This window comes from Oncorhynchus keta, chromosome 34 (assembly GCF_023373465.1).
Source record: "Oncorhynchus keta strain PuntledgeMale-10-30-2019 chromosome 34, Oket_V2, whole genome shotgun sequence".
Classification (NCBI taxonomy): domain Eukaryota; kingdom Metazoa; phylum Chordata; class Actinopteri; order Salmoniformes; family Salmonidae; genus Oncorhynchus; species Oncorhynchus keta.
The window spans coordinates 40,542,455-40,667,657 of record NC_068454.1 but is presented as its reverse complement, the minus strand read 5'-3'; the positions used below and the strand labels follow the sequence as shown (position 1 = coordinate 40,667,657).

The 125,203-nt window shown below is 41.8% G+C and overlaps 2 protein-coding genes across 4 annotated transcripts; one reads left to right on the top strand and one right to left on the bottom strand.

Annotated features, from left to right (window-relative positions):
- Window positions 1–40,294: 40,294 nt before the first annotated feature.
- Window positions 40,295–42,323, bottom strand: rprma (reprimo, TP53 dependent G2 arrest mediator candidate a). The gene has a single exon (XM_035749127.1). The coding sequence runs from the start codon at window positions 42,016–42,018 to the stop codon at window positions 41,707–41,709; it is 312 nt and encodes a 103-aa protein (XP_035605020.1). The 5' UTR covers window positions 42,019–42,323; the 3' UTR covers window positions 40,295–41,706.
- A 2,107-nt stretch (window positions 42,324–44,430) lies between these two features.
- Window positions 44,431–99,865, top strand: LOC118367133 (polypeptide N-acetylgalactosaminyltransferase 13-like). Of its 3 annotated transcripts, XM_035750209.2 has the most exons (13): window positions 44,431–44,905; window positions 50,598–50,860; window positions 69,215–69,383; window positions 73,608–73,774; window positions 74,137–74,344; window positions 75,995–76,165; window positions 78,842–78,959; window positions 79,061–79,241; window positions 82,794–82,933; window positions 84,049–84,147; window positions 84,958–85,092; window positions 87,037–87,251; window positions 98,123–98,257. In XM_035750209.2, the coding sequence occupies exons 2-12, from the start codon at window positions 50,719–50,721 to the stop codon at window positions 87,220–87,222; spliced, it is 1,716 nt and encodes a 571-aa protein (XP_035606102.1). In that variant the 5' UTR covers window positions 44,431–44,905; window positions 50,598–50,718; the 3' UTR covers window positions 87,223–87,251; window positions 98,123–98,257. The 3 variants fall into 3 exon arrangements, with proteins under 3 accessions (XP_035606102.1, XP_035606104.1, XP_035606103.1); XM_035750211.2 differs by lacking the exon at window positions 50,598–50,860; XM_035750210.2 differs by lacking the exon at window positions 87,037–87,251 and having other exon boundaries at window positions 44,432–44,905; window positions 98,123–99,865.
- Window positions 99,866–125,203: the final 25,338 nt, after the last annotated feature.

The following is a 125,203-nucleotide window of genomic DNA, read 5'->3' as shown; positions in this document are numbered from 1 at the left end:
ATTGTAATTACAATTTTTTTTGTGGAATATTAGGTTCATACATTGTGCATGCCTTTCTTTCTGTGCCCCTAAATGTTTGGATATACTGGTATTTACAATGCCTTCAGAAAGTATTCACACCCATTGAATATTTTCACATTTTGTTACAGCCTGAATTTAAAGTGGATTACATAGGGATTTTGTGTCACTGGCCTACAGACAATAATTTTTTATTTTTTAAAATTTATTTTACAAATAAATACATAATGAAAAGCTGAAATGTATTGAGTCAATATTCAACCCCTTTGTTATGTATGGAAAGCCTAAAAGTGTGATTAATTATTTTATTAACCTTTATTTAATCAGGCAAGTCAGTTAAGAACAAATTCTTATTTTCAATGACAGCCTAGTGCTTTGTTCAGGGGCAGAACAACAGATGTTTTACCTTGTCAGCTTGGGGATTCAATCTTGCAACCTTTCGGTTACTAGTCCAACACTATAACCTCTAGGCTATCTGCCAACCCAATAAGTCATATAATAACTTGCATGGACTCACTCTGTGTGCAATAACAGTGTTGAAACATGATTTTTGAATGACTACCTCATCTCTGTACCCAACGATATAATAATCTGTAAGGTCCCTCAGTGGAGCAGGGAATTTCAAACACGGATTCAACCACAAAGACCAGAGGTGTACAAAAAAATATAACATCCCTATGAGCATTGTGAAGTTATCAATTGCACTTTGGATAGTGTATCGATACACCCAGTCACTACAAAGATACAAAGAATTCATGGATTTCACCATGAGGCCAATGGTGACTTTAAAACTCCTACAGAGTTGAACATTGTAGTTACTCCACAATACTGATCTAATTGTGAGAGTGAAAAGATGGAACCCTGTACAAAAAGAAAAAACATATTCCTAAACTTGCATCCTGTTTGCATCAAGGCACTAAAGTAATACTAAAGTAATACTGCAAGAAATGTAGCAAAGCAATTCCCTTTTTTGTCCTGAATACAAAGTGTTATGTTTGGGGTAAATCCAATACAACACATTACTGAGTACCACTCTCCATATCTTCAAGCATAGTGATGGCTGCATTATGTTATGGGTACGCTTGTAATCGTTAAGGACTGTGGAGCATTTCAGGATAAAGAAGAAAAAGAATGGAGCTAGAGGAAAACCTGGTTCAGTCTGCTTTCCACAAGACATTGGGAGAAGATTTAACCTTTCAGCAGGACAATAGCCTTAGACACCAGGCCAAATCTACACTGAAGTTGCTTAATCTACACTGAAGTTGCTTACCAAGAAGTCAGTGAATGTTACTGAGTGGCTGAGTTACAGTTGACTTAAATCTACTTGAAAACCTATGGCAAGACCTGAAAATGGTTATCTAGCAATGATCAACAGCCAATTTGACAGCATGTCATCGAACCCACAAATGCTGATGCTCTAGATATTCAACTAGTCTAAAGAAGGCCAGTTTTATTGCTGCTATAATCAGAACAACAGTTTTCAGCTGTGCTAACATAATTGCAAAAAGGGTTTTCTAGTGATCAATTAGCCTTTTAAAACGATAAACTTGGATTAGCTAACACAATGTGCCAATGGAACACAGGAGTGATGGTTGTTGATAATGTAGATATGTAATGTAGATATTCCATAAAAGAATCTGCCGTTTCCAGCTACACAGTATTTCTGAGTTATTTTATTTTATTTTAATGGGCAAGAAATGTACTTTTGTTTCACAATCAAGGACATTTCTTAGTGACCTCAAACATTTGAACGGTAGTGTATATATGTATGTATATATATTTTTAGGGGGTAGATCAGCTTTAATATTGCAGGTAGACTGATGGTAGCTACAATGTAATTGTCTGTGTCATTTCCAACCACCCATATATATATATATATATATATATATATATATATATATACATATATATATACATATATATATACATATATATATATACAGTGCCTTGTGAAAGTATTCGGCCCCCTTGAACTTTGCGACCTTTTGCCATATTTCAGGCTTCAAACATAAAGATATAAATCTGTATTTTTTTTGTGAAGAATCAACAACAAGTGGGACACAATCATGAAGTGGAACAACAGTTATTGGATATTTCAAACTTTTTTAACAAATCAAAAACTGAAAAATTGGGCGTGCAAAATTATTCAGCCCCTTTACATTCAGTGCAGCAAACTCTCTCCAGAAGTTCAGTGAGGATCTCTGAATGATCCAATGTTGTCCTAAATGACTAATGATGTTGTAATGTTGTTGATTCTTCACAAAAAAATACAGTTTTATATCTTTATGTTTGAAGCCTGAAATGTGGCAAAAGGTTGCATATATATATATATATATATATATACATATATGGTAAATATATATATATATACATATATGTATATATATATATATATATATACATATATGTATATATACATATATATATATATATATATATATATATATATATATATATATATATAGATATATAGATATATATATATATATATATATATATATATATATATATAGATATATAGATATAGATATATATACGTATATATATATATATTTATATACCCCTACCCTAATTGGAGTAAACTAATGGACAACAACACTTAGGCTTCTACTTCCAGCTTATACATCATATATACATTTTACAGACAAAATGTATTTTACAATAGTTATCTTCTTTTTTTCATATCCTTCAGCTACCCTCAACCCCTCCCATCTATCTATTCTATCTATCTATTCTATTTGCCATATATGCATAACTGTGCAGTTTCACAAAAGTTCTGAACCTATATATATTTACGGACCCAGTATATTGTACATTAGTTATCTTGTTGTTTTGCGTCCCACCCTTCAGCTACCCTCAACCCCTCCCATCTACAGTGCCTTGCACAAGTATTCATCCCCCTTGGCATTTTTCCTATTTTGTTGCATTACAACCTGTCATTTAAATATATTTTTATTTGGATTTCATGTAATGGACATACACAAAATAGTCCAAAATGGTGAAGTGAAATTAAGAAAATAACTTGTTTAATTAACAAAATTCAATAAAATGGAAAAGTGGTGCGTGCATATTTATTTTATTTAATTTATTTCACCTTTATTTAACCAGGTAGGCAAGTTGAGAACAAGTTCTCATTTACAATTGCGACCTGGCCAAGATAAAGCAAAGCAGTTCGACAGATACAACGACACAGAGTTACACATGGAGTAAAACAAACATACAGTCAATAATACAGTATAAACAAGTCTATATACAATGTGAGCAAATTAGGTGAGAAGGGAGGTAAAGGCAAAAAAGGCCATGGTGGCAAAGTAAATACAATATAGCAAGTAAAACACTGGAATGGTAGTTTTGCAATGGAAGAATGTGCAAAGTAGAAATAAAAATAATGGGGTGTAAAGGAGCAAAATAAATAAATAAATTAAATACAGTTGGGAAAGAGGTAGTTGTTTGGGGCTAAATTATAGGTGGGCTATGTACAGGTGCAGTAATCTGTAAGATGCTCTGACAGTTGGTGCTTAAAGCTAGTGAGGAAGATAAGTGTTTCCAGTTTCAGAGATTTTTGTAGTTCGTTCCAGTCATTGGCAGCAGAGAACTGGAAGGAGAGGCGGCCAAAGAAAGAATTGGTTTTGGGGGTGACTAGAGAGATATACCTGCTGGAGCGTGTGCTACAGGTGGGAGATGCTATGGTGACCAGCGAGCTGAGATAAGGGGGACTTTACCTAGCAGGGTCTTGTAGATGGCATGGAGCCAGTGGGTTTGGCGACGAGTATGAAGCGAGGGCCAGCCAACGAAAGCGTACAGGTCGCAATGGTGGGTAGTATATGGGGCTTTGGTGACAAAACGGATTGCACTGTGATAGACTGCATCCAATTTGTTGAGTAGGGTATTGGAGGCTATTTTGTAAATGACATCGCCAAAGTCGAGGATTGGTAGGATGGTCAGTTTTATAAGGGTATGTTTGACAGCATGAGTGAAGGATGCTTTGTTGCGAAATAGGAAGCCAATTCTAGATTTAACTTTGGATTGGAGATGTTTGATATGGGTCTGGAAGGAGAGTTTACAGTCTAACCAGACACCTAAGTATTTGTAGTTGTCCACGTATTCTAAGTCAGAGCCGTCCAGAGTAGTGATGTTGGACAGGCGGGTAGGTGCAGGTAGCGATCGGTTGAAGAGCATGCATTTAGTTTTACTTGTATTTAAGAGCAATTGGAGGCCACGGAAGGAGAGTTGTATGGCATTGAAGCTTGCCTGGAGGGTTGTTAAGACAGTGTCCAAAGAAGGGCCGGAAGTATACAGAATGGTGTCGTCTGCGTAGAGGTGGATCAGGGACTCACCAGCAGCAAGAGCGACCTCATTGATGTATACAGAGAAGAGAGTCGGTCCAAGAATTGAACCTTGTGGCACCCCCATAGAGACTGCCAGAGGTCTGGACAGCAGACCCTCCGATTTGACACACTGAACTCTATCAGAGAAGTTGTTGGTGAACCAGGCGAGGCAATTATTTGAGAAACCAAGGCTGCCGATGAGGATGTGGTGGTTGACAGAGTCGAAAGCCTTGGCCAGATCAATGAATACGGCTGCACAGTAATGTTTCTTATCGATGGGGGTTAAGATATCGTTTAGGACCTTGAGCGTGGCTGAGGTGCACCCATGACCAGCTCTGAAACCAGATTGCATAGCAGAGAAGGTATGGTGATATTAGAAATGGACGGTAATCTGTTTGTTGACTTGGCTTTCGAAGACCTTAGAAAGGCATGGTAGGATAGATATAGGTCTGTAGCAGTTTGGGTCAAGAGTGTCCCCCCTTTGAAGAGGGGGATGACCGCAGCTGCTTTCCAATCTTTGGGAATCTCAGACGACACGAAAGAGAGGTTGAACAGGCTAGTAATAGGGGTGGCAACAATTTTGGCAGATAATTTTAGAAAGAAAGGGTCCAGATTGTCTAGCCCGGCTGATTTGTAGGGTATCCAGATTTTTCAGCTCTTTCAGAACATCAGCTGAATGGATTTGGGAGAAGGAGAAATGGGGAAGGCTTGGGCGAGTTGCTGTTGGGGGTGCAGTGCTGTTGACCGGGGTAGGAGTAGCCAGGTGGAAAGCATGGCCAGCCATAGAAAAATGCTTATTGAAATTCTCAATTATGGTGGATTTATCAGTGGTGACAGTGTTTCCTATCTTCAGTGCAGTGGGCAGCTGGGAGGAGGTGTTCTTATTCTCCATGGACTTTACAGTGTCCCAGAACTTTTTGAGTTAGTGTTGCAGGAAGCAAATTTCTGCTTGAAAAAGCTAGCCTTGGCTTTTCTAACTGCCTGTGTATAACGGTTTCTAGCTTCCCTGAACAGCTGCATATCACGGGGCTGTTCGATGCTAATGCAGAACACCATAGGATGTTTTTGTGTTGGTTAAGGGCAGTCAGGTCTGGGGAGAACCAAGGGCTATATCTGTTCCTGGTTCTAAATTTCTTGAATGGGGCATGTTTATTTAAGATGGTTAGGAAGGCATTTAAAAAAATATCCAGGCATCCTCTACTGACGGGATGAGATCAATATCCTTCCAGGATTCCCCGGCCAGGTTGATTAGAAAGGCCTGCTCGCTGAAGTGTTTCAGGGAGCGTTTACAGTGATGAGTGGAGGTCGTTTGACCGCTGACCTATTAAGGATGCAGGCAATGAGGCAGTGATCGCTGAGATCTTGGTTGAAGACAGCAGAGGTGTATTCAGAGGGGAAAGTTGGTTAGGATGATATCTACCAGGGTGCCCGTGTTTAAGGCTTTGGTGGGGTACCTGGTAGGTTCATTGATAATTTGAGTGAGATTTAGGGCATCAAGTTTAGATTGTAGGATGGCTGGGGTGTTAAGCATGTTCCAGTTTAGGTCGCCTAGCAGCACGAGCTCTGAAGATAGATGGGGGGCAATCAGTTCACATATGGTGTCCAGAGCACAGCTGGGGGCAGAGGGTGGTCTATAGCAGGCGGCAACGGTGAGAGACTTGTTTTTAGAGAGGTGGATTTTTAAAAGTAGAAGTTCAAATTGTTTGGGTACAGACCTGGATAGTAGGACAGAACTCTGCAGGCTATCTTTGCAGTAGATTGCAACACCGCCCCCTTTGGCAGTTCTATCTTGTCTGAAAATGTTGTAATTTGGAATTAAAATTTCAGAATTTTGGTGGTCTTCCTAAGCCAGGATTCAGACACAGCTAGAACATCCGGGTTGGCAGAGTGTGCTAAAGCAGTGAATAGAACAAACTTAGGGAGGAGGCTTCTAATGTTAACATGCATGAAACCAAGGCTATTACGGTTACAGAAGTCATCAAAAGAGAGCGCCTGGGGAATAGGAGTGGAGCTAGGCACTGCAGGGCCTGGATTCACCTCTACATCGCCAGAGGAACATAGGAGGAGAAGAATAATGGTACGGCTAAAAGCAATAAGAATTGGTCGTCTAGAACGTCTGGAACAGAGAGTAAAAGGAGATTTCTGGGGGCGATAAAATAGCATCAAGGTATAATGTACAGACAAAGGTATGGTAGGATGTGAATACAGTGGAGGTAAACCTAGGTATTGAGTGATGAAGAGAGAGATATTGTCTCTAGAAACATCATTGAAACCAGGAGATGTCATTGCATGTGTGGGTGGTGGAACTAATAAATTGGATAAGGTATAGTGAGCAGGACTAGAGGTGCTACAGTGAAATAAGCCAATAAACACTAACCAGAACAGCAATGGACAAGACATATTGACATTAAGGAGAGGCATCCTTAGTCGAGTGATCAAAAGAGTCCAGTGAGTGGAGTGGTTGGTTTGGGGGTCACGGCGATTTAGACAGCTAGCCAGGACATCGGTAGCAAGCTAGCATAGGAGGGAGGTCTGTTGTTAGCCACCTCTTGCGTTCCGTCAGTAGATTAGTGGGGTTCCGTGTGGTAGAGGGGATTAGTCCAAATCACACAGCAACAAAAATAAAATAAAAACAATAGATATAGTTATAGAGGCCCAAGAAGAAAACATAATAATAATAAAAATAAATAAATTGTCCGATTGTCTGTTCTGAGAGCAGCCGGTAAGACAGCTAACGGTTAGCAGGCCGCAGATGGGCGTTCAGGTAACGTTGCGACGGAGGAGCCAGCCGGATCTCCTTCGGGTAGATAACGTCGGCAGTCCAGTTGTGAAGGCCCAGTGGGGCTCCGCGTGTGCAGTAAAACGGGTCCAGATAGGTGACTGCAGCCCAGGAGTGATTGACGGAGCTCAGGAGTGATTGACGGAGCTGGCTAGCTCCGGAGTAATTGATGTTTGCTCCGGAATCGACGAGAGCAGATAGACACACAGATAGCAGCTAGCTAGCTGTGAGATCCGGGAATGAATGTCCAGAGAGCAGTTGAAATCCAAGGACATGGAGAGAAAAATTGGTCCGGTATGTTCCGTTCCGAGCTGCGCCGTACAAAAACTGGCGATAGATTTTCGAGCTAAAGGATAGCTGATGACCACAAACCGTGGTTCGCTGAATACTAACGATTTGCCAGTAAAGAAGCTAACTAGCTTCTGAACTAGCTTCTGATTAGCTTCTAGCTAGCTCCTGGCTAGCTTCTGGTTAGTTTCTGGCTAGCTTCTTGGAGTTTCTGGCTAGCTTCTTGGAGGATTGCAGATTTGAGGTAAATAATACTTATTTATAAATATAAATTGGTGAGGCGGGTTGCAGGAGAGTGTTTTGAAGATGAGTTGATGGAAAATAAAAATAAAATGTATGTGAAAAAAAAGTTGTAAATATATATATATATATATATATATATATATAAAATAACAAATATATTGTAAACCTAAGAGGAGACAGAAAACGACGAGGACGAGGACAAAAGACGTCTGAACTGCTATGCCATCTCGGGTACTACATATGTATTCACCCCCTTTGTTATGAAGCCCCCAAATAAGATCTGCTGCAACAAATTACCTTCAGAAGTCACATTATTAGTTAAATAAAGTCCACCTGTGTGCGATCTGTGTCACATGATCTGTCACATTATCTTAGTATACAGAGTTGAAGTCAGAAGTTTACATACACCTTAGCCAAATACATTTAAACTTAGTTTTTCACAATTCCTGACATTTAATCTGAGTAAACAATCCCTGTCTTAGGTCAGTTAGGATCACCACTTTATTTTAAGAATGTGAAATGTTGAAATAATAGTAGAGAGAATGATTTATTTCAGGTTTTATTTATTTCATCACATTCCCAGTAGGTCAGTGTACATACACTCAATTAGTATTTGGCAGCATTGCCTTTAAATGGATTACCTGGGTGAATTTTGGCCCATTCCTCCTGACTAAGCTGGGGTAATTGAACCAGGTTTGTTTGTAGGCCTCCTTGCTCGCACACGCTTTTTCAGTTCTGCCCACAAATTTTCTATAGGATTGAGGTCAGGGCTTTGTGATGACCACTCCAATACCTTGACTTTGGAAGTATGCTTGGGGTCATTGTCCATTTGGAAGACCCATTTGTGACCAAGCTTGAACTTCCTGACTGATGTCTTGAGATGTTGCTTCAATATATCCACATAATTTTCTTTCTCATGATGCCATCTAATTTATGAAGTGATGCTGCTACCCCCGTGCTTCACAGTTGGGATGTGTTATTCGGCTTGCAAGCTTCCCCATTTTTCCTCCAAACATAACGATGGTCATTATGGCCAAACAGTTATTTTTTGTTTCATCAGACCAGAGGACATTTCTCCAAAAAGTATGATTGTTGTCCCCGTGTGCAGTTGCAAACCGTAGTCTGGCTTTTATATGGCGGTTTTTGATCGGCCTTTCAGGTTATGTCGATATAGGACTCATTTTTACTATGGATATAGATACTTTTGTACCTGTTTCCTTCAGCATCTTCATAAAGTCCTTTGCTGTTGTTCTGGGATTGATTTGCACTTTTCGCACCAAAATACGTTCATCTCTAGGAGACAGAACTAGTCTCCTTCCTGAGGGGTATGACGGTTGCGTGGTCCCATGGTGTTTATACTTGTGTACTATTGTTTGTACAGATGGATGTGGTTCCTTCAGGTGTTTGGAAATTGCTCCCAAGGATGAACCAGACTGAGGTCTTGAGTGATTTCTTTTGATTTTCCCATGACGTCAAGCAAGGAGGCACTGCGTTTGAGACTCAAATTATGTCAATTAGCCCATCAGAAGCTTCTAAAGCAATGTCATCATTTTCTGGAATTTTCCATGCTGTTTAAAGGCACAGTCAACTTAGTATATGTACACTTCTGACCCACTGGAATTGTGATATAGTGAGTTATAAGTGAAATAATCTGACTGTAAACAATTGTTGGAAAAATAACTTGTGTCATGCACAAAGTAGATGTCCTAACCGACTTGCCAAAACTATAGTTTGTTTTAACAAGAAAATTGTGGAGTGATTGAAAAATGGGATTTAATGACTACAACCTAAGTGTATGTACACTTACAACTTCAACTGTATACACCTGTTCTGAAAGGCCCCAGATTCTGCAACACCACTAAGCAAGGGGCACCACCAAGCAAGCTGCAACATGAAGACAAAGTAGCTCTCCAAACACGTTAGGGACAAAGCTGTGGAGAAGTACAGATCAGGGTTGGGCTGTATAAAAATATCAGAAACTTTGAGTATCCCACGGAGAACCATTTAAATCCATTATTTAAAAAAATGAAAGAATATGGCACCACAACACACCTGCCAAGAGAAGGCCACCCACTAAAACTCATGGACCAGGCAAGGAGGCCTTTAATCAGAGAGTCAACAAAGAGACCAAAGACGACCCTGAAGGAGCTGCAAAGCCCCACAGCAGAGATTGGAGTATCTGTCCATAGGACCACTTTAAGCTATACTCTCCACAGAGCTGGACTTTACAGAAGAGAGGCCAGAAAAAAAACATTGCTTAAATATGTTCGCCAAAAGGCATGTGGGAGACTCCCCAAACATCATCTGGTCAGATGAGACTAAAATGTAGCTTTTTGGCTATCAAGATAAATGTTATGTCTGGCGCAAACCCAACACCTCTCATCGCCTCGAGAACACCATCCCTACAGTGAAGCATGGTGGTGGCAGCATCATGCTGTCCATATGTTTTTCATCGGCAGGGACTGGGAAACTGGTCAGAATTGAAGGAATGGTGGAGGGCGCTAAATACAGGGAAATTATTGAGGGAAACCTGTTTGTTTTCCAGAGATTTGAGACTGGGACGGAGGTTCACCTTCCAGCAGGAATGTAAGCATACTGCTAAAGCAACACTCAAGTGGTTTATGGGGAAACATTTAAATGTCTTGGAATGTCCTCGTCAAAGCCCAGACCTCAATCCAATTGAGAATCTATGGTATGACTTAAAGATTGTTGTATACCAGCAGAACCCTTCAAACTTGAAGGAGCTGGAGCAGTTTTGCCTTGAAGAATGGGCAAAATTCCCAGTAGTTAGATGCGCCAAGCTTATAGAGACATACCCCAAGAGACTTGCAGCTGTAATTGCTGCAAAAGGTGGCTCTACAAAGTATGGACTTTGCTGACTTGGGTGGGTGAATAGTTACGCACGCTCAAGTTTTCTTTTTTTTGTCTTATTACTTGCTTGTTTTACAATTGAAAAAATATTTTGCATCTTCAAAGGAGTAGGCATGTTTTATGTAAATCAAATGATACACATCCCCCCAAAATATATTTTAATTCCAGGTTGAAAGTCAACTAAATAGGAAAAATGCCAAGGGGGGTGAATACATTCGCAAGCCACTATATCTCTCAACACCATCCAGTTTCTATTTGCCATATATTTTTCAACTGCTGTGATGTTTCACAAAAGTTCTCAACCTTCCTATTCTCATAGTTTCTACAGATTGTAAATGAAAGAAAAACATTTTTGCTAAAAGTATTATTGATCAATGTACTATGACTTTTCAAATCACCCAGCAGTGCTATTTGCAGAGTTACCTTCAGGTATATGTTGCAGTTCTTCAGCCATTCCTGAACCTGCAACCAAAAACAAGCTACATATGGACAATTGGGTTGGGTTGGTTGTATCTCCCATTTTTGTAACATTCTATTGGTTGCAAGATTAAATTGGATAATTCTATATTTTGAATCCGACGTTGTTTTGTGTATCAGCTCATTTTGATTTTTAAAAATTGAACCTTTATTCAACTAGGCAAGTCAGTTAAGAACAAATTGTTATTTACAATTTTTTATTTTTTTATTTCACCTTTATTTAACTAGGTAGGCCAGTTGAGAACAAGTTCTCATTTACAACTGCGACCTGGCCAAGATAAAACAAAGCAGTGCGACACAAACAACAACACATAGTTACACATGGAATAAACAAACATACAGTCAATAACACAATATAAAAAAAAATTATATACAGTGTGTGCAAATGAGGTAAGATAAGGGAGGTAAGGCAATAAATAGGCCTTAGTGGTGAAGTAATTACAATTTAGCAATAAACACTGGAGTGATAGATGTGCAGGGGTGCAAAGGACCAAAAAAATTAAGAATAATATGTGGATGAGGTAGTTGGGTGGGCTATTTACAGATGGGCTATGTACAGGTGCAATGATCTGTTAGCTGCTCTGACAGCTGATGCTGCTCTGACAGCTGAAGTTAGTGAAGGAGATATAAGTCTCCAGCTTCTGTGATTTTTGAAATTCGTTCCAGTCATTGGCAGCAGAGAACTGGAAGGAAAGGCGACCAAATGAGGAATAGGCTTTGGGGGTGACCAGTGAAATATACCTGCTGGAGCGCGTGTTACGGATGAGTGCTGCTATGATGTACCATGGGCCTACATAACAAATGTGGTGTTATTTGGACTCATTTTTCAAGACAATACATTTTGAAAAGGTTTTCCAAATTTTCCAAGACGGAGGAAAATCTATCCTGACGGACCGTCCTTGAGGCCAATTTGTTCATTACGAGAAAAGACTCCAATCAAATCAAATCAAATGTATTTATATAGCCCTTCGTACATCAGCTGATATCTCAAAGTGCTGTACAGAAACCCAGCCTAAAACCCCAAACAGCAAGCAATGCGGGTGTAGAAGCACGGTGGCTAGGAAAAACTCCCTAGAAAGGCCAAAACCTAGGAAGAAACCTAGAGAGGAACCAGGCTGTGCCGGGTGGAGATTATAACAGAACATGGCCAAGATGTTCAAATGTTCATAAATGACCAGCATGGTCCAATAATAATAAGGCAGAACAGTTGAAACTGGAGCAGCAGCACGGCCAGGTGGACTGGGGACAGCAAGGAGTCATTATGTCAGGTAGTCCTGAGGCATGGTCCTAGGGCTCAGGTCCTCCGAGAGAGAGAGAGAAAGAAAGAAAGAGAGAAAGAGAGAATTAGAGAGAGCACACTTAAATTCACACAGGACACCGAATAGGACAGGAGAAGTACTCCAGATATAACAAACTGACCCTAGCCCCCCGACACATAAACTACTGCAGCATAAATACTGGAGGCTGAGACAGGAGGGGTCAGGAGACACTGTGGCCCCATCTGAGGACACCCCCGGACAGGGCCAAACAGGAAGGATATAACCCCACCCACTTTGCCAAAGCACAGCCCCCACACCACTAGAGGGATATCTTCAACCACCAACTTACCATCCTGAGACAAGGCTGAGTATAGCCCACAAAGATCTCCGCCACGGCACAACCCAAGGGGGCGCCAACCCAGACAGGATGATCACATCAGTGACTCAACCCACTCAGGTGACGCACCCCTCCCAGGGACGGTATGAGAGAGCCCCAGTAAGCCAGTGACACAGCCCGTGTAATAGGGTTAGAGGCAGAGAATCCCAGTGAAAAGAGGGGAACCGGCCAGGCAGAGACAGCAAGGGCGGTTCGTTGCTCCAGAGCCTTTCCGTTCACCTTCCCACTCCTGGGCCAGACTACACTCAATCATATGACCCATTGAAGAGATGAGTCTTCAGTAAAGACTTAAAGGTTGAGACCGTGTTTGCATCTCTCACATGGGTAGGCAGACCGTTCCATAAAAATGGCGCTCTATAGGAGAAAGCCCTGCCTCCAGCTGTTTGCTTAGAAATTCTAGGGACAATTAGGACATCTCCTATATACAAAGTGTCTATTTTAAGTGAGACTGCTTATAACAGTGCAAATTATAGACCAATCGGTGCCATTCTTTTTGTTTTACCTCAATTAGCCACAAAATCCCTAGGTTAAAAGTAACCACTTTTCTGGAAGCTGTGCTTCTCTATTTTCCCTACATTTCTCCCCACGTGGGCCAAACCCAAAGCAATTTGAGTTCTAGCCAATATCTGCACATATGTGATGTGGTACAACATTTTTGTGGATTATACAAAAATTATAGGAAAGTGCGGGAGAATATCTTGAAATTATCCAGAAAAGACAATCAGACTGACCACTAATGACCCTATACATTGATCGTGTGTGTAATATATCATACTGATTTCAGTGTCCCAGATTTACATTTACATACAGTATGTTACATCTAGTCTACGAGACCACGTTGGATGCTGGATACTCTGATGCTGGGCTAATTATAATTGCAATGTTTTTTCAATCCCTCCAGGATTCCAGGATTCTGCCATTTCAATTTCTTAAGCAAAATCAACAAAACCCTGCATATTATGTGTAGTCTTGCACGTTTGACCAACCGCTGCACTATTTTCACATAATATGGTTAGTTCAAGCCACATGTCAACAAACTTTTCCCCTCGTCAGCGCATTTTCACAACAAATTGGACAAAAGTATTTTTTTCTGATACCTACAAATTAGAGACTACGTTAGAAAACACCTCCCAACATTTGGGAACCTTCCATGTTTGACGGATGCATAAAAATATGCCCCACCTCAGATAAACTGATATCGCGTCTATATGATGCTTTTCAATCTGTTAGCACACCTTCTACAGATGCCATCAAGGCAAAATGGGAGGAAGAACTAGGGACTGACATCTCGGTGGCAGACTGGGAAGAGAGCTTGGAGTATATCCACACCATGCTCCATTAATTCCAGACATCGTCTCATACAATTCAAGGTATTCCACAGATTACACTATTCTAAAACTAAACTGCATAGGATATTTCCTGATACATCCCCTACATGTGATAAATGTCAGGCTGCACAGGGTACACTACTCCACTGCTTTGCCCTATGCTCGAGCTTGCATGGCTATTGGTGTAGAATTTTTGGGATCCTCTCTGAAGTTTTGGAGACTTCAATAGATCCAGACCCGCTTCTGATAATCCTGGGAGTCCCTAAACGGATTAACCAACCCCCAAAAACAACTAATCTCGTACGGTCTCATTTCGGCAAAAAAACTAATCTTGTTGTTTTGGAAAAGGAGGGAAGCGCCCTCTACCAAATTATGGCTCAGTGAATTGGCAAACACTGTACACTTAGAAAGAATTAGATACATTCTGAACAATAAATTATCAACATTTGATCAAATCTGGCAGCCTTTCCTCTCCTAGTTGCACGAGTCGGCGCTGTGAATTTGTACTTATTAACACACTCTCAATTGTAATATTTTAATCTACCTTTGGGCAGCATGTGCTGGCCCTGCCACCCGAACAGTTGGGGTGGGGTATCAAAAGTAAAGTAAAAATATAAACTGTTTCAAATGACTAATATTTAACAAACCAGACGGCACAATTGTCTTTAAAAAAAATATTGACAGAGGGGGCACACTCCAACACTCAGACATAATTTACAAACAAAGCATTTGTGTTTAGTGAGACCTTCAGAGTAGAGGCAGTAGATATGACCAGGGATGTTCTCTGATAAGTGTGAATTGGAACATTTCCCTGTCAAAATGTAACAAGTACTTTTGGGTGTCAGGGAAAATGTATGGAGTAAAAAGTATATTATTTTCTTTAGGATTGTTGTGAAGAAAAAGTAAAGTACAGATACCCCAAACAACGACTTTAGTAGTACTTTGAAGTATGTTTACTTAAGTACTCTACACCACTGCAAATATCATCATATATGATGATCATTGTAGAAAATGGCAGCAGCAAGCTGAATTACAAGTACATCTTACAATTAAATTATTAAATACAAAATATAACTGCGAGCAGCAATGAACGGGGTTCACAGGATGAAAGAAAGGACACAATCAGTTGGATAACAAAGCAAGCATTCTATCATAATGGAACTATCTTCCTTTAGGTGCAATGAGTGAAAGCATTACCATGGTTCTCTCAATACCACAAGAATGATGCAATTGAACTTAAGTCTAGAGCTGTAGGTTGGTTATCTTTGAATGCAACAGGTAATCATTCTCAAAGTCATTACTTAATGGCTTATATACCAACTCTGTGGTCTGCAGTGACTTTATCTTCACACAGCTTCTAAGGAAGCTATTGTTTCCCAAAACCATTAAAGACTGTTGTACTGAGTCTCAATACAAAATCTAGGAGTGATGTATGGTTTATGAGGAGAAGATGATTGCAGATGATTTTGAGCATTAGCATTATATATGTAAGGAGTTGTAAATAGTTTCCTTGTTTAAAAGAAAATCAACACTAAATGTAGTATGGTTCATCTTAGGGATGTCCATGATAGCGATGACTAATTTTCTAGTTAATAGGCCACTGTGGAGTGAATTTACAGTGGTTTAAATTGACACGTAAAATCTTTTTTTTTTTATCCAGTAGCTTTTCTCAAACTAAGTTAAGACATGTACCATGGGCCTACATTCTGAATTTAGTATTTTTAGCACGTTTTTGTATATTAGCGTATGTGTTAATATGCATCTACTGGTATAGTGTGGCCATCTTTGAATGCATCAACATTATTTTCTCAATGTTTTCTCAATGTTCAAAGACCAAGTTTGGGTGAATCTGATTTTTAGTCCATGAGAAGTAGATTTTTTATTATTATTTTAAGCATTAGTGTTACTATAGTCAAAAAAGTACATTAATATTTTCCATATTTTTAAAGATATCAATGCCAAAGTTAACATGGTTCATCATGGTAATGTATTTGATGAACCTAAAATATTTCAAGTTGATAGGCCATTATGGAGTGGATATACGAAGGATTTAAATCGACATGTATAATCAGATTTCCCGATTTACCAATAACTCAGCTATCTCTTAATCAAACTCAATTAAGAGATGTACCATGGGCCTACATAACAAATTTGGTGTTATTTGGACTCTTTTGTCAAGACAATAAGTTTTGCAAAGGTGTTCCAAAATTTCCAAGACGGAGGAAAATCTATCCTGGCGTACCGTATGGGTCCTTGAGGCCAATTTGTTCCTTACGAGAAAAGACTCCTATACACAAAGTGTCTATTTTAAGTGAGACTGCTTATAACAGTGAAAGTTATAGACCAATCGGTGCCATTCTTTTTGACCAAGTTACCCATGGCCTCTAGTTCCTGTGTGCCAAATTTAAAAATAGTTACCCATCTTTGCTTGAGTTATTTGATCATGTAAAAAAAATGTAATACAGAAAATAATAGCTTCATTGTAAACTCCTAATTATTACAAACACCATAAATATGTACAGTTGAAGTAGGAAGTTTACATACACTTAGGTTGGAGTCATTAATTTGAGTCATTTGAGTCTATTGGAGGTGCACCTGTGGGTGTATTTCAAGGCCTCCCTTCAAACTCAGTGTCTTCTTGCTTGACAACATGGGAAAATCAAAAGAAATCAGCCAAGAGCTCAAAAAAATAATTGTTGACCTCCACATGTCTGATTCATCATTGGGAGCAATTTCCAAACGCCTGAAGGTACCACGTTTATCTGTCAAATAATAGTACGCAAGTATAAACACCATGGGACCACGCAGCCGTCATACCGCTCAGGAAGAAGACGCGTTCTGTCTCCTAGAGATGAACGTACTTTGGTGCGAAAAGTGCAAATCAATCCCAGATCAACAGCAAAGGACCTTGTGAAGATGCTGGAGGAAACAGGTACAAAAGTATCTACATCCACAGTAAAACGAGTCCTATATTGATATAACTTGAAAGGCCGCTCAGCAAGGAAGAAGCCACTGCTCCATAACCGCCATAAAAAAAGCCAGACTACAGTTTGCAGCTGCACATGGGGGGGTCAAAAAGATCATACTTTTTGGAGAAATGTCCTCTGGTCTGATGAAACAAAAATATTTGTCCATAATGACCATCGTTATGTTTCGAGGAAAAAGGGGGAGGCTTGCAACCCGAAGAACACCATCCCAACTGTGAAGCCTGGATGTGGCAGCATCATGTTTTGGGGATGCTTTGCTGCAGGAGGGACTGGTGTACTTCACAAAATAGATGGCGTCATGAGGAAAGTAAAATTATGTGGATATATTGAAGCAACATCTCAAGTCATTAGTCAAGAAGTTAAAGCTTGTTCGCAAATGGGTCTGAGCAATGACCCCAAGCATACTTCCAAAGTTGTGGAAAAATGGCTTAAGGACAACAAAGTCAAGGTATTGGAGTGGCCATCACAAAGCCCTGACCTCAATCCTATAGAAAATGTGTGCGCAGAACTGACAAGGCATGTGCGAGCAAGGAGGCCTACAAATCCGACTCAGTTACACCAGCTCTGTCAGGAGAATGGGCCAAAAATCATCCAACTTATTGTGGGAAGCTTGTGGAAGGCTACCCGAAACGTTTGACCCAAGTTAAACAATTTAAAGGCAATGCTACCAAATACTAATTGAGTGTATATAAACTTCTGACCCACTGGGAATGTGATGAAAGAAAGAAATACTGCAATAAATCATTCTATTATTCTGACATGTCACATTCTTAAAATAAAGTGGTGATCATAACTGACCTAAGACAGGGAATTTTTACTAGGATTAAATGTCAAGAATTGTGAAAAACTGAGTTTAAAATATATTTGGCTAAGGTGTATGTAAACTTCTGACTTCAACTGTAAATAACATTACAACGTTTTAGGCATTTGAAGTCAAAAGAAATGAGCTGTTTAGCAGGCGAACCAAGACTGAGATTACACTGCAGTCGTATAGCGCTCGGTCCTGCAGTGTATGAGGTCCAGTTTATTTAAGGAGTGGGTCTGATACTGGCTAATAAATCATCTTAAAAGTGGAAGCATATGGCTTTAATGATGTGTCCAGAGTGCTGTGTCCAGCATGCATTGACCACTACATTTTCTCAATGTTATGTTTTGCTGCATCTCTCATCCAGCTCTGTCCAAAAAGTATACATAACTGATTTTATATTCTGTACAGTGTCCATATTAGGTAAGCCTCAGTCTAAGCAGGACTTTTTTTTCAGTCTTAGTATTCTGACATGTCAAATGGCTTACCCCAGTGACCAGGCATTATGTAAAAGACCAGGGTAACATTGACAGGAGAGTGTGCTGGTAAGATGTAGTCTGGTCAGGTGTTCCCCTATGGCGACGAGAGGTCAGGATTGTCTCCCTGAGCAGGGGCAGGGAGGTCAGAGGAGAGGTCCCGCTCCGACTGCGAGCTGAGATTAATGGCACTGTACTCTTTCACCTCTCCCACAGCAGCAGTGTACTGCCAGCTTACCTGTCAGCACTTTAAACACCCTTCTAACTGCTGTCACAACCACTTTCCCCCCTCACCTCTTCATGCTCAAGCAACACGGAAGAACTCTATTTCAAACTCCCATCTGTTTTGCTGTGACATTCCTCCTTTCCCTCTTTTAAAGGGACAGTGCAGTCAAAAATAGGATTTTCCTATTTTGTTGATAATATTTCCACAATATGTGGTCGAAAGAACACTCTGAAATTGTAAAAAATATAATAATACCATTATATTGTAAGAACTGTACCTGTAATTTCAGCATATTTAGATGGGATGGAGATTTTGGCCCAGATCATGACGTCACAATATGATGTGATTATTCTGACCAATGACCAGGCGTCTTTTATTTGCATATGTACCCACCTACTTTGAAGAGCTCAGAGGTGAAAGCTCTAGATGATCCTATCCACCAATCAGCTGTGTATGTAAATGCATTTAAATTTGTATTAACACGCCCACATTATCGGGAGGCTCAGGGAAATAAATAATAAAGCATACATTTTGAGTTATTTTCATGAAATATACACACACAACATTATTTATTAGACACACAGTGATGATATAAAACATTTTATGAAAAAGACTGCATGGGGGCTTTAAATACTGATAATTTCAACCTTTGGCCCGTTTCACTAGGGGAGGAGTATAATGGTTACAAAGGAAGGATCAAGTGGAATACACATCAAAGCCTCCATAACTTCAGCCAGGTGCAACTCTCCCAGACTACTACTTTGATCTGTATACCCGCCCAGATGGCTTCTCTATTTAAAACAGATAATACAATGTTAGAGGTTTCTACAAACATTTCATGAATATTTCTGCGTTACATGTGAATAATATGCATTTTCCACAGCAATACCTGTGCAGAGGCTATTTTAAACTCGGGCCGCGAGAGGGAGAGTCTAGATTAAAAACAGTCTATTATTTTGTGACCTTTAGTTTGTAACAATAAACTTACAGTACAGGGCAACCGAACAACAGTGCTCTTTTGTGAGAGCGGCTCTCTCTGTGCAGCGGACGCTGATCTTTTGTGACAGCTGATGCACGTTTTTAACGGTGTGACATTAGACTGTATATGAGAGCAGGGGACAGTTGTCTCAATAAAGGTAACACACTGGAAAATGAACCAAAACAAACTGTAACACGTGACAGGTTTTGCCATAATGGTCACATCAGAGAAATTATTCTTCGTAAAGAAATGGTAATGGGGGACTACCACCATTTTCACCAAACTTGTACAATTTAATGTAAGATAAATCTGTATTGACAGATATGTAGACAAGGTTTGCACATGCCGTAGTTTTTCTTGTTTTCCAATGTTTTTTTAAGCATGCTGTTTGTCATGTTAACTAGCACACATGCAGTTTGTGAAGAGGCTGATTGTGACTGTGAGTGATTGGCCCTCTCTTTTTCTCCTCAGATGACATCATTAGCAAAGGCTGAAAGCAGCAGAGCCATCCATCTCTTCTTTCCTTCCTCTCTGAAATGGGACACTCCATTTAGTATGATATGTTTAATTTCGTATGGTATGTATTCATTTGTGGATGTCCATCCCTCATTTCATATGATATATTACAAATTGCAATCCGGTTATATTTTACGAATTTGCATAAATGTAGAATGTGTTACGAATGTGCAAAACATATGCTAGGCTAGGTGGCTAACATTAGCTAGCTCATTAAGGTTAGCTAGGCCAAGGGTATAGGGTTAAGGTTAAGTTTAGGAGTTAGGTTGAAGGGTTAAGGTTAGGGTTATGGTTACGGGGGACTAGGTGTCCCCCTTTCCCTTTCAATCAACTTGTAATGGTGTACAGTTGATTGTAACTTGTAACCCAAACTTGATGATTTCTCTCCAAAGGACAGTATATTTCTCATTATATCCTTTAGAGCCAAATATATTCTCTTTCGGTTCTATTTCCTCTCTTTCGTACCACATCCAGCATCTTTGTGTCTGCTTTAGGATTGCGGAAATCCTAGTTGAAGGATTCCTGGATTTCCTGCTTATTCCCATCTGAATTTGAATTTCGCAATCCCTAACTTTGTGTTTGGTATGTACCTGCTTCTCTCACAGCGTGAGGATGGTTTATAATGGACCAGCAGACTCGCTGACTCAACTTCTTCTCTGGCTGTAAGAAGTTGATTTAATGGAAGCAGACATCGATGTTGTGATGGTGGTGCTTCTCCAGACCGAGGCAATAATGGAGCCCGGCCCACAACTGGGACTGCTTCTGGCACAGTGAGAAGCAATTTGAGGAAGCTCAATAAGTCATGACCCGTAGATGTTTTATCATGAAGCACTGAGGCCAACTTTGATGTGCTGTGTGACAGAACTAGGCAGCGGCCCATTAAGCATGAATTCCCAAGGTAGGACTGCAACCCTGGAGCCTTTAAACACAAGACACTTTGCTCAACTGGCAAATCATATTAGAGTTTCTATGCAATAGCTTTTGTAAGTTGGCATGGTGTACACTGACAATGTCTTATTTTATTTGAAGTACGTGTAGTGCTTCATAATGTCCTTATAAGGCCTTATAAAACACTTACAATGTGTTACGACACCAACTTTGTCCCTTATACTAACATGGTGATATTTATCCTTTGCAAGCAGCATGTTACTCAACAACCATAGTAATTGAGCCGAAAATCTCTTGACTGGACCTGAACTGTATACAGCACTGGAGGTTGGTGGCACCTTAATTGGGGAGGACAGGCTAGTGGTAATGGCTGGAGCGGAATTGGTGGAACGGTATCAAATACATCAAACACATGGTTTGATGCCATTCCATTTTCTCTGTTCCAGCCAGTATCATAAGCTGTCCTCCTCCCAGTAGCCTCCACCGGTATACAGATGCTGTCATTATCTTCAAAAGAATCTAGCTTTTTGCCAAATTCACCTAGCTGTTCACCAAATATGGAGTCTCAAAGGCAGTCGGACATGTTTTTAAGTAGTTCTGAATCCATCTTTTGTCCTTTTAGGATGTTAGGTTTTTGCCAAAGGTTGCTCCTTACTTGTACACAGGCTGAGTGCAGCTGACAGCTGGGGAGCACTGGAGTGCACTGAAGAACAGATGGCGCCGAAGAACATGGCTGACATTTTACATTCTCCCAACCAATTGTGCTAGCTTGTTAGTTTTTTTTTGCATTTTGTGTAACTTATTTTTTAACTTATTGTGTACATAATGCTACCATTCCTTATGACCGAAAATAACTTCTGGACATCAGAACAGCGATTACTCACCGCGGACTGGAATCATTTTTTTCTTTAACGTGTCCGATGAGAAGGATATTCTGCTTTCACTGGAACAGGCCCAGATCCACACCTTTTGCTTGAAGAAAAGACTCAGGAAAAGGTGCCGCAGATCGGGCAGCCTTCTGAGAGGGGTGGAGGTGTGTCTATTTGTCAATAACAGCTGGTGCGCAATGTCTAATATTAAAGAAGTCTCGAGGTATTGCTCACCTGAGGTAGAGTACCTTGTCATAAACTGTAGACCACACTATCTACCAAGAGAGTTCTCATCTATATTATTCGTAGCCATCTATTTACCACCACATAACAAAGCTTGCACTAAGACAGCTCTCAACCAACTCTATAAGGCCATAAGCAAAAATGAAAATGCTCACCCAGAAGCGACGCTCCTAGTGGCCGGGGACTTTAATGCAGACAAACTTAAATTAGTTTTACCAAATTTTTACCAGCATGTCACATGTGCAACCAGAGAAGACCTTTTTTTGTTTGGAGGAGGATATCCTCCCTGACCTCCTCCCAACACTGAAGCATGCACGAGAGCACCAGCTGTTCTGGATGACTGTGTGATAACGGTCCGGTAGCCGATGTGAAAAAAAACTTTAAACAGGTCAACATTCACAAAGCTGCTGGGCGAGACGTATTACCATGACGTGTACTCAAAGCATGCGCTGATCAACTGTCATGTATTTTCACTGACATTTTCAAACCCTCCCTGACTGAGTCTGTAATACCTACATGTTTCAAGCAGACCACCATAGTCCCTGTACCCAAGGAAGCGAAAGTAACCTGCCTAAATGATTACCTCCCCGTGGCACTCACGTCGGTAGCCATGAAGTGCTTTGAAAGGCTGGTCATGGCTCACATTAACAGCATCCTCCCGGACACCCTAAACCCACTACAATTCGCATACCGCCCCAACAGATCCACAGATGACGCAATCTCAATCGCACTCCACACTGCCCTTTCTCACCTGGACAAAAGGAACACCTATGTGAGAATGCTATTCATTGACTACAGCTCAGCGTTCAACACCATAGTGCCCACGATGCTCATCACTAAGTGAAGGACTCTAGGATTAAACACGTCCCTCTGCAACTGGATCCTGGACTTCCTAACGGGCTGACCTCAGGTGGTAAGAGTAGGGAACAACATGTCTGCCAAGCTGATCCTCAACACTGGGGCCCCTCAGGGGTGTGTATTTACTCCACTCCTGTATTCCCTTTTCACCGATGACTGCGTGGCCAAACACGACTCCAACACCATCATTAAGTTTGCTGACGTCACAACAGTGGTAGGGCTGATCACTGACAACGGTGAGACAGCTTATAGGGAGGAGGTCAGAGAACTGGCAGTGTGGTGCAAGGACAACAACCTCTTCCTCAATGTGAGCAAGACAAAGGAGCTGATCGTGGACTACAGGAAGAGGCAGGCCAAACAGGCCCCCATTAACATTGACGGGGCTGTAGTGGAGTGGGTCGAGAGCTTCAGGTTCCTTGGTGTCCACATCACCAACGAACTATCATGGTCCAAACATACCAAGAAAGTCGTGAAGAGGGCACGACAAAACATTTCCCCCCTCAGGAGACTGAACAGATTTGGCATGGGTCCCCAGATCATCAAAAGGTTCTGCAGCTGCACGTCGAGAGCATCCTGACCGGTTGCATCACCGCCTGGTATGGCAACTGCTCGGCATCTGACCGTAAGGCGCTACAGAGGGTAGTGCGAACGGCCCAGTACAAGCTTCCTGCCATCCAGGACCTATACAATAGGCGGTGTCAGAGGAAAGCCCATAAAACTGTCAGAGACTCCAGTCACCCAAGTTATAGACTGTTTTCTCTGCTAAGTCTTGGACCAAAAGGCTCCTCAACAGCTTCTATCCCCAAGCCCTAATACTGCTGAACAATTAAAATCACAATTTACATTGACCCTCCCCTTCACCCCCACCTACATGTACAAATTACCTCAACTAACCTGTACCCCCGCACACTGACTCGCTACCAGTGCCCCCTGTATATAGCCTCGTTATTCTTAATGTGTTACTTTATATTATTACTTTTTATTTTAGTCTACATGGTAAATATTTTCTTAACTCTTCTTGAACTGAACTGTTGGTTAAGGGCTTGTAAGTCAGCGGTAAAGTAAAGCTGAAGTCCCCATTTGTTGTATTCGGCGCATGTGACAAATAAAGTTAGATTTGATTTGAAGAGCCAGCCAGGACACCACTGGTTGTCAGCCAAGTCCAATCTGCCACTGGAGATTTTCCACGCTGAGGTCTGAGCAAACACAATTCATTTGTAACATTGTTCATCCATGAGTTCTGTGGGCGGCACGAGGTGGAAATAGGAGGTATTGTATTTTTGGATCGAGCTCTTACTAATGTTTTTTTGAAACGTTGTTTCTGTTTCTTGATTTTTTTTTGTCGGTTTTGTCCTGGTTCAGTTCCACTTGTGAATCACCTGTTTGTATGAATGCATCATGGACAAAACCCGTATACTATACAGGTTGTTGAATACCATGGACTGTTACAGTGTTAAGCGTTTTATACAGTAATGAACTATATATCAGTGGTTCCCAACCTGAGGTACTAGGACCCATGGGGGTACTTGGCCTATCCACAGTGGGTACTTGAGGAGACTCATGAGACCATAGGACTACTGGTAAAATGCGTATGAAGGGGAACTTCAGGGGTACTCCAGGCAGAGCAAAATTCAGTTGATGGTACAGTAACCGAAAAAGGATTGGGAACCACTACATTATATCATGAACTATGGAGATGACAGCTGGATTAGAGCAATATCCTTGGTACCTTGGCTTGTTCTGTGAGTTACACATATGAAATATTCACAAGCAACAAGCAAAACAACATTTAGAATATTCGATTCATCGACGAACAACGGCAACCTACAATGCCTTACAGATGAAATATATTCTAGGCACAGTATGTATTTTGCCTGAAAGAGCTGCTTCTGTGAAATGACTACTGTGTTATAGGCAGAGCATCTGTGATAATGTTTCACCTTTGCACTGAGCTGATCTGAGCATCTTTTGAAAGACATCTTCCTTCTGTCTAGACAGGGGCTGGATGGATGACATGTGGTGTGAGAGTGAGTTCTGCATTTCTGATGTCACGGTGAATCTGTAGAGGAGGGGCCTCATCACTGCTACCCAAATTGAGAGTGGCTGTCAGAGTCCACTGCACTCAGCACAGAGAGATTCAGGCATGAAAAATATCACCGCAAAATAATTTGAACTGTTTGCTTTTTTTTTTTGAAGAGAGAGAGAGAGAGAGAGAGAGAGAGAGAGAGAGAGAGAGAGAGAGAGAGAGAGAGAGAGAGAGAGAGAGATTGATGCGTGCGCATTTTGCATGCATCTGTCTCTATGACCATCTTCTTTGTGTGTGAGATGCAGGTGAAGGTTTTCTTGACTTCAGGCCCCTCCCAAGTAACAGCCATCTTGGCCTAACCATCGTTTTAAAAAAGTACTGCACTGGAACTAAATGTATTTTAACAGCTTTCAGGGGAGTAATCATTCTACCAAACAATTGCAAAATGTTCGGTTTTGCAACTAAAACTAGAGTTTCTAGTAGACAAATTCAGATAAGTCCCTCTCCATTATGTTCCATTTGCTTCCGTCTAAGAAACGTTTTGCAACAGAATCGGTGAAATGAACACACCTCAGGTTGTAAAGGTTCTGCACTGAAATGTGCCGGAGTGCGTGCTAGCATGGGATGGGGTCAGAGAAGGCATTGCTTTTCATGGAATCCCTCTCTCTTGAGAGAGCATATAATACCTGAAGCCCTACTATTGGGTCTGCAGTATACCACCGCCACAACAACAGGCGTATTATATTTGAATGCTTCTTAGGTGCTGGACAACACAAGTGTTCAAATATAAATGATTGAAGGTATAAACATGAGAAAGACCGGAGCATGTGCACTGAGACAAGCCATGGATAAATATTGCATATTTCTATTAAACACCCCACTGTTTGATGAGGATGTCCTCAGGTGCACCAATGTATTATTCATGTCCATCACTACTGTTGGCAAAACCCCAAAGGGTTTGCAAACCGAAGCTTTTCTGTTTGAATCGTTTTTCTCTTGAGTGTAACTCTACATCTGTAAAATGATTTGTCTTATCTAAAAAATAAAAATATGTCTCACAGTGGTATGCTTGTATGCAAGTTGCTGTACTTGGAGTCACGAGAGAGACTGTTTTGTGTAGGTTTAGGTATGTCACTCTTTAAAATGGGGAGGACTGTATTGGCTCCCGAGTGGCGCAGCGGTCTATGGCCCTGAATCTCATTGTTAAGAGGCGTCACTACAGACCCTGGTTTGATTCCAGGCAGTATCACAACCGGCTGTCATTGGGAGTCCCATAGGGTGGCGCACAATTGACCCAGTGTCGCCAGGGTAGGCTGTCATTCTAAATAAAAAATGTGTGCTAAACTGACTTGCCTAGATAAATGAAGGTTCTATAAAAAAAAGTTTTTTTTAAAGTGTAATGAGAATGTTATAGAGGTATCATGGAAAACAGTGCTCCACTATTCCCTTAAAACTATAAACTTCACTCCATATCAGTCGTTTGACAGAATAAACACCACTATGCATTCAATCAGCTGAGTGGCATTGCAGTGGAATTCAAAAAGCGGTTTTGAAAGTTTATTTGAAGACCAACAAGCAAAGAGGCTGTAGGCCCTTTCAAACAGCCAGCTGTGCTCAAAGTTGTGTCCGGAAAAATAATTACTATAGACATTGTTATCTCAACGCAATAGTAGTATAGTAATAGTAATGGTAATAGTATAGTGTGGTAATAGTTAACCCTCTGTGATGAGATTCTGATAAAAGTATAAACTAACTGGCACAGAGTTGGATGATCATCGGGCGGTTGATACACCCACAATCACTCTTACTATAGAATCGAAATGGATTTCAATATCACATTGACATAATATATTTAAAAAAATGTTTTTTAAGCAACACGCACTAATTGTTCTGTGTGATATACTGTAATGAGGAATGGGTAGTATTTGTATTGTATTGCATAGTACTCATTGTCCACAGTGTGGAGTGTTGAAACCGAGTCAACTTTTCATCAAAAGAAGATGTACAAGAGACTTGGGGACGGTTTCCCAGACACAGATGAAGTCTGATCCTGGACTAAACAGAACTCAGTGGAGATTCGACATCAAAACACTTAGTCTAGGTTTGACTTGTGTCTGGGAAGCCGACTTGAAAGGGGTATCTGTATAGCTCACCTATAAACTTCAGCAGGCTACAGTATATTTTTCAAAAGTGAAGAATAAAAAGGTTCTTCTTGTGAAATGCATTATTTTTGCACTATTTGCGTTATTTTTGATAACGTCCAAGATTAAGAAGTTAAAAAAACCTGAAGTAGATGATCCAAAAAAACTATTTTGTGATTGAGTACACAAGGTATGGTCCTTTTCGATGTCCTCCCTTCCAAAACACTTCTTGCCACAGTAGTGTTTGGCGAGGTTTATTGTTTCCTATGAGAACAGAAAAGTGTTCCCATCGCATACGAACCCCAAGGCTATAAGTTCTGAAAGCACACACATGACAGGAACACAAACATGACAGGAGCACACACATGACAGGAACACACACATGACAGGAGCACACACATGACAGGAACACACACATGACAGGAACACAAACATGACAGGAGCACACACATGACAGGAACACACACATGACAGGAACACAAACATGACAGGAGCACACACATGACAGGAACACAAACATGACAGGAACACAAACATGACAGGAGCACACACATGACAGGAACACAAACATGACAGGAGCACACACATGACAGGAGCACACACATGACAGGAACACAAACATGACAGGAGCACACACATGACAGGAGCACACACATGACAGGAGCACACACATGACAGGAGCACAAACATGACAGGAGCACAAACATGACAGGAGCACAAACATGACAGGAACACAAACATGACAGGAGCACACACATGACAGGAACACAAACATGACAGGAGCACAAACATGTCAGGAGCACAAACATGACAGGAGCACACACATGACAGGAGCACACACATGACAGGAGCACACACATGACAGGAGCACACACATGACAGGAGCACAAACATGACAGGAGCACAAACATGACAGGAGCACACACATGACAGGAGCACAAACATGACAGGAGCACAAACATGACAGGAGCACACACATGACAGGAGCACACAAACACACAAGGATGACTGTGAAGTTAACAAGTGTACAGGGATGTATTGTTGAGATGATAAATCCCTTTGATATTTCGGTGGGAAACAATCAACAACACAGGAGGGCTCTGACTCATCCCAAGGCTGGCACCCAGCTGAGACGAGATATACCGGTAATGGAATTATCCTACAAACCAGTCCAAAGAGATTTGTCACCATCGCTTAAATCCCACAATTACTGATGTTGTCGGAGAATCATTACGCTAGGAGGCAAGAAGACATTACCCAGTGCTTATTTTAGTCCTACTACCTTATCTCTCTTTGACAGGCGTCTCTGTGTTTTTCTCGCCGGGTCTGTGAGCACGATATGGCCTTTTGGAGAAGGGGGAGAATGGGACCCAGTGCCAGTGAGGTGCAAGGAGTGAATAGGGGAGATGATTGTGTCTGTCATGCCGCAATTTGAAGCTGTCAGTGGCAATCGAGATCATTGACTACCTCCACCAACCAACAGAGCTCTGCACCAATCAGCTGGACAGTAGTTTATTTGTTGCCATAATCAACACCCTGGAGATTCCCTGTCCCTAGACAACTAGTGAGTATCTGCATCCCATATGGCACCCTATGCCTTATATAGTGCCCTACTTTTGACCAGGGCCAATAGAGCACTATACACGACGCCAGGACAGCGGAGTCAATCACCACCTTCCGGAGACACCTGAAACCCCACCTCTTTAAGGAATACCTAGGATAGGATAAGTAATCCTTCTCACCCCCCCCCCCCCTTTTGAGATTTAGATGCACTATTGTAAAGTGACTGTTCCACTGGATGTCATAAGGTGAATGCACCAATTTGTAAGTCGCTCTGGATAAGAGCGTCTGCTAAATGACTTAAATGTAATGTAAATGTACAGTGCATTCGGGGAAAGTATTCAGACCCCTTCCTTTTTTCCACATTTTGTTACGTTACAGTCTTATTCAAAAAATGGATAAAAAAAAATCCTCATCCTACACACAATACCCCATAATGACGAAGAAAAACCAAGTTGTTTGACATTTTAAAAATGTATTACTAATAAAAAAACATAAATACCTTATTTACATAAGTATTCAGTCCCTTTGCTATGAGACTTGATATGGAGCTCAGGTGCATCCTGTTTCTATTGATCATCCTTGAGATGTTTCTACAACTTGATTGGATTCCACCTGTAGTAAATTCAATTGATTGGACATGATTTGGAAAGGTTCCACAGTTGACAGTGCATGTCAGAGTAAAAACCAAGCCATGAGGTCAAAGGAATTGTCCAAGGAGTTCCAAGACAGGATCTGTGTTGAGGCACAGATCTGGGGAAGGGTACCCAAACATTTATGCACCATTGAAGGTCCCCTTGAACATAATGGCCTCCATCATTCTTAAATGGAAGAAGTTTGGAACCACCAAGAATCTTCTAGAGCTGGCCTCTCGGCCAAACTGTGCAATTGGGGGAGAAGGGCCTTGGTCAGGAAGGAGACCAATAACCCGATGGTCACTCTAACAGAGCTCCAGAGTTCCTCTGTGAAGATGGGAGTAACTTCCAGAAGGACAACCATCTCTGCAGCACTCCACCAATCAGGCCGTTGTGGTAGAATGACCAGACAGAAGCCACTCCTCAGTAAAAGTCACATGACAGCCTGCTTGAAGTTTGCCAAAAAACACCTAAAGGACTCTCCGACCATGAGAAACAATATTTTTTTATGGTCTGATGAAACCAAGATTTAACTCTTGGGCCTGAATTCCAAGCATCACATCTGGAGGAAACCTGGCACCATCCTTACGGTGAAGCAAGGTGGTGGCAGCATCATGCTGTGGGGATGTTTTTCAGCGGCATGGACTGTGAGACTAGTCAGGATGGAGGGAAAGATGAACGGAGCAAAGTACAGAGAGATCCTTGATGAAAACCTGCTCCAAAGCACACTGGACCGCAGACTGGGGCGAAGGTTCACCTTCCAACAGGACAACAATCCTAAACTCACAGCCAAGACAACGCAGGAGCAGCTTCAAGACAAGTCTCTGAATGTCCTTGAGTGGCGCAGCTAGAGCCAGGACTTAAACCCGATTGAACATCTCTGGAGAGACCTGAAAATAGCTGTGCAGCGATGCTCCCCATCCTGACAGAGCCTGAAAGGATCTGCAATGAAGAATGCCAAGCTTGTAGCGTCATACCCAACAAGACCTGAAGCTCTAATTTGCTGCCAAAGGTGCTTCAACAAAGTACTGAGTAAAGGGTCTGAATTCTTATTTAACTGTGATTTTTCCTTTATTTAAAAAAAAATAGATTTGCAAAAATAAAAAGGTTTTTGCTTTGTCATTATGGGGTATTTTCTGTAGATGGATGAGGGGGGGGGGCAATTTAATCTATTTTAAAATAAGGCTGTACCGTTTGAATCCTCGTGCTGACTGGGTGTCAGCACGAGGATGTGCCCTTGAACATGCTACTTAATCCTAATTGCTCCTGTAAATCGCACTGGATAAGAGTGTCTGCTAAATGACCAAAATGTAAATATACATATACAGTGCCTTCTGAAAGTATTCATAACCCTTGACTTACTCCACATTTGTTTGTATTACAGACTGAATTCAAAATGTTTAAAATGTATCATTTTTCCCACCCATCTACAGACAATACCACATAATGACAGAGTGAAAACCTGTTTTAAGAAATTGATGCAAGTTCATTGAAAATGAAATACAGAAATATCTGATTTACATAAGTATTCATTCCCCTGAGTCAATAATTTGTAGAAGAATCTTTGTCAGTGATTATAGCTGTGAGTCTTTCTGGGGAGGTCTCTAAGAGCTTTGCACACCTGGATGGTACAATATTTACTCATTATTTAAAAAATAATTATTCAAGTTCTGTCAAGCTGATTGTTGATCATTGCTAGACAGCAGGTTTTAAGTATTGCCATAGATTTTGAAGCCGATATAAGTCAAAACTGTAACTAGGCCACTAAGGAACATTCAATGTCGTCTTGGTAGCAACTGCAGTGTATGTTTGGCCTTGTGTTTTAGGTTATGGTTCTGCTGAAAGGTGAATTAGTCTCCTAATGTCTGTTGGAAAGCAGACTGAAGCAGGTTTTTTATAGGATTTTGCCTGTGCTTAGCTTTATTCCATTGTTGATCCATCCTCAGTTTTGTCCTATCACAGCCATTAAACTTTGTAACTGTTTTAAAGTCCCCATTGGCCTCATGGCAACTGAGTTAGGAAGGATCTTTGTAGTGACGGGATGTATTGATACACCATCCAAAATGTAATTAACAAATTCACCGTGCTCAAAGGAATATTCAGTGTCTGCTATTTATTTTATTTTTACCCATCTACCAATAGGACCCCTTCTTTTTTGGGGGAGGGCTAGATTTAATATTGCAGACAGATTGCCGCTGATATCAATGTAATTGTCTGCATTATTTCCAATCCCCCATATAAATGACGTGGCTTCCTACTTCACAGCTCCCTCTATTTCGTTGGACTGGGCCACGGCCATCAGGGAGAGAGTAGAGGAAGAGCTGGGTTCCTATAGGTTCATGGCTCTGTTCAGGGGGATCTTCGACCATCCGCAAGAGGGTAGAGAGGGGAGTGAGCGCCTATTCCAACTATGGCAGGAGGGCCAGACCACGGCGGAGTACGTGCTCACCTCTCAGACAGTAACCGTCGTAGACAGCTGAGGTTCTGTTTTTATTGCGGACAGGATGGGCACCAGCTTCAACGGTGTCCAGTACGTTCTAATCAGGGATCCACGGGAGCAGAGGGACAGCCACGTCATCTGTCTCCTGGGTTAGGCGTGAGTATTCCATCATAATCACTTTCCGCCAAACTTTTTCTAGTAACAATTTGACTGGCTGACTGTCTTTCGTGTTTTGTTTCTACAGCTGTAGTGGACTCCGGTGCCATGGGGAATTTTATTGACCAGCCCCTCGCCTCCTCACCTCATACAACGCTCTCCTCTTCTTGTCCGGGTTCAAGCACTGGATAGTCAACCACTGAGATGGTGGACAATCACACACATCACAGCACCACTCACCCTCACCGCGGAATCCATACATCAAGTAAGCCTTCCCTTCCTCATCATCAGTGCACCCGTACACAAGATCATCCTCGGCCTCCCACGGCTTCAACGTTATAACCACACCATCTCATGTCTGGGGATGAAAATTGCAGACTGGACACCCGAATGCCGGAAGACCTGTTTACCCTTTCCCTGTGATTCCACGTCGGTTGAAAGTCCTGTGGTTGCCCTTCAGCCCAACAGAGGCATACCAAGATCTTCAGGAGTTTTTTTACAAGACCCAGGCCACCTGTCTCCCTCCTCGTCGCCTCTGGGACTGTGCCATCGACCTGCTTATAGGCTATACACCTCTGCGCGGCCCCATCTAACCTCTGTCGGTGGCAAAAGCCCAGGCTATGGAGGAGTACATCCAGGAGGCTCTCCAGCAGGGTTCCATTCGGCACGTCCACCTCCGCTGCATCGGCAGGCTTCTACTCCGTGGCCAAGAAGAACGAAGGATTGCGTTTGAGCAATCGATTACAGAAATCTGAATTCCATCACCACAAAGTACCGCTACCCTCTCCCGTTGGTGCCAGCCGCAATTGAACAACAGCCGTTTATTCAAAAAGTTGGGCCGGCGGAGTGCCTACAATTTGATCCCCACCTGGGAGGAGGATGAATGGAAGATGGCCCTCAGCACGATGTCTGGTCGCTACGAGTACTTGGTGATGCCTTTTGGATTGACGCTCCGTGAGTGTTCCAGGCATTTGTCACCGAGGTGTTCCGTGACATGCTCGGACACTAGGTGGTCATGCACATCGACTCGGCTACCTTGGAGGAGCACATCGCTCATGTCCATGTAGTCCTCTACACCTCCTGACCAACCACCTGTACGTCAAGGCAGAGAAGTGACCATCTCATCAGGGGAAGGTCTCCTTTTTGGGTTACCGGATCAGTTCGCAAGTAGTCATGATGGATGAGAGGAATGTGGATGCTGTCAAGGTCATGGCTAGTCCCAATCACCACAAAGGAGTAACAATGTTGTTGGGGGATTTGCCAACTTCTATCACCAATTCATTAAGAACTTTCGCTCGATCGCCTCTCCTCTCACTTCTTTCCTCAAAGTTGGTCACCGGAAGTTGGGATGGAACTCTGCAGCTGATAAAGCCTTCCACTTACTGAAGGGTCATTTCACCTCTGCCCCGTTGTTTAAACATTCAGATCCTACGTTGCTCTTCGCGGTGGAGGTGGACGCTTCAGAAGTAGGTGTGGGGGCTGTCCTGTCCCAACATCAAGGTAAACAATCACCGGACCTGCTTCCAGACTCCCTGCATCTACATTACACCTCCTCTAATTTGAGTTAACTACTGGACAACAATACTTGGGCTTCTACTTCCAGCTGATACATACTATATATATTTTATGGACACAGTATATTAGTTATCTCAGCTCCCCTCGACCCCTCAAATCCAGTTTTGATTTCTGTTAGCCATATACACTATATGGTAAAAAGTATGTGGGCACGCCTTCAAATTAGTGGATTAGGCCATTTCAGCCACACCTGTTGCTGACAGGTGTATAAAATTGAGCACACAGCCATGCAATCTCCATAGTCAAACATTGGCAAACATTGGCAGTAGAATGGCCCATACGAAAGAGCTCAGTGACTTTCAACGTGGCACTGTCAGAGGATGCCACCTTTCCAACAAGTCAGTTCATCAAATGTCTGCCCTGCTAGAGCTGCCCAGTCCACTGTAAGTGCTGTTATTGTGAAGTGGAAACGTCTAGGAGCAACAACAGCTCACAGAACTGGACCGCAGAGTGCTGAAGCGCATAGCAAGTAAAAATCATCTTTCCTTGGTTGCAACACTCGCTACCGAATTTCAAACTGCCTCTGGAAGCAATTAAGAACTGTTCAATGGGAGCTTCATGAAATGGGTTTCCATGGCCGAGCAGCTGCACACAAGCCTAAGATCACCATGCACAATGCCAAGCGGTTGCTGGATTGGTGTAAAGCTCACCGCCATTGGACTCTGGAGCAGTGGAAATGTGTTCTCTGGAGTGATTATTCACGCTTCACCATCTGGCAGTCTGACAGACAACTCTGGATTTGGCAGATGCCAGGAGGACGCTACTTGTCCCATTGCATAGTGCCAACTGTAAAGTTTGGCGGGAGGAGATATAATGGTCTGGGGCTGTTTTTCATGGTTTGGGCTAGGCCTCTTACTTCCAGTGAAGGAAAATCTTAATGCTACAGCATTGCATTCTAGATGATTCTGTGCTTCTAACTTTGTGGCAAAAGTTTGGAAAAGGCCCTTTTCTCTTTCAGCATGAAAATTTCCCCTTGCAAGGTCCATACAGAAAAGGTTCGTTGAGATCGATGTGGAGAACTTGATTGGCCTGCACAGGGCCCTGACCTCAACCCCATCAAACACCTTTAGGATGAATTGGAACACTGACTGTGAGCCAGGCCTAATCGGCCAACATCAGTGCCCGACCTCACTAATGCTTTTGTGGCGAATGGAAGCAAGTCCCCTACATCAATGTTCAAACATTGAGTGGAAAGCCTTCCCAGAATAGTGGAAGCTGTTATAGCAGCAAAGGGGGGACCAACTCCAAATGAATGCCCATGATTTTGGAATGAGATGTTCAATGAGCAGGTGCTCACATACTTTTGGTCATGTAGTGTATTTTTCACTACTGTGATGTTTCATGAAGGTCCTGAACCTTTCTACAGATTGTAAATTAAAACGCTTTGCTAAGAGTATTATTATATTTATATTATATTATAATTGACTATGACTTTTCAAATCACCCAGCAGTGCTATTTGCAGAGGTAGCGCCAGATACATGTTGAAATTCTTCAGCCATTCCTGAACCTGCGACCAAAAATAAGCAACATATGGGCAGTACCAAAACAAGTCCAATCAAATCCAATTTTATTTGGACACATACACATATTTTGCAGATGTTGTTGCGGGTGATAGCGAAATGCTTGTGTTCCCAGCTCCAACAGTGCAGTAGTATCTAACAATACACAACAATACACACAAAACTAAAAGTTAAATCATGTAATTAAGAAATATATATATATTAGAATGAGCAATGTCTGAGTGGCATTGACTAAAATACCATAGAATACAGTATATACAGTACATATGAGATGAGTAAACCAGTATGTAAACATTATTTAAACATGATTAATGTGACTGGTTTTCCATTATTAAAGTGGCCAGTGATTCCAAGTCTATGTATATAGGGCAACAGCCTCTAAGGTGCAGGGTTTTGTAACTGGGTGGAAGCCGGCTGGTCATGGCTATTTAACAGTCTGATGGCCTTGAGATAGAAGCTGTTTTTCAGTCTCTCGGTCCCAGCTTTGATGCAACTGTACTGACCTCGTCTTCTGGATGATAACGAGGTGAACAGGCTGTTGCTCAGGAGGTTGATGTCCTTGATGATCTTTTTGGCCTTCCTGTGACTTTGGATGCTTTAGGCTCACTACCCTTTTCGAGAGCCCTGCAGTTGCGGGCAGTGCAGTTGATGTACCAGGTGAGACAGGCCGACAGGACGCTCTCAATTGTGCATCTGTAAAACTTTGTGAGGGTTTTAACGGCCAAGACATATTTATTAAGCCTCCTGAGGTTGAAGAGGCACTGTTATGTCTTCTTCACCACACTGTCTGTGTGGGTGGACCATTTCAGATCATTAGTGATGTGTACGCTGAGGAACTTGAAGCCTTCCACCTTCTCCACTGCGGTCCCATCGATGTAGATACGTGTTCTAATGTGATCTAAGGATTCTGTCTCTTCGCAGCAAAATATGCAGAGCTGGAATGGTTGTATCCCCAATATATATATATATATATATATATATAACATACTATCGGTTGCAAGAATTTTGTATAATAATTTAAATTGAAAAACTTTACGTTTTGAATCCGACGTCAATTTGTGTATCAATTAATAAACCATGTGCCATGGAATTGGTGCATCGAAAATCTCTTTCCAACTATTTTGCAATCTACGTGGCACAGCTGCCAATATTTTGGTCTTTAAATGAAACTGGTATGCTTTTTCATTTGTCACATTTTTCTTTAACCAATTTTGGTCTTTAATGCAGGGCCTTCAGACAGGTTCATTACTTTTTCCCCCTTCCACTTTCCTCTTCCATTTTTGCGGTAATGCTGCAATTAGTTGCTTATCATTTCGATTTTTTTTATTTCTATATATTTTTGTTAGATGCATGGTGTGACATAACTCCACCAGTCCTATTTATAATTTAATTTATAAAGGTCATACCGTTTAAATGTTTTTGTTTCTCCAAAAATTAGAGATGATTTCCTTTTTGAATAACCGAAAGTGAGAGGTTGTAATCTGAATAAAGGGGAAAAGGCCATTCTTGAACACAGACTGAGTCAGTCTTACTTATCTGCTAGAGAAACATTTAGGGTTGAAGTATAGTTTTTGTATGACTAAAGCCTTTAGTGAGAGGTCTATTGCTTTAATATTTAATCATTTCTGCCCTCCGAATTCATATGATATAAATAGGCCCACTTAATTTTGTCCAAATAAAATGTAATATATTTTGCTCATACGGTGCCTTCGGGAAGTATTCAGACCCCTGGCCTTTTTCAACATTTTGCTACGTTACAGCCTTATTCTAGAATTTATTAAATTGTTTTTATTTTCTCTTCAATCTTTACACAATACGACATAATGACAAAGAAAAAAATGATTCATAGAAATGTTTGCATTTACATAAGTATTCAGACCCTTTACTCAATACTTTGTTGGGAATGATTACAGCATTGAGTCTTCTTCGGTATGATGCTACAAGCTTGGCACACCTGTATTTGGGGAGTTTCTCCCATTCTTTTCTGCAGATTCTCTCAAGTTCTGTCAGGTTGGATGGGGAGCATGGCTGCACAGCTATTTTCAGGTCTCTCTAGAGATGTTAGATCGGGTTCAAGTCCGGGCTCTGGCTGGGTCACTCAAGGACATTCAGAAACTTGTCTCAAAGCCACTCCTGCATTGTCTTGGCTGTGTGCTTAGGGTCATTGTCCTGTTGGAGGGTGAACCTTTGCCCCAATCTGAGGTCTTGAGTGCTCTGGAGTAGGTTTTCATCAAGAATCTCTCTGTACTTTGCTCCATTCATCTTTGCCTCGATCTTCACTAGTCTCCTAGTCCCTGTCACTGAAAAACATCCCCACAGCATGATACTGCCACCACCATGCTTTACCGTAGAGATGGTGCCAGGTTTCCTCCAGATGTGACGATTGGCATTCAGGCCAAAGAGTTCAATCTTGTTTTCATCTGACCAGAAAATCTTGTTTCTCATGGTCGGAGAGTCTTTACATGTCTTTTGGCAAACTCCAAGCAGGCTGTCATGTGCCTTTTACTGAGGATTGGCTTCTGTCTGGCCACTACCACAAAGCCCTGATTGGTGGAGTGCTGCAGAGATGGTTGTTCTTCTGGAATGTTCACCCATGTCCACAGAGGAACTCCAGAGCTTTGTCAGAGTGACCATCGGTTCTTTGTCACCTCCCTGACCGAGGTCCTTCTTCCCTGATTGCTCAGTTTGGCCGGGCAGACATCTCTAAGAGGAGTTTTTGTGGTTTCAAACTTCTTCCATTTAACAATGATGGAGGCCACTATGTTCTTTGGGACCTTCAATGCTGCAGACATTTTTTGGTCCCCTTCCCCAGATCTGTGCCTCCTGTCTTGTAGCTCTACGGACAATTCCTTCGACCTCGTGGCTTGGTTTATGCTCTGACATGCACTGTCAACTGTGTCCAAATCATGTCCAATCAATTTAATTTACCACAGGTGGACTCCAATCAAGTTGTCGAAACATCTCAAAGATGATCAGTGGAAACAGGATGCACCTGAGCTCAATTTCGAATCTCATAGCAAAGGGTCTAAATACTTATGTAAATAAGGTACTTTTGTTTTATATATTTGATAAATGTGCTAAAAATTCTAAAACTCTGTTTTCGCTTTGTCATTATGTGGTATTGTGTGTAGAATGCTGAGATGTTTTATTTATTTAATACCTTTTAGAATAAGGCTGAACGTAACAAAATGTGGAAAAAGTCCAGGGGTCTGAATACATTTTGTGGTGTGTAAACCACCATAGAATTAGGTCCCCCACACACCAGTATCTTGAAACAGAAAACTGGCATAGATTCTGGATGAGATCGCACGCCATGCTCGAGAGTATTGGTGTATAACATTTTCTATTGATCAAATCATATCATGATCTACAATAGAAGACAGCCTATACTGTCAACATTTTACATTTATCCAGAGCGACTTAGTAAGTGCATACATTTCCATTGGTACTGCTGCCCCGTGGGAATTTAAGCCACAACCCTGGCGTTGCCAGTGCCATGCTCTACCTACTGAGCCACACAGGACCGTGTCATTACTAGTGTTTGTAACTGCTTATTATCACCTGTGTCAATACTAGTGTTTGTAACTGCTTATTATCACCTAATAATATACAATTATATCAGTTGAATTTCTAGCCGGAATCTGTTGATATGAATGTAATCACTCAAATGTGTCTGGAAAAGTACCCTACTAAAGACTGCATCACAGTGTGACATGCCCTCCATTAGATCAGTGACATCATTACAGCCGTGCTACAGCAGACTGCAAATTGTTTTGTTGGATATTAAACTGCTCCACAACATTCTCCTGCGAGCTATTCACAGCAATTCATTCATGAAATAATCACTCTGCGCTTAAAAAGAAGTAGTCTTATCCAGATAATTATGCAGCCTGCTGTTCTGACCTACATTAGACATCTCAACAAAGTTGATGCCTGATTGTTGTTTTTCTTCTTCTTCTTCTTCTTCTTCTTCAGAGGAGGAGGAATACGTTACCTCTTGAATTGTTTTGTGTGTTTGTTGTTTCAGATGATGCGGTTCATTCAAGAATTGGACAATACAGCCACACTGACTTCTCAATAGGCAGAAGTGGAAGTCATCATCTGATACAATGTACACACACACACACACACACACACACACACACACACACACACACACACACACACACACACACACACACACACACACACACACACACACACACACACACACACACACACACACACACACACACACACACACACACACACACACACACACACACACACACACACACTTTAAGAGGCAGTGTGGCATACAGCTGCCTTGTTTTTAACCAACCCTGTTTAGCCCATACCTTATCCATCTCAGCCCTACATGTTACAGATGCCTACTCCCCCATTTATAATGAAAATTACCACATATTGCAATCATTCAAATAAATTAAATGAATGTTTAATAATGCAATGACTATTATAATACAATACAATTAAATACAGGAAGAGAGAAGATATTTGGATGAAAATATACAATCTATAAATCAGCTGGCTTAATACATGGATGATACTAAACACATTTTAAGCTATATAAATACAATCATCTCTCGATTCTTTTTCCATAGTTTAGGTAGGATCAGTTTCCACAACTCATAGGCTACCACTAACTTGTTCAGGGTAATCTAATTATCCATATCTCTGTGATGGCTGACCATTTCAACTGATGGGTAACTTCACTGAGTTCAGGTTGGTGTTGAATGTACAATATCATTCAACCAAATTGACACTTACGCATGAGATACTATCAAAGTTGTTATGATTAGGATTTTATCAAGGGCAAATGGGAATATCATGAAGTACCTGTAATGGCTGCACACAAAATACTTAATGATATAGTATTAGTTTGAGAGAACATTTATCAAACAAAGTGTTCTATTTGTTATGACACTCATGTCTCACTAGCATTCAAGTGTAATTATTATGTGAGATAGAGAGTGGTTTGGGACTTCGGCCGGTGACACACCCCGTAGGCTATGCTGCCGTCCATCAATCATAACACATCTTAATGGGCCTTGTCAAACGCGATTCAGTAAACTGTAAAGGGTGGGTCACCAGATTGATTTGTCCTCGACGGCAAGGCAGGCAGGAAGCGTGATTTCGGAGGAAGTGAAACGACTTTAGACGCTTTTCAGCTTTAACTCCGTTCCATTGGAGCAGGGGCACAGGTGGCTTATCAGAGTGTAGCAGTTTGTGCAGTGCAGTCCTCCTTGGTTTGATTTGACAAGACAAGTCATTTTTGAGGAGGGGCTGTTTGGTTCCCCCCGAGGGGCTGCATTGGGGGAAGCTGGGGGGGCAGGAGCAGAACAGCAGATGCTTTCACTGAGGGGAGAGAAGCCACACTATGGTCTATACAGGAACAACTACATAATACAGACAGAGAAGGAGAAAATGTCACAATCTCTGACTGCAGTGCAATACATATAGTGTGTAAAGTTACATGTATTTCAAACCATCTAAACCACCCCAAAAAATATGTTTATATAATGAATTAAAATCATGTGCATATGTCTAAGAGTGTTATAGAAAACAGGAGACCACCACATTAGAGAGAATGAATTGATCAAACCAAGATAAGTCCTATATAGTGTATTGTTATAACACCATGCATTTGTGAGCTAATCATGTTCAAGGTCCCCAGACAAAGAGGGGTCTAAATGGGGTCATACTACAATATCCGACACACTAAAGAATAGTTGGGTTGTTTTTTTAACCCATCATTTAGAGTGTATATGCTTTCTGAGCATCTGATATGGTACGAACACTGTCAGGCAGGTTTCCATTAAACCCCAGACTGATCAATGGGACTAGGACGTCACACATCAATCCTGGAAAAAGCAACCTTGCTCATCACATTGGTTTCAGTGGTTCACCATTGGGGGCTCCAAGAGTCAATCTCCAACAAGGTGCTAATGTCACACATTTTCTCTCAATGTGCCCTGTCAATTATGACGTTTCCACACTTTCAATAGAATATACTGCAAAAATAAATGTGGTGATATTAAAATAATAAACAGTACATGTTTAATATATTGATACAGTATAAAATGTTATCATTTGAAGGGTTTTGTAATCAGAATGATCTGAAATAGTCATACTGTGGCCATGATTGTTTGAAATGAACACAGAGCAGATTGATGGAAAATCAGAATCGCTCAAACTGAAAACGTCAACATAATTACACGATGAATTTATTTCAATAAACAAAGATAAACTACTGTTGTTTTATTATATATCCACCTTTCATGCATTTAACCACTCACTATTTACAAATGTTCAATAGGAAACCCATTAGACACATTGACTAAATCATTATACTGACTTGCATATTGTATGCAAAAAACACATAGGTATTTTTCAAAAACATTAATTCATCCCCATTGCTTTAGCAATACGAGACAGTGTTAGAAGTAAAAAACGATTGTCACTTAGGCTATAACAATAGGCTATAACAATCTAGTGGGTCCAATTGAAATGATAGTACAATTCAATTGACATTGTTTGTTTGTCTTTAACAAAAAGTGAAAGATGATTTTGGCTATATACTTCTTGGAGATGTGTGTCCTTAAAATGTTTAGCCCTACCCCTAATTTGTCCTCTGACTGTTCAGTCACCCGCTGGATCCTACATTTTCGTCAACTGACAAGAAAAGAACAATGGAGACTGGATTTTATGTGAAAATTGAGCTCCGTCTATGCTGTTGGTGAAAACTGGATTAATCATCTGGGCATCAGTGGTAGAACAAATAATTTTGACAAAGTCTCCAAAAGCGCTCTTTGGGCCACTAATATGCCCCAACAATGACTGTTTCTACCTCTTTGGATGGTCTTCTGTCCGTCACCAAAAAGTTGATCATTCCCTCTGACTTAATGAGAAGGTTGCAGCCCAAAAAGAATATACCGAAAACCACCGTGAGCGATAACACGCACATAACGGCAATCTGGACAACTCTCATGAGAAAGAGACTTCTCTCATCCGGAGTCGGCGCCACGAAACCATTATCAGTCACCACTGATGAAAAGTTACAACAAAAAATATCTTCAGTCTTATTGAAAAGTCCTGAGCTCTCCGTTTGATTGAAAGCGGTAGAATTCATATCCACTTTTCAACGTTCAGTTGGCACCACAAATAACAGCCAAAAGCGCACTTTCAAGCACAATTTCAGAAAAATTCCACACAAGCGCAGAAAAAAATGAAGAGTGAGAACCAGGAGATTGAAATGCCACCTTTAAATCTGGTATAGGTCTTCTGGTGTGTATCAAACTGCTTTGGCATACCTTTCCAAATGTCCTCTTCCCAGCCACAGTGCATTTATGATGTTCCAGCAACCCATGGTTATTATAACCTACCTGGTTGGGTGAAACCATTTCAGGACGCACAGGAGAGTGCTGTTTTCCAAGAGTGTATAGTAGTAGCGCCACCATGAGCATGATCAATGAAACACAGAATGCGTAAATGGATGGCTGAAAACCCTGCACCTGCCCATTCCATCCAGTCCAATAATGGGGAAAATAAATGCAATTTGGTGAAAAAGTGCAATTTTGGATTCAATATCCAATATTGGTTTACATTTTTATAATGTAGCAAATTTTTGATTTTATATTGTTATTGTCAGTTAATACAGTCTCAACCTCTGTCGAATTCGCGTCGTGACTCTTTAATTTCATATGTGCGCAGAGTGTACTTGATCTCGCTCTCACGCCGGTGCCGGGTAATCAGGCTCAGAGCTTTTATTTTGGAATCATTCCATTGGTCCATATGGACGTCAAGCCTAAATCTTTCGTCCCTACACTCCGGGCTAGCTAAATCAAGTGTACATTATGATCAATACTGTAATGAAACAGCAGGGAGCAGGTCTCGAACCCTCGACCTTCTAGCTCGTGCGGCAGGGTCGATTTCCGCGTTTATAAACCCAGGGTGGTTACAATACTTTCACTGACATCTAGTGGATGTCAAATGGTGTATCTAAAACGAATTAATTAATTTAATTGTAATTAATGTATCCTTTAGAAAATACATGCATATATTGATGTTTTCCAAAGTATATCCAAATGCAATCAATTCTAGTCTGAACTATGCCTTTTTAATTATACTTACTATGCCCAATATTTGACCCAAACTATAGTCTTTGACCTACTGTACATGTACTCTATTGGTATAAATGCCTGACTTTTTACTGTTACGTGTTGTTGGAGCTGAAAGCTGAATGAATGTTATATTATTGAGATAATAAAGACTTGAAAAATATGCCTACTGAAGCTTCCCTGGTTCCAAACTAAATCATCAGCAGATGGCAGTATAGTACTTGATGTAGAAAAGTGACACCATTGTATGTAACCTCCTCTCAGAGCATTTCGTAATTATTCTGTACACAAATCCGGGAATCTCCAATTTGGATGATACAGTACATCAAGTTTGGTATGGTTACGTTGGACACATGGTTAATTTAGGCAAAAAGAAAAGGTTTAGAAGACGGGTGGATATTTAACGTGAACGTCTACCAATCCAAAGTTTGCAAGTTCAAATCTCATCATGGACAACTTTAGAGTTTTAGCAACTTTTAAACGACTTCCTACTTTTTAGCTACTTTGTCACATCTTTAGCATGTTAGCTAACTATCCCCCTTAACCCTTTTAGATAACCCTTCGACTAACCCGAACCGTAACCCTTTTATCTATAACCCTTCCCTTAACCATAACCCCTAGCCTAGCTAACGTTAGCCACCTAGCTAGAATTTGTAACATCATATTTTCGCAAATTGGTAACATATTGTACATTTGACTAATTCGTAACATATTGTATATTTTGCAAATGTGTAACATATAATACAAATTGTAATTCAAAAACATATCATAAGAAATGAGCGATTGGCATCCAAAAATGAATACATGCAATATTAAATGGAGAATCTCAGATTTACTTACAGAATAATACGAAATGCTCTGAGACCAGGTTGTGGCATGAGAACAGAGCAATGCTAACATAGTAAACCTAGGTATAGGTAACAAAACTGGCACTCAAAACATTTTCTGTTCAGTTTTGCTGTGATGATAATTAGGGCCAGATTGAGAAATGATTAATTCTTCTGGATAATATTGGTTTGTATAACGTGCCAACTTTGCTCCTAATTTAGGTTGAATTGATTTTGAATTGTTCATATATCAACTCAAATTTTGGAAACACCAAACGACAATCACACAATTTGAACAAAGACTTTATAACTATCTACTGACTATTTAACGTTATAGATCCTAAATATTAACTCATTATTAACTGTCTATAAACTACTTATATTTTCAGATATAGCCTACAAATAATTCATACCACGAATATATTATATTATGTATCGTAGGATATTTCAATATGTCGTGTGTAACCTATGTATTTGAGTTTTGTGCTTTAGGCTATTTCCCATATGATGCACACTGAAAGAAATACATTTACCAGACGCCCTTGATGCTCAGGATCAGCAGGACTTCCTGATCGACGTGACTTGCAACCAATTACAGATGAATAAAAGGACTATTGCCTCTATAGTTTTCATGGTAGATTGCACCAGAACGTATCGACTGTCCGTTACCCCGTTATACATTATTCTTTCCGAGAACAGGTGGATACAAAGACATATCATTTGGCGCTGCATAGAATGTTCTAGATTTACAGGGGAACTTGTTTAGGCTACAATATATCGGTAGTCTACGTGTCGCGTCGGGGGGACTGCGGTACATCTGAAGACGGACTAGCAAAGACTGTCAAGCAAGGAAGATTGCCAACCAGCAACATCATCGGGACGTAAAATTATGCTCTTCATTCAGATACAGGTTTCCCGTCTGCGGAACATTTGGATTGATAGTTTGACTTACCATTTCAACCATTCAAAAATGATTAGTGAATTACATTAGTGCTGTTAACCCAATGCAACACGTTGCTGGCAAGCGAGACATCATTGTGCCATTAATTGATTACAATAAGGCATATTTTCTGTAAGTATTGTACAAAATGACATGTTTCTTGAATGACGTGCTTTCATCTTTCAGCATTCAGACAATGTCATAAGAGATGGCTACAGTAGAAATGTTCATTAGGAATATAGCATGTTCTAGTGTTCCGTCTATTAATTACTAGATTCTAGACTGTCAATTAGATATTGCAGGAATGTAAGGTCCTGTATCAGCCTGCTGCTGATATAGTCTGTATCTACAATATTTGTTGTAACAATGTCGCTAAGCGTTCCAATTAGATAATCGTAGTCTTGAATGTAGGAATGAGATCGATGAGCTGTAGCTTGGATATACACCTGTCCTTCTGCAGCAGTTTGAATTCGATACCCTACTCATCCATCAAGATTGTTGTGGAGGTCCGATATCAAAAGGATGACATTTTGCCACACGATTGTTCTAGCAATTTACCTTTCGATATAGTCTTGTGAGGCCGGGTTGAGGGTCATTCAAAAATGGGAAAATCTTTGACACAAATAGCTTCGCTTTTTTGTTGTTGCTTCTCTTCACTTATTGAACAGTCATTGAAAACAGATGGCCTATTGTAATGATTGAATTGCAATTTCAGTATTACTTCCTGAATTGACTGCCTTGTATTCAAATTGAACCCAACCCTGCAGTGAGACACTGGTAACAGTTGAAGTGTTAGTAGCCAGTGGGTTCTCAAAATAGGTCAACAAGTTAAGTCTCACTTAGCCTATTTGTTATGGACACGTTGTCTTTAGATCAGTTCAGCTGTATAAAAGACAACAGATGAATCGATATGTTCCCTTTTAGCCTCTATTTATCGGTCTGCTGCTGAGTGGAGGGAGTGTGCGCTTGGCTTTCCACCATATCACACCCTGTGGGTTGTCTCTCACTTCATAATGGTCTCGATGAATCGATTGGTACGATACTTACATTACGTCCTCTTCCTGGGGGTCTACCGTCCTATAGGTTTTCCGGTCCAACCCTCATACAGCAAAGGCTCGTACTACCATCCTGATCTCGTGAGCTTGGGATGGATACAAGTGCACAGAATGGGCACCTGGAGGAAAATGGGGGAGGGTCATGCTTTTTCAATTTCAGTCAAGGGGAGGGTCATGTACTTTGTAAATAATGAAATGTTGATATTTGTCAGTGTTTTGGAACTTGTTGCTTATTAGGCTATATATCGATGTGTGGCCGATGCCGCCCCTCATCTCTGATTCTCCGCTGGGCGTATAGCCTATAGGCTATTTAGTGTGGTCTCAATCAAACGATCCATAGCCTATAGGCTATTTAGTGTGGTCTCAATCAAACGATCCATAGCCTATAGGCTACGAAGTGCATGCTCGGAGAAGAACCGAACAAAGTTATATTCATAAGATAGCTTCTGGGATGGTGTAAATACAACTAGGCTGCATTACACACGGCAATGGATATTACAATCCTGAGCCCCGGCCTGCTCTGTTCTTGCTGATTCCATTTTTTTTGTGTGTGCTGCCTAACCAATGGCTGTGCTGTGTAGGTCTATGATGGCAGTTCAGGAGGGGAGTCAAAGGCTTCTTCTGAAAATAATTTATGAATAGGCCTAGTCCAAATAATGAAGTCTTGCACGCGGACTGGCCTATAGCCTATGCTCTGTTCGGTTTGAGAATGAGAGTGCGAAGCGACATCCTTCTATAGCCGAGGAGACAAAAAAAAATGGACTTTGCTTGAAAAGTAATCTAATTCTGTCCATATCAATTGATTAAAGATATTCACTTTCTGTACAGTAGAAGATGTTTAAACCCAGACAGCTTTTAGGGAAACACTTGTGACCCTCTCAAGTTGGGTTAAGCCATGGAAGAAGAGGAGCCAGCAGTGTCACTAGGTCTACTCTGTCTGGGTAGGTTAACTTGTGGAAGTACCATGCTCAGATTCCTAACGAAGTCTCAGATTCAATTATTTGCAAAAAAGGGGACAGTTTCATTGCAGACAAGACACACTGATTTAGAATTGTAGAAATATGATCAGATGAACACATGGGCCTATCTCTCTGTCCATTCTTAGCCTGTCATTTCGGGGATGTGTGTGGTATTTCAAAATATTCTGCTAATATGTCAAATGATGTAGAATTGTATGAAATGTTTATAAAAGGCCATTTCTTCTTGGACCTGTAAATACGATGATCTTTCCATGTCTACTCTTGTCTACGGTGGTATGCGAACCCACAACCTTCTGGCCCACAGCCCTGTGCTCTCTCAAAGTTCATTCGTTGCCATGTAGCCTAATGCTTACAGGACAAAGAACAGTTTCTAAAACTGCATATCTAAGGCGCTGGTCTGTCCAATAAGTGAAGGTAAATGGTAGACATGTTCTCTGCTATCCATTTGATGTTTTCATTATTATTTTAGATATAGGGGAAGGTCACTTGTTTTTTTTCAAGCGTTCGGGGAGGGTTGAGGTCAAATATATCTTGCTGAACGGATGGCCATCCATTTTTCATTTCAGAGAGTTCCGATTTTCTCCTTGTAACTCTTATTATAAATAACGTTCACTCCCTAAGTTCACCAGATCAGGATGGTAGTGTGAGGCTAACCAAAGCACACCTGTTTTTACTAATTAGCTGCGCACCCAGACCTTTAAATAGCTGAATCAGGTATGTTGGGTTACGGCTGGACTGAACCTACAGGACGGTATCTCCAGGATGAGAGTTGTGGGGCCCTGCCCAATAGATATGCCACTAAAGTATTCCCTTGTGTACTTTAGTAGCACAGCCCACCTCTTCCCTTTGTTATTGACATCGTCACGGCACCCCATTGGATCGGAGCGACGGACGGACTTAAGAGGATCAGCCCTCTAGTCCATCCTGATAATCATTTCCTGTACCCTGAATGCCTGACGCTGGACGATTTGTGCTGATTTATCCTTTTCTGAACATTGTAAAAGATTGGGCTCAACGTGCTCCCTGTCACAATGCTTATATCAGTGGCCCTGGAGTGTACCTAAGTGAGCTTGTATTAAGAGTTCAGTCTGCTTCTTGAGTGAAGAATCATGTACTTCAGATAATTCTGCATCTGGGATTCCAGAATAAACCAGTCAGAAATGATAGAGAACATTAGAGCTGAATTGCCATTGTTTGAACTTTAGAGCAGCCTTGTTTGATGTGTAGGAGTATGGATACAGTCAAACAGTAACTGTCAGTGTCAGAGGTGCCAAAAAATGTAACACTTCTGGCCCGTGGGTTAAAGCGTCAAAGCATCGCCACGGTCAATAAGGTTTGTGTTGTTCCGACAAGTGTTTTCAGCTGAAATGTATGCTGTAATGAGGGGAGAGACCTTGTTGTAGTGCACTGCTCAACAGACAGGAAATATTCATCCGTGCAGATGGTTGGACTAATGACCCAGCCGCTTCAGAGGGGGAACGCGAGCGTCGCCTCCAAGCCTGGTTGGTGGCACCAGACCCAAACATTGCACTCGACAGTTCTAAGCAGATGGCCGCGGGAAAACACAGCAGACATGTTTCCGAGTTTTTATTTTTTTCCTCTCTGCAGAAATTAGCATAGAATTCAATATGATGAAAGTAATGCGTGGAGTAAGGTTCCAGCGGTCTAGTGTTACTAGGCGTTGGTCTCTTTGATTTCAATCAGATTCATCATGTCTTTGAAATGGAGGATTTGAATACCTTATCACCGGAATCTATACATTTTTATGGTTTGCGAAAAGGCCGCAACAGATGACAGACAGCATTGCACACAAAGGAGTCTTTATTTTATTAGACTGCCATTCTCAAGGCCATTTTGGGGCTTATGTCCCACCTTAATGTCCTGTAAATGTGGTTAAGCTTTGTAGGCCTACTTATGACAGAAAGTGGCCAATGATGAACCATTGTCAGTGTGACTGTTGTTTGCGGGGCTGTGACGCTACTAATAAACATGACTGGGCGACCAGGCTTTTTTTTGGAAGCGATAACAGTTAACTCAGGACAGGCTTGTCATCTACTGTGATTGACGTATACAGGAAGCAGAGGGGGATGTTGTGAGCGCAACGGCGTTCAGGGAGGGTTGAGGTCAACTATATCTTGCTGAACGGATGGCCATCCATTTTTCATTTCAGAGAGGTCCGATTTTCTCCATGTAGCCCTTATTACAAATAACGTTCACTCCCTAAGTTCACCAGATCAGGATGGTAGTGTGAGGCTAACCAAAGCACACCTGTTTTTACTAATTAGCTGCTCACCCAGACCTTTAAATAGCGGAATCAGGTATGTTGGGTTAGGCCTGGACTGAACCTACAGGACAGTATCTCTGTTTTTGGAAGCGATAAGAGTTAACTCAGGACAGGCTTGTCATCTACTGTGATGGACGTATACAGGAAGCAGAGAGGGATGTTGTGAGCGCAAAGACTGCACTACGCTGCACCTACGCAGCAGGAGAATGATAAGGAAATGGGAGAGTCAGATGTCCTTCTGGGGATGAGTCTAGAGGAGTGTTATAAGAACCATCCATTGGCATAGGGCCTTGAGCATATTGGAGGATGATGTGGGTAAACAAAAATGCGCGCACACACACACGCACACACACACACACACACACACACACACACACACACACACACACACACACACACACACACACACACACACACACACACACACACACACACACACACACACACACACACACACACACACACACACACACACACACACACACACCACTTCAACGTACACCAACGGGGTTTCTGTTTTCAGTTGTATTTTTGCATGTGGTTATGTGACCGCGTTTATGGAAAGTCAATGCCCCACAGAACACTCCAATACCAGAATTGGTGTGTAGGACAGAAATATTTGATAGCCTTTTAATGCCATTTAATATGGTCTAATCCCCCCCCCACCCCCCGAAACGAAAACGCAAGACTTTGGGATCATGGATAGCTCTTATTGCTTTACAGGCCATTTAAAGGGAAAGTACCACAGTGTAGACCTTTCAGTCAAAGCAACCTTCTTGTACATCATAACATTGGATCGGAGATGAACATTTGTAGGAGGAAAATAGAAAACGTGCAAAGCATGCTCTATTTCAGTTGTGATCTAATCCATCACTATCGTAACAAAGTTGTCAGGTGGATATGAATTAATATTATGAAAAGAGTGTCCATTTTGTTAACATTGTCTATTTATTCTCTTCGGACTGTTTCTTTTAGAGCGGTCTTGTCCGGCACATCTATTGTGATTTTACACACACACACACACAGTTTCATACAGGGAGAATTGAATGCAGCTTGTTGCCTCTGTAAACCAGTAATTCTCCTTAGAGAAAGTCACATTACATAGCAAATTGTTTTTTTTTTCATGCGGAATACTAGTGAGGTATTCATTTCATTCCATTGAGATTTCTGTTCCGCACAAACATTCTCATTGGACTGAAATCTATCTGCCTGGTCTAGGCAAATCTGCCAATAAACCACAGATGATATGCAGACTCTCTGAGGAAGGAATTAGCTTTCGGCTTTTCTCTCTCAAATGGAAAAATACCAAGTCATTGTCAACAACCGTGTTCCATACGAAAATACATGTTCAAAGGAAGTTAGCTGTTGGTGAAATCAATGAATTCTCCTCAGTTTCATTGTCACAATGTTCCCTCTTAACATTTCATCAATTAAATGTTTTCTTTTCATTTCTCAAAGTTCTCGCTCCAACCAGGTCTGTGTGTTTTTCTCTCCTCTCTCTGTAGTGGGATGACATCCTGGTGTGTCTCCCCTCCGTTACCTTGTTTAGACTCCAGAGTTCCTGCTTTCTGTCAGGGTCCAGCCTGCTGATTCCTCTCTGCCGCCACGTCACGTCACGGGGGGCCGATGCGGCGTTTCGTATACTGTAAGGTGGTGCTCACCACCTCGCTTGTCTGGGTGCTGGTGGATGTCTTCCTGCTGCTCTACTTCAGTGAATGTAATAAATGTGACGACAGGAAGGACCACTCGCTGCTGCCTGCTCTCAGAGGTGAGCCCGAAATTGAATCAACTTTATTTATCCCAGGAGGTGAAATGAGGTTTCTCACCAGCAAGACACAAACAACTACACCAAAAGCATACTTCAGAGACGCATAGACAATGCACCGATGGTTGGTGAAACAAGCACAACGGATGACTTCCATAGAAGCCAATGGATTTGATACTCTAGTCTTAAAACCTAATCAAACATACAGTCGAGCGTTTGCTCTGTAGATGTGGGTTTGTGGCCCTGCGAAACAGTCACCATGACTCAGGCTAGACAGACATTTATTTGACACAGATTTGCCAGCTCGACACGGTAGTCCAAGTAGTTGTCCGATGTAAACACAGGAGTCCTATACAAATTACACTATTCTCATGCTTTTACTTTTGGGAAGTTTGGAGAACAAACACCAAAGTAACTTCAAAGAAAAGCAATGGAGTTACTAATAAACTTGTTGAATCTCAGCCTGTGTGCACAATTAAGAGAAAAACACTTGAGAATGAGTAAAGGGTTGAGTTTCAAATGGCACCCTATTCCCTGTATACTACACTACTTTTGACCAGCGTTCATTGGGCTCTGGTTGAAGCTAGTGCACTTTATAGGGAATAGGGTACCATTTGGGATACACTATGCCTTGATCCAACTGTTGGCTTCAGTTGGATCTTCCGTATCCCTGGTTAATCAAGCTTATCCACAGGAGTGTCCTTTCCTTCTTTGGCCCAGTATTTCCCGACATGGCCTTTCCAGTAAGCAGGTTTACAAGTGGCCCGCTAAGCTGCTTTCAAGGTTGGAATTGGGGAGAAACCTCTGCCAGAATGAAGCTAAAAAGTTACGTGGCCTTCTCGATTCCAGACTCATTTCCATCACAACAAGGGCCTGAAGTTAGAGTACATACGAGTTACTTATGCTGTTAGTTGAATTGAAATGGTGTTATCCGGTTTGGCACATGCGCTCAGCATTGAGGTCATTTTCCGACTAAATATGTCAGTGTAAGCTTTTGGGGGAATTAATGGCTTAGGATTTTGGCAGTCTGTCACCTATTCTCTCTGTTGCTTTAAGAGGCTCCAATGAACATTGTAAAATGTATTTGGTTGGCCTAATGGTCTTTGATCCTTGTATTACACATGTTAATATTATTTAGTTTAGGCCTTTTTTTGACATTCTTAAAGGGATAGTTCACCAATATGTAATTTGGGTGAATCCCTTAAATAAAGTGCAGGAAACATTATGAACCCTCAGAACAGCCTCAATTCATCAGGGCATGGACTCTACAAGGCGTCGAAAGCGTTCCACAGGGATGCTGGCCCATGTTGACTCCATTGCTTCCCACAGCTGTGTCAAGTTGGCTGGATGTCCTTTGGATGATAGACCATTCTTGATACACACAGGAAACTGTTGAGTGATGCAGTTCTTGACACAAACCGGTGCGCCTGGCACGTACTACCATACCCTATTCAAAGGCACTTCAAACTTTTGTCTTTCCCATTCAACCTCTGAATGGCACACAAACACAAATCAAATCGTAATGGTCACATACACATGGTTAGCAGATGATAATGCGAGTGTAGCGAAATGCTTGTGCTTCTAGTTCCGACAGTGCAGTAGTAACTAACTAGCAATCTAACAATTTCCCAACAACTACCTAATACAGACAAATCTAAAGGGGTAAATGAGAACATGTACATATAAATATATTGATGACCGAGCGGCATAGGCAAGGCGCAATAGATGGTATAAAATACAGTATATACACTTATGAGTAATGTAAGATATGTGGCATTATTTAAAGTGCCATTGTTTAAAGTAACTAGTGATCCTTTTATTAAAGTGGCAGTGATTGGGTATCAATGTAGGCAGCAGCCTCTCTGAGTTATTGATGGCTGTTTAGCAGTCTGATGGCCTTGAGATAGAAGCTGTTTTTCAGTCTCTCGGTCACAGCTTTGATGCAGCTGTACTGACCTCGCCTTCTGGATGGTAGCGGTGTGAACAGGCAGTAGCTTGGTTGGTTGTTGTCCTTGATGATCTTTTTGGCCTTCCTGTGACATCGGGTGCTGTAGGTGTCATGGAGGGCAGATAGTTTGCCTTTAGTGATGCGTTGTGCAGACCACACCACCCTCTGGAGAGGCTTTTTTATTTTTTATTTTCACCTTTATTTAACCAGGTAGGCTAGTTGAGAACAAGTTCTCATTTGCAACTGCGACCTGGCCAAGATAAAGCATAGCAGTGTGAATAGACAACACAGAGTTACACATGGAGTAAACAATTAACAAGTCAATAACACAGTAGGAAAAAGAGGGAAGTCTATATACATTGTGTGCAAAAGGAGGAGGTAGGCGAATAATTACAATTTTGCAGATTAACACTGGAGTGATAAATGATCAGATGGTCATGTACAGGTAGAGATATTGGTGTGCAAAAGAGCAGAAACGTAAATAAATAAAAACAGTATGGGGATGAGGTAGGTAAAAATGGGTGGGCTATTTACCGATAGACTATGTACAGCTGCAGCGATCGGTTAGCTGCTCAGATAGCAGATGTTTGAAGTTGGTGAGGGAGATAAAAGTCTCAAACTTCAGCGATTTTTGCAATTCGTTCCAGTCACAGGCAGCAGAGAACTGGAACGAAAGGCGGCCAAATGAGGTGTTGGCTTTAGGGATGATCAGTGAGATACACCTGCTGGAGCGAGTGCTACGGATGGGTGTTGCCATCGTGACCAGTGAACTGAGATAAGGCGGAGCTTTACCTAGCATGGACTTGTAGATGACCTGGAGCCAGTGGGTCTGGCGACGAATATGTAGCGAGGGCCAGCCGACTAGAGCATACAAGTCGCAGTGGTGGGTGGTATAAGGTGCTTTAGTGACAAAACGGATGGCACTGTGATAACCTGCATCCAGTTTGCTGAGTAGAGTGTTGGAAGCCATTTTGTAGATGACATCGCCGAAGTCGAGGATCGGTAGGATAGTCAGTTTTACTAGGGTAAATTTGGCGGCGTGAGTGAAGGAGGCTTTGTTGCGGAATAGAAAGCCGACTCTTGATTTGTTTTTCGATTGGAGATGTTTGATATGCGTCTGGAAGGAGAGATTACAGTCTAGCCAGACACCTAGGTACTTATAGATGTCCACATATTCAAGGTCGGAACCATCCAGGGTGGTGATGCTGGTCAGGCGTGCGGGTGCAGGCAGCGAACGGTTGAAAAGCATGCATTTGGTTTTACTAGCGTGCAAGAGCAGTTGGAGGCCACGGAAGGAGTGTTGTATGGCATTGAAGCTCGTTTGGAGGTTAGATAGCACAGTGTCCAAGGACGGGCCGGAAGTATATAGAATGGTGTCGTCTGCGTAGAGGTGGATCAGGGAATCGCCCCCAGCAAGAGCAACATCATTGATATATACAGAGAAAAGAGTCGGCCCGAGAATTGAACCCTGTGGCACCCCATAGAGACTGCCAGAGGACCGGACATCATGCCCTCCGATTTGACACACTGAACTCTGTCTGCAAAGTAATTGGTGAACCAGGCAAGGCAGTCATCCGAAAAATCGAGGCTACTGAGTCTGCCGATAAGAATATGGTGATTGACAGAGTCGAAAGCCTTGGCAAGGTCGATGAAGACGGCTGCACAGTACTGTCTTTTATCAATGGCGGTTATGATATCGTTTAGTACCTTGAGCGTGGCTGAGGTGCACCCGTGACCGGCTCGTCTGCCAGATTGCACAGCGGAGAAGGTACGGTGGGATTCGAGATGGTCAGTGACCTGTTTGTTGACTTGGCTTTCGAAGACCTTAGATAGGCATGGCAGGATGGATATAGGTCTGTAACAGTTTGGGTCCAGGTTGTCTCCCCCTTTGAAGAGGGGGATGACTGCGGCAGCTTTCAATCCTTGAGGATCTCAGATGATATGAAAGGTTGAACAGGCTGGGGATGGGGTTGCACAATGGCAGCGGATAGTTTCAGAAATAGAGGGTCCAGATTGTCAAGCCCAGCTGATTTGTACGGGTCCAGATTTTGCAGCTCTTTCAGAACATCTGCTATCTGGATTTGGGTAAAGGAGAGGCTTGGGCGAGTAGCTGCGGGGGGGGCGGAGCTGTTGGCCGAGGTTGGAGTAGCCAGGCGGAAGGCATGGCCAGCCGTTGAGAAATGCTTGTTGAAGTTTTCGATAATCATGGATTTATCGGTGGTGACCGTGTTACCTAGCCTCAGTGCAGTGGGCAGCTGGAAGGAGGTTTCTATTGTTCTCCATGGACTTCACAGTGTCCCAGAACTTTTTGGCGTTGGAGCTACAGGATGCAAACTTCTGCCTGAAGAAGCTGGCCTTAGCTTTCCTGACTGACTGCGTGTATTGGTTCCTGACTTCCCTGAACAGTTGCATATCGCGGGGACTATTCGATGCTATTGCAGTCCGCCACAGGATGTTTTTGTGCTGGTCGAGGGCAGTCAGTCAAGAACCAGAGCTATATCTGTTCTTAGTTCTGCATTTTTGAACGGAGCATGCTTATCTAAACTGGTGAGGAAGTTACTTTTAAAGAATGACTGGCATCCTCAACTGGGGATGAGGTCAATGTCCTTCCAGGATACCCGGGCCAGGTCGATTAGAAAGGCCTGCTCACAGAAGTGTTTTAGGGAGCGTTTGACAGTGATGAGGGGTGGTGTTTGACTGCGGCTCCGTAGCGGATACAGGCAATGAGGCAGTGATCGCTGAGATCCTGGTTGAAGACAGCGGAGGTTTATTTGGAGGGCCAGTTGGTCAGGATGACGTCCATGAGGGTGCCCTTGTTTAAAGAAATGCTTGTTGAAGATTTAGGGTGTACCTGGTGGGTTCCTTGATGATTTGGGAGATTGAGGGCATCTAGCTTAGATTGTAGGACTGCCGGGGTGTTAAGCATATCCCAGTGGTCACCAACAGAACAAACTCTGAAGTTGGGGGCTACAGGTTTCCAGCAAGCTGGGACTGAGGGGGTCTAGCCGGCAAAGTGAAGACTTATTTCTGGAGAGAGTAATTTTCCTTAGTAGTTTGAACTGTTTGGGTATGGACCTGGTTGACATTACTTTGAGGCTTCTCTGAACAGTAGACTGCAACTATCCCCCTTTGGCAGTTCTATCTTGACGGAAGATGTTATAGTTGGGTCCGCCAATCTCAGGATGTTGGTGGCCTTCCTGAGCCAGGTTCAGACACGGGGACATCAGGGTTAGCAGAGTGTGCTAAAGCAGTGAGTAAAACAAACTTAGGGAGGAGGCTTCTGATGTTGACATGCATGAAACCAAGGCTTTTTCGATCACAGACGTCAACAAATGAGGGTGCCTGGGGACATGCAGGCCCTGGGTTTACCTCCACATCACCCGCGAAACAGAGGAGGAGTATTATGAGGGTGCGGCTAAAGCTATCAAAACTGGTCGCCTAGAGCGTTGGGGACAGTGAATAAAAGGAGCAGATTTCTGGGCATGGTAGAATATATTCAGAGCATAATGCGCAGACAGGGGTATGGTGGGGTGCGGGTACAGCGGAGGTAAGCCCAGGCACTGGGTGATGATGAAAGAGGTTGTATCTCTGGACATGCTGGTTGTAATGGGTGAGGTCACCGCATGTGTGGGAGGTGGGACAAAGGAGGTATCATGGGTATGAAGAGTGGAACTAGGGGCTCTATTGTAAACTAAAAAAATGATAACTAACCTGAACAACAGTATACAAGGCATATTGACATTTGAGAGAGACATACAGCGAGGCATACAGTAATCACAGGTGTTGAATTGGGAGAGCTCGCTAAAACAGTAGCTAAAACAGTAGGTGAGACAACAACAGCTAATCAGCTAGCACAACAACAGCAGGTAAAATGGCGTTGACTAGGCAGGAAGGGTCGGATTAGCTACACACAGAGCCTGAGTGCGGCTGGGGCCGACAGATAAAACATAAACAAGCAGAATGGAGTACCGTGATTAATGGACAGTCCAGCATGCATCAGCTATGTAGCCAAGTGATCAGTGTCCAGGGGGCAGCGGTGGATGGGGCAGGGAAGCTGGACTGGCGAGTGTTATCCAGGTTAAAAAACTGTCTGGCTGTGCAGAAGGTAAAAGGTAAAAGCCGCTAGCAGTGGCTAACAATGACTAAATAGCGTGTAGCTAGTTAGCTGGTTAGCTTCTGGAGGTTCTTGAGTGTGTTCTAAAAATTAAAAATAATAGCGATTCCGTATCACATTGGGTGAGGCAGGTTTCCGGAAGGTATAAACAAATTAAAAATCGAAAAGAGATAGAAAGTAAATATGGGTCCATTGAGTGTTTGAGGGGGCGGTGCAGTTACCATACCAGGCTGTAATACAGCCTGATAGGATGGGTGGTCCCGGGAATCTTGATTGTGCATCTGTAAAATCTGTAAAAATTTGTCAGGGTTTTGGGTGACAAGCCAAATTTCTTCAGCCTCCTGTTGCGCCTTCTTCACCTCACTGTCTGTGTGGGTGGACCATATCAGTTTGCCTGATGTGTATGCGGAGGAACTTAAAACGTTCCACCTTCTCCACTGCTGTCCCTTCGATGTGGATAGGGGGGTGCTCCCTCTGCTGTTTCCTGAAGTCCACGATCATCTCCTTTGTTTTGTTGACCTTAAGTGAGAGGTTATTTTCCTGACACCACACTCCGAGTGCCCTCATCCCTCAGTCTCATCATTGTTGGCAATCAAGCACACTACTGTTGTGTCATCTGCACACTTGATGATTGAGTTGGAGGTGTGCATGGTCACGCAATCGTGGGTGAACAGGGAGTACAGGAGGGGGCTGAGCACACACCCTTGTGGGGCCCCAGTGTTGAGGTTCAGCGAAGTGGAGATGTTGTTTCCTACCTTCACCACCTGGGGGCAGCCCGTCAGAAAGTCTAGGACCCAATTGCATAGGGCGGGGTTGAGACCCAGGACCTCCAGTTTGATGATGAGCTTGGAGGGTACTATGGTGTTGAATGCTGTGCTGTAGTCAATGAACAGCATTCTTACATAGGTATTTCTCTTGTCAGATGGGATAGGGCAGTGTGCAGCATGATGGCGATTGCATCGTCTGTGGACCTGTTGGGGCGGTATGCAAACTGAAGTGGGTCTAGGGTGGCGGTGATATGTTTTACACCCGGGCGTGGTGCAATCAATATGCTGATAGAATTTAGGTAACCTTGTTCTCAAATTTGCTTTGTTAAAATCCCCAGCTACAATAAATGCAGCCTCGGGATATATGGTTTACATAGAGTCCAGTGAAGTTCCTTGAGGGCCGTCTTGGTGTCTGCTTGAGGGGGAATGTACACCGCTATGACGATAATTGATGATAATTCTCTTGGGAGATAATATGACTTGCATATGCCCCCACCCTTCCTCTTCCCAGAGAGGAGAATATCCCTGCCGGCGCGATGCATGGAGAAGCCCGGTGGCTGAACCGATTCCGACAACATATCCCGAGAGAGCTATGTTTCCGTGAAACAGAGAATGTTACAATCTCGGATGTCTCTCTGGAAGGCAAACCTTGCTCGAATTTCATCTACCTTGTTGTCAAGAGACTGGACATTCGCAAGTAGTATACTCAATCCATGTCTCAATTGTATCAAGGCTTAAAAATCCTTCTTTAGCCTGTCTCCTCCCCTTAATTTACACTGATTGAAGTGACATCAAATAAGGGATCACAGCGTTCACCTGCATTCACCTTGTCAGTCTGTCATGGAAAGAGTGTGCTTAATGCTTTGTATACTCAGTGTATGACTACAATACATTTATATACTGCAGTTTCTGTGTAGTATTGTATAATTTGTATTTTATTGTGTAGCAAAACATGTCTTTTACACATGTTGGTTTTTAGATCGGATGATTACCTATGATATCCATTTGTGGTAATTATGCAACCAAATGTATTACATCAATTTTACAAGCCTTACAATATTATAGAACCATATAAGCACCACACTATGACTAAGGAATCACAACTTCTGAAGTCCTACAGTAAGCCATATGGATTGGATCACTCTCAATTGCATTATATCTCATTTGGACAAGTGGACGCCGATTCTAGCGTGTACACAATCTAGTCAATAGTGGACTTTCTAAAGAATGTTTGATTCCAGGTGAGGGTAGGTACACCTCAGCGGTGGCTCGGTCTATGTTGGGTACTGCATGAAGTTATGATTAGAGTGTTATTAGCTGTATATCCTGTCAATACGACACATGATATACACCGTCCAATGAAATGCTTACTTAGGTTCCTTCGACATTGCAACAAGAAATAAAAGATAAGAGTACCAACAGAAAGGAAACGGGTGCCGTTTGACGTTAAACCCAACAAAAAGTTTGATGAAAGCTGTGCAAGAGGGTAAAGCGTTTGGTCACGGGTAAGCCATTGTAGCAGACGTCAGAAGTATTCAGTCACCACCGACTTCACTAACTAGCTTATTGATTGTATTAATCAATTATATGTACATGTAGTCAGCATTGTTTGTTCCCAGAACCGCATTGTGGTTCAAACCTTCTATAATCTTGGAATTTAGGATACACTTACAGAAAAATGCCAATTTTCCTAGCAGTGTGTTTGTGTAAGCACTAAGCCAGCAGTGTCAATTTCCTTTCAATTCGTGCCACATTAAGACCTAGACAACCGAGTGAGGGGAGTTCCTAACTAATTAATGACCTTAATTCATCAATCAAGTACAAGGGAAGAGCGCAAACCCAGTCACTTGGCCCTCCAGGAATTGAGTTGATACCCTTGCACTAAGCCAATTGAGTGACTTCACCAAGTGCTAGCCCTTTATAGTGCACTACTTTTGACCAGAGCCCTACAGGGTCCTTGGTCAAAGGTAGTGATCTAAATAGGGAGCCATATGAGATGCATCCAGTCTCTTAACACAGCAACCTTGTACAGGCCACAAAGTCCCTTTCCACTCTACAAAGTAAAATAAGCATAGAAATGGCTTGAGGATGTTGGAAATCAAGCTAAGATCATATAATATAATCAGAGCCGCCTGCAGCTCAATGTGATATCCCACATGGCTTGAGCCTTTGCTCCCACTTGATAAGCAGGCTTCACAGCCTTTCTGGAGAGAATCAATGATTCCAATTTGAGTTTGAAAATCACATTGGGAACTGCTGATGGAAACCAAAAGAGCACGGTTCTTTTGAAATGGAAAACAAAATGGAAAATGACTTCGATTGCCATTTGAGTAATTTAGCAGATGCTTCTATCCAGACTGACTTAGTTAATGCATTAATCTTAAGCTAGGTGCGACAACATACAGGCATAGTAAACAGCTACTTTATTGAGGAAAAGTATATCAGCAAAGTCAGAGCTAGAAGGGGGGGGCGGGGGTACTCCGCTGTCCTAGCTTAAGGGGGAAACTGGTTCCGCCATTGGGGTGCCATGCCAGGACAGAAGAGCTTGGACTGAGCGGGAGTTGCCCTCCCGTAGGGGTGGGAGGACCAAGAGACCAGAGGTGGCAGAACGGAGTGCTTGGGTTGGGGTATAGAGTTTGAGCATAGCCTGAAGGCAGGGAGGGGCAGTTCCTCTTGCTGCACTTTAGGCAAGTACCATGGTCTTGTAGTGGATATGAGCTTCGACTGGAAGCCAGTGGAGTGTGCGGAAGAGCGGGGTGACATGGGAGAACTTGGGAAGGTTGAAAACCAGGTGGGATGCAGAGTTCTGAATACGTTGCAAGGGTTTGATGGCACAAGCAGGGAGCCCAGCCAACAGGGAGTTGCAGTAGTCCAGACGGGAGATGACCAGTGCCTGGATTAGGACCTGCGCTGCTTCAAGGTGAGGTAGGGTCGTACTCTGTTGTAGAGCATGAACCTGCAGGAGTGAGTCACCGCTTTGACGTTTGCAGAGAACGACAGGGTGTTGTCCAGGGTCACGCCAAGGTTCTTTGCACTCTGGGAGGGTGACATTGTGGAGTTGTCAGCGTGATAAGAGTTCTTTGAGCGGGCAGGCCTTACCCGGGAGGAAGAGAAGCTCAGCCTTGTGGAGGTTGAGCTTGAGGTGGTGGGCCGACATCCAAGATGAGATATCTGCCAGGCACGAAGAGATGCGCGTCACCACCTGGGTGACAGAAGGAGGGAAGGAGAAAAGTAGTTGAGTGTCATCCGCATAGCAATGATAGAGACCATGTGAGAACATGATGTAGCCGAGTGACTTGGTGTATAGAGAAGGCCTAGAAATTATCAAGGGGTCAAGCTCATTGAGGAACTCTCCCAGGGCACCTGCTGGGCGATACATGAAAGCAATGTTAAGCCTGAGTGGACAAGTGACAGCATATAATTAAAATGAGATGGATTTGAGAGAGGGAATGAAAGAGAAAATCTCCAGTTTTGAGAAATTAGTAGCCCTGCGCCACAACCGCGACGACCAGATGCTTTCGGACTATGGGAGAAAATGTAGTCAGATGGAGAAGCAGTGTTCTCTGGGGTTATCCATGTCTCCGTCAGGGGCCTCCCCCCAAAAAAAATAAATCAAGTGATTGAATGGCAGCATAGACTGAGATGAACTCTGCGTTCTTGACCGCAGATCGGGCAGTTCCAAACGCTGCCAGATACCCAAAATTGCACAGAGGTTGTGAGCGCAGGGTACACTAAATTAGAAGGGATGTAGCCAAGGTGTGGGGAGGGTCTATAAAGCCTACAGGGGAGAGGAGTGTACAGGTATAGAAAACACATACGGTAGTTACCAAAAATACAACAACAAAAAAGCTACACGTGATCAGGAAAATCAATAGGTAAGATACTCTTTCCTTCCTCGAAAAACTTGGCAGAACCGTCTCCGTTTCAGCGACGAGACCACCGCTAAATAGGCCGCCGTTTGGAAACCAGTGGAGACTGAAGTACAAACACTAATTTCTAATTGCCTAGCAGGGGTGAAGAGCACAACCCCCCAACCCCTCCTGTACTAATTGCTGATTGCCTCGGAGAGGAGAAACCACTCCCCCTCCAGTACAGCCACTGATTACCAAACAAGTCACAAATTGCTCTGCTCCTCGATCCTGGTTGATGTGTCAACAATCATCTGCAGCATATGAGCAGTCAGCAGTTCACACAGCAAGTAGGCCTCTGGGAAGACGGGCAGCACTTCAAGTAGGTGGCCCTAGCTAGCAAAAAAAGACGGTACTAGACCGCAGCAGATAAAGACAAAAAATATCAGGAGTCCACTAGCTATAGAATGGCGCACCACATAGCCGCTGTTGCAGTAAGCTCTTAGCACTGTCACTTGTGGATTGCAATACTGGATACTGTATTCATACTTATTTGTCCATTTAATAACTCAACAAAAGTTTTAAGTAGGCTAATCGATTCATCTCCATTTATGTCCCCCCCAAAACTGTAAACAGATGTTTTACAGGAGACAGGAATGAAAGAATAGAGTACTCTTGTTTTTGCTCAACACTATTGACTGTGTCTCTACAGACCCGTTGTATGTGAGTGTGAAGACCGTGTAGCAGTAATTGCTGACAAAATCACTGGACAAGGACTAGGGTTGGAGTTACTGTTGTCGTGGTCCACGTCAGGGGGTCAGTAATGGGTTTGTTGGGCTGAAGAGCCAGAGAAAAGGGCAGATGCCACAGTCATTTTCTTTTATTTCTAAGCCCGAGGATAATATTGAGCAGTTCACTTGAACTTGTGAGGATACTGTGCATGTTTTCATATAGAAATCATTACATTGGTGGGTGTCTGGTCACCTGGAGGCTCTCTCTCTCTCTCTCTCTCTGAAAAACACTGTCATGAAAAGAGCACGACAATGCCTCTTCCGACTCCGGAGGCTAAAAATATTTTGCATGGGCTCTCAGATCCTCAAAAAGTTCTACTGCTGCACCATTGAAAGCATTTTGACTGGATGCATCACCGCTTGGTATGGAAAATGCTTGGCATGGACCGCAATGCACTACAGAGGGTAGTGCGTACTGCGCGCTACATCACTGGGGCCGAGCTCCATGACATCAAGGATCTCTATACCAGGTGGTGTCAGAGGAAGGCCCCAAAAAGGCTCAAAGACTCCAGCCACCCAAGCCACAGACTAGTCTCTCTGCTACAGCACGGCAAGCGGTACCAATGCACCAACTCTGGAACCAACAAGACCCTGAACAGCTTCTTCCCCCAAGTCATAAGACTTCTCAACAAGACTTCTAAATAGCTAATCAAATTGTTATCTGCAAATGGTTACCTCTGTTGCACTGACTCTATGCACACACACTGTACTCTACCCACAGTCTCACACATACTTACACTGACACCCCAACACACGCACACACACACACAATAAGAAATAATATAAGAGAATAAAACGAACATAAATTAAATGGGTGTCATTTTACGTTAAACCCAACACAAATGTTTCCATTACGAATTGGATTCGATGAAAGCTGTGCAAGACAGTAAGCGTTTGGTAATGGGTAAGCCATTGTAGCAGGTGTCAGAAGTATACAATAGTTACCGAAATCACCTACTCAATAAGCAAATAGCATATTGATTTTATGAATAAATGATGTATACATAGTCAGCATGTCAACATTGTTGGTTCCCAGAACATTCTGTGCCATCTCTGGGTGTACAGTAGAACTGATTAGCTCATCCTGTAAAGAATATCATCTAGTTGAGAAAGCCTCAAAAACAGAAATAGATAATTCTATCAAAAATACATAAAACAATTCTGACCACATTGTGTTTCAAACCTTCTATAATCTTGGAATTTAAGATATAGTCACTTATCAAATGGATACCCGGACTACCTGGCACTGATTATGCACACACAGTCTCACACATACTTACACTGACACACTGAAGATAGCCCTATTTGGTAAAAGACCAAGTCCATATTATGGCAAGAACAGCTCAAATAAGCAAAGAGAAACGACAGCCCGTCATTACTTTAAGACATGAAGGTCAGTCAATGTGGAAGATTTCAAGATCTTTTAAAGTTTCCTCAAGTGCAATCGCAGAAACCTTCAAGCGCTATGATGAAACTGGCTGTCACGAGGACCGCCACAGGAAAGGAAGACGCAGAGTTACCTCTGCTGCAGAGGATAAGTCCATTAGAGTTAACTGCACCTCAAATTGCAGCCCAAATAAATGCTTCACAGAGTTCAAGTAACAGACACATCTAAACTGTTCAGAGGAGATTGCGTGAATCAGACCTTCATGGTTGAATTGCTGCAAAGAAACCACTACTAAAAGACAATAATAAGAAGAGACTTGATTGGGCCAAGAAACACGAACAATGGACATTAGACCAGTGAAACTCTGTCCTTTGGTCTGATGAGTCCAAATTAGAGATTTTTGGTTCCAACCGCCATGTCTTTGTGAGACGCAGTGTAGGTGAACGGATTATCTTCTCATGTGTGGTTCCCACCGTGAAGCATGGAGGAGGAGGTGTGATGGTGTGGGGGTCCTTGGCTGGTGACACTGTCTGTGATTTATTTAGAATTCAAGGCACACTTAACCAGCATGGCTACCACAGCATTCTGAAGTGATACGCCATCCCATCTGGTTTGCTCTCATTTTTTCATCAGGACAATGACCCAAAACACACCTCCAGGCTGTGTAAGGGCAATTTGACCAAGGAGAGTGATGGAGTGCTGCATCAGATGACCTGGCCTCCACAATCACCCAACCTCAACCCAATTGAGACGGTTTGGGATGAGTTGGACTGCAGAGTGAAGGAAAAGGAGCCAAAGAGTGCTCAGCATATTTGGGAACTCCTACAAGACTGTTGGAAAAGCATTCCTCATGAAGCTGGTTGAGAGAATGCCAAGAGTGTGCAAAGCTGTCATCACCTTGTCATCAAGGTGGCTGTTTTGAGGAATGTCAAATTTAAAATATATTTTGATTTGTTTAGCACTTTTTTGGCTACGACATGATTCCATATGTTTTATTTTATAGTGTTGACGTCTTCACCATTATTCTACAATGTAGAAAATACTACAAATAAAGAAAAACCTTTGAATGAGTTGGTATGTCCAAAACTTTGACTGGTACAGTATGTGTACAGTACAATTACCTCGTACCCCTGCACAACAACGTGTTGCTGGTACTCCCTATGTATATCCATGTTATTTTCTACTCCCTATGTTTAACCATGTTATTTTCTTCTCCCTATGTATAACCATGTTATTTTCTTCTCCCTATGTTTAACCATGTTATTTTCTACTCCCCTATATATAACCATGTTATTTTCTTCTCCCCAATATATAACCATGTTATTTTCTACTCCCCTATATATAACCATGTTATTTTCTACTCCCCTATATATAACCATGTTATTTTCTACTCCCCTATATATAACCATGTTATTTTCTACTCCCTATATATAACCATGTTATTTTCTACTCCCCTATATATAACCATGTTATTTTCTTCTCCCTATGTTTAACCATGTTATTTTCTACTCCCCTATATATAACCATGTTATTTTCTACTCCCCTATATATAGCCATGTTATTTTCTACTCCCCTATATATAACCATGTTATTTTCTACTCCCCTATATATAACCATGTTATTTTCTACTCCCCAATATATAACCATGTTATTTTCTACTCCCCAATATATAACCATGTTATTTTCTACTCCCCAATATATAGGCATGTTATTTTCTACTCCCCAATATATAGCCATGTTATTTTCTACTCCCCTATATATAACCATGTTATTTTCTACTCCCCTTTATATATAGCCATGTTATTTTCTACTCCCTATGTTTAACCGTGTTATTTTCTACTCCCCAATATATAACCATGTTATTTTCTACTCCCCTATATATAGCCATGTTATTTTCTACTGCCCAATATATAACCATGTTATTTTCTACTCCCCTATATATAACCATGTTATTTTCTACTCCCCTATATATAACCATGTTATTTTCTACTCCCCTATATATAGCCATGTTATTTTCTACTCCCAATATATAGCCATGTTATTTTCTACTCCCTATATACAGCCATGTTATTTTCTACTCCCCTATATATAGCCATGTTATTTTCTACTCCCCTATATATAACCATGTTATTTTCTACTCCCCTATATATAGCCATGTTATTTTCTACTCCCCTATATATAACCATGTTATTTTCTACTCCTCTATATATAACCATGTTATTTTCTACTCCCCTATATATAACCATGTTATTTTCTACTCCCCATATATAGCCATGGTATTTTCTACTCCCCTATATATAGCCATGTTATTTTCTACTCCCCAATATATAGCCATGTTATTTTCTACTCCCTATAAATAGCCATGTTATTTTCTACTCCCTATGTTTAACCGTGTTATTTTCTACTCCCTATATATAGCCATGTTATTTTCTACTCCCTATGTTTAACCGTATTATTTTCTACTCCCTATATATAGCCATGTTATTTTCTACTCCCCTATATATAGCCATGTTATTTTCTACTCCCTATGTTTAACCGTGTTATTTTCTACTCCCTATATATAGCCATGTTATTTTCTACTCCCCTATATATAGCCATGGTATTTTCTACTCCCTATATATAGCCATGTTATTTTCTACTCCCAATATATAGCCATGTTATTTTCTACTCCCTATATATAGCCATGTTATTTTCTACTCCCTATGTTTAACCGTGTTATTTTCTACTCCCCTATATATAGCCATGTTATTTTCTACTCCCTATGTTTAACCGTGTTATTTTCTACTCCCCTATATATAGCCATGTTATTTTCTACTCCCCTATATATAGCCATGTTATTTTCTACTCCCTATGTTTAACCGTGTTATTTTCTACTCCCCTATATATAGCCATGTTATTTTCTACTCCCTATGTTTAACCGTGTTATTTCTACTCCCCAATATATAGCCATGTTATTTTCTACTCCCCTATATATAACCATGTTATTTTCTACTCCCCTTTATATATAGCCATGTTATTTTCTACTCCCTATGTTTAACCGTGTTATTTTCTACTCCCCAATATATAACCATGTTATTTTCTACTCCCCTATATATAACCATGTTATTTTCTACTCCCTATGTTTAACCGTGTTATTTTCTACTCCCCAATATATAACCATGTTATTTTCTACTCCCCTATATATAACCATGTTATTTTCTACTCCCCTATATATAGCCATGTTATTTTCTACTCCCTATTTAGCCATGTTATTTTCTACTCCCTATGTTTAACCGTGTTATTTTCTACTCCCCTATATATAGCCATGTTATTTTCTACTCCCCCTATATATAGCCATGTTATGTTCCCATGTTTAACCGTATTTCTACTCCCCTATATATAACCATGTTATTTTCTACTCCCCTATATATAACCATGTTATTTTCTACTCCCTATGTTTAACCGTGTTATTTTCTACTCCCCAATATATAACCATGTTATTTTCTACTCCCCTATATATAACCATGTTATTTTCTACTCCCTATGTTTAACCGTGTTATTTTCTACTCCCCAATATATAACCATGTTATTTTCTACTCCCCTATATATAACCATGTTATTTTCTACTCCCTATGTTTAACCGTGTTATTTTCTACTCCCCAATATATAACCATGTTATTTTCTACTCCCTATGTTTAACCGTGTGATTTTCTACTCCCCTATATATAGCCATGTTATTTTCTACTCCCCAATATATAACCATGGTATTTTCTCCTCCCCTATATATAACCATGTTATTTTTACTTTTTATTTGTTATTCACTTTGTATTTTCTTCCTCGTGTCACTATTTATATTTTTTAATTAACATTTTATCTTCAACTCTGCATTGTTGGAAAAGGACCTGTCAAGTAAACATTTCACTGTTAGTCTACCCCTGTTGTCTACGAAGCCTGTGACAAATAACATTGGATTGATTTGATGTACTGTCTCATGAGAAAGAGCGAGACTATGAACAATGTTCGGTCTCATAAGTCCCTCAGTTGAAGCTGAAATGTTTGTTACCTCCCGATACATTTAGACCCTTTTTCAATCAGTGAGGTTACAAATATAGTATGTTTCAGACAGTATGTCTGGCCTTCAGCTCTTTGTGCACCATTTATCTAATGTAGTGTCTCTACAAATAGATTGATGGATGATCTGAGTGGCTGTGGTGGGCATGTGTTAGATGGATAGTTCATTGAATAATCCAGCTCCGCTCTCTCTGCAAGCCCATCAGGTTTAAGCCATTGTCCTAATGGAGGGTGTCACCACCGAGAAGAACCTCGATCAGATCAGAGTCTAAACCTCCACCTCCACAGCATTGGAGCTCTAGGAGGGTTGACTGGGGATGTGTCCCAAATGCACCCTATTCCCTTCATCGTGCACTACTTTTGACCAGGGCCCGTTGGGCTCTGGTCAAAAGTAGCACACTGTAAATGGAATAGGGTGCCATTTGGAATGCGAAATGGGAATCCTCTTAACCTGGGGCCTGGAGCAAATGTGAATTGTCCCCCATGGAAATCACTCCCTCTGGTTTAAGAGATTATCGGAGTGCGGAGCATAAATCCACTGGAGATGATTTACCTTTGGATAATTGTGAAGCATTGTGGAGCGGTGTGCAGCAGAGGCAGCTTGTTTTCAAGGCTTTAATGGACCTTCAGTAATGCTGATTGATCAGATATATGAGCTGATATTTTTAAACAGCAATGAGGGCTGCTGTCGTAACGCTCTCATCACTTCCTCATTCATCAGTGAGAGAGGAGAGAAGGGCTCGCCCTAAATCTCTGGACAAATCCTGGATTTCCCCAACAGGCCCAGACGATGCTTGACTAGGAGGACATGACTGTATGGCAGATGATAAGACTAGTAGTTAATGGATCCAGAATGCTTTGGTGAAGCTGCATCAGTGTCAGACTGATCAGCATGTCATTGGCTGGTAGGGATATTTTAATGACCTCAGCGTTCAAAGCCTGGACGATGTGGCATATTTCATTTTACACTGATATGCAACCAGTCTTTCTCTATTAGACAAATCAAATCAAACTTTGTTTGTCACATGCGCCAAATACAACAAGGTTAGCCTTAAGCGTGAAATGCTTACTTACAAGCCCTTAACCAACAGTACAGTTTACCAAATAAACTAAAGTAAAGAATAATACAAATGTAACACAATAAAATAACAATAACGAGGCTATATACAAGTGGTACCGGTACCGAGTGATCTGAGGTCAATATTTCTCTGTTAGAAACAGTCTAGTCTACAGCATGCTTCATTTGCTCACGGTTCATTTTAAGTTCATTTGCTTGCCCACAGTTCTGTACCTTTAGTAATATATACACTATAATAGTCGTAGCTACATTTAGCAGATTTCAGTAGCTGAAGTTGAATGTTTGGACCTCCCGCTTCCATTGAAACAACAGTGAAATATCACATTTGACACGGAAGTGTAAAATATGCAACATGTCTCCCTATTGTGTTGCAGCGGTCATGTCGCGAGCCCACGAGGGCCCGGGGGAGATGGGGAAAGCGGTGGTTATCGCAAAGGACGAGCAGGAGAAAATGAAGGAGCTCTTTAAGATTAACCAGTTCAATCTGATGGCCAGCGACATGATTGCTCTCAACAGGAGTCTGCCGGACGTGAGACTGGACGGGTGAGTGAACTCGGCCTTTTCCCAGACACACACTGTGAATTACCCCCGTTGACCTCTTTACTCAGCACTACACACACCACCCACTATAACAACCCTGTAGCCGTCTACCGCTACACCTCAGAAGCCCTAATACCTCCCCTTCGCTTCGCAACAGGCTCCGGTTCTCAAAAAGGGCCCACATTTTGGATCTACTTTCTGCCCTTTTCACTAGTTGTTGTTTCAGTCCAGAAACTTCCGCTGAATTCACCGGGGAAACCACACTACGCTGACACACAACTTTGAGAATGACAACACGGCGTGTCATTTTATAGGAGCAGCCGCAGCAATGCGTAGCAAAAGAGACTGTCTGCCAAATAACTAAGGTTCAACAGAACATTTTGATATCGTCTGGAATGAACCAATTTGTTAACTTTGATTAAGACGACCCGTTGGGGCAGAATGAAAGGAGATTTTTACACGTTTCACACTGCGCCTCACCCCCCCTTTTTAAGTCCTCGGACTCCTCAGGGTTCATTCCATGATGTAACATACTCTAATTCAGTGGTGGCTGGTGAGGGGACGAGGACTCATAGTAATGACTGGAATGGAATAAATGGAGCAGCATCTAACTCATGGAAACCGCGTGTTTGATGTTTTTCATACCATTCCGGTTATTCCGTTCCGGCGATTACAAGGCCGTCATCCCATTTCAAAGTGCTACCAGACACTACTGCTCTAATTGAAGAACATTAGACTCAAAGAGATTATTTGCCCGTGTGGTATCCATCACAGTCTTCGTGTGTTTACTTCAGCCGTGACAGTCTGAATGGGAGAAGGGCTTTGTTTACTGTCGCCCAAGACCTACTAGAGCTGGATAATGAAAACCCAAAGAGCAATTTGGGTGAAATATGATCCACATTTATCTTGAGCAGCTGATCGAGAGACAGTGTCTTCTCTCCGGGAGACAGCCCAGTGATTTCGTGTTTCTGTGTTCCTACAGGACATTCTTTGTCCACTGTTCTTTAGAATGTGCTCTTTGTGGTATTGAAAATAGGAACATTGTCAATACAACAATATTTAAAAAACGATGCAGGGAATGTAAGCATATTCCAATACTGTGAACATTGTCTATATTGTTTATATATTACCCACCACCTCGAAAATCAACTGTCCCCCCATGGGGTTTACATTGCTATAACATTTTATATGAAAAGTTATCACACAAAAAAAGGAACATTTTCAATATATGTGAACACTGCACGCACTCCATTCCACACATGTACAAGGATTGTGCTAAGTTTAATTCTTGTAGATTTAGCGAATCATGAATTCCACTTTAATGAACTAGTCCTATCGTATATTTAAGCAATACGGCACCTCAGGGGTTTGTGGTATATGGCCAATATATAAGGGCTGTATCCAGGCACTCCGCTTTGTGTCGTGCGTAAGAACAGCAATTAGCCGTGGTATATTGGCCATATACCACAAACCCCCGAGGTGCCTTATTGCTAATGTAAACTGGTTACCAACGCAATTAGAGCAGTAAAAATACATGTTTTGTCATACCCGTAGTATACGGTTTGATATACAACGGATATCAGCCAATCGGCATTCAGGGTTGTAACCACCCAGTTTATAATGAAGAATTTGTACAAAATGGAGAGCGAAAGAGCCATAGATCTAGGTCTGTGGTCTGTTGATTTTATTTCACCCCAAGAGAGTGCCAAGCTGCAGAATCGTACTAATTGCATCTCAAAATCTTCCTCAAACTCGCCAGTACACCTTGGAACGTTATTAAAGAACTCAGCTTGGCTTTGCAAGACTGTGAGAGAGAGGGTTATTGTCATGGGGTGTAATAGGCAGTGGTTGAAAGAAATAAGATGATCGCTCAGTGGCTAGTAGCCAGCTACCCTGGTGCTCCCATTCTGTCAGTCTGTCCTGTCACCCGTCGAGGGGTGAATGGGATAAACCTACTGTCCGCTCCAATCGCCTGTCACCTCCCACTTCCAACCCGGCTGCCTCCTCTCTATCTTTAATGCACCCTCCTCATACTTTATTTAACATTACAATCTACACTATATGACAGGCTTGCCCTGCCTTTGGTCTGTATCTCTGGGGGTGTGTGACTGCATCCCAAATGGCACCCTATTCCCTACAGTGCCTTCGTAAAGTATTCATATCCCTTGACTTTGTCCACATGTTGTTGTGTTACAGCCAGAAACACAGCCTACAAAACAAAACCCCAATCATGACAAAGTGAAAACGTGTTATTACATTTTTTTTTGTGTTTTTTTTTGTGGGAAAATGAAATACAGAAATATCTAATTTTAAGCATCTTTGTCAGCGATTACAGCTGTGAGTCTTTCTGGGTAAGTCTCTAAGAGCTTTCCACATCTGCATTGTACAAGATTTTCCCATTATTCTTCAAGCTCTGTCAAATTGGTTGTTGATCTTTGCTGGACAACCAATTGAGGTCTTGCCATAGATTTTCAAGTAGATTTAAGTCAAAACTGTAACTAGGCCACTCCAGTGTAGCCTTGTATTTTATGTTTTGTCCTGCTGAAAGGTGAATTCATCTCCCAGTGTCTGGTGGAAGGCAGACTGAACCAGGTTTTCATTTAGGATTTTGCCTGTGTTTTTTTTTAAATTCATGATTCAGCCACCACTATGCTCGAAAATATGGAGTGGTTCTCAGTAATATATTGGATTTGCCCCAAATATAACACTTTGTACTCAAGACAAAAAAGTGACTACATGTTTTGCAATATTACATTAATGGCTTGTTGCAGACAGGATGCAAGTTTAGGAATATATTTTATTCTGTACAGGCTTCCTTATTTTCCTTCTGTCAATTAGGTTAGTATTGTGGAGTAACTACAATGTTGTTGATCCATCCTCAGTTATCTCCTATCACAGCCATTCAACTCTGTAGGAGTTTTAAAGTCACCATTGGCCTCATGGTGGAATCCCAGAGCGGTTTCCTTCCTTCTTTCTACCCATCTACCAATGGGAGCCCTTCTTTACGAGGCTTTGGAAAATCTCCCTGGTCTTTGTGGTTGAATCTGTGTTTGAAATTCACTGCTCGACTGAGGGACCTTACAGATAATTGCATGTGTGTTGTAGAGAGATGAGGCAGTCATTCAAAAAGTAATGTTAAACTTTTATTATTGCACACAGAGTGAGTCCATGCAACTTATTATGTGACTTGTTGAGCACATTTTTTACTCCTGAACTTACTTAGACTTGCCATGACAAAAGGGGTTGAATACTTATCGACACAAGATATTTCAGCTTTTCCTTTTTAATTCATTAGTAAGCAATTCAATAAAGATAATTCCACTTTGACATTATGGGCTATTATGTGTATGTCAGTGTAATCTGTTTTAAATTCAGGCTGTAACACTGCAACATGTGGGGAAAGTGAAGGGGTGTGAATGCTTCCTGAAGGCAGTGTATGTGAGCCCTGGTCAGAAGTAGTGGTCTGTATAAGGAATAAGGTGCCATTTGGGACACAGCCTGTGTGTGCGGAGCAGCATGCCATTTAGCACAGCACAGTGTTCAAATCAAATCACATTTGATTGGTCACATACACATGTTTAGCAGACGTTATTGCAGGTGTAGCGAAATGCTTTCACAACAATGCACATACATTTTAAGTAAAGGAATGGAATTAAGAGTTTATAAATATTTGGACGAGCAATGTCGGAGCGGCATGGACTAGAATACATGGAGATATAGAATAGAATACAGTATATACATATGAGGTGAGTAGTGCAAAATATGTAAACATGATTAAAGTGACTAGTGTTCCAAATATTAAAGTGGACAGTGATTTCAAGTCTATGTATATCGGGCAGCACTCTCTGAGGTGCTATATTCATGTAATTTCTGCTGAGATGAGCTTTTAAATGGATAGTCATTGAATTAACAACTGGGAATCTATGGGAAAAGATAGCATATCATTGTGCTAACATCTAGAAGCGATGCACCCTTGCCACCACTGCTGAAAAGAATCCTGGGGGAAACACTGGCGCAGCATATACTAAGTCTTGTCAACTTTGGATTTGTTTGAAAGCAGTTCATTTTGTTACAACGCTCTGAGGTAAATTTCAGCCACACATATTTTACATTCACAAGCATGTCACACAACTATGCTCACTGTTGATAGCACTCTACTGTAGACACGCATCAGGAGTAGCAGCCTATTTGACCTCTTAACCAGAGCTCTCGTTGTCCGTCCATCAGTTGCAAGACGAAGGTGTACGCGGACGACCTCCCCGACACCAGCATAGTGATCGTGTTCCACAACGAGGCGTGGAGCACCCTGCTCCGCACTGTCCACAGTGTCATCAACCGCTCGCCACGGCACCTGCTGCAGGAGATCCTGCTGGTGGACGACGCCAGTGAGAGAGGTACTGTAGCTGGGTCCAGCCTGAACCATCAACTAACTAGCTTCACTGAGTTTAATGGGTCACTCTGGGATTAATACATGCAGTTCTTAGTATTGTGTGATAGTATCGATGCAAAGTTTGAAAGACAATCGGCCCTTGATAATTGTGAATGAATAGGGAAAACAACACTGCACAATGAAGTTCTATGGGAGTTTGAAACATGTCTGTAACGTTCTTTGTATTAAAGGATAATAATATACCACATTTGAAAGAAAATCGGCACTTGCCTTCATACCTGTGAATGAACGCGGGAAAAACACCAAACAATTAAGTTATTTCGGGCGTTTGAAACATGTCTTCTCCGATGTGTCCTCTTCTGTCAGACTTCTTGGGAAAGAAGCTGGAGAACTATGCTCGTACCCTGGAGGTTCCCGTGCGGGTCCTGCGGATGGAGCAGCGAACGGGGCTGATCCGGGCCAGGCTAAGAGGGGCAGCTGCCACACGGGGACAGGTCATCACCTTCCTGGACGCCCACTGTGAATGCACAGTGGGCTGGCTGGAGCCTCTGCTGGCCAGGATCAAAGAGGACCGGTAAGGAGCTTCACCATCACCACGCTCAATGTAAATGGAACACACGGCAATGGATAGACATGGGGTTGCTGAGGCTCGAAAGCAAATCATCTCTGCTCTGTTCTCTTCCTGCTGCCTCAGTGAGATGCTAACTCATTAGCCTTCCGCTTGTCTTCTGTGTCGTCTGAAAACTGATCTGACGTTAATGGTAGACACTAGCTCGACTTTATAGCAGGCAACGACACCAATGTCCGTGACAGCTGTGTGCCCCATAGCTGAGTGGCAGCTTGTTTTGTCACAACGCTGTCTGTCGCTTCTTTATACCGTGGGAGATACAGTAGAATGTGATTGCACTGAGTCAGTTGTTGGTGGCTATTTGTAAGTGACAGCAGGGTTTAAATCCTATTATTTGGAATCGTGGTTATATTAATGAAGTAATGGTGTGGTTATTCTAATCCTGTTTCAGGATTGCACTCGCTTGTTCGGTGGGTGAAGGGTTCCTTCTACATGTAAGGGAGAAAGTGTAAATGGACTGAAAATGTATTTGCCCCCCCCTCCCCTCTTATCTCTCTTATCTGGTGTCAGACATCCACCCATTTTGCCTCAGGTGCCAGGCAGAAATTAGTTTAGTATTACCGAGGAGATTATATTATGGAGCCATTACACTTTTACAACCCTGCACGTTTATTGACGTGTAAAAGTAGGTGCCGGAGCATAAAAGTGCACAAACACTGATTCGATTTAGACCAGGAAGTGAAGTGGGTGCTGAGTGAAGGGGAAGCGTTGAATGAATTCCCTTAAGCACCTAGAGGCTGTGTGAGTCCCAAGTGGCACCCTATTTCCCTACCTAGTACACTACTTTTGACACCCTATTTCCCTACCTAGTACACTACTTTTGACACCCTATTTCCCTACCTAGTACACTACTTTTGACCAAAAGTAGTGTACCCTATGGGCCCGGGTCGAAAGTAGTGCACTAGGGAATAGGGTGCCATTTGAGACGCAAGCCTTAAAGGTTACCTTCAGCTTTACTGTAAAACTCCTACTGAAGCAAACCGTCTGAGGCCACACATCCATACTGTATTGTCATTGTCAACATAATCAACATGCATATATTCCATTTCCTTTGACTGTAAGTAGCTTCCCACTGAAGCAATATGTTACCTCCGGTCAGTGTTGTTCTCCTAATGGATATGTTTATAATGAGTATGGACCAGCCGATGATTTACTAATATTGAAATAAACTCATAATGAAGCTGGGGATAATGCCACCGCTGTAGAAATGCATGGTCAGCAGTTAGCTATTTGTCTCGGCGCTCACCTGAAGAATGAACAGTTATGGCACCATTAGCTTTGTAAATGATTTATTATTTATTTTGTGGATGAATTAATGCTGTTGGCTCTGCCAGCCAAGCAGTTTAATATAACCAGGCGTGGAATATTTTTAATGGAAATGACACAAAGTTTTGGGGTTTAAGGGAAGAAAGTGAATAAATTGAAGAGACCAGTCCTACAAAGTAACTTTCTGAAGTTGATTCCACATGTAATTCATCGAGGGCTTTCTTTCACTATTTCCTGTAAAATGAATGCTTTCGATTTCTCCGTGGTTGTTTAGGCTGTCAATGTATTTCTTGTCAAATGAATGCCTTATCTTCCTCTTCGGTTGTTTAGGAGATCTGTGGTATGTCCTATAATCGATGTGATCAGCGACGAGACGTTTGAGTACATGGCAGGCTCAGACATGACCTACGGAGGATTCAACTGGAAGCTGAATTTCCGTTGGTACCCCGTGCCTCAGAGAGAAATGGACAGGCGCAAAGGGGACAGGACATTACCACTCAGGTACGCACAGGACACATACTATATATGCCTTTATCTGTTGCCCGAGTTGAAATTAGTTTATTTGGCACCCTATTCCCTTTGTAGTGCCCTACTTTTGTAAAAGTAGGGCACTAATAAAGCAGGGGTGCTCGACTCTTACCCTATGAGGTCCGGACCCTACTGGTCTACCTGACAACTAATTGCACGCACCTGGTGTCCCAGGTCTAAATCAGTCCCTGATTAGAGGGGAACGATAAAAAAAATGTAGTGGAGGATAGTGACATTAATGACCAGTTTACTGAAAAGACTCGTAAAGACAACAAATATTCGCTCTCTAGCGTTATCATTTCAGGTGAGAGTAGGTTGTTTGTAGTGCTGGGAAGCCGCAGAGCTGACATCATGGGTGTGGATTTCTTTAGAAGCTCTCTTCTCCGATAGCTGTCAGAGCTGCATCATTTGGAGATAGATTGCATTGCTGAGAAATACTGACTTAGCTGCGAGGTCAATGTTTTTTTTAATATGTTTTTTTTGTTGTTGTTATTTGATACAGGAGTTGTAGTTTCACGGTGTAGCTAGTTTCATTTTGGAATACAAGAACAAATAGATCAGTGGAGCCTGGTGCTGCAAAAATATGGACACACCTCTCCATCAATTATATTTTATTGGACAGAGCGACAACATGGTATTATGATGGTGTCCCTCAATGCTTCATAAATCTGATTTTCATTGTCTTAAAAGAAGATTGTCATCTCCAAGCCCCTAGCGGTGTCTGTTTGCTTCTTTTTAGCAGAATGAAAACGGCAGAGAGTGGATCAAACAATGAAATAGTCATTTTGCATTGAGATTGTCAGTCTAGGTCAGGTTTTTTTGTGTGTGAAATGGTAGTGTCCAAAGTGCCCATTTGTTTGATGGAGAGCTCGGCAATTAATCATGTCTTGCTGTCTTATTTCCAAAGCCCCCACACATTTTATTTTTTTAATTTAGCCTTTATTTAACCAGGTAGGCCAGTTGAGAACAAGTTCTCATTTACAACTGCGACCTGACCAAGATAAAGCAAAGGAGTGTGACACAAACAACAACACAGAGTTACACATGGAATAAACACACATACAGTCAATTACACAATAGAACAAGTCTATATACAGTGTGTGCAAATGGCGTAAGGATGTAAGGCAATAAATAGGCCATAGCAGCGAAGTAATTACAATTTAGCAGATTAACACTGGAGTGACAGATGATGCAGCAGATGATGCAGATGATGATATGCAAGTAGAAATACTGGTGTGCAAAAGAGCAGAGAAAGTAAATAAAAACAATATGGGGATGAGGTAGGTAGTTGGATGGGCTATTTACAGATGGGCTGTGTACAGCTGCAGCGATCGGTAAGCTGCTCTGATAGCTGATGCTTAAAGTTAGTGAGGGAGATATACGCCTCCAACTTCAGCGATTTTTGCAATGCATTCCAGTCATTGGCAGCAGAGAACTGGGAGGAAAGGCGGCCAAACGAGGTGTTGGCTTTGGGGATGACCAGTGAGATATACCTGCTGGAGCGCGTGCTACGGGTGGGTGTTGTTATGGTGATCTGTGAGCTGAGATAAGGTGAAGCTTTAGCTAGCAAAGACTTATAGATGACCTGGAGCCAGTGGGTCTGGCGACGAATATGTAGCGAGGGCCAGCCGACAAGAGCATACAGGTCGCAGTGGTGTATGGGGCTTTGGTGACAAAACAGATGGTACTGTGATAGACTGCATCCAGTTTGCTGAGTAGAGGGTGGGAGGCTATTTTGTAAATGACATCGCCAAAGTCGAGGATTGGTAGGATGGTCAGTTTTACGAGGGTATGTTTGGCAGCGTGAGTGAAGGATGCTTTGTTGCGAAATCGGAAGCCGATTCTAGATTTAATTTTGGATTAGAGATGCTTAATGTGAGTCTGGAAGGAGAGTTTACAGTCTAGCAGACAACTAGGTATTTGTAGTTGTCCACATATTCTAAGTCAGAACCATCCAAAGTAGTTTTGCTAGTGCTGGCAGCGGGCAGCGATCTGTTGAAAAGCATGCATTTCATTTTACTAGCGTTTAAAAGCAGTTGGAGGCCACGGAAGGAGTGTTGTATGGCATTGAAGCTCGTTTGGAGGTTTGTTAACACAGTGTCCAAAGAAGGGCCAGATGTATACAGAATGGTGCCGTCTGCGTAGAGGTGGATCAAGGAATCACCCACAGCAAGAGCGACATTGTTGATATATACAGAGAAAAGAGTTTGCCCGAGAATTGAACCCTGTGGTACCCCCATAGAGACTGCCAGAGGTCCGGACCACGTGCCCTCAAATTTGACACACTGAACTCTTATCTGAGAAGTAGTTGGTGAACCAGGCGAGGCAGTCATTTGAGAAACCAAGGCTGTTGAGTCTGCCGATAAGAATACGGTGATTGACAGAGTCGAAAGCCGTGGCCAGGTCGATGAAGACGGCTGCACAGTACTGTCTTTTTATCGATGGCGGTTATGATATCGTTTAGTACCTTGAGAGTGGCTGAGGTGCCCCCGTGACCAGCTGGGCATCCTGTCCATCGAGCAATATTGTTCGGCAATATTACTGTATGTTATTGATTATTTGTAAGCGGATCCGTTTCTCACTTTGTAAGATAGGTGTCTCTTGTAAAATGTGTTTCTTTATCCACTCTCCATTGTTTTTCTCTTGTAGAACCCCTACTATGGCTGGAGGGTTATTCTCTATTGACCGGACATATTTTGATGAAATTGGCACGTACGATCCAGGGATGGACATTTGGGGCGGAGAGAACTTGGAGATGTCTTTCAGGGTGAGTGGTTAAGAATAGAGGGCTCTGCCGGGTTATTATGACAATGATTGTGTGGGTGTGTCTGTGTGACCACGTGTGTGTGTGACCACTTGTATGTGCAGATCTGGCAGTGTGGCGGCTCGCTGGAGATTATAACATGTTCCCACGTGGGTCATGTGTTCCGGAAGGCCACCCCATACAGCTTCCCTGGGGGCACTGGCCAAGTCATCAACAAGAACAACAGGCGATTGGCCGAGGTGTGGATGGACGGCTTCAAAGACTTCTTCTACATCATATCACCAGGTACGCTACCACGCTTCCGTTTGAACCTGTTGTCTCTCAGCGGGTGGGAATGCAAACCTGGGATCAAATACCCATTTGAACCCAGATCATTTAAAATACTTAAACTGGGATTGATGGACCCACTGGGCACAGACGTCAATTCAACGTCTATTCCATGTTGGAAACAATGTGGATTCAACCAGTGTGTGCTCAGTGGGGAGTTCCCTGGCGCAATGGAACCAATAGAATTATTGGAAAATGTAAAACCCCGCCCACCTGGCACTCCAGGCAGACTAAAGCAAACTAAAGCCATGTAATATATTTCAAATAGTAGTTAAAGCCAGGTTTGATGGAGTGGCAATGCATATGGTCTGGTAAATCGCTGCGCTCCGAGCATGTACTTTAAGTGTGAAATCAGCCTCTCGCCGTCATGTTGGGTATAGACTGGTTGTTTTTTTTACCCACGAAACCGATGCGTCAGCAACGAAGGGGCAAAACAGACTGGGTTGGCTCAGATTGTTGACATGTAAACTCCCAGCTAGCACATAACGTTCTGAGAACCATATGTATCTTAGAGCTTGGTGAGAGCGTGCTTGTCCTATGGTTGTTTTGCATATAACCTTCCCACAACGTTCTGGGAATTGTGCAGGATGCCCAGTTCAATGACGTCATGTCACAATGAAAAAGAAATGTGTTTGGATGATTGTTAATGCCTAAAGCCAATGAAGTTCCATGTGTCCTATCTGTGCTTGGAGTTCACAGTTAACTTAAGCTAGCGGTGTTATTATAAGTCTTACCGAAACATGTTCTCAGAACGTTATTTCAATACCTTCAAATAACCTTTAATATCCCGTCTTATAATGTTAATTAAACCTCACAGGAAAACTTTCAGGGAACCGTAGTAATCAAAAAAATTGATCCTCCCTGCAATCTAAAAATTCATCATTCCCAGAGCAGATGAAATGTTCACCTCTGTTCTCAGAACAATTCAAAAACGTTCAGTTTTGCTCGTCAGGAAACGCATGTCTTAGTTCCCAGAACCAATGGGAAACTGAAACGTACAGTACGTTCCCTCAACTTCCAAGGAACCAAATGTTATAGCTGGGCTATGTTTTGTCTCTAAATGTTTATTGAAAAAATAAATACAGGTGCACAGTGAGCGATTGTTGTCTCATATGCATTGTCACAGTTGTTAGTTAGCTAGCTAGAGAATTTGAGCCATATTAGCATAAACATGACATCAGTCAAAACAAGACAAGGTATCAATAACAATATACAACGAGCTGGAACGAGCCCACTACAATTCCCCATATGGCAGCTTCGTATCATTGTTGCGAGCTATTTGACCCTTCAGAATCATAACAACATCCGCCTTCCGGCCACATCAATGCGCGCGCCACCCGTCTATAAGTGGCATGTAATGTGGGTTCTGAAAATAGGCATCTCCTGTCGTTTTGCATTCACCTCGTGACTGTTATTATTCTGCTTACATGCATAGAATACATAGTATTGACCTATATTGGTTAGTGTAGCCTCCTATACCAATACTATGCATTTCAGGCACCATAACACCTTTCGCTTGTCTTAGAGGAGTATATATATTTATTTATTTTCACAGCCAATTCCTCATTACTGTATGTTTTTCAGGCCAGGGTCATTTCTCCTTTGTACTGTACTGAATGCCTTGAGCTCTGGAACTAGAGGATACGTAGCAAAATGGTTGGAAAGGGAAGCAACCTGTACCATATCTTGTTAAAGAATTATATGTATATTCATTTGATATTTTTGTTTGTTTTTCATATTTTTTATTTAGGGGGGTCAGCTTTCATATTGCGGGGTAGATTGTAGCTTCCAGTACTGTATCTAGCTATATTTGACCTTCCTACTCTGGCTCACGTTGCTTCTCCTCCTGGTCTCATTGAGTCTCAAGTACAATATGTCTTCGCTCTACTGTTCGTTGCATTCATTCGTCTTCCGGTGAGTTCCTACGCTGCTCTTGACGTGCCAAACAAGGCAGGGCATTGTGTTATGTTCAACTGCATGTCTCCACACTTTGATCTTTTATTCATTGGAATAGTGCTGTACTAAGTATCCTTCAAGATGTTCGACTGGAGATTTCCGGGAAATTGCGTTGACGTATTCAAGGGAGACTGTTGCTGTTTATGATCTCATGGGAAGCTCAGACAATGTTGTCCCCACAGCCTAGCGATGCAATACGAATGGCAAGAGATTGGCAGCTGGGTATCCAAGTAATGTTGGAGCCAAGTTATGAGATTAGATTTATGCAGTACCTTGCCAATATCTAGTTACATTTTGCATGAAAGGGACCCTTTCCAGGTTTCCAGAATGCTCTTTAGTCTGTCTTCTGAGGAGTCAATGGGGGCTCAGTACCCTAAGTGATTCCTGAAAAAGCATACTCGCAGTATCCGGTCGGCATTGAGTGTCTGCTCTTCCAGGATATAACAGGGGATGATCAGGTCAGGGCAGCTCCACTGTTAGTGCATATCCCAAATGGCACTCTATTCCCTTTATCAGGAGTGGGCAAATGTTTTTTTTTTTGCTTGTGGGACAGAAAAGGGACAGTTATTTGAAAATAAATATATAGGTCCATTATCATTTCTACATCATTTCTATCTATTCTGAACAAGAAATATACATGCAAAATGCTATTTTACTGAGTTACAGTTCGTATAAGGAAATCAGTCAATTGAAATAAATCAATTAGGTCCTAATCTATGGCAGCCAATCAGACTGAGGTTTTCCCCATGAAAGGGCTTTATTACTTCTCAGTTTCATCAGCTGTCCGGGTGGCTGGTCTCAGATGATCCCGCAGGTCAAGAAGCCGGATGTGGAGATCCTGGGCTGGTGTGGTTACACGTGGTTTGCGGTTGTGAGGCCGGTTGGACATACTGCCAAATTCTGTAAAACGACATTGGAGGCGGCTTATGGTAGAGAAATGAACATTAAATTCTCTAGCAACAGCTCTGGTGGACACTCCTGCAGTCAGCATGCCAATTGCAAAACTTGAGACATCTGTGGCATTGTGTTGTGTGACAAAAAACTGTACAGTGGCCTCTTATTGACCCCAGCACAAGGTGCACCTGTGTAATGATCATGCTGTTTAATCGTCTTCTTCAAATGCCACACCTGTCAAGTGGATGGATTATTTTGGCAAATGAGAAATGCTCACTAATGTAAACAAATTTGTGCACAAATTTTGAGAGAAATAAGCTTTTTCTGCGTATGGAACATTTCTGGGATCTTTTATTTCACCTCATGAAACATGGGACTTTACATGTTGCATTTCTATTTTTGTTCAGTGTATTTTTAGATGTTCAAGTGTGGCCTGGAGTGTTTTTTTTAACCCAAAATAACATTTAGGATTTTTTTTTTAAATTGAATGCGGGCTCTTCTCTCAACAATGGTTATGCTGAAAATAAAACCGATGTTAGCACAGATCAGGTCCCCTCTGTCCATTCATTATAATCTAAAAGTCTAAACTGGTCCTAGATCAGCACTACCAGTCTGACATGCTCGATACACATGGCTCCGTGGTCTTGGTTTGTGTTGCAGGTGTGGCCCGGGTAGACTATGGAGACGTGTCCTCTCGTAAGGCCCTGCGTGAAGCTCTGCAGTGCAAACCCTTCTCCTGGTACCTGGAGAACATCTACCCCGACTCTCAGATCCCCCGGAGATACTACTCACTTGGTGAAGTATGAAGTCTTTCAGATACTGCAGCCCAATACACCTCTCATGACCCTGGAGAAATCCATAATGGCACCCTATTCCCTACACGGTGTACTACTTTTAACATGGGCCCATAGGGAATAGGGTGTCATTTGCAGTGCAGGTCATCCGTTTGATATCATAAGACTGTAGTCCTACTTCTCTTTAAAGTGGGTCAGAAGACCTGGATGTTCCAAACATTGAAACTGGACGATAAATAACCTAATGCGTTTGTTTAGTTGTGGTTTCAACCCCAAGCACGGGATAGAGTTGGCGAACAACATTCTAGCGAACAGGTTAGCACCAGGCAAAGAGGGGAATGGTCTTGATAACATACAGTATGCCAATAAAAAGAAAGGCCACGATTGATAGAGAGCATGTCAAATAATGTGACCGGTTGGGAGTTTGGAGAGCTGAGGTTGTAATCCCCAAGTTGAATTCTGCTGAGGCTTGAGGATTTTACAGCCTGCATCCAATGTACTGCAGTAAAAGCTGTCTATGGCCACGGAACAGCAGCAGCAGTCTGAGTCGTCCCTTCCCCTCTCCTACCGTCCCGCCATCTGCTCCTTGATTGACTTACTCCATAGCACACATCCCACTTTTAACATCCCCAGTCATTAGCTTTTATATCATTTAATTAGGAACAATACCATTCCTGCATAGTAAGCAGGTTATACAACACCTAGCGCATAGCCTAGGCTCTAGGAGTATATTACTTAGATATTAGATGGCTCATTAAATAATCATTTGGGGTGTGGATTTGTGGGAATACTTAGATCACCACAGATCTGATTTATGTAGCCATTTGCGATGCTAAGCAAGGTCCTTAATTATGACTTACATCACTATTGAAATATAGGCAATGAGTTTAGATTGCTTGTTTTATTGAACAGTAAATATTTAATTAGATTATGACATCTGGGCCACAGAGAAAAGACACCGGTGCTTTTAATTTTGACACCTGGAAATGAAGTGCCAGTGTTTGATGAGAGGATACGCCATTTCTTCTTCCGTTATAAACGGGGGCTTTTGTTAGCTGTAAATATGCCAGGGTGGATGGTCATTATGAATCCAATGTTTTTATACTCCTTTCTACCCCTAGATCAGAAATGTTGAAACAAACCAGTGTGTGGACAACATGGGCAGAAAGGAGAACGAGAAGGTTGGCTTCTTCAACTGCCATGGCATGGGTGGGAATCAGGTAAGGAGACTGCAGAAAGAAGACCGAGAGCTATGGACCCATGGACCTTTCCCAGAGGAGAGAGCTATGGACCTAAATTCCTAGGTTTTCCAGACATCCCATTTGGAAGATACACTGAATCCGGAGGGAATTAGCAGGAAAAATCTCAGAATTGTGGGAAGTTACCAGAATTTGTCCCTTCCAAATTGGCCATGTCAGTCATGTCTTATTGGCAGGAAGGTTATTATCCCCGCCCTAAAAGCCTACTGTTTCCGGGCAAACTCCCAGGTTCTCTGATAATACTTATCCCGTGCAAATCGTCATCACTGTGTTTTGAGGGATATTACAGAGTTTTAACAGGTGCCGCATCCCAGTTTGGTTAAGAACATGGGGAACAAATTGATGTTTAAAACAAAGTGCTATGCACGTAGCCTACAGGCGAATGATCTGTTTTGCCACATATCAACTTTCCTAGTGTGATACCTCTCTTTTAAAAGACGAAGCGGACGATCCGTCAGGTAAATCAAATGTCTGCATAGGTTACAGTTCATGGTTCTTCTTGATATGCATTATTATTTAGATGTTCTCCAAGCTGAAGGCCTTTCGGCCAATATTAGGCTATCCCTAGACATTTGAAAAATCTCCACGCCTAGAAGAGCCTCCAGGCTTCCGTCATAACGGTCAATTGTGAACGAGGAAAAAAATAAATCACCACATGGCGTGCTGAGGTAATAATTACATAACCGACGTTCTATAGTAATACTAATCCTGTGCGAACAGTGCTTCGGAGAGATACTACTAGGTGTATGACCGTCTCGTTTTCTCTGCCAGGTGTTCTCGTACACGGCTGATAAGGAGATCCGGACAGATGACCTGTGTCTGGACGTGTCTCGCCCCCATGGCCCTGTGGTCATGCTGAAGTGTCATCAAATGAAGGGGAATCAGATGTTTGTGTATGACGCAGAGGTAAGACCAAGACTCCCCCTGTATAATACTGCGTGAGTCGTGACGGGAGGGTTGTAAAACTGGGATTATGATGCTTTTGCCTGATTGTCCGGAGTCATTTATTCACTATTATTACATTGGAAGAGATGTCATATGTATAATGGCACACCTGTGCTAATGCATCAGAAAAAGGATTTTGTCAACAACAAAAAATGTTATGATTGTTTTGAGCCACCAGATGGTGCTACATGTCAGGAGTTGGGCTTCTGTTCAACTCCTGGACAATCGCCTTAATTCTGTTGCCCTGTGCACATTGCAGTCCATAATATTCCCCATTTATTAAAAATGTTCTCCTCTCATGTAGTATGTTGGCAAGTGGGAATATGATTTCGAGGTAAGCTTGCTGACCTGGTTCTCGTGAATGTTGTCATCTAGTTGATGTAGACAAGTGTGTATAAGTCATGTGTTTGGTAGGTAGTAGTACCTTGTGCTTAGTGGTTGTAAGGCCAGTGTTTATCTGTTAGTCCGTGAAGTCCTGTGTGACGTTGTGTCAGTAGTCAGTAGGAGTGTTCATGTTAATGCTCTGGGGAATGTGACCTGTTAGCCAGAGCAGGGGACTGATCAGACTCCACTCTCCAGTTACGCGCCTAATGGAATGTGAGTCCCACACTGCACTTCGTTGACTCGGGCATAGTTGCAAAATTCCGTAAACTTTCCCAAAATTCCGTGGCTTTCCAGAAATCCTGGGAGGAAGATTCCTGGAATTCTTGGGAATTTTGGGGAAAGTTACTGGAATTTTGCAACAACATGACAGTAATGTTAGACACTACTGAATGGCTCATGATGTTCCAACAGATTGGTTTTCATTTCAATGGTCCAGGGCTGAATAATATAGTCCTATATATCTAGCATGCAAATCATCTATGCTAATTCTAGTGCTATTTTTGATGCACAGCAGACTTTGAAACAGGCACAGCGTACTATCACTGCACCAACAATAGGGCATTTTGTTGATATTAACAATTATTATCAATATATTTCTTCCACTGGGACGGACACATTCCTATGTTCTGCCTGCTTGAGTACGATGTCACCTGTCAGTGATTAAGATCTCTCATGTCACTGTCGACTTTGAAAAGCCCCCCATCTATTCCTGTCCAACCCTAGATCCAGCTATTTTTGCTTTTTTAAACTTTAGTTATATATATATATATATAATATGAAACATGAATAATTCATGCATTGAGAAATGCCCCTGACATATATGGCGGTGGGGTCTCAATGGCCTGATTATTGTTTAGCAACGGTGTGATAGGCGATACTGCTGATCCCAGCCCGTACCATTTAACCATTTTCATCTGGTCATCATTTTCAAGCAGAGAGAAATACCTGACTTTTACATTCGCCATATTCCAGGTGATCAGAGCCTGTGGACTGAAAGAGGTGTCGGCCCTCACTTTGGGTACTCGTTTATATTAAGGTGCAGAAACGCTGCGATATTTTAAAGCCTGTACTCAAAGCAGTAGAACATTTGACGTGCCGGTACTTAGTAACAGTGTGTACCGGACCAATTCAAGCACTGGTCAGAGCCATCTCTCTTACTCACTCACCTCTATTCTCAATCCCTCCCTGCTCATCTTTTAGGACTGTGGAATATCAGTCCCACCGCACCACAAGTCTCGAAAATATCAAACTAGGGAATCTGGTTGAAGATTGTCTGATTGCACGCAAAGTTGGTTCCGTTCTGAGCGACACTCCAACATGGTCCAACTGTAACCTTTGTCCTCCGTTAGATAGGTTGTATGGAATAGTTATTTTGGAAATGAAGTATACAGTACTGTCGATGGATCTTGTTGGTCCTGCCTGGCCTGAGTACTGGCTCGGTCCTAGCGATTCTCACTTACTCCCATCTCCTCTTGTCTGTCCATGACATGTCCATCCTCCATCCTGGATGTCCATCCGCAGAAGCACACGTTCCTCCACATCATCACCCAGTCGTGTCTGACCATCAGCAGGCTGGAGGATGGCACTTGGGGCCCCACGGTGGAGTACTGTAATAGTAGCCCCTTGCAAGCCTGGGTCCTGAGGAACTTCACCCGGCTGGAGGTGTTTAGGAAGCTGTACTACAGCCCCACTGATTACTTTCTGTAGGGGCTGTCTTCCTGCATGGGTCACCGCAGGTCAGTATTGTACTACCAGACCTAGTAGGGAGGTCTTAGTGTGTAGTAGTCTAGTGCATAGAGTGGTCTAGTGTGCCAATAAAATTAGCCCGTCCTGCTATATCTCTGCTCACCAGCCATTACTGGTGTAGTTGGCTAGTGTGTAGTCGTCTAGTCTGGTGTGTAGTGTCTAGTCTGTAGAGCTGGAGTCGTGCGACTATGTGGTGGAATAGGCTGTCACGTTGCTTTAGTAAGCAGCGTTTGACCTCACAGAAGGTTTGTTTTTCATTTCCTTTGCCTCAGCCTTGACATGTTCTTCTTGGAGCTTGAGCCGGCTGGGATTCGGGAACGTTTCTGTTCGTTAGTCAAAGTGTGCCATGCAAAGCAGTTTCAAGGGCATTTAGTAGCATTTACCACTGACCTTTTGATATGAATGCTTAATGACAGGAGCACAGAGACACATAAGGTGCTGTATACATGGCGCTATCTGCAAAGACCTTTATCCAGCCTTCTTCTGCACCAAATTAGATCTCATTTGACATTTATTTTCCTACAGTACGTTCATATTTTATTTCGATACAACAAAAATCATTGGCTGTGGCCCCTCATACGGTGGTGCTCATTAAATGAGAGCCGAGGAGACATGGTCGTTTAAAAAAAATAATAAATGTAGCTGATTACCGAGCTATTTGATGGGCAGATTGAAATGGGCTCGCCTTTGTTTACAAGTTCTTTTGAAGTGATCCCTCTTTCATGGCGCTGGCCTCGGGAACGTGGGGGCTGCCTTTTGAACACACGCCATAACAGCTGTGTTCAGCTTGCAGCATGCTCTCATTGTCTGAGGACTGCATTTCAATCACCACTCCTCATTTCCATTTGACCTATCAATATTCTAAATCTAGCCTGGACGCTCGCTGGAAGAAACTACAGTCTTCTGTTTAATATATGTACTTTCTGTTTGTCATTCCCGTAACTTTAGCCTTGGTTACCTCTTTCCAGTGCCTCTGTAATTCATTGGGAGTTTATTTGCTTGTTAAACAGTCTGTGTCTGCCATATTCATGGCAGTGTGCTTTCCTTTTCAGACTGCCGCTGATTCAATTGGGTGAGTTGCGTTCAGGGTTATTGCTCTTTGTAAAAGGGACGGTGGCGGAGCAAGCCTGCTGTCAGACGGCCTTATTCCCTGTTCTGCTCCTAACGGTGTTCGCCGTCCTTCAGAGTAACACTGCAAGACACTCCCTGAACAAACAATATTGCGACCACCACCTCAAATGCCATCCAAATGCCATCCTACTTTTATAGTGCACTACTTTTGACCGAAGCTCTATCAGGCCCTGGTCAAAAGTAGAGCACTATAAAGGGAGTAAGATGCCATTTGGGATTCACACACCGTTTCCTATCTGATCGTCGCCTGCTCCCTCAAATGGCAAAATGCCACGAAACAAATGTCCATTAAATCTGTTGGTACGGTGTTGATTTTTTGACATGCCAGGCTCTGTTTTTAAGCGTAGTCAGTGTCAGCACAAACACACATTTTAAGAGATCCTGCATCTGTCAGCGAGTCCGGTCGTCGACTCTTCCTTGTGAAGGACATAGCGGATAAATGTTCTTCGCTCTGGGCCGACTCCTAGAAACCATCTTCATTTAATTAGCAGGTCTCAGCTGTGCACACACACAGCACAGGGCTCATGAGCCACTCGCTGGGACTGCCTCAGCTGTAATGGGACTTTTTTATTGCCACTGAGGAGCAATTAAATAATTATGAGCAGAGGAATCATCCCCCACATTTCTAATATTTTCATTAAATATGGATTGGTTTTCCTCTGTTCTATCTTCTTCTCTGCACTGCGGAATGGTGGGATCTTGCAGTGATGGCAGAAATAGCACCTCTATCATTGCCCTGGCCATGTCCTTATGATTAATAAATAAGCTTTAGTGTAGTGAAGGTTCAGACCTTACCGTCAGGTACAGGACTATAATGGCAGATATTACAATTCTGGTTTGATAACGTAATAGTATTTGAACAGGTATGGTTTTTGAGAACATCAATACATGAATATGTTTTATTCATTGAAAACAAAAAGCAGAACATTGTATTATTAATATATATATTTGTAAACCTTTGACTGTTAAGTGCACCAAAACCTGCCTAAGTGGTTTTTACTGTAATGCCCGGTCCATCTCCTCTCCAGTGAAGTCATTTTTACGAAACACAGAGAGAACAAAGAGAAAGATAGTGGAGAGTGTGTGTGTGATGGCCCGTGTGTGTGATGGCCCGTGTGTGTGATGGTGCTCTGTATGCAGGTAGAGTTTATTGAGGTTTTTACCTCACGACCCAAAAACAAACCATCTGGGTCTGTCCTACCCATTCAAAACATAAAAGGCTGAATACAGAACTGGAAACGTCCTCTATAACTTCGGAATAATCATTGCATGAAAGTCAAAGACAATAATTGCTGCAAAGTCAATATATTCAGCTACAGTATGTGGACCGTTTGACATTTTTTGATTCAGTGGGTCTAAAAAAAAAACTTGCAACAAAGACATTGCACCTGTGGGTTACCAGCAGGTTACCGCCGGATTTCGTAACACGCTGCTAAAGGGAGATTACATCGTGCTCCGAGCTAAAAAAATAACCCTGGTTGCAATGAAACAGCAGCGGATTAAAACTAGTAAACCAGCTGATCTGACGCTGTTACGGTGTCAAGCCGTCTTAATACTCGACAGTGGTAAAGGTGTGGGAAATTGTCATTTTTCCACCCCAATGAAGAAACCATCCTATCAGGAACAACAAAATCCAAACACATAACAGATAAATAGCAGAATGTGACATACTACAACGATTTGACTGACGATAAAGTAATTGAAGATCAGCTTTTAGCACATTGTAAATGAAAGTAATCTGGATTGCAGAAATGTGTGATAGACAGTTGAAATATCATTTTGAAACCAGTTCAAAACCAGTTCAAAACCCCGCGTAAGACATCACAGTAAAATAGAAGGATATATTGCAAAAGGAAATAGTCAAATGGTAGTGTACTGCACTGGGGAAAGATTGGTTAGTCTGTGGACATCTGAGGGTTGGAATTAAGATTAGAGTGATTGATATGCCGATAGATTTGGAGTCCAGTGTGATTAGGAAATAAACTATGTATGTATGTATGTGCATTTTGTTTGGACACACCTACTCATTCAAGGGTTTTCTTTATTTTTTACTATTTTCTACATTGTAGAATAATAATAAAGACGTCAAAACTATAAAATAACACATATGGAATCATGTAGTAACCAAAAAAGTGTTAAACAAATCCAAAACTATGTTGTATTTTACATTCTTCAAGGTTGCCGCCCTTTGCCTTGATTACAGCTTTGCACACTCTTGGCATACTCTCAACCAGCTTCATGAGGAATGTTTTTGCAATAGTCTTGAAAGAGTTCCCACATATGCTGAGCACTCTTTGGCTGATTTTCCTTCACTCTGCAGTAAAATACTATTCTCTGTTCACCACCCTTAATTAACTTGTCACGACACAACTGATTGGCTCAAACGCATTAAGAAGGAAAGAAATTCCACAAATTAACATCACACACATGTCAATTGAAATTGCATTCCAGGTGACTACCTCATGAAGCTGGTTGAGAGAATGTCAAGAATGTGCAAAGCTGTCATCAAGGCAAAGGGTGGCTACTTTGAAGAATCTCAAATATAAAATATATATATTTTTTAAACTTCCTTTGGTTACTACATGATTCCATGTGTGCTATTTCATAGTTTTGATGGATTCACTATTATTCTACAACGTTTGAAAATAGTAAAAATAAAGAAAAACCCTTGAAGTTTACATACACCTTTGTCAAATACATTGAAACTCAGTAAAAAAAAAATGTAATCCTAGTAAAAATCTCTGTCTTAGGTCAGTTAGGATCACCACTTTCTTTTAAGAATATGAAATGGCAGAATAATAGTAGAGAGAATGATTTATTTCTTTGATCACATTCCCAGTGGGTCAGAATTATACATGCACTCAATTAGTATTTGGGTAGCATTGCCTTTAAATTGTTTAATTTGGTTCAAACGTTTCGGGTAGCCTTCCACAAGCTTCCGACAATAAGTTGGATGAATTTTGGCCCATTCCTCCTGACAGAGCTTGAGTAACTGAGTCAGGTTTGTAGGCCTCTTTGCTCGCACCTGCTTTTTCAGTTTTGCCCACAAATTTTCTATAGGATTGAGGTCAGGGCTTTGTGATGGCCACTCCAATACCTCGATTTTGCCACAACTTTGTAAGTATGCTTGGAGTCATTGTCCATTTGGAAGACCCATTACGACCAAGCTTTAACTTCCTTACTGATGTCTTGAGATGTTGCTTCAAAATATCCACATAATTTTCTTTCCTCATGATGCCATCTATTTTGTGAAGTACACCAGTCCCTCCTGCAGCAAAGTACCCCCACAACATGATGTTGTCCCCCCCCGTGCTTCACGGTTGGGATGAAGCAGTGGCTTCTTCCTTGCTCAGTGGCCTTTCAGGTTTTGTCGATATAGGACTTGTTTTACTGTGGATGCAGATACTTATGTACCTGTTTCCTCCAGCATCTTCACAAGGTCCTTTGCTGTTGTTCTGGGATTGATTTGCACTTTTCGCACCAAAGTACGTTCATCTCTAGGAGACAGGGCGCGTCTCCTTCCTGAGCAGTATGATGGCTGCATAGTCCCATGGTGTTTACCTTCAGGGGGTACCTTCAGGCATTTGGAAATTGCTCCCAATGAGGAACTAGACTTGTGAAAGTCTACAAATTATTTTCTGAGGTCTTGTCTGATTTCTTCTGATTTTCCCATGATGTCAAGCAAAGAGGCACTGCGTTTGAGACTCAAATGATGTCAATTAGCCTATCAGAAGCTTCTAAAGCCATGACATCATTTTCTGGAATTTTCCAAGCTGTTTAAAGGCACAGTCAACTTACTCTATTTAACTTCTGGCGCACTGGAATTGTGATACAGTGAATTATAAGTGAAATAATCTGTCTGTAAACAATTGTTGGAAAAATTACTTGTGTCATGCACAAAGAGATGTCCTAACCGACTTGCCAAAACTAGTTTGTTAACAAGAAATTTGTGGAATGGTTGAAAAACAAGTTTTAATGACTCTAACGTAAGTCTATGTAAACTTCCGACTTCAACTGTATGTGCCTTCAGAAAGTATTCACACCCCTTGACTTTTACAAATGATGTTGTACAGCCTGAATTAAAATGGGTTAAATTGAGATTTTTTGGGGTTCACTGGCCTACAATCAAAACCCCATAATGTCAAAGTGGAATTATGTTTTTCGATAATGTTTTTTATTTTTTTACATTAATTAAAAATGAAAGCTGAAATGTCTAGAGTCAATATGTATTCAACCCCTTTGTTATGGCAATCCTAAATAAATACAGGTGTTAACAAGTCACATAATAAGTTGCATGGACTTACTCTGTGTGCAATAATAATATTTAATGTGATTTATGAATGACTACCTCATCTCTGTACCCCACATATACAGTACAATAATCTTGTATTTTTTCACCTTTATTTAACCAGGTAGGCTAGTTGAGAACAAATTCTAATTTGCAACTGCGACCTGGCCAAGATAAAGCATAGCACTGTGAACAGACAACACAGAGTTACACATGGAGTAAACAATTAACAAGTCAATAACACAGTAGAAAAAAAGAGAGTCTATATACAATGTGTGCAAAAGGCATAAGGAGGTAGGCGAATAATTACAATTTAGCAGATTAACACTGGAGTGATAAATGATCAGATGGTCATGTACAGGTAGAGATATTGGTGTGCAAAAGAGCAGAAAAGTAAATAAATATAAACAGTATGGGGATGAGGTAGGTAAAAATGGGTGGGCTATTTACCGATAGACAATGTACAGCTGCAGCGATCGGTTAGCTGCTCAGATAGCAGATGTTTGAAGTCGGTGAGGGAGATAAAAGTCTCCAACTTCAGCGATTTTTGCAATTCGTTCCAGTCACAGGCAGCAGAGAACTGGAACGAAAGGCGGCCAAATGAGGTGTTGGCTTTAGGGATGATCAGTGAGATACACCTGCTGGAGCGAGTGCTACGGGTGGGTGTTGCCATCGTGACCAGTGAACTGAGATAAGGCGGAGCTTTACCTAGCATGGACTTGTAGATGATCTGGAGCCAGTGAGTCTGGCGACAAATATGTAGCGAGGGCCAGCCGACTAGAGCATACAGGTCGCAGTGGTGGGTGGTATAAGGTGCTTTAGTGACAAAACGGATGGCACTGTGATAAACTGCATCCAGTTTGCTGAGTAGAGTGTTGGAAGCTATTTTGTAGATGACATCGCCGAAGTCGAGGATCTGTAGGATAGTCAGTTTTACTAGGGTAAGTTTGGCGGCGTGAGTGAAGGAGGCTTTGTTGCGGAATAGAAAGCAGACTAGATTTGATTTTCGATTGAAGATGTTTGATATGAGTCTGGAAGGAGAGATTACAGTCTAGCCAGACACCTAGGTACTTATAGATGTCCACATATTCAAGGTCGGAACCATCCAGGGTGGTGATGCTAGTCAAGCGTGCGGGTGCAGGCAGCGAACGGTTGAAAAGCATGCATTTGGTTTTACTAGCGTTTAAGAGCAGTTGGAGGCCACGGAAGGAGTGTTGTATGGCATTGAAGCTCGTTTGGAGCTTAGATAGCACAGTGTCCAAGGACGGGCCGGAAGTATATAGAATGGTGTCGTCTGCGTAGAGGTGGATCAGGGAATCGCCCGCAGCAAGAGCAACATCATTGATATATACAGAGAAAAGAGTTGGCCCGAGAATTGAACCCTGTAAGGTCCCTCAGTCAAACAGTGAATTTCAAACAAAGAGTCAACCGCAAAGACCAGGGAGATGTTCCAATGTCTCACAAAGAAGGTGTTAGGTTCTAATTCTCAAAGTAAAACACTCAACGGACCTTATGAAAGCTTCGATACAGCTGCATTCAGACAAAAAAACATTTTCACACAAGCACTCATATTTAACCATAGGCTGAGTCTCCTCCTACCCACCTGTACAAACATTTTTTCTTTACTGCTAGGCAGGACACTAAGTGATACGGGCATAAACTTTTATTTCTCCCTTAAGGTGATCTGACCTGACCACAACCCCCCTGTGCATCTGATTAAAATCACCATGGGAGCATACCAGAGTTGATAAGTTCTGTCCTGTACCCGATAAATCGGATAGGCATATTTTTATATGTTCTAGGGTAGGCCACATTGCCATAGAAAATATTGTGTGGTAAACAAGGAAATGAAATACTTTATTTCAGTTTTACAGAATGATTATTAAATAGATAAATAGCCCTTAGGGCTCTATTCAATCCATATCATGGAAGTTCAGCGTTAATTCGTGATTGAAATTTAAAGGCAATGTTCCTGCGTCTATGCACAATCTGTAAAGCTTCAGCGATAGATTGAATAGCGCCTGGCAAGATCAAATTGTTCCGATGATAATACCCAACAGAGGGTGAAATAGTTTTTAAGATGTTGGTTGCAACAAATATTTTCTATTATTTTGACAATATAGTCGAGTGACCGCTCTAACAATGGAAATGTATTTCCTCAAAGATGGAAGGCAGGCGGGAGGAGTTGTGATCAGGTGGGACTCTTCCAGCCAATGAGAGGGCAGATACGTGAGTGAACGATAAGTACAACTCCGATATAAAGTATTTTTTCCCCCAAAGTTGCCGAAATGACACATGCTATCCACTTATAATTGTCACGCCCTGGTCGAAGTATTTTGTGTTTTTCTTCATGTATTTGGTCAGGCCAGGGTGTGACATGGGTTTTTGTATGTGGTGTGTAGCTTAGTGGGATTGTAGCTTAGTGGGGTGTTCTAGGAGAGTCTATGGCTGTCTGAAGTGGTTCTCAATCAGAGGCAGGTGTTTATCGTTGTCTCTGATTGGGAGCCATATTTAGGCAGCCATATTCTTTGGTTGTATTGTGGGTGATTGTCTTGATGTCCTTGTTTGATGTTAGTTGACACATGTATAGGCTGTTTTCGGTTTTCGTTTAGTTTATTGATTTTGTAGTGTTTGTGTTTAGTCGTGTTTTACGTTTGTTTAAATAAACATGGATCGCAATCAACACGCTGCAGTTTGGTCCGACTCTCCTTCACCATATTAAAACAGTGACAATCATTGCATTCGTAACTACTTAACAAACCATTACGAAACTTCTATTTCGATCAAATAAGCCTCAAGTAGCAAATTAGCAATTCCACTTTTTGTTGACCAAATTTGACACTCATTGACTTCCATACAAAAATTCCTCGCTTTGTGGTTATTTCATGGACCGATTTTGGGCGGTGTAAACAACTGTGCCTATTTCTCTCTGGTTGCAATCAGAACTAAAATATAACCCTGACATCTACACTGTGGAGCGGTACATTTTAGCGACTATTGATGTTTTAACGGGAGATCAGCTGGCGACAATCAAGTGGCCAATGTTAGTTGCAATTATTCCCAATTAGGCTGCTAATGATTTCCCTTTTAACTTGAGGGTAACAATGCATATGTCTCTCAGTTATGCTACAGGAAAATCAATCGATCAACTAATCAATCAAAAGATTTCACAAAGCCCTTTTAATATCAGGAGTTGTCACACAGTCCTTTACAGTTACCTGGTCTAGACCCCATAGAGCAAGCAAAGCAAGAGGTGTGAACACAGTGGACAGGAAAAGCTCCCTAGAAGGAAACTCATTGCATTTCATCTAACCCATAAACAATAGGGCTGGAGAATATGGATTCTAGCATTCTGTCAAACTATGATGCCAACGCAGTGCTTAAGCTTAAATGCTAAACCAACTCCCTGAATCATTTTGTTTTAGAGGACTGTTAGTTCATCCAAATACAGTTCATGAATATCACAATATGAATTGATCAAGAAGTAGAAGTCATCACAAAAATATGATATTAAACACTATTGGAGTTTGATAATTGGCATTGGGACTTGGATTGGAACCGGTGCAATGGTCAGGTTACGTGAAATTAGAGCTCTTTGGCCACACACACACCAGTGGTGGGTTTGGCGTTGAAAAACGAAAGCTTATGCAGAAAGATACCTCATACCTACGGTAAAATATGGTGGTGGATTTTTGATGTTACGTGGCTATTTCTGCGTGCACTTGTCCTGGGGCCATTTGTTAAGGTCAACGGCATCATGAACTTTACGAAGTACCAGGACATTTTAGCCAAAAACCTGGTTGCCTCTGCCAGGAGGCTGACATTTGGCCGCAAGTGGATCTTCCAGCAAGACAATAACCCCAAGCACTAATCAAAATCCACAAAGAAATTGTTCAATGATGCAAAATTAACATTTTGCAATCTCCAGACATGAACAGCATTGAAAACCTGTGGTTTGAATTGAAGATGTCAGTCCATAAGAGCAGACAAAGGATATCAAGGATTTGGAAGGATTTGTGTATGGAGGAATCCAATCTCATGAAACATTTTTAGATAAAGGCTCAGTGCTAGAGTATTTGGGGGGGGGGGCAAAAATCTGTACATCTGATTTATTTTGCATTATTGTCACTTGTTAAAATATATATATATATATATATTTCTCTCTGCAATTGCATTAGTATAAAATAATGTTCCCATTTTTTGGTTGTTGGCGCATACAATATAGCCCAGTATTTGTATTATTCATTTTATACAGTGTTTTTTGATCATCTGTATCAAGGGTGCCAATAATTATGGACCTGACGATATAAAACGTTGTACTCTGAACCCCACATCCTCTATTACTTTCAACTTTCAAGCCCATCTGATTCCTCCTCTACTGTACAGTAAGTCAGGCGGGACATGTTGCCGGTTGAGCGATGTGTCTCGTCACCAGTTGTATGTAAAAAATGATGTACTGTACTGTACTTCTACAATGGCTCTGGGTGATGACTGGTGTCCCAACACACACACAGAGCTGTATCATATTACCTCTAACAGACCAGGGATGTGTCCCAAATGGCACCCGTGTCCATGTATAGTGCACTACTTTTGACCAGACCTCAAACCCCAAGTGGGTTGAGCTGGAGATTCATTGCATGGATACCTGTTCTGACACAATACAGCTAACGCTATCGGTTGGAAATGTGTCATTTTATTTCCTCAGAAGTGAAACATGGCCAAATGGCAGGAATTGGAGTCTACCCCTTCTCTGCTCTGTATGGCCATTTTGACTAGAGCAGTGACTGGTGAAGGAGGTATAAAATGGCAAAGTACAGTACCTCTGACAAAGAGAGAGCAAGTGGCCATAACTGGTTAATTAAGACATTTTATGTTACCTCTCCTTGCCGTTAGTCTTGGGGCTTAAGTATCGACACGAGGAAACACTCAAAAGATTATCGACACTCAAAAGATTGATTTCTACAAAACGAATCCTCTTGAGGTAAAAGAGTCCAGAGATTCATTCAAGAGCCTTGATTTTTAGCACAAAATGAATGTAGAAAGACTTATTTAGTGCAACATAAATCAGCATAATTTCAATACCCAATGATGATGTTTCTGTAAATGAAATGTAATCCACATACAACCTGCTGGAAAATATACTGCAAAATTGGTATTAGCGGGTGGAGGACATTTATTTTGAAGTATCTCTAATCTTCCCAGTAACCATCTTTCTGGCTGCAAGGTGGAGCAGAGGCCAAGAACCCAGCCTATGTGTTCAGTGCATAATGCTCATTCAACCTTGGTGTGTGTGTGTGTGTGTGTGTGTGTGTGTGTGTGTGTGTGTGTGTGTGTGTGTGTGTGTGTGTGTGTGTGTGTGTGTGTGTGTGTGTGTGTGTGTGTGTGTGTGTGTGTGTGTGTGTGTGTGTTTCTGCCTCTGTCTGCCTGCGCCTCTCTCGCCAGCGGCTGACCCTGCTGCACGTCAACAGTAACCAGTGTCTGGACATGCCTACTGAGGAGGACAAGATGGTGCCCACCCTGAGAGACTGCACAGGCAGCCGCTCCCAGCAGTGGTTCCTCCGCAACATGACACTGACGCTCTGATCTGACGTGGAGCAGGACCTCCACCTTCACTCACCACCACCCTGGCCAGTTTCGCCCCCACCTGAACCACCGACCCACTTCGCTCCCGCTGGCCACTACCTTTGCCTCGCTCCACCAGGTATTTTTTTTAAATCATGCACATGCTCCTGCCTCCTTCAACACTCGCAGGTGGGGAAGAAGCAGGCAGGTAAGCAGGGTTTTTTTGTGTGTTTTTTTTTCCCACGGGGCTCCGGAGGCTCGGCGAGGGCGTTATCTGCGATTCCGATCCCCTCATTCAATCAATATTACACACAGTGGCTGGCAAGAGGCTGGCGTGCACACTCTCAGCCAGACAATATCTGTATGGTTGACTCATATGAACGGGTCTGAGGTGACGGTGACTCACACTTTTACATATGGAGGAAGCTGGAGTCAGAGTGACTATCGCACTGACGGTACCGTATATGTCAGATGGCTCTCAAACCTGGTCGTGTGTGTGCGTTCAGAGGTTCCCGACTTTTGTACAGCAGCAGCACCGATAGCAGGACACCATTTGTACGTCCGTGGGGTCTCGCAGACTATGTACTCTGGCTCTGAACACAAGTGTGTGTTTAAAGTGTAGCCCTGAAAAGAGATGATTCGGTTCGGACATTGTACACCCCCAATTCACAGCTATGTTGGAGCCACGTGTACATCTGAGGGTGAAGGGTAAGGGTTGCTGTTGTTGATGGGTACATGACAAAACGCAAAACATTAGAGGTCATACAGAACTCGTGCATGGAGGCATATATCTGTCAAATCTAATTTACCATTATCCAATTTGCATTATAAATGTAATTTCGGCACAGCTTTTTGCTTCAATGCTCAATGGCATAAAGGTTTGCACTGTTCCTTTGTATATTACAGGAAATAGATATGTCATAACACTGTTTCAAAACACAACTGTATATCTGAGGCCAAAGTTACTTGGATTGATACGGTATGCCTTAAGAGAAATAGTCAATTATTGAATGGGTCAAGGAATGTAAGAGAAAGGAAAAAAATCTTGACAAGCTTTGCCTCAAAGTCAACCGGACTAGTTGCCACAGAATGCAGTTGTTTGTTGAAATTGTTTCTACTGCACTGTAGCACGGTCCGCTCCCCAAACATTGGATTATTGAATGTATCGTTTATTTTGGATACGTTTGTCTACTTGAAGGTTCCCTTATTCTACTTTATACATTATGTCCATCACTTTCATTACAATAGTTGACTTATCATTTGCACGGTTCATAATAACATATCATTTGCCCGGTTCATAATAACATATCATTTGCCCGGTTCATAATAACATATCATTTGCCCGGTTCATAATAACATATCATTTGCCCGGTCCATAATAACATATCATTTGCACGGTTCATAATAACATATCATTTGCACGGTTCATAATAACATATCATTTGTGCGGTTCATAATAACATATCATTTGCGCGGTTCATAATAACATATCATTTGCCCGGTTCATAATAACATATCATTTGCCCGGTTCATAATAACATATAATTTGCCCGGTTCATAATAACATATCATTTGCCCGGTTCATAATAACATATCATTTGCCCGGTTCATAATAACATATCATTTGCAATAATAACATATCATTTGCACGGTTCATAATAACATATCATTTGCACGGTTCATAATAACATATCATTTGCGCGGTTCATAATAACATATCATTTGCGCGGTTCATAATAACATATAATTTGCCCGGTTCATAATAACATATCATTTGCCCGGTTCATAATAACATATCATTTGCCCGGTTCATAATAACATATCATTTGCCCGGTTCATAATAACATATCATTTGCCCGGTTCATAATAACATATCATTTGCCCGGTTCATAATAACATATCATTTGCACGGTTCATAATAACATATCATTTGCACGGTTCATAATAACATATCATTTGCGCGGTTCATAATAACATATCATTTGCCCGGTTCATAATAACATATAATTTGCCCGGTTCATAATAACATATCATTTGCCCATAATAACATATCATTTGCCCGGTCCATAACATATCATTTGCACGGTTCATAATAACATATCATTTGCACGGTTCATAATAACATATCATTTGCCCGGTTCATAATAACATATCATTTGCCCGGTTCATAATAACATATCATTTGCCCGGTTCATAATAACATATCATTTGCACGGTTCATAATAACATATCATTTGCGCGGTTCATAATAACATATCATTTGCGCGGTTCATAATAACATATCATTTGCACGTTCATAATAACATATCATTTGCCCGGTTCATAATAACATATCATTTGCCCGGTTCATAATAACATATCATTTGCCCGGTTCATAATAACATATCATTTGCCCGGTTCATAATAACATATCATTTGCCCGGTTCATAATAACATATCATTTGCACGGTTCATAATAACATATCATTTGCCGGTTCATAATAACATATCATTTGCGCGGTTCATAATAACATATCATTTGCCCGGTTCATAATAACATATCATTTGCACGGTTCATAATAACATATCATTTGCCCGGTTCATAATAACATATCATTTGCCCGGTTCATAATAACATATAATTTGCCCGGTTCATAATAACATATCATTTGCCCGGTTCATAATAACATATCATTTGCCCGGTTCATAATAACATATCATTTGCCCGGTTCATAATAACATATCATTTGCCCGGTTCATAATAACATATCATTTGCCCGGTTCATAATAACATATCATTTGCCCGGTTCATAATAACATATCATTTGCCCGGTTCATAATAACATATAATTTGCCCGGTTCATAATAACATATAATTTGCCCGGTTCATAATAACATATCATTTGCCCGGTTCATAATAACATATCATTTGCACGGTTCATAATAACATATAATTTAATTTGCCCGGTTCATAATAACATATCATTTGCCCGGTTCATAATAACATATCATTTGCCCGGTTCATAATAACATATCATTTGCACGGTTCATAATAACATAATTTGCACGGTTCATAATAACATATCATTTTCCCGGTTCATAATAACATATCATTTGCCCGGTTCATAATAACATATCATTTGCCCGGTTCATAATAACATATCATTTGCCCGGTTCATAATAACATATCATTTGCACGGTTCATAATAACATATCATTTGCAACGGTTTATAATAACATATCATTTGCACGCCCGTTCATAATAACATATCATTTGCCCGGTTCATAATAACATATCATTTGCCTGGTTCATAATAACATATCATTTGCCCGGTTCATAATAACATATCATTTGCCCGGTTCATAATAACATATCATTTGCCCGGTTCATAATAACATATCATTTGCCCGGTTCATAATAACATATAATTTGCCCGGTTCATAATAACATATCATTTGCACGGTTCATAATAACATATCATTTGCCCGGTTCATAATAACATATCATTTGCCCGGTTCATAATAACATATCATTTGCCCGGTTCATAATAACATATCATTTGCCCGGTTCATAATAACATATCATTTGCCCGGTTCATAATAACATATCATTTGCCCGGTTCATAATAACATATCATTTGCACGGTTCATAATAACATATCATTTGCCCGGTTCATAATAACATATCATTTGCACGGTTTATAATAACATATCATTTGCCCGATCTAAACATAAAGCAAAAATGATCTGTCGACATAAAAAGGTTGTGAGTACATTTACAATGTCGGTTTGAATATCAAGTTTCTTGTTTATTTAATTAAGCTATTGTGAAGTCTAAAAGCTCCCCGAAACATCTCAGCATTAGTGAATCGATCAATATGAACAATGGCAACAGTATAATGAGACTAAACAAAACTCATCGTGTTTTACCACTATACTGTACCATTTTGATCGTCAGTCAAACGATGCGTCCTGAATCGTCGTACCCTGTTGTACTATTTTTGAGCAGGTCTCATAATAGGCTCTGGTCTAAAAGTAGTGCTCTATGTAGGTAACAGGGGACCATTTGGGATGCATGAAAAAATGTCTTGATATGATCAACGTTTTTTTCTTGATATGATCAACTATGTTTTTCAATGGATTGTCAAACCGGACCCGCTGACATCCGGTGGTGTAAATAAATAACGGCCATCATCATGTTTTCGTCGTCACGGTGACTGTACATACAGAACCAATTATTTTTCTAAGACGCTGTGAAACTTGAAAGCCCCGTTGAAATGTAGAGCGTGGCATGGTTATGTAATTGAATCCATTGCCCGTGCGCTGTTCAGAAATACCAATGGAACTCTGTTAATGCTTTCTAGGGGTTTTATGAAATGTGCAATGTGTTTTAGAGGTTCATCAGCAAAAAACCACAAACTACCTAATGGACATTACTGTACTAAAACGGATTCAAACTATCTCAATGCTTGAACACTGTCATATCTATGCCTACTGTTTGTTTGGCATTCAGACTCAAATGAAATGAACTCTGTTTACGTTCATATATATTTATCGTTTAGTTTCACCTAGATTATCTTTAGGTGTAGGGTGAAGTTGCCCCTAGACTCATATCCCCACTAATAGTTAAGGTTGGGATTGGGGAAGAGGAAGCTGATCCTAGATCTGTTCCGACAGTAGGGGAAACTTCACCCCGTAGCTTATCTTGACATGCATGGTACTACAATAGGAATGTACTATAGATTGTGTTTGAATTTTGAACTGTTACCCTGTACATGTATTGGTCTAAGCTGATGTATGTTACCTGTTTGTACATTTTTGTAAAAACCACCAAAAAAAAAAGAAGAAGAAACGAAAAACAATCTTGATGGAATCTGCCATGTGTTCGATTACTGGGGGATGATACGAACCAATGAAACGGTGAACGACAAATCAAATAAATCTGTTGTTGATTAAACGTTTCTGTTGAAGCTTTTAGGCCCCCTGTTTTCCTGCATCCTGTTTTCTATATGCTGCACTACTTTTGACCAGGGCCCATCGGGCTCTAGGTCCCTGGTCAGAAGTAGTGCTCTATAGAGGGAATAGGGTTCCATTTGGGACTCAGCCTTAGTATCTACTAGGATCCTGGTGGGCGCTTTAACCATGGCTCAATAATACGCTCATTATAGTTGCTAGGTCAGGTCTAGAGTTAGCCTATGGAGAAGGTCCAGTATAAACTGGGGCCGGGTTTCAATCTGATTGCCCTTTGCCGACAATGCGTCCTTTAAAAAGGCAATGTTCCCGCTTTCGCGGAGACCACATTCACGGTAAACGCTGCATAAAAAAATATATGTGTATTTTCCTTCTAGCACTGACTTTGATAGTAACTACTTTATTGAGGGAAAATGTACTTGCTATGGCTGTGTAGATGTGGTTGTCTCACCCAGCTATCTTGAGATGAATGCACTACTTGTAAGTTCGCTGTGGATAAGAGTGTCTGACAAATGACTAAAATGTAAATATGTCGGCGCAATCTGAAACGGCCTTTTAGATGGCGCGTTGTCAACAAACCGCGATCAGATTGAATCTCAGTTGAAAATGGCTTCCAATAAAGACTCGGTCTAAGGTTGAGGTCTTGATGACAAACGATTTCACACTAATTTGGTTTATAGAGGCCTTACATTACTGAATAACTGTCTCAAAGCGTATTTGCATAATATTACATGTAATAGCATCACTTAATTGCTTCACTGTATATTTTCCCCACCCACATCAGAGAATGGGAGTTTTTTTTTTAAATAAATATTTGTAAACCTCTCCAAGGCAACCACTCCAGTGTAATTAATGACTCCTCATGGGGCCCAATCTGAGTTTGGCTACACAACACTTCAGCACCTCTGCACAGCGGCAGGCAGCAAAGCACTCCGAGGCAGGCAGCAAGGCACTCCGAGGCAGGCAGGGAGGCAGGCACCCTAAGCCAGCATCAATCAGCCAGGCTCACACCTGCGGGCTGCTGTGGGGCCTAGACAGACAAATCAGGACACATGGGGATAAATAAGACAGCCACACAGGGCTGCCAGTCTATTACAGGGATGAGATGGTCTAAAATAAGAGCATAATGGAAGCCTTATCTGACTGGGCTCGCTGTGGCGCTAAGAGGTACTGCATGATTAGTGCCCCTCACCATGGAGACAGCCGGGGATTTAACGCTTTCACGCCTGTGTTCGTCTCCTGTAGCAGCAGGGACTTACTGTAACACACACAAAAAAAGGGATCGCAATCCCGACACGCCTGCTATGAAAAGCCTCAACACTCACACGATTTATGGGCCATTATATACCAGCGTCCTCGGTCGTGATTATAGAGACGTTTCACATCCAGTATCCTGAAGAAACGGCAGTGCATTAGCTACTACAGCACTTGACTACTACATTCACCGTCCCCTTAAATGTGTTCCGCTATTCACCCGATTTCAATTAGTTTCCTTCCCAACAACACCACCCTCACGGTTAAATGCAAGGGAGGAAGGCCATGGTCCTAGACTGGGTTTCTCCTCTCTTTCTCCTCGTGTCTGATATGTACATGATCGCGCGTGTCTGCCAGCCTCTCTCTCCCCTGCTAGTGCGCTTGATATATGGGATTTCATTCAGCCGGAGAAGTCAATCCAATAATGGGGAGAGTGGAGGGGAGAATCAGCACCCTGGATGGCCCCTTTCTTCCCACACAGGATCAGAGGTCCAGAGGAGTAACCCTGCCCTTGATTGTTGTGGGGACCTGCACTTCCACTGTGCCCAGAATGAAACATAGCTTTAATTAGAGATGGTTTGAGGCAAGACTGTGTGGGAGACTGGTGAGACTGATCCATTGCCATGGGAGAGCTGTCTGTCTTGTAGTAGTACATCTCAAATGTACAGATCTTGACCGCGACCCAAATGGCATCCTATTCCCTAGACGGCACACTATTTTTTTGTTGATGCACCTCTCTGGTCAACAGTAGTGCACTATAAAGGGAACAAGGGTTCCATTTTGGACGCGGACCCTAGACAATCTGCAGCGACGGCTGCAGAAGCCACTGACGTGGACGGCGGTTGTGCAATCCCTGACGCAATCTGGATATTGACATGTGGTAAGGGAAGTGATTGTAAAAAAAAAAAAAAAACACTTCTATGTGGTAATAGCCATTTAGACAGTAAGGCAGTGATTAGAAGGAGGAACCCTTCTGCTAAACACAGTAATTGTGTGGTAACCAATGTTCAATCACCAGGAGCTGGTGCATTAGTAACAAGCCCTGTTGTGCTGCTATGACTAGACAATGAAAACATCCATATAGGACTCGCTGTTTCCTGTGTTTATGAAAAGGATGCCTACTAAAAGTACTGTATAATAAAGTATGAATTCCATTTGTGTAGTTACTCATTCAGGGGTGTTTATGCCTTGCAATACAGTATCTTATATGAGTGAAATGGTTTGCCAGTGTGTATTAACTCTGACCCACAACCCTTTATAATAATTATACACTATATATATATATATATATATATATATATGGTTAAAGAAAAGCTGATCTACTGTATTGAAGACAATCATCTCAGATCTTGGACAGATGTAATATCGTTTGATCACCACAAGATGTTGACAGTTTATTGTGTGCCTCAGTGGCTCTGTCTATTTGACCCCACTGTGTTGGAATCACACTTCCGGCGCCGACAAAGATGGCCGCCTTGCTTCGCGTTCCTAGGAAACTATGCAGTTTTTTGTTTTTTTACGTGTTATTTCTTACATTGGTACCCCAGGTCATCTTAGGTTTCATTACATACAGTCGAGAAGAACTACTGAATATAAGAGCAGCGTCAACTCACCATCAGTACGACCAAGAATATGACTATCGCGAAGCAGATCCTGTGTTCTGCCTTTCACCCATGACAACGGAATGGATCCCAGCCGGCGACCCCAAAAAACGACTTCGTAAAAGGGGGAAATTAAGCGGTCTTCTGGTCAGACTCCGGAGACGGGCACATCGTGCACCACTCCCTAGCATTCTTCTCGCCAATGTCCAGTCTCTTGACAACAAGGTTGATGAAATCTGAGCAAGGGTAGCATTCCAGAGGGACATCAGACTGTAACGTTCTTTGCTTCACGGAAACATGGCTCACTGGAGAGATGCTATCGGAGTCGGTGCAGCCAGCTGGTTTCTCCACGCATCGTGCCGACAGAAACAAACATCTTTCTGGTAAGAAGAGGGGCGGGGGCATATGCTTTATGGTTAACAAGACGTGGTGTGGCCACAACAACATACAGGAACTCAAGTCCTTCTGTTCACCTGATTTAGAATTCCTCACAATCAAATGTCGACCGCATTATCTACCAAGGGAATTCTCTTCGATTATAATCACAGCCGTATATATTCCCCCCCAAGCAGACATATCGATGGCTCTGAACAAACTTTATTTGACTCTTTGCAAACTGGAATCCATATATCCTGATGCTGCATTCATTGTAGCTGGGGATTTTAACAAGGCTAATCTGAAAACAAGACTCCCTAAATTGTATCAGCATATCAATTGCGCAACCAGGGCTGGAAAAACCTTGGATCATTGCTATTCTAACTTCCGCGACGCATATAAGGCCCTGCCCCGCTCTCCTTTCGGAAAAGCTGACCACGACTCCATTTTGTTGATCCCTGCCTACAGACAGAAACTAAAACAAGAAGGCCTCGCGCTGAGGTCTGTTCAACGCTGGTCCGACCAATCTGATTCCACACTCCAAGATTGCTTCCATCACGTGGACTGGTATATGTTCCGTATTGCATCAAACAACAACATTGACGAATACGCTGATTCGGTGAGCGAGTTCATTAGAACGTGCGTTGAAGATGTTGTTCCCATAGCAACGATTAAAACATTCCCAAACCAGAAACCGTGGATTGATGGCAGCATTTGCCTGAAACTGAAAGCACGAACCACTGCTTTTAATCAGGGCAAGGTGACCGGAAACATGACCGAATACAAACAGTGTAGCTATTCCCTCCGCAAGGCAATCAAACAAGCTAAGCGTCAGTATAGAGACAAAGTAGAATCTCAATTCAACGGCTCAGACACAAGAGGTATGTGTCAGGGTCTACAGTCAATCACGGATTACAAAAAGAAAACCAGCCCCGTCACGGACCAGGATGTCTTGCTCCCAGGCAGACTAAATAACATTTTTGCCCGCTTTGAGGACAATACAGTGCCACTGACACGGCCCGCAACCAAAACATGCAGACTCTCCTTCACTGCAGCCAACGTGAGGAAAACATTTAAACGTGTCAACCCTCGCAAGGCTGCAGGCCCAGACGGCAGAGCATGCGCAGACCAGCTGGCTGGTGTGTTTACGGACATATTCAATCAATCCCTATCCCAGTCTGTTGTTCCCACATGCTTCAAGAGGGCCACCATTGTTCCTGTTCCCAAGAAAGCTAAGGTAACTGAGCTAAACGACTACCGCCCCGTAGCACTCACTTCCGTCATCATGAAGTGCTTTGAGAGACTAGTCAAGGACCATATCACCTCCACCCTACCTGACACCCTAGACCCACTCCAATTTGCTTACTGCCCAAATAGGTCCACAGACGATGCAATCTCAACCACACTGCACACTGCCCTAACCCATCTGGACAAGAGGAATACCTATGTGAGAATGCTGTTCATCGACTACAGCTCGGCATTTAACACCATAGTACCCTCCAAAAAGACCCTGGGTCTCGACCCCGCCCTGTGCAACTGGGTACTGGACTTCCTGACGGGCCGCCCCCAGGTGGTGAGGGTAGGCAACAACATCTCCACCCCGCTGATCCTCAACACTGGGGCCCCACAAGGGTGCGTTCTGAGCCCTCTCCTGTACTCCCTGTTCACCCACGACTGCGTGGCCATGCACGCCTCCAACTCAATCATCAAGTTTGCGGACGACACAACAGTGGTAGGCTTGATTACCAACAACGACGAGACGGCCTACAGGGAGGAGGTGAGGGCCCTCGGAGTGTGGTGTCAGGAAAATAACCTCACACTTAACGTCAACAAAACTAAGGAGATGATTGTGGACTTCAGGAAACAGCAGAGAGAACACCCCCCTATCCACATCGATGGAACAGTAGTGGAGAGGGTAGTAAGTTTTAAGTTCCTTGGCGTACACATCACGGACAAACTGAATTGGTCCACCCACACAGACAGCGTCGTGAAGAAGGCGCAGCAGCGCCTAGCAAACTACCTGCCCTCCAGGTCACCTACACCACCCGATGTCACGGGAAGGCCATAAAGATCATCAAGGACAACAACCACCCGAGCAACTGCCTGTTCACCCCGCTATCATCCAGAAGGCGAGGTCAGTACAGGTGCATCAAAGCTGGGACCGAGAGACTGAAAAACAGCTTCTATCTCAAGGCCGTCAGACTGTTAAACAGCCACCACTAACATTGAGTGGCTGCTGCCAACACACTGACTCAACTCCAGCCACTTTAATAATGGGAATTGATGGGAAATTATGTAAAATATATCACTAGACACTTTAAACAATGCTATCTAATATAATGTTTACATACCCTACATTATTCATCTCATATGTATACGTATATACTGTACTCTATATCATCTACTGCATCTTTATGTAATACATGTATCACTAGCCACTTTAACTATGCCACTTTGTTTACATACTCATCTCATATGTATATACTGTACTCAATACCATCTACTGTATCTTGCCTATGCCGCTCTGTACCATCACTCATTCATATATCTTTATGTACATATTCTTTGTCCCCTTACACTTGTGTCTATAAGGTAGTAGTTTTGGAATTGTTAGCTCGATTACTTGTTGGTTATTACTGCATTGTCGGAACTAGAAGCACAAGCATTTCGCTACACTTGCATTAACATCTGCTAACCATGTGTATGTGACAAATAAAATTTGATTTGATTTGACTCGGGTATTTTAGATGAGCCTTTCGTGGACAGAGGATTGCTGATCAACATTGAGCTGCGTTCGGAAATCAACATAGTCACAATAAAACAAGGTCGTATAGTATTTCAAATAGAGGACAACAGCATTGGTGAGAAATAGGGTGCCGAATCAACCAACCTAATATGTGACCAGAAGCATGGCCTCATGCAGTATCCCTGATCAGAAGGATTATGGAGTGAGATGGGAAGGGAAATGAGAGAAGATATTGTCAAGTGATTGGCTGTTCTTCCCAGCAAATGACCTCAAGTGCCATCTCTGCTGATACAGAGTGCACGATAAATGCATGTCCCCTACGTCTCTCTGATTAGATTAATAAATCAATCCCGGCCGTCCTATCAGGTCTTGCCCAGGCTATTTTTATGAAATGGGTTACACAAGAATGTCACACTTTCTTCCTATAAGCTCTTGATGGGAGACAGTATATTGGCTAAAAAAATATATTGATTAGCAGAGTAGGCCTATAACATTTCCTTACACAAGATTTGGCGATGATGGGAATCCGAAATACCATTCACTTGAAATGGAATAGAAAACCTGATATCATCCTTTTACATGTGCGATCACAACTAGGGAGTGTTTTATTCTGTACTCTTTGCAATGTGCATTACAGATCCCCGAACCCCCTTCTAGGATAATCTTAAAACAAGAATGAATCTGCACCCCCCTCCCCCAGTTTAGTATACAATGTTGCATAACTCAACAGCCTTCCAGTGTGTGAACTGTGAAGAGACTCAGATCAACCTCCAACCCAAATCCTCTATGTACTTTTGAGTGACACATGCAGTATGAAACTGAAAATGTAAAACTAATAGCGTGTGAGTGTGTGGGTTAAAGGCATTGCTCACAATTAAAGTGATTGTTCACACAGCATTTTCGAAGGGTCCCTTGCGACTGACTGACCTAGCCGGGAGCAGCCATAAATAGCCGCGCAATAGCAGACTCCCTTGCACCATATGTCAATGCTAGCTGGGTAATTTACTTGCTTTGATTCTGACGCCTGCGAGGTAAGAGTGAATCCACATGGAAACAAGTAGCTGTTTTAAAGGCTAATGATTTTCAGAATAGCCAAACACGGTCTGAAATGGACAAAAAGCAATAGAACGGGAGGGTAACACTTCACCGTCTTCTTACGACTGTGTGATGAGCAGCTTACTGTTGACCTCTTGTACGGTGTAAATGTCGTCGCTTGGCCTGCTGTATTATGACTGATTGCACAGTAATAAGAACACAACAGGGTAACATAGTGACTTCGAGACACATGGACACTAAGTTATCCAGTTAGGCCTAAGTAGCATATCTACTAAAAGTGCAGACAGACACATTGTCAAGTGTTGTGACAGGGTATGGATGCCTGGCAAAAGTTTAGCTGTATGTGTCTGGAAACGTAGCAATTAAAAAGCTCGAGCTCACAGCACAAGAGTAGACCTTTGTCCAGCCAAAGCTAATGGCTTCATCTTTGCACAGGAATCAGTATCTGAGTAGCCTCTTCCTCTTAACGAGGGAAGTACACACATAAAAGGTGACCTGTGTCACCCCACACTCATTATAAAATGACTGAATGCTGCAGTTCGTTTGTGTTCTTCTTCGTCTACCTGGTATAATGAAGGCCTCGGTGACTGCTGCCTGGTTTAAAAAAAAAAGTGTGTTCCCTTCCCTCTTTCCCTCGAGAGACTTGAATTATTGCTTCAGACACACGCTGCTATTGGGTGCACATTCAACGTGTTAGCTGTTACACAATCCTTCGTTTGGCGAGTGTTCCGTTGGTTTTAGCCAGCCACAGACTTTGTGCTGTTTTTAGAATGTGATCATTTGTACTGCACAGACGTGTAAAGACTTGAGGTGAGATAACAGCAAATGGATGAAGACGAGCGCTAATGAGATGCTGGCTGCAAACAAACAGCCTCAACACTCATATTGATTTTGAAGAACCAGGTGGGATACCAACGCACGTCAAATTGGTTGGAAAATGATCGAGTGAGTGTTTGAAGTTGCTCACAGTAGCTGAATACACTTGACGAAACTGGGGAAAAGTGCAGTGTATTTCTATACCTATGTATCTGTTAATATACAGTACCAGTCTGCTTGAACACACCTACACATTCAAAGGTTTTTCAATATTTTTACTATTTTCTACATTGTAGAATAATAGTGAGGACAGAACAACTATGAAATAACACATATGGAATCATGTAGTTACCAAAAAAAGTGTTAAACAAATCAAATTATATTTTATATCTGAGAAGAAGCCACCCTTTGAAAGTACCCTTTGCCTTGATGACAGCTTTGCATGAGAAACACGAATGGACATTAGACCAGTGGAAATCTGTCCTTTGGTCTGATGAGTCCAAATGTGAGATTGTGGCTCCCACTTTACAGCCTTAATTCTAAAATGTGTGTGTATATATGTGTAAATGTAATATTTCAGTAAATATATATATATAAAAGTGTTCAGACCCTTTATTTTGTTTAAGCACTTTTGGCAGTGATTACTGTCACGATCGTCATAAGCATACTCGGACCAAAGCGCAGCGGGATATCGGTTCAACGTCTTTTTATTTAAGGGAACCGAGCAATGAAGAATACACGACACGTGAAGCTCATGCAGTGCTCACAGGCAGCTACACAAAAACAAGATCCCACAAAACACAGTGGGGAAATAGCTGCCTAAATATGATCCCCAATCAGAGACTATGATAAACAGCTGCCTCTGATTGGGAACCATACCAGGCCAACATAGAAACAAAACACCTAGATAGGAACACCCCGACCTAACCAAAATAGAGAATAAAAAGGCTCTCTATGGTCAGGGTGTGACAATTACAACCTACATTTCTATTGGGTATGACGTTATAAGCTTGGCACACCTGTATTTGGGGAGTTTCTCCCATTCTTCTCTTCAGATCCTCTCACGCTCTGTCAGGTTGGATGAAGCGCTTCGCTGCACAGATATTTCCAGGTCTCTCCAGAGATGTTCAATCGGGTTCAAGTCTGGGCTCTAGCTGGGCCACTCAAGGACATTGAGACTTGTCCTGAAGCCACTCCTGCGTTGTCTTGGCTGTGTGCTTAGGGTCGTTGTTCTGTTGGAAGGTGATCCTTCGCCCCAGTCTGAGGTCCTGAGCACTTTGGAGCAGATTTTCATCAAGGATCTCTCTGTACTTTGTCCGTTCATCTTCCCCTGAATCCTGACTAGTCTCCCAGTCCCTGCCAGTCCCCACAGCATGATGCTGCCAACACCATGCTTCACTGTAGGGATGGTGCCAGGTTTCCTCCAGACTTGACACTTGGCATTCAGGCCAAAGAGTTCAATCTTGGTTTCATCAAACCAGAATCTTTTTTCTCATTGTCTGAGAGTCTTTAGGTGCCTTTTGACAAACTACAAGTGGGCTGTCCTGTGCCTTTTTCTTAGAAGTGGCTTCCATCTGCCCACTCTACCATAAAGGCCTGATTGGTAGAGTGCTGCAGAGATGGTTGTCTTTCTGGAAGGTTCTCCCATTTCCACAGAGGAACTCTGAAGCTCTGTCAGAGTGACCATCGGGTTCTTGGTCACCTCCCTGACAAAGGCCCTTCTCCCCCAATTGCTCCGTTTGGCCGGGCTGCCAGCTCTAGGAAGAGTCTTTGTGGTTCTAAACTTCTTCCATTTAAGAATGATGGAGGCTACTGTGTTCTTGGGGAACTTCAATGCTGCATAAATGTTTCAGTACCCTTCCCCAGATCTATACCTCGAAACAATCCTATCTCAGAGCTCTATGGACAGTTCCTTTGACCTCATGGCTTGGCTTTTGCTCTGACATGCACTGTCAGGTGTGGGACCTTATATAGAGAGGTATGTGCCTTTCCAAATCATGTCCAATCAATTGACTGTATGACAGGTGGACTCCAAGTTGATCAATGGAAACAAGATGCACCTGAGTTCAATGTCGAGTCTCAAAGCAAAGGGTCTGAATACTTATGTAAATAAGGTATTTCTGTTTGTTTGTTTGTTTTTTTTGCAAAAAAAATCATTAAGGTGTATTGTGTGTAGATTGATGAGGGAAAATGTATTTAATACATTTTAGGATAAGGCTGTAACGTAACAAAATGTGGAAAAAGTCAAGGGGTCTGAATACTTTCCGAATGCACTGTATATAGCCAAATTATCGTTACTCGTGTATTATTCCTTGTGCTACTATTTTTCTATTGTTTATATTTTTTCTCTCTGCATTTTTGAGAAGGGCTGTAAGGTAAATATTTTACTGTTAGTGTATACCTGCTGATTACGAAGCGTTTTCAAATGTTATTTTTCTTTTCCGAACGATTGTATGCGGTCTGGGACCTGCACAAAATTGGCCATTTTGTCTCTCTGTGTGTAGTGGTGTCGTGGTGCCTGAGAAGTGGGTATACTATACTATTTCCAAATAGCCCGACATCGTGAAGGAAAGGCACCCTGTGTGAAAGATTGTATGAGAAGCCGTGACATACACTCTGAATGACCTAATATTATAAACCCCATATTGGTCTTTCACAGTCAGGACAACCATAGCTGTACTGTGCAAGTAGGCTAATAGTAGGCCTACTATTGAAACAGATAAATTAGTGAACAGAGTCAGAAATTCACAGGTTTCTTACTTTCCCCATTTAAAAAAAAAACATGTTTTTGCTCTCAAAGTCACACTTTTGTAATAGAAAAATAACAGCATTTGATATTGTAAGTCCTTAACAATGCTTACACCACATCACAAGACCACTTTTGAGGTCTGGGAAAAATGTAAGATTTTTTTTTTTTTTTGTGTAGTTACCCTTTAGTTCAATTGCACAGGCACCTAGCACTGTTGTTTTGGATAGTGATATTTCTGTAGCACATGCAAAACAAATGGCCACTGGATTGATGCAAATAAGCATGAAATCATTCTGCCAGGTAGGCATAGGCTACTTTGTAACTAGCTAACATTTCTTTGAGAAGGTTATTGGGAAAGCCTTTCCATCTACCAGAGTACGGCCTATCATTAGCATCACTATATTTCTCCTGTTACTTCACTATTTGAAACCTGGATTTTTGAAACCTTCTTTATCTGCTTTCTCCTGTTCTATTAGTTTTCGTTCTTTCATTGTCTAGCAGCCAAAGGCATTATCCTAGTTATATTAGCAGCCCATGATAGTTGTTGCATCTTTAGATCTCCTCTCTTTCTAAATGTCTAACAGATATTTCCATCTCCGTCCATGAAACCATTAACATGTGCGTTTTGGAACATTCGCTCACAGATCTACCACCGTGTGCCTAAAATGTGAAGAAATAATAGTTTGTCAACATTTTGAGCTAAACATTCTGATCTGTTCCATCAGCCTTATTCATTGATATGGCATACAGTGGGGCAAAAAGGTATTTAGTCAGCCAGCAATTGTGCAAGTTATCCCACTTAAAAAGATGAGAGAGGCCTGTAATTTTCATCATAGGTACACTTCAACTATGACAGACAAAATGAGAGAGAAAAAATCCAGAAAATCACGTACGATTTTTTTTTTTTTTTATGAATTTATTTGCAAATTATAGTGGAAAATAAGTATTTGGTCAATGACAAAAGTTTATCTCAATACTTTGTTATATAACCTTTGTTGGCAATGACAGAGGTCAAACGTTTTCTGTAAGTCTTCACAAGGTTTTCACACACTGTTGCTGGTATTTTGGCCCATTCCTCAATGCAGATCTCCTCTAGAGCAGTGATGTTTTGGGGCTGTTGCTGGGCAACACGGACTTTCAACTCCCTCCAAAGATTTTCTATGGGTTGAGATCTGGAGACTGGCTAGGCCACTCCAGGACCTTGAAATACTTCTTACGAAGCCACTCCTTCGTTGCCTGGGCGGTGTGTCTGGGATCATTGTCATGCTGAAAGACCCAGCCACATTTCATCTTCAATGCCCTTGCTGATGGAAGGAGGTTTTCACTCAATCTCACAATACATGGCCCCATTCATTCTTTCCTTTACACGGATCAGTCGTCCTGGTCCCTTTGCAGAAAAACAGTCCCAAAGCATGATGTTTCCACCCCCATGCTTCACAGTAGGTATGGTGTTCTTTGGATGCAACTCAGCATTCTTTGTCCTCCAAACACGACAAATTGAGTTTTTACCTAAAAGTTATATTTTGGTTTCATCTGACCATATGACATACTCCCAATCTTCTTCTGGATCATCCAAATGCTCTCTAGAAAACTTCAGATGGGCCTGGACATGTACTGGCTTAAGCAGGGGGACACGTCTTGCACTGCAGGATTTGAGTCCCTGGCAGCGTAGTGTGTTACTGATGGTAGGTTTTGTTACTTTGGTCCCAGCTCTCTGCAGGTCATTCACTAGGTCCCCCCGTGTGCTTCTGGGATTTTTGCTCACTGTTCTTGTGATAATTTTGACCCCACAGGGTGAGATCTTGCGTGGAGCCCCAGATCGAGGGAGATGATCAGTGGTCTTGTATGTCTTCCATTTCCTAATAATTGCTCCCACAGTTGATTTCTTCAAACCAAGCTGCTTACTTATTGCAGATTCAGTCTTCCCAGCCTGGTGCAGGTCTACAATTTTGTTTCTGGTGTCCTTTGACAGCTCTTTGGTCTTAGCCATAGTGGAGTTTGGAGTGTGACTGTTTGAGGTTGTGGACAGGTGTCTTTTATACTGATAACAAGTTCAAACAGCTGCCATTAATACAGGTAACGAGTGGAGGACAGAGGAGCCTCTTAAAGAAGTGACAGGTCTGTGAGAGCCAGATATCTTGCTTGTTTGTAGGTAACCAAATACTTATTTTCCACCATAATTTGCCAATAAATTCATTAAAAATCCTATAATGTGATTTTCTGTTTTTTTCTTCTCACTTTGACTATCATAGTTGAAGTGTACCTATGATGAAAATTACAGGCCTCATCTTTTTAAGTGGGAGAACTTGCACAATTGGTGGCTGGCTAAATACTTTTTTGCCCCACTGTATACTTCCACTACCTTGATACACATCGTGGGGATTAAGACATGAGAATACACAATGCTCATTGAAAAATAAGTGGGTATCCGGAGTATACCTACATATTCCATTGCATTATGGAATACTTGTTTCTGTTTAGCTTGAAGGGTATTCTAGAGCATGCATTATTTCCCTAGAAAGCACAGTATTTTTGCATGGTAGAATTCAATGGCCATAGTTCATTCTTGCATGTTCTATGTTTGAGATGCCTTTGAAAGCTAAAGTCAATTTGAAACATTGGCATTGTTGAATTCCATTTTCATGATGGAAAACGAGGACAGGTGGTTTGGTTAGCTAAACTAACAAGTCTGTTTGTTTGGTTACCATGAGAACTGCTTTTGCTTTTTTTAATTTTTACATTGGATAGGAGAGACTCAGAGCTACAAAGTGGTATATCATACACAGCATTTTTTAGGAGCAATAGGAAAGTCATTCTGCTTTGAAAGTTGATACACTGAGAAATTGGCCTTTGAATGTTTTGTTACCTACTGGAGAGCTCTCCTTTGTCTACACCCATTCAGCATTGTTCACACAGTCTTAAGCTAGCCCCACCCATCTCTTTAAGGATTCACATGAGGTCATGTGCTAAACAGTGAGTAGTGTAGTAAAGATTAAGACTAAAAGTGGTAGTAGCCTACAATAAGGAAAAAATCCAAGTAAACAGAAAGTGTCCAGATAAAAATATTGTACAAATATTACATGACGCTTACCCAGACACACCTGTCTAAATTGATGGGTCATGTGAAGAAGAAGAAAATGCTATAACCCCCAGCCATGTTCAGGGGTGGAAAAAGAACTAAATTGTCATACTTGAGTAAATAATTTCAAATTCTTTATATTAAACCAGACAGCACAATTTTTTTCTCATCGACGGATAGCCAGGGGCACAATCCAACACTCAGAAATAATTTACAAACGAAGGATTTGTGTTTAGTGAGTCTACCAGATCAGATGCAGTAGGGATGTTCTCTTGATAAGTGTGTGAATTGGACAATTTCCCTGTCAAAATGTAACGAGTACTTTCGGGTGTCTGGGGAAATGGATGGTGTAAAAAGTACATTATTTTCTTTTGGAATGTAGTGAAGTAAAAGTAAAAGTTGCCAAAAAATATAAATAGTAAAGTAATGTACAGATACCCCCCAAAATACTTAAGTAAAAATACTTTAAAGTACTGCTTAAGTGCTTTGAACACTGCCCAAATGCCTTCACACCATACATTAGCATACTTTATATACTAACACACGCACTTATCACATAGTATTCCATACATAAGTTAAGGCCATGCAACCTGAGTTGAAACCTCACTGAGGTGCACATGTACAGTACATAAACAGATGCATGCGCCATATATTTATGTGGATGCGCCATATATTTTTGTGGTGGACATTTGATACGGTCACATGATATTGTTGTGGTATGTCACAAAATCATGTTATGACCACACATATCAATATTCACGTTATATATCAATATTATGTTAAGTTTTGCTAAGTGGATGGGTCTCTACAGAAGGTGTGAACAGCCAAATGGTTACTTGCATAGTAGCAATATCAGAAATCGATGGTGTCAATATAAATAAAATATACAGTATGTACAAGACCAATATTAATAATGATGAGTGATAGACAAGGTAGTTATACGAATAGAATCAGGGGTAAAGTGGCTGAGCAGCAGGATAACATTTTTAAAAATAGTAGCAGCAACATATGGCGTGTGTTAGGAGAGAGCCATTTGAATAGAGACACTGCAGATAGTGCTGATGACTGTTCCGTCAGAACCACGCATGAACAAGGGAATCTATATTCGGAGAGCCTGTTTCTGTCCTGCCCTTGACTTTGGTGCAGGGCATGTGATGTCCACAGCCTCTTTGTCGCAAAACTCCCTGATCTTCTCAAAAAGAGAAGTTTGTCTAGCTGTGTCCAGTCCAGGTGGTGTTTGTACAGGCAGATCATCTATGGGAGGAAGGATGTCGGCATTGCGCAGCAGCTGAAGCCTGGTCCCGACAGTCAGAAATGTCCTTGGCGACAACAACACCAGGCTCCACACCAGGCTCCAGAGCATCGAAGCTGTAAACCAGGCAATAACAACAACAAGAAATCATAAGACATTACAACCCTGCACAACATCAATTCACCTCCCAAGTTTAGATAAGAAGAATAACCTCATGCAATGCAATGAAAATGATTTTCACCTGAAGTGCTGGTACTGCTTGATCTCTGGCAACGGCCTGAAGTACGGAGTCAGGTGTTGTTGCCAGCCATAGCTTTCCTCCAGCACCGTACCATCCTCCATTCCAACCAACTGTGGAATGTTGACCCCTGTCACAGTGCTGTCCTTCACAACACCAGCAATCTCAGACAAAGTGTTCATTCTGGTCTTTCTGAAGCGCTGCTTGATGAGGCCGAAGCACCAGTCAGGGGCAAACTTGGTGCATGTAGTTGATGACTCCGCTGCTGCCTTTGCTGGGCCAGCTCTCTTTTTGATGGGAGGCATTAGACCATTCTCCCTGTATGACTGGTAGAGGAGAGTCCGGCGAGTTCTACTGATGCTGAAAGACAAATTCCACAAACATTTTTGCATTATTATACAATAGATGTCATCTCAGAATGCCATTTCACATCACCACACATACAGTGGGGCAAAAAAGTATTTAGTCTGCCACTAATTGTGCAAGTTCTCCCCCGTAAAAAGAGGCCTGTAATTTATCATAGGTACACTTCAACTATGACAGACAAAATGAGAAAAAAAATCCAGAAAATCACATTGTAAGATTTTTCATGAATTTATTTGCAAATTTACAGGCCTCTCTCATCTTTTTAAGTGGGAGAACTTGCACAATTGGTGGCTAACTAAATACTTTTTTGCCCCACTGTACTTAATACACGTAATGGTAGCTAGCTAACTAGCAACACAAAATGATTGTCATAGCTACATAAAGTTAACCAAACAGGTTCAATGTTAGCTAGCTAACATTAGCTTCTAAGGGACTTGGTTCCTGTGGCGGGATCAAATCAGTGGAAATTTTAGAGTGCCACCTATAGTTTTCAATAAAACTCAAACTTTCATTAAAACACACATGCAAGGTATTGAATTAAAGCTACACTCGTTGTGAATCTAGCCACCAAGTCAGATTTGTAAAACGCTTTTCGGCGAAAGCATGAGAAGCTATTATCTGATAGCATGCACCCCCCAAAATACTGGAACGTCACCGAAAACAACAGATTTTGCGGTAGCCGGCGCTACCCAAAACGCAGAAATAAAATATAAAACATGAGTTACCTTTGACGAGCTTCTTTCTTGGCACTCCTATATATCCCATAAACATCACAATTGGGTCTTTTTCCCGATTTTAAATCCGTCATTGTATAGCCAAAATGTCATTTTCCTTAGACCGGTCTGATCCAGGAATATTCCATCTTACAAGACGCAACGTCACTTTTTAAAATTACAAAAGTTGCCTATAAACTTTTACAAATCACTTCAAACTACTTTTCTAAACCAACTTTAGGTATTAATAAACGTTAATAATCTATCAAATTGATCACGGGGCGATCTGTATTCGATAGTAGCAAGTCTTGAAATCATCCTCCATTGTTTTCAATTTCACAACATCCTGTGGTGAGACAAAAACAGGAAAGGCCAAAACGTCATCCAACCAAGGATTAAGTAGACTGGAAATGCCAGTACTGGCGACATCGTGTGGAAGCTGTAGGCGTTTACAGGGCATCCTCATTTATTTTCGGTCGCCTTAGACAATACATTGACTGGCGGCTTAATATATTTTTTTGTGTTTTTGGTGAACAGTTTTTCGAGGGATTTTTACTCCTAAACACGTTATGTTATAGCCACAGACACAATTTAACCAGTTTTAGAGACTTCAGAGTGTTTTCTATACACACATACTTATCATTTGCATATACTATATTCCTGGCATGAGTAGCAGGACTTTGAAATGTTGCGCGATTTTTAACAAAAAGCTGCGAAAATTCGCATGATCCCTAACAGGTTTTAAGCTATAACTAGCAATGCGAAATGGCATTCTGAGAAAACATCACTAAAGTTACACACAATTCATACACGTAAATTAATTAACAGCAAGCGTTAACATTAGCTAGCTTAAAAATGAACTAGAATCCCAATCCATAGAGTAGTGTTACTAGCAAAACAAACTGACTGTCATAGCTAAAATTAAACAAATAAATTAGGTTCAATGTTAACGTTAGCTAGCAAGCCAGCCATCAAACTCCTCCTGCTGGCACTTAACTTTGAATTAAAATAACTTTGACAAAATTAGAAACGTATAATATCTGAAAATGTAGCTAGATTCTTACCCGTAAACATGGATGAAAGCTTCACTGCAGACTACAAACCCTTTCATTAAATAAGACATCCTGTGTCATTTCAGTTTAGTTTGCACAGCGTGTTTTCTCTTTGTGCTCCACTGATTTCAAAACTCGGTCAACTTCTTCTGTGACAACAACACTGTTGATCGCGGTTTCTTCCTCATCACCATCATCAGAAGACTCTACAATGTAAATGTTTTTACCTAAATCAGGGATTTCCTCTGATTCAGAGTCAGAGAGAGTCAGCATGGCACGATCGTCCTCCAGAAAGTATTCCATCACAACTTTTTTCCGCTGACCTTTGTTGATAGGGCCTGATAAATTCAGGGCAGCAATGTTAGTGAGAGCAGTAGCAACATATTTGCAGTTCTCTGTGGCTACTGCAGTAGAAAGGATTATCTATGCATAATGAGCAGCTCATTTTATAGACGCAAGATGCTACACCGCAGAATAATCGGAAATTCATCTCTTGGCATGTCCAGCCCACTCATTATCTCAAGCCAATTATGGCTAGCGTGAAGGTTCCTACCTTTTTCTTTGGCTAAACCAACTCGGCTCTTAATTTAACTTTATTCGTATTTACAGATTGCATAAAAGTTTGTTATTAAGGCACATGAATGTTCACATGTTCAAGAAAGGTATTTCTGCCAAAAAACACATTGTCACACCCTGACCTTAGATCCTTTTTATGTCTCTATTTTGGTTTGGTCAGGGCGTGAATTGGGGTGGGAATTCTGTTTTCTATTTCTGTGTGTTTGGCCGAGTGTGGTTCTCAATCAGAGGCAGCTGTCCATCGTTGTTTCTGATTGAGAACCATACTTAGGTAGCCTTTTCCCACCTGTGTTTTGTGGGTAGTTGTTTTTCTGTTTTTGTGTCTTCAACAGACAGAACTGTTTCGTGTTGTTACATTTTGTTATTTTGTCTCAGTGTTCAGTTTTTTTTAATAAAGAATCATGAACACGTACCACGCTGCGCTTTGGTCCACACCTTCTTCATATGATGACCGTTACACACAAAATATTTTTTACGTTCAAAACGGCTCTCCTGTGAAGTCGTGAATTGCGACATACGCCTAGTTTCCTGAATCGGGTCACATTTTGTCTTGTTTCTACTGAAGTAATCCATATGAAAACAACCCAAGCGACCAATTTCAGTACCTATCATTAGCCATACAGAAAACCAGCTAACATGCCACGAAATTGAGATTAGAGTAACTTGTGTTGATTTGTGGAACTTAGATTACTGTTTGCTAGCTCAAATGATATTGAGTTAGTGATATTTATTTCATAACAAGTTGCTTGTTTCTGCCAGTGCTATTCGTTTGGAAACTCTCCCAGCTTCGTAACTAATAAGAACATTATCTAACTCAGTAGTTATAAGATAATTAGAGTAGAGTGGAGGCAGCAACACTGTGCTTTGCTCGGGAAGATGACACTCCCCTCATCGTCTCACTTCCCCTCTACAAAGACAACCAGCTAACTAATTAATCTGACCATGGGTCTTGAAGTATGTGTACCATATACAGCCTTTACGGTTATAATCGAACCCTGCTGGTCACCTATGAACATTTATGAACGTCTTTTCGTGTGCTCTATCCTGCCTGATTACCCATCAGTCTGACAAAACTATAAGCACATAATGATCTTAGAAACAATCCGGCCACTAAGGGCTTTATTAAAAAAATAATTGTGAATGATGATTGACTGATTGAATGCAAGTGCTGTATAGCTTTATGATGATACTGTATATGTGTGGGGTGCTTGTGTGTAATGGGATTTGACTGATTTATTGAATGGAAGTGCTGTATAGCATCATGATTTCGTTTAGTTTATTAGGATCCCCATTAGCTATTGCAGATGCAGCAGCAACTCCTCCAGGGGTACCACGTGATTATACTGTGTGTGTGATTGTGTCTAGGGAAATTCTCCCTTGTGGAGACATTTCCCACATCCCCATGAGGGCAAAGGCTATTTTGGGATTAGGGTTAGAATTACGGTAAGACTTACTAGTTACTCTAGGTCAGTGAGCAGGTTACGTTTAGTGTTAGGAGTTGGTTTAGGGTTAGGTTTAGTGTTAGGAGTTGGTTTAGGGTTTGGGTTACAGTTAAGGTTAGGGTTATTTTATTATGGAAACCCTTAAAGAGGTGATTATTAGAGAGTATCTGTATGGCTGTGGAAAAGAGAGGAAGGGAGAGAGTGTGTGCATATGTCTGAAAGAGAAAGAGAGGGAGAGATTATGATCCTGACCACCATTGTATCCTATTTGTTCCTCTGTTCCCCTCTCTCTTTCTCTCTCTCCCTCTGTTACTCTAGGTCAGTGAGCGAGGGAAGCGGTGGAGAGTCAGGGCTCAGCAGCAGAAGGCAGGGGGGTTAGAGATGACTGGAGGCATAGAGCTGTGGAGCGAGGAGGTAGAGAAGGGAGGAGTGGAGCAAGAGGAGAGTGGAGGGTGAGAGGAAGAGGAGAAGGAACAGGAGGGAGAAGAATATGAAGAGGAACATTGAGAGGAGGAGGAAGAGAGCACACTACAGAGGGGAGCCTAAGTCTCGTCATTCACCCATGTACCACACAGCTTACTTTGTGAAATGTGTAGGTCTCGTTTGTAGAATTTGGATCCAAAAAGTGCATGTACCTACATAGCTGCTCAAAGCGATTGCATGGCATATTTCTTCCTATGTGTGGTACCCTGAGGGCGGCGACAGTAGACCAGTGTGGGGGACCCTGCAAAGGCATCTTCCAAGAAACCGCAGGTGCTGGTCCCTGAAGGCATTCAAAATGCAGCTTGTGCATTCACTTTGTGATATGGCTACTGTGGATGAAAGCGGGGAGATAAGAATGTTTCACCAAGAGTGGTTACTCCTAATTTGAAAAGCAGGCCACTCCTGTCAGAAGTTTGCATACATCTTAGCCAAATACATTTAAACTCAGTTTTTCACAATTCCTGACATTTAATCTGAGTAAAAATTCCCTGTCTTAGGTCAGTTAGGATCACCACTTTATTTTAAGAATGTGAAATGTCAGAATAATAGTAGAGATAATTGTTTATTTCAACTTTTCTTTCTTTCATCACATTCCCAGTGGGTCAGAAGTGTACATACACTCAATTAGTATTTGGTAGCATTGCCTTTAAATAGTTTAATTTGGGTTAATCGTTTTGGGTAGCCTTCCACAAGCTTCCCACAATAAGTTGGGTGAATTTTGGCCCATTCCTCCTGACAGAGCTGGTGTAATTGAGTCAGGTTTGTAGGCCTCCTTGCTCACACGCTTTTTCAGTTCTGCGCACACATTTTCTATAGGATTGAGGTCAGGGCTTTGTGATGGCCACTCCAATACCTTGACTTTGTTGTCCTTAAGCCATTTTGCCACAACTTTGAAAGTATGCTTGGGGTCATTGTCCATTTGGAAGACCCATTTGCGACCAAGCTTTAACTTCCTGACTGATGTCTTGAGATGTTGTTTCAATATATCCAAATCATTTTCCTGTCTCATGATGCCATCTATTTTGTGAAGTGCACCAGCCCCTACTACAGCAAAGCACCCCACAACCTGATGATGCCATCCCGGTACTTCACGGTTAGGATGGTGTTCTTTGGCTTGCAAGCCTCCCCCTTTTCCCTCCAAACATAACGATGGTCATTATGGCCAAACAGTTCTATTTTCAGACCAGGACATTTCTCCAAAAAGTATGATATTTGGTCCCATGTGCAGTTGCAAACCGTAGTCTCTCTTTTTTATGGCGGTTTTGGAGCAGTGGCTTCTTCCTTGCTGAGCAGCCTTTCAGGTTTTGTCAATATAGGACTCGTTTTATTGTGGATATAGATAATTTTGTACCTGTTTCCTCCAGCATCTTCACAAAGTCCTTTGCTGTTGTTCTGGGATTGATTTGCACTTTTCGCACCAAAGCACGTTCATCTCTAGGAGAGAGCGTGTCTCCTTCCTGAGCGGTATGATGGCTGCATGGTCCCATTGATTTTCTGGAATTTTCCAAGCTGTTTAAAGGCAGTCAACGTAGTGTATGTAAACTTCTGACCCACTGGAATTGTGATACAGTGAATTATAAGTGAAATAATCTGTCTGTAAACAATTGTTGGAAAAATGACGTGTGTCATGCAAAGTAGATGTCCTCACCGACTTGCCAAAACTACAGTTTGTTAACAAATTTGTGGAGTGGTTGAAAAACAAGTTATGACTCCAACCTAGGTGTATTTAAACTTCCGACTTCAACTGTATCGACTACTTGTTGGATTTACTAATTTGTTGTAAATTTCGACATGTTTCACTTTGTAGGATGGGGCCCTGCTTCAAGAAGTTTCATGGCATGTTGTCGGCAAAATGCAAACACTCATGTGACAGTGTGACGTGAATTTGTCCTACAAATTTTTTAAGGAAATTGTCTCTGAACAATAGTTGTGTTTTTTTTTTTTAATCTTCTCCCTTTATCTGTCTATGTAATACTTGTTGCATTCACTGAATTGTTGTCAAAGTAGGCTACTGTATCTACATTTTGTTTCAGGCCAGGTCTGTACCAAATCTTATTGAGGTTATGTACATTTTGAAAGTCTCTGAATAGTTGTTTGCATGTTTACATGGTTATTACTTAAATAAGATTCGTTGTCAATGAATTAGTCTACTTTGTGTGAAAATACTTTTTTACTTATAAGTATAATATATTATAGTTCATAAATTTTGAGTG

Bases quoted from the DNA above. Each gene is read 5' to 3' on its own strand.
- rprma (XM_035749127.1), bottom strand. From the start codon at position 42,018: ATGAATTCTACCGCTTTCAATCAAACGGAGAGCTCAGGACTTTTCAAT.
- LOC118367133 (XM_035750209.2), top strand. From the start codon at position 50,719: ATGCGGCGTTTCGTATACTGTAAGGTGGTGCTCACCACCTCGCTTGTC. The intron at 79,242-82,793 runs GTACGCTACCAC...TTTGTGTTGCAG, and splicing joins CTTCTACATCATATCACCAG to GTGTGGCCCGGGTAGACTAT. The intron at 82,934-84,048 runs GTATGAAGTCTT...TTCTACCCCTAG, and splicing joins GATACTACTCACTTGGTGAA to ATCAGAAATGTTGAAACAAA.